At 44.4% G+C, this 143,683-nt stretch overlaps 1 protein-coding gene and 1 long non-coding RNA gene across 4 annotated transcripts; both read left to right on the top strand.

Annotated features, from left to right (window-relative positions):
* Positions 1-26,734: 26,734 nt before the first annotated feature.
* Positions 26,735-131,575, top strand: USP12 (ubiquitin specific peptidase 12). Of its 3 annotated transcripts, XM_045462686.1 has the most exons (9): positions 26,735-27,325; positions 83,927-84,007; positions 97,061-97,274; positions 105,910-106,139; positions 111,622-111,698; positions 111,816-111,899; positions 123,822-124,019; positions 127,009-127,087; positions 128,346-131,575. In XM_045462686.1, exons 1-9 carry the CDS (start codon positions 27,278-27,280, stop codon positions 128,445-128,447), a joined length of 1,113 nt encoding a protein of 370 aa, XP_045318642.1. In that variant the 5' UTR covers positions 26,735-27,277; the 3' UTR covers positions 128,448-131,575. The 3 variants fall into 3 exon arrangements, with proteins under 3 accessions (XP_045318642.1, XP_045318725.1, XP_045318805.1); XM_045462769.1 differs by lacking the exon at positions 123,822-124,019 and having other exon boundaries at positions 27,053-27,325; XM_045462849.1 differs by lacking the exons at positions 26,735-27,325; positions 97,061-97,274.
* Positions 31,082-39,232, top strand: LOC123590088. Its single transcript, XR_006708608.1, has 2 exons — positions 31,082-31,182; positions 31,416-39,232. It is a non-coding gene; the product is annotated as an uncharacterized LOC123590088 (long non-coding RNA).
* Positions 131,576-143,683: the final 12,108 nt, after the last annotated feature.

Raw genomic sequence — 143,683 nt, 5'->3', positions numbered from 1 at the left:
TTTAAGATTCTTGTTCCCACTTTAATCTGGAGGCAACTCACATCACCATTTTGGTAAATCTGATCATAAAGAAATAATCAGATAAACAAGTACATGAAAAGTGCTCAGCATCACTCGTCATCAGATAAATGCAATCAAACCCAAAATGAAATATCACCTTACACCAGTCAGAATAGCTAGTATCGAAAAGACAAGAAATAACAAGTATTGGCAAGAATGTGGAGAAAAGGTAACCCTCGTGCACTGTTGGTGGGAGTATAAATTGGTGCAGCCACTGTGGAAAACGGTATGGAGGTTCCTCAAAAAAAAAAAAAGAAAAGAAAAGAAAAGAAATACCATATGATGCATCAATTTCACTTCTGAGTATTTATTTGAAGGAAATGAAACACTAACTCGAAAAATATGTGCACCCCATGTTCAATGTGGCATTATTTATAATAACCAAGACATAAAACAGCCTAACTGTCCATCAGTGGATGAATGGATAAAGAAAACGTATTATATAGAATTCAGCAAAAAACAGAAGAAAATCCTGTCATCTGTGACAACATGGATGGATCTTGAGGGCATTATGCTAAGTGAAATAAGCCAGACATAGAAAGCCAAATGGTATATGACCTCACTTACATGTAGAATCTAAAAAAACAAAAAAACAAACTCACAGTTACAAAGAATGGATTGGTGGTTGCCAGAGGTAGGGGGCAGGGGGTGGGAGAAACGGGTGTAGGAGGTCAAAAGATACACACTTCCAATTATAAAGTAGATAAGTCCTGGGGATGTAATGCACAGTATGGTGACGACAGTCAACAATACTGTATTTGAAAGTTCCCAAGAGAGTAAATCTTAAATCATGTATTTGAAAGTTCTTAAGAGAGTAAATCTTAAAAGTTCCCATCACAAGAAAAAAAAAATTGTAACTGTGTGGTGATAGACATTAACTAGATTTCTTATGGCAAATCTTTATATTGTAAACCTGAGGCTAATGTAATGTCAACTATATCTCACTTTTAGAAAATAAACAAATAATCGACATCCCACCTCCCAGTGGGAAAAGTCAGAATCTCCGATCTTACCTTGAGCAAAAGTGCGAGGTAGCAATCATCCTGTCCATCTGTTCCAACATCCTCACCCCCATCCCAGGATGATTTTCCTTTGAACCCCACCTCAAGCCTCAATGCTTCATATTTTTACACTGACTCTTAAAGATAAAAAAATTTTATTATAGAAAACTTCAAACATACATAAAATAGTGCAGTATAGTGAACCATCATATACTATTGACCCAGCATCAATAATTACCAACTCATGGCTAATCTTGTTTCATCAGTGTCAGCACCCACTTCCTACTCTTCTAGACTGTTGTGAAGAAAATCCAATCATTAGCTCATTTCATCTATAAATATTTCAATGTGCCTCTCTAAAGGACGTAACCCAAGTACCATTAGGACACTTAAAAAAATTAACAACAATCCCTTAATACCATCAGTATTCAGTTACTGATCACATTTCTCCAATTGTCTTATAGTTTTTTTTTTTATATGTTGAAACCCTAGCCCTCAGTGTTTCTGTATTTAGAGAGATAGCCATAAGGAGGAAATAAGGTTATGTGAGGCCATAAGAGTGGGGCTCTAAACCAACAGGGCTGTTCTCCTTATGAAAAGAGGAAGATTCTATGTCAATTATATCATAATAAAGCTGGGGGAAAGGTTATAAAGAAATACAGAAATAAACGAAGAAACAAATAAATGGAATGATGGAAAAACCAGAAGAGGAAGAGACATCAGAGAGCTCTTTCTACTTGCACGCACTGAGAAAAAACCATGTGAGGACATGAAACAAGGCAGCCTTCTACGGGAAGAGAAGTCTCACCAGAAACCAACCCTGATGGCAACTTGATCTTGGACTTTCAGCTTTCACAACTGTGAATAAGTAAAATGTCTATTGTTTAAGCCCCCAGTCTGGAATTTTATTACGGCAGCCTGAGATGACTAATACAATTATTGAGAGACTCTTTTCACAGCAGATGCTGCGGTGGGCATTTACATGGGATATACCTATCTCTATACTCCACGCACATTCCGAAAATCCATCCACAAACCTCTGCCCCAGCCATCTCACCAAACAGGCAATTTATTTTTTCCAACTCCCTGAACAATCTGGCGAACCTGTTAACCACGGCCCAGGAATCAGATGGGTCATTCCTCAGACTACCTTTCCTTCCGTACAGAGTAAACCAGGTGTAATACCTGAAGCCCTGCCCACTGGGAAGATTGCTTTTCACTCTTTTCTATCAGGCCATCCCTGAATGGGACTAGAGTTGGGCAACTTCTCACTTCTGTGTGGTTGCATCATACCATGTACATCCATTAATACATGTGGCCCCCACTTCTTCATCCTCTAAAAGTGGCTACAGGGAACTCCCCATAAGGCCACTGATGTGTGTTGAGAGAGGGGCAGCGCAGCAGTAGGAAGAGGCACCACGGGAGCCTAAACCACCTGGTCCGGAAGTCTGTGGTTTCCAGATCTGCTTGGAGATTGGTCTCACATATGTCATTTATACTTTACGATGAATCCTGCTGAGTGTGCCCGGGTCGCGGTGGGCAGTTCAACTCACATAGTCATTTGTGACCCAGGGTCAGATATTCAGTCTCTATTGGGAACCTCAGGCAGTCCAGGACCGGCTTTTCAAGTGAAAATAGTCGTCAGCAGTTGACTTCACTTGGGTCTTAGTGGGTCTTGACAGGGGCTCCCTACAGCATCCCTGCTCGCCACAGATTCTTCCATGCTCTTGGGTGTGCGGGTCAGACTGCTTGTAAGGAAGCCTGGACTTGTTGCAGAACCTCTTCATACTCTGTGCCCACTCACAGCTGGTGGTGTTGTAAGCTACCCAATAATTAGGTCAGAGCAGCACATCAAACTCTGGTTTAAGTTGCCTCTAAAATCCAAAGAAAGCCAAGAAGCATTGTATCTCCTGTGTAGTATTTGGAACACGGTGCAACAATTGTGCCTCACTTGTGGAACAACGTGGTACCTCAGTGCTCCCCTACGAACCTCACTGATTCAGCAGCCCCTGGACTTCTGGGGGTTTATCTCCCAACTCCCCGGCATGCATGTGTTTTATCAATGTGCCTAAGGTGCTTATCGCCTCCCACTTCTTGGGTCCACTTAGTATAATGCCATCAGTGTAATGGACCAGTGTGATGTTTTGTAGAATATCAAGACAAACACATCCCTCTAGATTAAATTATGACAGCAGGATTTGATTTAGCCCTGAGGCAAGACAGTTAAGATATAGTGTTGTCCCTGACATAGGAAGGCACACCACTTTTAATTATTTTTGCCGATAGAGAAGGGGAGTAGTGAAAGCATTTTCTAGGTCATTAGCTGCATACCAGGTGCCAGAAAGTTGCCTTTGGAGCAGCCAACTCACAGCAACGCTGCTGAGAGAGAGCCAGGATAATAAATATGCCAGCCACTCCCCAATCTCCTGCTAGTGCCTCCGATTAGCCAAATCTGACTGAAATCCATCCCTATGGGTCAGCCTGGAGGACCCAAGACAGAATGGAAAAGGTGGAGATGGGGTCTGGAATTGCACATGGCGACCATTCACCATACTGGTACATGATGTAGGGCACATTTGTATGCGAAAGAATAAATGGACCCTGATCCAATGTTAAAGGAGGGTCCCTTGCTCAGACATAGAATTTAGGAGTCGTGTCATTGGACAGGAAGCTCTCTGGATCACATCGATTGAAGTTATACTGCCAGGACACGATGTACTTTCTGACTATTTAATATAGAATGGAGAGAGATCGTATGCGCTCCTTAGGCAGGAGCCTAAGGCAGGTTTGAGGTTTTGAAAATTCTAGGGTCCTCTGCTGATTCATCATAGCTTCAACTGTATTCCTAATAATAATCGAGTTTTATCACAACCTAATCCTCCCCTTTTCAGCTCAGGCTGGGACACATTCTTCCTTTTAGAGCTTATCAGGAGGTACAGGGTATTAAAAAGACACTGGCATCTATGGATGAACCTTGAGAGTATTATGCTGAGTGAAATAAGCCAGTCACAAAAAGACAAATACTGCACAATTCCGGTGATATGAGGTACCTAGAGTCGTCAGACTCCTAGAGACGGAAGTTAGAACGGTGGGTGCCAGGGCTAGAAGGAGGGAGAGTGGGGAGTTGTTTACTGGATAGAGTTTCAGTTCTGCAAGACGAAAAGAGTACTGCAGATGAATGGTGGTGGTAGCCGCACCAGAGTGTGAACGTCCTTACTGCCACTGAACTGTAAGATTAAAAATGGCGAAGATGGTGAATTTCACATTATGTGTCTTTTACAATTTTTAAAAGCTAGAAAAGAAATTGGCACCTAATGTAGAAAAGCATGTAGCTCTTAGAGATACCCCAACTGATTAAAATCCCAGCATCACCACTTACTGGCTGTGCGATTTGGGCAAGTTACTTAACCGCATCGTCAATTCCCTTACTTCTCAGCTGGTATCGATAATGCCTCTCTCATTGGATTCCTGAGAGAATTCGGGAGATAATGTGCAGAAGCATCTCCAGCAGAAGCCATGTATAGGTGCTGGTTCCCTTTGCCATAATACCTGCCCATTCTTCAGATCTCAGCCGGCACATCCTTTCCTTTCCAGGCCTTTTCTTACCCGTAAATCTGGTTAGGGAATCCCTCCTGCAAGACTTACTGTGTTAATGCCACATTGGTCCGTTCAACTGTACTTGCTTGCTTACTACTACTCACTGCTCAAGAACATAAACTCCATGTGAGAAGGGACTGTGTCTGCCTTCTTCCCAGTTGTCATCCCAGAGCTGAGCAGACCCCACTGAAATGGGAAAGGAGACAGAAAACCAGTGGAATGACCGTGGGAGCCTTGCAAACAAGAAAGCCCCCATCCACAGACAAGACATTTTGAAGTTTAGAGACCAGAGAAAGTAGACGGGGGGTGTCTGGGTGGCTCAGTTGGTTATGCATCCAACCTTGGCTCAAGTCGTGATCTCGTGCAGTTGGTGAGTTCCCGCCCCACACTGGGCTCTCTACTGTGAGTGCAGAGCGTCCTTCCGGTCCTCTGTCTGCCCCCTCTCTCTGCCTCTCCCCTGGCTAGTTTGGGGGTGCGCATGTGCTCTCTTTCTCAAAAATAAAACGTGAAAAAAAAAAAAAAGGAAAGTAGATAGGATTATAGCAGAATAAAATGGTAACCCTAAACCACCATGGAAGTGGTGGTGGCTGTTTTGCCTGGCAGAACTCTGCAGAAATTCCACGACACGGATTCAGCAGGTTGGGAGAGGAGGGGTGATGGATTGAAGGACCATCTACGGGATGGCTCAATCAGCCCCTCCCCTCCATTAAATATCTGGAGTAGCACCATTTGCCCCAGGTGCACCCCTGTGTACCCCTCCTCCAACAGAGTAAAAGCTACCAGGGTGAGGGAAAATGGGGGGGGGGGTGCTGTGGACTGAGGCAGGCCAGGTGCTGAGAGACCCAGGGCCTCCACAGAAAGCCACAGGCAGGAGACTCTGCTCTCAGGGGGAGATTCCTCCTTATTCTGGCAATTCTGAGAATCCTGTCCGTGGGGAGGACACACCCATTTACCCAGAGTCTTCCTGCTCTCCTCCTGGGCTGTTGGGGGTGGAGGGTGGCAGTGGGGTGAAGGAGAGGCCTTTGGGGTAAACAGGCCTTCCCATCTGCAAAGCAAACTCGGGTGTGTTGACCAGAGAAGCCAATATATCCCACCGTCCGTCAGCCATGTCAATCAAAATCATGAGGCATTTGGAAGAAATTCATGCTGTGAAAGACCGATTTGCACAAACAGAACACGTCGTTTCAGAGAGTGGGAGACAGATAATGGCAAGAAATAGGACTTGAGAACACTTTCTAATCTAAGCTCCAAAAAGACATACTATCTATTGAGGAAAAAAATAGAAACAGATGGCCATGAAAAAAGAACACTCAGAAAGTGAAAAACTCTCGGAAATTAAAAGCAGGATCACCAAAATGAAAACTGAGAATAAAAGAACTGAATGAAGCCAACGATCGAACGTGGGTCTGGAAGAGATGGGCAGAAAGGTGCTCCAGATTATGGAGTCCTAACAAGGGAAGGTTAAACGTGGAACCGACATCTATCTGTGAGGAGCTCCGGGAAGAGATGGTGGATGAGGAACAAGCTTTTAAAGACAGAGCAGTTGGGGCACCCGAGCGGCTCAGTCAGCTGAGCGTCTGATTTCGGCTCAGGTCATGATCTCACGGCTCACGAGTTCGAGCCCCGCTCATGAGCCCCGCGTCTGGCTCTGTGCCGACAACCCAGAGCCTGGAGCCTGCTTGGGATTCTGTGTCTCCCTCTCTCTCTCTGCCCCTCCCCCACTCGCTCTGTCGCTCTTTCAAAAATAAATAACGTTTAAAAAAAAAAAAAGACACAGCAGCAGATAATTCCCCTGAGGTGGTAGAAAAGCTGCCGTGTTGGGATTGAAAGAAACTTCTTGCCCACCTCCCATTCTGGGGAGGGCAGAGGGCGGTCTGAGTCAACATTTAGATGTATTCAGGGGAACATTCAGAATGGCAGCTTTATTTTTTTCAATGTTTATTTTATTTTGAAAGAGACCGAGACCGAGACAGAATGAATCCCAAGCAGGCACCAGCACTGTCAGCCCGGAGCCTGACCCAGGGCTTGATCTCCTGAAACATGAGATCACGACCTGAGCCAAAATCAAGACTCGGAAGGTTAACAGACTGAAACTGCCCCCCGCCCCCCGCAGGCGCCCCTAGAATGCCAACTTAAAGAAAAATACTAAGATTCTGCAGAAAGGAAAGAAAATAAGTTTCTCAGCTGGAAATGAGTCCCACACTGGCCCCAGACATATCTCAAGCAGTGTTGTCTGCTAGAAGGCAGTGAAGCAAAGACTCTGAATTGATAAGGAAGAATTATTTCAACTAAGAATTCCATATCCGGTCAAACAAGTAAGGCGAGGATAAGATAAAAACGGTAAACACCCACAGAGGTTATGTCTACATATACCCTTTCTGGAAAAAAAAAAAAAAAACCCAATTAATTGAGGATGTATTCCTCCCAAGCTGAGAAGGAATCCCAGAAGAGGGAGACACAAATGCAGCTCAGGAAATCATTGAAAAGAAACCGCAGGGGTCATTTGTGCGACTGGGCCTGCAAAGCTGTCGTTTCAAATTAAAGGAGGGAGTAAACAGGCTCCGCAAAGAATAACTTTAAAAACAAAATAGATGTCATTACCCACACCGAGTATTGAGGAACCTGGAAGTTGTCAACAATAAAATAAAGACATTTCGATAACTATTTACAAACACGCGCGCGCGCACACACACATACACACACACACACACACACACACACACACACACACACACGGAGATAAGAAACTTCCCTTGAGGGAAACAAATGCTCTATAAGAGAATCACGATCCAGGGGCACCTGAGTGGCTCAATCAGTTAAGTGCCAGACTTCGGCTCAGGTCATGATCTCGTGGTCTGTGAGTTCGAGCCTCGCGTCGGGCTCTGTGCTGACAGCTCAGAGCCTGGAGCCTGCTTCAGATTCTGTGCCTCCCTCTCTCTGCCCCTCCCCTGCATGCGTGTACTCTCTGAAAATAAATACATAAACTTTTTGAAAAAGAAAAACAGGGGGCACCTGGGTGGCTCAGTCAGCTAAGTGTCTGGCTTTGGCTCAGATCATGATCCGACAGTTTGTGAGTTCGAGCCCCAGGTCGGGCTCTGTGCTGACAGCTCAGAGCCTGGAGCCTGCTTTGGATTCTGTGTCTCCCTCTCTCTCTGCCCCTCCCCTACTTGTGCTCTGTCTCTGTCTCTCTCTCTCAAAAAAAAATAAACATTGCCCCCCCAAAAAAGAAAGCCATGATCCAAATAGGAAGCCAACTAAAACAGGACATGATTCTGACCCAAAAGTAGAATTTAGAAAACTTTCTATTCAATCATGACACAGGTGTAATGACATAGGGTACTTTTCATTTTCTATGGGTCCAGTCCCATTACTTGCCTTCACAGCGAACTTGAATCAAGAGTGCAGAAGACTCGGTTAGGGTTCTAGCACAGAGAGAAAGTGTTAGAACAATGGCCCACTCTGACAGAACAAGGGGGAGGGGACAGAGGTAGGAAGGGCCCCCCCCCCTCCATGCTGAGGGGCCTCATCTCCTGAGCAGCCACCAGGAGAGCTCAAAAGGGAAAGTAGTCACCCCTGGGGAGTGGGGGTTGGAGGGGGGAGAGGAGGAGGAAGGAGGTTTTGTGCCCCAGCCAGATTCTCAGCTCCCACTGCCTGTTTTGAGACCCAGGGCCCGGGTTCTGCCTCCCTCTGCTCTTCCTGTTCTTTTCTGTTTCTGCCCCCCCTCCGCCCCCTCCCCCCCTGCCGGAAGTGATTACCTTGTTTTTCAACCATGCGCCCCCTCCCCTTTCTTCTCTCCTTGTATATTTTGTTTGGCATCGCTTAATGTTTGCCGTGGGTGAAATGCATCTTCTGGTACCGTCTTGACTGGACTGCCATCACATTCCTGGTATAACTAAAAAAAAAAACACTATCTGAAAACAGAAAATCCATGCCTTTCTCCTCCTAGGATCATTCTGCAGCACACTGACATCCGAACAGTTGTTACTCTTTTGCACCCATGCGAAACCAGAGCTTAACTTTCAAGTCAACGTAGCGTTTGTTTTCTGAACTCGAAACCGTAGTATTCCATGAGGGAGACTGAGGCACAGGAAACGAAGCCAAGTGTAGCTGTTCAAGTCGCCCACCTGCCCCCTGCCTGTGCCCTGCCCCTCCAATCCCCAGTCCCTGCCCTCAAGAGGAGCACATCTCAGCCTTCAGAGAGTTCACTGTATAATCCCTGTCACCTGAAGTCACTTCGGCCTCCCTTTTCCTTCCTCAGTCCTTGGTGGAGGTGAACAGCTGGCCTTCCTCCTTGTCCTCCCCCCCCCCCCCACCTTCTCCTTTGCGTCAGAACCCTTTCTGTAGCAGAACATCATTATGTAGTCACCTTCTAGCCATTTCTTTCTCTGTCTGACTCATTGCTGTTCCTGAAAGTCCGTTCTAGGTCTTATTGTTTGGAGCTGTGAGTCATTCTGGTGGCTTTTCTTTGAAATCCTCCCAAGAGTTTTCCTTCTCTTTTAAGCCAAGGAGAGCAGAATGGGAAGGATACTCTGGTGAGCATTTCTAGGAGGGCTGAGAACATAATCCTTTTTTATGAGTTTTAGGACCGAAGCATAAAATGCAGTAAGACAAACCGTTGACAATTGTGCCCTAGCAGATAAGCGAGCAAATACATAAATCTTAGGGTTGCCTTTATTCTCTTGAATATCATCATTCTGTTTCTCTCTCAGAGTCAGTTTGTTACCTACCAGGCTGTGGTAAGGAACCCTATTTTCCTCCCTAATGTCCCTTCTTTCCTTTGTTGTACTAGAACCCGTAATTATTGGCTGGGCACAAGGCCACTCAGTGTAAAGACTACTTCCTAGCCTTCCTTTTTTTTTATTATTATTTTAACATGTATTCAATTTTGAGAGTCAGAGAGAGACAGAGTGTGAGTAGGGGAGGGCAGAGAGAGAGAGGGAGACAGAATCCAAAGCAGGCTCCAGGCTCTGAGCTGTCAGCACAGAGCCCGGCCGACGCGACGCTCGAGCCCACGAACTGCGAGATCATGACCTGAGCTGACATTGGACGCTTAACCAACTGAGCCGCCCAGGCGCCCCGTTCCTAGCCTTCCTTATAGCTGGATGTGATTCTGAGACCAAGTTCTGGCCAGTGGAGTGTTCATGGAAGTGTTGGATGCAGCTGCTGGCAAATATTTCTAAAGGGTTAGGGCAGAACGGCCCCCCACCCCCCTTCTCCTTTCCACTGCTTGGACAAGGAGATCACGGCGGTCAAGCTACCTTCCAGAACCAAGAGGCAGCTCACTAAGAGGTAGAAACAGTGCAAGAAAAGGAACTTGGACCCAGCTAATGGTGAATCCATTAGACCAGCCCTGGGCTTTTCAGTAGAAAGTCCTACTTTCTGGTTTCTTTTTTATAGAAATTTATAGAAATTAATTTCTATTTTTCTAAACTGCTGGTTTGAATATATATGCAGCAAATCCTAATCCTGACAGACTCAATAGCCCTGAGAATGTGTTTGTATATACTTCGTTTTGCTTTGTTTTACTCGCATAGGCTGATCCAGATAGGAAATATCTAGTGGGTTATGCTTTTCCTTCCTCTGTGTGTGAATAGCTCAAGTATACCAAATGCTCCCTATACACCAGTTCTTTTTTTATGCTTTGTCTCATTTAATCTTGACACAAAGCATATGATTCTTTTCATTTCCAATGAGAGTAAACTGCCACTCAGAAGTTAGGCAACCGCGTTCAAGGTCACACGGTGGGTAAATTACAGATCTGGAATCTGCATCTGGACAGTCTGGCCCCAGAGCCTACCCCCTCGGTACACCTTTTCCAGGTGGATTCTGTTCCCCAAGGACCTACCGAAAGGTGTTCATCATAGCGATCATCCACTTAGTGCCTGCTACGAGCAGGCACTGTGCTGGTGCAGAAAGCACATTCTAGAAAGGCTGAACTGTACCGAACACGGGGGAAGCAGAGCCAGCGAAGCAGCCAGGGTCCTTTGCAGGTCCAGAACACCTTGCAGCTGTGCTGTTTGGTGCCATTTTCTTCTCTCTCCTCTGATGTGTTTTGAAATGGTGACTGATGAGTTCCTTTTGAAGTTCAGTAATCCAGGACTCCTTTTTGTACTTTTCTCTAAATTGTTCTTCTAAATTGCTTCATCTGAACTTTCCCTTTGTTTTATGCGGAGAATTTTGGTATCATAAACATCTTATTCATCAAATGCTTATAATAATTCTGGAAGATAGTTACTCCGAGGTACATCTTGTCTTAGTGACTCACATCCAACTCATCATCAAACAAGAGAATACGAGGTAGGGTAAAAATACAGTAATTTGGCAGGTGGTAACCTGGAGGGACTCTACATGAGTTAAGCCACAAATAAAGTAAAATAAAAGATTCTTCAGTGTCACTTTTACAAGCAGACTAACATTTAAATAATTATCCCTTTGTAGAGTAGCAACCTTTGGAAAATTCAATACTCCGTACCCTCAGAAGACTCTATTGATTGGTGGTACACGAAAATAACCTATTTGTTCTCCTTACTCTGTAGCTATTCTCGAATAGGAGGAAACACTTCTCCACTTCCATTTTGAATAGTTAGGTGAATTTCGATTCACGTTAAAGTATTTTTCCCTGTGAAGTTCTATCATAAAATTTTATGCACCTATATAATTGTTTAAAGATATTGGCTCTATTGCGTTGGTTCAGACAAGATAAAATGATACTCTTTAGCTACTATATGATTTTTGATATGAACCTCGCTATCCTTTTAATTGAGTCTTATAGATGAAAACATGACCCAGAACTGAGTATAAACCCTGCACATTATAACTTTGAGCCAATATTGCAAATTGGATTCTCTGAGCCATTTTTTCCCCTGTTGATGCACCCTAATGAAACAAATAACACCAATTGCAAGATACAAGAACTACTCTTCATAGCAAAATTGGTTGTTGAAATCACAGGGCTGTGTACTAGCCCACTAGTTTGTTTTTTTTTTTAATTTTTTTAAATGTTTATTTATTATTGAGAGACAGAGAGAGACAGAACATGAGCATGGGAGGGACAGAGAGAGGGGGAGACACAGAATCCGAAGCAGGCTCCAGGCTCCGAGCCGTCAGCACAGAGCCCGACGCGGGGCTCGAAACCATAAACCGGGAGATCGTGACCTGAGCCGAAGTCGGATGGTTAACCGACTGAGCCACCCAGGCGCCCCACTAACCTACTAGTTCTTGAACATAGAAGCAATGTAATTACTGTAGTACCATACAGTACTATTTAAAAAAAAAAAAAAAAAAAGGTTACTCTCTGGGCTGGGACCTGGTTTGCAGCAACTTGGTAAAACACGCCAAGAAGTTAGGAATCATCGGTAAATAGAAGATCCCCCTCACCCTGTTATGGTGCCTCCCTCGGGAAAATGGTGAAGAAAAGTGAAAGAAGCCAACGTGCCAAATACACTTGCTCCTTCTGTGGCAAAACCAAGTTGAAGGGATGAGCTGTGGGGTTGTGGTTCCCCCATGGAAACAGCAGCCGGTGGTGCCTGGACCCTCAACACCACTTCTGCCGCCACTGTAAAGGCAGCCATCAAAAGACTGAAGGAATTGAGAGGCACCTGGTTGGCTCAGTCAGTAGAGCATGCGACTCTTAATCTCAGGGTCATGAGTTCAAGCTCCATGTTGGACAACGGGGCCTACTGAAAATTAAAAAAAGTCGAAGACTGGGGCACGTGGGTGGCTCATTCGGTTGAGTGTCTGACTCTTGATTTTGGCTCAAGTTATGATCTCAGGGTCACGGGATCGAGCTCTGTATCGGGCTCATGCTGAGCATAGAGACTGCTTACGCTTCTCTCCCTCTGCCCCTCTCGCACGCTCTCTCTCTAAAATAAAAAAATTTTCCAAAAGCAAAAGACTAAAGGAATTTCCAGACCGGTAGAAGCTCCGCCATTTGACATCTGGTTGGCCTATAGTAAATGTGTTAATTTATGTAACAACAACAACAGAAAGAAGAAATGGTTAAGCATAAATGCAATTTAAAATGAGATAGACTCAGTAGTTCTGCTCACAGAAAATAAAAGAAAATGACATAAACTTCTCTAAAGCAAAAATATGGCATTCAAACCAAAGCCAACAACAAGATGTGTAGAAATAAATATTCAAGACAAAAATACAGGCAGCCTACAGAAATAACTTAAAAAGCCCGAGGATACCAATGGGCAGAGACTACAGATACATAATTCACAAAAGAGAAAATGCAAATTGCTAATAAACAAGTTACTCTCACAAAGAAATGCAAATGTCTAAGTACAGTGGTTTTAAATATCTCCCATTAGTAAATATTAAAAATAATACACCGTTGAATAAAAGTGGTGGGAGTGGACATCCTTGCTTTGTTCCTGATCCTGGGGGAAAAGCATTTGGCCTGTCATTGTTAAGTATGATGCTAGCTGTACATTTTTCATAGATGCTCTTGACCACACTGGGAGCTTTATTCCCAAATTCCTTTTTGTTCTCTGTGTTAACAATAACACCCCGTGTTGGCAACAGTCAACAAGATAGACCCAGTACGCTCTGCTGTGGGAGGGTAAGTTTGCACGCTCTCCAGAAATCAAGTCAGCGGTATGTATCAGGTGTTTTTAGGCCATATTTTATGTCAATACATTTATTTCTATGTGTCTGACTTAAGAAAGTAATCTGATTGGGGAGGGCATTCGGTTAAGCAGGCGACTCTTGATCTCAGCTCAGATCATAATCTCACAGTTTCTGAGTCCGAGACCTGGTTAACACATCGGGCCCTGCATTGATGGCGTGGAGCTGCTTGGGATTCTTTCTCTCCTTCTCTCTGCCCTTCACCCACTTGTGTTCTCTCTCTCTCTCTCTCTCTCTCTCAAAATAAATAAACTTAAAAAAATTAACAAAAAGAAAGTAATCTGATATATGGGTAAAGATTGTTTGCAAACATATTCATTACGGAGTTATTCATAATTCATAATCGAAACTAACACCAGGTCAATATGAGGAGAATGTTTAAGATGAGAATAATATGCAACTATTCAACTTTAATTCACAAAGGCTCTTTAATGTCGTGGGGGAAATGCTGATAAATGAAAACAAATTATAGTGAAGATCAGATGTGGCCCAGGAACTTGGTTTTGAGTCAAGGCAGTGAGGTGAATGGATACAAAGGGGGATAGGACTCTGAGATCCTGATCTGGGACATGATGTTGGGACCAGAGATGGGAGTAAAGACTCCAATTAGGGTCACAGATCAGAACTGTGGGTTTGGTGGGCAAAGGGCGAGAACAAAAGGTGGGGAAAAAAGAGAGTCATCTGTGAGGAAAGGCAGAACAAAGGCCACCCTGCTTAATATGGAAAACAAAACGTTTTCCTTGGGTAAGCCCAGCCATCCTCAGCACCAGTGTGAAATTTAGTACTCCGAAGCAACCTTTTTCTTTTTTTTTAAATTTTTAAAAAATGTTGACTTATTTTTGAAAAGGAGAGACACAGAGTGTGAGTGGGGGAGGGGCAGAGAGAGAGGGAGACACAGAATCCGAAGCAGGCTCCGGGCTCCGAGCTGTCAGCACAGAGCCCAACACGGGGCTCGAACCCATGAACCGTGAGATCACGACCTGAGCTGAAGTCAGACGTTTAACCGACTGAGCCACCCAGGCGCCCCAAAAGCAACCTTTTTCTACTCGCAGCAAAAAATGACTGGAAAGAAACACACCAAAATGTTAAGAACGATTTTTTTTAATGTTTATTTATTTTTGAGAGACAGAGAGACACAGAGTGCAAGCAGGGGAGGGGCAGAGAGAGAGGGAGACACAGAATCTGAAGCAGGCTCCAGACCCCGAGCTGTCAGCACAGAGCCTGACGCAGGGCTCAAACTCACGGACCGTGAGACCATGACCTGAGCCAAAGTTGGGTGCTTAACCGACTGAGCCACCCAAGCTCCCCAAGAACGATTTTTGTCTGACTGGTGGATTATGGGGGATTCTAATTTTCTTGTTTATGTCTTTTTACATTTTCAAAAATTGAGAGAAGAATTTTTCAGGATTTCTGACTGCAGAAAATCAGCTTTTTAATTCCGTGCACCACGTTCAGAAACGTACCCTAATGGAATGAGACAACTAAAAGATGGAAAAGACTTCGAGGTGTATCCACTTCATCTCCAGGCCAATTCTCATTTGCTTTTATATGTGGACTTTCCCCCGGAAGTGTCCTTTGTTTGTTTTTTTTTAAACTTTTTAATGTTTATTTATTATTGAGAGACACACACACACACAGAGCATGAGCAGGGGAGGGGCGGGGAGAGAGGGAGACACAGAATCAGAAGCAGGCTCCAGGCTCTGAGCCGTCAGCACAGAGCCCGACACAGGGCTCCAACTCACAAGCTGTGAGATCGTGACCTGAGCCGAAGTCGGTAGGTAGCTCAACCAGCTGGGTCACCCAGGGGTCCCTGGAAGTGTCCTTAAAGCAGTGTAATCCCTTGTACCGAGTGAAGAATGTCTCAATAATACCTTTTCTTAGAACAGTTGGTTCAGGTTCAGCAGTCAGTGGGTGATTTTTGTGTGTGTGCATGTGTTTCTTTGTTTTTTTCTTAGTGCCCCTGATATACCCTTTCTTTTTGCCAACATAATGTTAGGCCAGACCAATTGCTAAAGAAGGAAGGAAAGAGCTGTTCTCCCTGAGGACTGAACTCAGGGCCTTCACATGATGAGTCTGACACACTGTCAGCTGAGCTGAGTGTGTGTGTGTGTGTGTGTGTGTGTGTGTGTGTGTGTGTGTGTGTGTTGTAACTGTTCTTAACATATTCATTTACTCATTCATTATGTTCCCATTAGATGTTGAAGGTCTTACAAAGATGAAGGACTTCTCTCTACATATCTTCGGTTCAGATTCCTTATGTGGTATATACTCTAGGGGCAGTTTAAATGAAATAAAGCAAGAGTTTAAGAGGAGCGAGAGTATTTCTGCCTGAAGTGATCAGGGCCGACTTTGCACAGAACGCGACATTTGGACCTCACCTTCAAGTAAATGCGATTTCAGTAAGTAGAGAGAGGAGATGCCATAATCCTCCGTGAGGGCGGGATTTGTACTTATCTTGTTGGCTGCTGGCTTCTCTAGCTACTAACCGGTCCCTGATGCCTGGTAGGTGTTCAACAGAGATTTATTTAATGACCATTTGCGTGCAGGGTGAAGAGAAGAGACACATAATCAAATTCTAGAGTCGTGGAAGCCAGGGTTTTGTTTTTTTTCATACAAAAATTAGCCTACTTTTGCTGAAGGCTAAGCTGCATGAAGAGGAAAATTGGAAACTGAAATTGGAAAGTTCTGTATTGAATCCAGGTTCTAGTAGCCTAAGGAGTACTCAGTAGATAATCGTGACAACGGCTTGGAAATATTCATCTGGGGTGTTTTTTAAAATCAGTGGGATAGATCAAAAGTAAAGAAACCAATTATAAATCTATTAAAAGAGAGTTGAGGAGACGTGGACACAGGCTGGATATTTGATAATGTTAAGAAATTCTTGCTCATTTAAGTGTGATAGTAATATTTTGGTTATCTCTTAGAGAAACATAGGGAAATATTTACAGGTAAAATAATACGATGTCTGGGTTTGCTTCAAAATCATCCTGGGAGTTGTGGGGGGGAGGGATACGGATAAACCAAGCATGTCATGTATTAATACCTGGTAAAACTGGGGGATGGCTAAGGAGCTTTCTGGGGTGATGGAAATGTTTTATATATTGATTGGGAGTGGCAGTGAAACAGGCGCATACATTTGTCAAAACACATTGTGCACTTAAAGTTTATGCATTTTACTCTATGTACGTTTTATGTAGAAAAACTAGGTAATGGTTTAGGTGGGTTCATCTTACTATTGTCTACTTTCTAAAGTATGTTTGAACATTTCCTAATACAAAGTAGAAAGAAAGAAAAGAAAAGAAAAGAAAAGAAAAGAAAAGAAAGAAAGAAAGAAAGAAAGAAAGAAAGAAAGAAAGGGGGGGAAGAGAGGAAGAAACCTACTGCAATATTGGGAGCAGGAAAATTATTTCAATTGAAGTTGCGGTATGGCATAAAAGGGGATCAAGTGAGAGTGACACCTTTCAGGTTACAACAGATAACGGATCACTCGGATTGAGTGGGTTTCGCTTCATTGGAACACTGGTGCAGTATTGCAGAAAACGGCATGGGTGGCTTTGACCTAGGCGTTCGAAGGAAAAAGCACAGGATTTTCATTCAGTATTTTCTGATTTAGTTTGCATGTTCTCCAACCGATTTCATTATCAACAACACGTCTACTTGATAGTCTCATCCGTAAACTTGTTACTCCATCATCTCATAAGGAAAAAAACAATTTGAAGAAATTTTCTTTGATGTGCCTTTGGTAGGATTGAGACTTTCTCAGACCATAATTATGGACCCAGGAGGAAAGGTATTTAGGGCTCTCCAGGCTGGGGCCTAATCCTAAAGAGATCTCTCTTGGAGCTAGTGTCCCTGGGTGGCTTGCTTCTATCAGAACTATGTCCATGGAATAGATAGTATTGTCATTTTCATGCCTGTAGATCTATTTTTACTTTAATATTTGAATGGTAGCAGTTTCTGTGGGTATGTTTTTTTTCCCACAGATTTGATATTATGACGACTAGAAACACCATTGATGCAAAAGTTGGAGCAGCAGTGGTCAAGGAAAGTTTTCATGACAAGGTTGACCGATCTTGACCGTGAACAAAGACGAACAACAGGCTTTAAATGTCGTGTGTGCCAGGGGAGCCTTTCATCCAAGACTTCACAATAACATTCTGGATTATATTCAAATGAGATTAAACATACCGTCCCAGAGACACCCTGACAGGATTGAAGGGAGACATTACCGGAGGCAGCTGTGGCGTGGAAGTGAATTACTCTGCCAGTCCCGCCCCACACGGACACTGTTTACCTGAATCTGTTCTTTGCTTCTTCCCTTCTGACTGAATCCTTGTATCGGCCAGGGGGGGCCCCCATCCCCCAGACAGCCCAGTGCCTCAAGGGAAGCTGACTCCCACCCCGAGCTCCAGGGGTGAGCCTGCTTAGGTACAGCCAACCCCATACTTACACTCTCACCAGTAGATTGTTCAGAAACCCACTTGGTCTGTTTCCTCCGACTAAGTGTAAACTCTGCGAGAATGTGGATGTTCATCTGTCTTGCCAAAGAACCTAGAACGGTGCCTGGCACATAGTTCTTAATAAACGTTTCGCGAATTCCTTTTCTCATTCCTCTTCAGCAAACTGTAAATGAACACCTACTACCTGTCAGGGACTCTTCTGGATGCAAAAGTACACAAGACTCAAGAAGTCTAGCAAGGAAGACAGACATATAAACAAGTCTCTAGTAATATACCATGGTTAACGCTGCCATGAATTACACATACAAGGCTGGAGGGGCACGGAAGGAGCAGCCGACTTCCTCCAGGGAACTCACACGAGGCTTCCCAGCGCTTCTTCCGGCACTTGGAGCCGATCTTCGAAGAGGAGCAGAGATTTTCCAGGTGAAGAGTCAGACCAACTGCAGTGGGGCCACGTCATCTGTTGACCAAACCAGGGCATCTGGAGAGTGAAAGGGAGGCTCCTAATAATTACACTGAATGACAGGTGTAAGCAGAGACCATTCTGGGCAAACCAAGCCACGTGGTCAGTCCTGGAAGAAGGAGGAACGCGGGAGAAGGCGACGATGGTAGAAACACCCCGGGAAAGGCCAGCACTCTGGTGCGTCGGAGTAAGGAGTGTGGTGCGGTTGGAGGACGGGCTGCGGCTGCAGTGAAGGGTGAGGGATACGGTGCGAGGGACCTGTTCTGGTGAGCCAAGAACTCCGACTCGGTCCGCCAGCATCCGGGACCTGTGGAGCTTTCTCAGCAGGAGAGCACCATGATCAGATTTGCATCTGGGGACAAGAGTTCTGCCGGGCATGGAGAGAAAGAACCGGAGGGACGCAGACTACAGAGCAGCCAGACGGGAGGCTGGTGCCGTGGCTCACCAAGGGAGGATGGGCCCCTGATCTCAGGCAGCATGGAAGGGTGGGTTCAGAAGGAAGGGCATACTCGAGGTAACGCTGCCATGGAATGAACTTGCATGGAGGGCCAGGGGGTGAGGAGCAGAAGAAACGGATGATGCTGAAGTTTCCAGACTGGGTGATGGCGGCTTTTGCTGTCCATTCCCATACATGGTGACAAGCGGAAAATGACCTCAGCTGCTTGGCAGACGGAGGGTGGCCAGGGAGCAGATACAGGAAGCTGAATCGTGTAGGGGCCAAGTGCCAAGGCAAGAGGCCAATCCAAAAGCTGAGTCACTGTATCCAAGGGGTCAGCACGGGTGGAAAAGAAGGAGTCAACGTGCCTCCTGGGACCAGGGAGGTCCGTGAAGGAGAAGTATTGAAGCAGATGGGCAGGGAAGCAGGTACCCGAGGGCAGATCCGTGGAAGGACAGATAAGACATGCCCCCCTAAGGTTGGAGAAGTAGACCGGGCGGCAGAAGAGGTGAACCTGTAGGCAAGTCAGCATAATAGGAGTGATCGGTGTGTTCGGTGCCCAGGGGAGGAAGGAACTCAGCATAGGTGAACAAATTGGCATTGTTTTGTCTACAAGCCCTCGGTGATTTAAAAAACAATTTTTATTAGTGTTTTATTTATTTTTGACAGAGAAAGAGAGCATGAGCGGGGGAGGGCGGAGAGAGAGGGAGACACAGAAGGCGAAGCAGCTCCAGGCTCTGAGCTGCCAGCACAGGGCCCGACGCGGGGCTGGAACCCACAAACCACAAGCTCCTGACCTGAGCTGAAGTGGGATGCTCAACCGACTGAGCCACCCGGGCGCCCGGAGAAGAAAACAATTTTCGGTTGTGCCAAGGAATTAAAAAAATATTGTCACATCAGGGCACCTGGGTGGCTCGGTCGGTTAAGTGTTCGACTTCCGTTCAGGTCATGATCTCCTGGTTCCTGAGTTCAAGACCCCCCTTCGGGGGTCCTGCTGTCAGCACAGAGCCTTCTTCAGACCCTCTGTCTCCCTCTCTCTCTCCTTCTCGCTCTCGAGAGTAAACAAACATTTACATGTAAAAACATACATGTTGTCGCGTCAATATTTTGCTGAAGCTCTAAAAATCTTCAATCTATCTAATTTTTGGAATAGTTATACACTCGGTAATTCACCCCCCCAAAGCATCCAAAAAATATATGCACAGGAAAAACTCCCGCTTCCATCTCGTCCCCCGACGCTCCTGCGTCCTGGACCCCGGGACCGCGAACCGTCTCTGGTGCACCCGGCAGGACTTCCTTTCTGCTAAATAGATTTCGGGAGCCTGGCGTCGGGGCCACGGGGCCCCGCTTGGCGAGCCTGACAGGGTGGTTTTCAGAAAGAGGGAGCGGCGGTCGCGCCCGGTTCTGTCAACCGACGGCCGGGCGGGAGCATCTCAGGAACCCCCCGGGCGGGGCGCCACGCGTCGCCAGGCGCCCCGGCCGGCGACCGAGGCCGCGTGGCCAGGAGGCCCGGTGCGTGCCGAGGGGCAACGGCGACAGTCAAACCCCGGGGCGGGGCGAACTGCGGCGAAGCGCGCGGAAAACGCCGCCCGGCAGAGTCGAGGGGGCGGACGCCTGACGCCCGGAGAAGCCGTCTCCGCGGGGGGCGGGGGGGGGCGGGGAGCCCGGAAGCCACGAGAAAGACCAGAGCGGCGACCGGGGCGTGCGAGCCACTCTGGAGCCCCGCGGACGTGCCGTCTTCTTTCCGGCGGCTCTTCTCGCGGGAGCTGGGGGGAGGGAGGCTGAGGGGCAGACGGGACGTGCCGGCCCGGAGAGGGTCGGCGAGGCGCCCGCAGAGCCCTCGAATCCGTCGCGTCGGCCGGGGAGGACGGAACCCCTCCGCGGGTCGCAATCCCCGCGTCTTCAGGGGCCCCCGGGGCCGGAGGCGCCTCGGGCGTGGCGGGCGTCGGCTTCCGGTCGGCCTTCCCGCCTGCCCTGCGGGCTTGGGGGGCGGAGCTCGCCTCTCCGACGAGGCCCCGGTCGTCACGCGGCTCCCGCCGAGGGGGGGGGGAGGGGGGGGGGAGGGGCGGGGCCCGGGAAGGGCCGGGAGGCGACCGGGCGAGGGACGGAGGATGTTCCAGGGACGAGGGCCGGCCGCAGGCGCAGGCGGCATGGAGGTCGTCGTCGCGGTGGGAGGCGCGACGGGGAGGCGTGCGTGAGAGGAGCACGGTGGCCGAGGGCGGAGGACCGGAGACGAAGCCGGGAAGGGGGAGGGAGGGGAGGGGCGGAGGAGGAGGGGGGGGAATAAGGGAAAGATCGGCTCCTGAAGTGCCAGGCGTTGTTTTAAGTACCCTACAGGCGTTCACCGAGGTCTCGCAAAATGCCTCAGGAGGTAGGTCATAGTGAATTCTATACGGCGTAATGTATGTAATACGTATATTAGTATCAGCGCCTCTCGGCCTCATTGTGCTAGAATTGAAAGGCGGCTCTTTTCCATGAGCTGGGAGAGCGGGGCGGATACAAATGTGGCCTTCGCAGCCGGGTTCAAATCCTGGTTCCTTGCTTACTAACTGTGCCATCTAGGGAAAGTTAACTCTGTGCCTCAGGTTCCCTGCCTCGAAAATGGGCATAATAATAGCACTTACCTCACCGGGTTGTTACGAGGATCTGGTAAGTTGGTGTATGGAAAAGTCCTCAGTAAGCATTACCTGTCACTATGGATGTCTTATGCCCCACCCTTCCCCCCTCCCCCCACTTCCTTCCCCCTCCCCCCACTTCCTTCCCTCCCCCCACTTCCTTCCCCCCACTTCCTCCCCTCCCCCTTCCGTCCCCCCACTTCCTTCCCCCACTTCCTTCCCCCTCCCCCCACTTCCTTCTCCCCCACTTCCTCCCCCTCCCCCCACTTCCTCCCCCCTCCCCCACTTCCTTCCCCTCCCCCCACTTCCTTCCCCCCACTTCCCCCACTTCCTCCCCCCTCCCCTCACATCCTTCCCCCCACTTCCTTCCCCCTCCCCACTTCCTTCCCCCTCCCCCACTTCCTTCCCCCTCCCCCACTTCCTTCCCCCCACTTCCTTCCCCCTCCCCCACATCCTTCCCCCCACTTCCTCCCCCTCCCCCACTTCCTCCCCCCACTTCCTTCCCCCTCCCCCCACTTCCTTCCCCCTCCCCCACTTCCTCCCCCTCCCCCCACATCCTTCCCCCTCCCCCCACTTCCTTCCCCCTCCCCCACATCCTTCCCCCCACTTCCTTCCCCCTCCCCCCACTTCCCCCCCCACTTCCCCCTCCCCCCACATCCTTCTCCCCACTTCCTTCCCCCCTCCCCCCACATCCTTCCCCCCTCCCCCCACATCCTTCCCCCCTCCCCCCACTTCCTTCCCCCCACTTCCTCCCCCTCCCCCCACTTCCTCCCCCCACTTCCTCCCCCTCCCCCCACTTCCTCCCCCTCCCCCCACTTCCTTCTCCCCACTTCCTTCCCCTCCCCCCACTTCCTTCCCCCTCCCCCATTTCCTTCCCCCTCCCCCCACTTCCTTCCCCCCACTTCCTCCCCCTCCCCCCTTCCTTCCCCCCTCCCCCCCACTTCCTTCCCCTCCCCCCAAGCAAACTTCCATTTATTTATGTGAGCTGGTACAAATCCAGATGCTTTTAGGGAGAAGACAAATAGCCGGAAATACACAAGCACAATTCGTGTTGTTGCTCTTCACATTCATCGTGCGTTTTACTGTGAGGGTTTGTGGCAGTCGTGGGTGGAGCCATTCTTCCCACATCATTGGCTCACTTCATGGGCTCTGTGTCACATTTTGCTGGTTCTTGCGATTCATCAACGTTTTGCATTATTGTATCTGTTGTGGTGATCTGTGATCAGTGATCCCGCAATCACTTTGTAATTGTTTTGGGGTGCCACAAACGGCACCCATATAAGACGATGAACTTAGTCGATAAATGTGTGTGTTCTGACTGCTCAGGTTGTTCCTCCTCTCTCTCTCTCTCTCTCTCTGGGTCTCCCTATTCCCTGGGACACAGCAATATTGAAATTAGGCCAATTAGTAACCCTGTAATGGCCTCTAAGTGCTCAAATGAGAGGAAAAAGCCACATGTCTCTCACTTAAAACCAGAAGTGACGAGGGGCGCCTGGGTGGCTCTGTCGGCTGAGCGTCAGACCGTGGCTCAGGTCATGATCTCGCGGTTGGTGGGTTCGAGCCCCCGTCAGGCTCTGTGCTGACAGCCTGGCGCCTGTTTCCGATTCTGTGTCTCCCTCTCTCTCTGCCCCTTCCCTGCTTGTGCTCTGTCTCTCGAACATGAATAAACGTTTAAAAAAAAAAGAAGTTTGCTTTAAAAAAAAACTAGACGTGATTAAGCTTAGTGCAGAAGGCATGGTGAAAGCCAAGATAGGCCAAAAGCTGGGCCTCTGCAGCAAAAACGCTAGCCAAGCTGGGAATGAAGAGGAAACAATCTTGAAGGAAGTTTAAAGTGCAGTGTTACAAATGATACGCCAGTGAAACAGTGTTATCGCTGATGTGGAGGCATTCTGAGTGTTCCGGAGAGACGATGGCAACAGCCACAACATTCCCTTGAGCCAAAGCCTGATCCACAGCGAGGAGCCAACTGTAATCCTTTCTGTGAAGGCCGAGAGAGGTGAGGAAGCGCCAGAAGAAACGTTCGAAGGCTCATGACCTTTAAGGAAAGAAGCCGTCTCTGTGCCGTAAAATCGCAAGGTAAACCAGCAAATGCCGGTGTGGAGCTGCGGCGACGTATCCGGGTCTAGGTACGATGGTAACGAGGGTGGTAGTACTGAACAACAGGCTTTCAGTGTAGACGAAATGGCCTTCTAGTGGAAGAAGATGCCACTGAGGACTTGCACAGCTAGAGAGAAGTCAGTGGCCGGCTTCAAAGCTTCTGTCTTGTCAGGGGCTAATGCAGCTGGCCATGTGAAGTCAGTGCTCACTGACCATTCCAAAAACCCCCGGGCCCTTCAGAATTATGCTGAATCGACTCTGCCTGTGCTTTATAGATGATACCCCAAAGCCCGAATGACAGCACGTCTGTTTACAGCACGGTTTACTGAATACTTGAAGCCCACTGTTGAGAACTACCGCTAAGAAAAATGATTCCTTTCAAAATATTCCTCCTCACGGACCAATACACCTGGTCACCCGAGAGCCCTGCTATGTACAAAAACCCCGCAGGTCTTATATTTTAATAGGTAGGTTTTGTAAGGTCATAGCTGCCATACGTAGTGATCCCTCTGATAGATCTGGGCTAAGCAAATAAAACCTTCTGGAAAGGATTCTAGATGCCATTAAGAACATTAAGAACATTCTAGATTCTGGATGCCATTAAGAACATTCAATATGCACGGGCAGAGGGCAAAATATCAACCTCTGCTGGCGTTTGGCCGAAGTGGATTCCCACCCTTGGGGATGACTCTGGGGGCTCGGGACGTCGGTGGAGGCAGTCACGGCGGATGTGGTGGAAACAGCGAGAGAACCAGGACTAGACGAAGTGGGGCCTGAAGGTGGACGGCGTTGCCGCGATCTCGTGATAGGACGCAAAGGGGTGGGGACTGCTTCTCGCCGCTGAGCAGAGAACGTGGTTTCTCCAGATGGACTCTGCTCCTGCTGAAGATGCTGTGAAGCTTGTTGACGTGACAACATGGGATTTAGAAGTTAAAGCAGGGCAGGGTTTGAGAGGATGGACTCCAGTTTTGAAAGAGGTTCTACTGTGGGGGAAATTCTATCAAACAGCAAGACACAGTACAGGGAAATTGTGAAAGGAAAAGTCCGTCAATGTGGCAGACTTTCTTGTTGTTTTCTTTTACAAAATTGCCATATGCGTATATATGTATATAATATATAACAATCGTAATAAACATATTTTTTAAGTTAAGGTACATTGTTTTTTAGACACAATGCTATCGCACACTTAAAAGACTGTAGTCGAGTGTAACCGGAACTTTTTATATGTCCTGGGAGACTCCCAAATTAATTTGACTTGCTTTATTGCAGTATTTGCTTTTTTGCGGTGGTCTGGAACCCAGCCCACGATATCTCCGTGCTATGCCTGTATGAGGTGACGCGTGGTTAACTAGACACGAGATGAGTAACAGAAAATATGAAGTAGCTCGCAAGGTTCTGGTCTTTGCAGGATTGTGTAAAACTATTCAAATGAAAAAAAATATTCAAAAATTTAAAACCGAGTAGATTCAGTTGGCCCTGGTCTGTTTACTTGCTTGGTCCTTGAAGTTACCTGGGTAAATTTTGCAGTTTCCGCACTCAGGAAGGCCCCAAACAAGTCAGTTATACACATACTCATGTTTCTCTAGGTACAACGGTCTTTGTAAAAACTGTTCCAAACCCAGACGACTCCTTCTAAGCTCTGGGTACAATAGTGCGGTGTTTCAGTCAAATCTTCTCTTAACTGTATCGCATATGGTAAGAAATACCCCAGGGCAGTGCCTGGCACATAGAAGAATCTCTTTTTATATCCGTGCCTCTCCAGTCGACCTGAGGCTAAGGCATTGTGAAGTTCTGCTATTAGGATCTATGACATCCCTCGTGAATTTAGACTTCTATAACATCACCTAGTCCCAGCTCTTGACAATTCTATCAGGAATCCATCTTTAAAAAGGCCAGTTCTCATGTAACATGATGTGTAAAGCTGGTGGCCTTTGTTCCCGTGACGTTTTAGGATTCATGGACGAAGAAGCGTATTGGTGGGCTCAAATTCTGGCACATTAAACCTGTTTCCTGGAACAGAATACGAATTGAGGAGGACAGGAGTTACATACAGGCATTTATCCACAGAGACAAGGCGGGGTCTGGGAGCCTGGTGACAGCGGTGGGCCCTGGGGGTCTAAGCAGAACAGAACACAAAGAATTCGGGTGGGTGACTCTTCCGAGTCTGGGCAGGGAGACAGGGAGACAAGCACCGCAAACCTGAGTGTGCGCTGGCGTAAAGTAGGGTCCTCGCCACTGGCTTGGGTATCAGGGCAAAGAGGGAGGGCCCCAGCTTCCGTGGAAGTAGGTGCCTGGAGAACCAGGCCGGCTACTATGGGGACTTCGCTATATTCTATTCGCAATTTTTTCTCCCCAGGCAAGCTTATAAAGGAAATCACTATGGAAACAGCATTCATGTACCAGAAATCTGTTTTGCACCTCAGTTTTGTTTGCTGTGTTTTGAATGCTTTGAACCATTAGATAAGGCCTATCTGATTTTTGAGCTTCATCTGAATTCAGGCCCTCGGCCACACTGAAACGGGGGAACCCCAAAAAGCACCCCATCACGGCAGCTCACCAATCGGGAAATGTTGCAACCTTTCTAACATAATAAAGTCAGTCTACTAGCTTGAACTACTTTCTTAAGTAGGAAGAAATAAAGCTGAGCTGCCTGACACGAGGAACAGGATGCGCGGAGTATTTTATCAAAGTACAAAAGAGGAACTGTACCCTTAGCTGCCACGGCTTAAGTAGCTCTCACACGACATTTTTCTCACTTGCGAGACTTGTCTATGGTAACGTCATCATCACGGCTGGGTTGAGATCTTCCCTGCTTTGGAACTCAACTTTCAGAACAAATATATTTAGGTACTGTATTTATAAACATACTCTAAATTTATGGCCAGCAGGGGAGGCGGGAAGGCAGCTTGGCTCCCTTTCCTCATTATTTGTTTCTTAATTCACGGAGCGAAATATACAGTTTCATTTTTATCTTACTAATTTGTCTTTCGCGAAGTCACGGTGTTTTGACCCAACATATGTCAAAGAAACAGACCACCTTACATTTTGTTCAGTGCCTGGGACGTAGGGATGCTTATCGAGTTATTTTAACCGTACAGAAGCAGGTTTCCTCCCACGCCACCCAGAATTATCCAGATCATCAGCTCCGTTTTCTGTTTGGGCAGTGGGGGCCGGCTGTCCCCTCGCTCTCGGCAGAGGAGGCGGGTCAGTCCCTTCCGGGACTTACTCAGGCCGCCGCCGCCCAAGCAGCTGCGGGCGGACGCTCCCCGCGCGCCGCTCTCGCCGCCCGAGCTCTGCTGGCGCGCGGGCTCTAGGACCGCGCGGGACGCGGGCGGGAGGCGCGGTCCGGCCGTGCGCGGGGTGGGGCCGCGCCGGAGTTCCCCGGCTCGCGCGCTCCGGAGCCGAAGAGGCGTGCGCAGCGGGGTGGGCGGGGCCGCGCGGGGCGGTCGGAGCGCGCGGCGGGAGGGCGGGGCCGCGCGGGGCGGTCGGAGCGCGCGGCGGGGGGGCGGAGCGCGCGGCGGGAGGGCGGAGCGCGCGGCGGGGGGGCGGGGCGCGCCGCTGGGCCGCGCAGCTGTCGGGCTGGCCGGGCATTAGGGCCGCCGCGGAGCAGGCTCCCCAGCGCGCAGGGCGGGGTGTACGGCGGCCGGCTTCGCGGGCAGGCGCGGGCCCCGAGGCAGCGGCTGCGCCCTGCGCCGGGGAGGAGCCGGGGGCGGGCGGGCGGGGACTGGGGCCCGAGGCGGGGAGTGCCGGAGCGCCGGCGGCGACGACGGCAGCGGCGGCAGAGCAGGCTCGGTGCGTGGGTCCTCGGCGGCTGGGGGTCCGCCCGCGGGCTGCGGTGCAAGCGGGCGGCCCGGCTCCTTTCCTCCCCCGCCCGCCGCCGCCGCCGCTGTGATTGGGTGGAAGATGGCGTTGGGCGGATGGAAATCCTAATGACAGTCTCCAAATTCGCCTCCATCTGTACCATGGTAGGTGCGGCGGGAGGGCGGCGGGGGCGGCCCGGGACCCCCGCGGGCGGGCGGGCGGCCGCGGCCCTTGTCTCCCGCCCCTCGCCCGGGCGGCCCGCGGGGCCTAGCGCGGGGGCCGGGGGCCCGCGGCCCGGGCGGGGGCGGTTGGACGGCGGCGGGCGGGGAGCGCGGGGGCTCAGCTGCCCCCCGGGAAGCGGGGAGGCGCCCGGCGAGCCGGGGCGGCGCGAGGGTGGCCGGCGCGGGGGCGACCGTGCCGGACGTGGCGGGGCGCGGGCACCGGTCGTCAGCGCCCCCGGGCTCAACTGCTCAAGTCTTCCCGCGGCGCCGGGGCGGAGCGGCGAGGCGCACCCCGGGCTGTGGGCGCGCGGCCCCCGGCCGGGGTCGGAGGTGGAAGGACGCCTCTCCGTTTCCGTCTGGCGGTGCGCGGAGCGGGGAGGTGGCCCCGGGCGGGGGTGGGGGGTCCGCGGGGCAGGAAGGCAGGGTCTCATTCCTGCCGGGAGAGGACGGAAGTCAAGTGCAGATTTCCTCCCCGCGCCTCTGGCGAGGCCGAGGCCCCCACCCGGTGCTTCAGGGGAAGGGGGTGTGTGTGAAGGTGGAAACTTTAAATAAGTGCTGTTGAAAATTTTCCTATTTTCTGCTCTTGCTGAGCAACGAGCTCTCCGTTTTCCAGCCATGTGTCCAGGTGGCAGTCTCGTCTTTGCGAATCCACGTTAATCTTGAAAACAGCTTAAGCTCTCCCGTCGATTGTTTACTTTAATAACACCAGACACATCTGCGTGTGGCTGGAAGTATTTCTGTACAGGCTCGTTGTTGGGGTTTCGTTGGGGGCTTTGAAATAGACTTTAAGGGACAAGTGCTAATGCCTGTTGCAAAGTCCCGAATTCATTAAAGCAAAACGTGGGGGCGTTTGAATCTTGTTTTTGTGATTGGCCAGAAGGGCCACAGTTTTCCACGCGATGGGGCAAATTCGTTCCATTAGCTGCACATGAGCCACCATCTAGGGATCATAATTGGGAGCCCTCACGGAAAGAAAGTTACTCTTTGCAACGTGGGCCTAGTGATTGTGTTATTAAAGACTCCTGAAATCTTTCCTTCTGTTTTGTGTCTTGCGGGCCCTTTTTTGTGCACCTGATCGCATACAGGAGCTCCCCAAGCAATCTTCGGCTTGAGAGTAGTACATTGTATATGCCTTTCTTTAAGGAGCGGCGAATCAGATTGGAAAGATGCTTTAGAAGCAGAATCTATACTGCGCGCTGGGAAACAGCACAAAAAATGGCTGAAGTCAGGTGGGATTAAAATCGCACAGTATTAAATCATTGAAGAGTGAACCGTTGAAGAATCCATTTCCCCAAATGGATGTTTGTTCTTTCTCATAAATATACAGTTTAGGAAAGCAGTGATGTTAAAGGGACTAGATTAAAACGATTCCCCAGGATCTTTTGGATTCATTATTTTTAGGTGTGCCAATTATCTTGTTTCAGAAGGAATGTGATAATTAAGTCTTTGAAAGTGATAATCTTGCCAGATTGCTGAGCTATACAGATTGTCTGGTCATAGTTCACTGTCAGAGTCTATTGCTTCAGGAGCGATGTGTTTCCTTTTTACTGACCATTTGTTCACTCAAGTGTATCAGATACATGCTTAGCACCTGCTAAGTGCCAAGACTGGCTGAGTGCTGGGGGGAACAGTCGTGATCAGGGCGGTCCCTGCTTTTCATAGTGTATATATTCTGGTTGAGGGACACAAACAATATTCAGGTTAACATAACAATAAATATATATGCTTTAATTAGATTAGGAGAATGAGGAAGAGGTTTGCCAAGTCAAACACTAAGTCATGCCATCTGACCCGAAGAATGTTAGACTCTTAAGCTCTTTCTAGGGCTTTCACTCAAGTGCATTTAATACATGTATTTGTGCGTCTTACTGGTGAATAGGGAAATATCAGTGCCTGGTCAAATAAGATTGTTCCAAAAACTAGTGTTAGAATTGGATGTGTCTGTCTTCATATTTGAATAAATTCTGATGTACTCCCAAAATAACTCTAAATATCTCAAAGTAATCTGTAATCTTTAAAAAAAAATTTTTTTTTCTTAATGTGTATTTGTTTTCGAGAGAGAGAGAGAGAGACAGAGCATGAGCAGGGGAGGGGCAGACTGAGAGGGAGACACAGAATCCGAAGCAGGCTCCAGACTCCATGCTGTCAGCACAGAGCCCGACGTGGGGCTCGAACTCACGAACTGTGAAATCATGATCCGAGCCAAAGTCGGACGCTCAGATGACTGAGCTGCTCAAGCACCCCACAGTAATCTGTAATCTCTTGAGGGAAGACTGCAACCCATCTTCTGAGAGTTACAAAATTGACAGTCAAGAAAAGCAAAGATATTTACCTTTATGCCTTTGTAGGTGCTGTTTTGCTAAGCTTCGAACATTCTCCTTTCACCTCTTGTCTGGTGAGGGCATACCTGTCTCTCAAGCTGGTAGCCTTATCCTAATCCTGCCCCTGTCCCTCCTCACCCTCTCTCCCCCTCGTATAATTTCACAGAATTTTTGTAATCTCAGTGGCATTAATCCTACTGTACTGAAAATTTTTCTGTTGTCTCTTTATTAGACTGTGAGGGCCTTGCGGGGAAGGACTCTCATTTATTTCTGCAGTTTGGTGTAGGGCTAACTTTTGCATACAATAGAACAGCTTCCCAGAGCCCTGCATTTCTCCTACCCATGTCTGGCGGAAGTGAGTTTGGTTGGCATGGATGAGGTTGGGGGTGTGTACGGAGTGTTAGACGGAAGAGGAGTTGGACCGAAGGAGAATGATGCTTACTACTCAGAGAATCAGCATCTTTGGCGATATTTATGATGAGTTGGAATTTTGTTCTAGAAAATAAAGTTTACCTAATTTTTTCATTTGTCGACGTAAGGTCTCTGGGCAAACTGGCAATACCTTCCTTGGATTAAGTAGCTGTTAAAAACAAATCTTTTCGCTGTGTCTTACCCTGGATCACCATTGTTCTGCTAACATGTGAAAATCAGTTTTTCTTAAAGTTAGTGTTATAGCCTGGCTTAAATGAGTGATTACATTTAGATTGCAGTGAATAATAAATTTGCAAACATATCATGTTATTATTTGTCCATGAAATAATATATTTTCAGGAGTGCCTGGCTGGGTCAGTTGGTGAAGCCTTTGGCTCTTGATTTCGGCTCAGGTCGTGGTCTCACGGTGCGTGGGTTCAAATCCCACTCTGGATTCTGTGCCGACAGTGGGGAGCCTGCTTGGGTAGGATTCTCTCCCTCTCTCTTGCCTCTTCCCCCTTCCCCATTTGCATGTGTGTGGTCTCTCTCTCTCTCTCTCTCTCTTTCTCAGACTTCAAAAAAAAAAAAAATAGTATACGTTTATTTTGCCAGCTTCAGATTTCGCAGAGTAGCTACCTAATAGCATGTATGTGATAATTGTGAAATGATGGGAAAAGTGACTGGATACATATAAAGGGGTGAAAATTGAGGTGGAAGTTGGTAGAGCAGTTTTGGGTGGCCTAGGACTAGGAAGTTACAGCATGGGTCCTGGCCGTTACACGGAGGCAGGTGCTCTTAGCACAGTAGTGGGGACTCTCTCATGCATATTAGCATCAGCTGACCATTATTGTTTTCTGTTTGGGTTGTAGAAGTCAAGGCTGGGAAGCGATTGTTGGGGAGGGGCGCTGGATAAAGGAGAAGTTGTTGCCGGTAGAAGGTGGTAGATGTGGGGGTGACGCTGGCCTGACTGCTTGCTCACTCCCAGTCACGGGGCAGGGAGCAGGGAGCCATTACAATGTGGTGTCCATGAGGCCAAGGCCACAGGTTAGCTCTTGTTGGGTCTGACAGGTTTACCTCTTTTTTTTTTTTTTTTCCCAACGTTTATTTATTTTTGGGACAGAGAGAGACAGAGCATGAACGGGGGAGGGGCAGAGAGAGAGGGAGACACAGAATCAGAAACAGGCTCCAGGCTCTGAGCCATCAGCCCAGAGCCCGACGCGGGGCTCGAACTCCCGGACCGCGAGATCGTGACCTGGCTGAAGTCGGACGCTTAACCGACTGCGCCACCCAGGCGCCCCCAGGTTTACTTCTTAAAAGCCAGTCCCTAGCACAGCACCTGACGCATGGTAACCTTTAAACTACTTCTTGAAAGAAAGTCACGGGCGAGGCTGGCTATTTGTCTTTTCTTATGGTTTCGAGTCTCATCGAGGTCACTCAGTAAGACTTAAGATGTACGTATGGTCAGTGCAGTTAATCATCACTCCAGAAGGAAAGGAAAGGAAGGAAAAATTCTCACACCCTGTGACATGTTGATTGCCGCCCCTCGCCCCCCCCCCCCCCCCGTGTGTGTGTGTGTGTGTGTCAGAGAGAGAGATCGTGTCTTCATGTACTCCCAGTATTATATTAAATAATAAAATTCTTTGTTTTTTCTCAGGAAATAGGGTGGATGTAAATCTTTTATTAAAATAATTTTTACTAATATTTTATTAGTATATAATCGTGTTTCTATGGAACATTCAAAGTGGGTTGCCGTTGTTTTACTAATTTTTGCTGTTTTTTATTTTAACTTAATTTTAGAGAGAAAATTTTCAAAAATAAGGTTTTTTTTTTTTTTTTATCACGTAAATGGTTAAATACTGATAAAAGAGTGCTTGAGCATGTGTTTGAGGAGGCTTAGTGGAGAAAATGTTTAGAATAAAGTATTATGAAAGTTTTATCTAAGCCTGCTAGTCTTCTGATTTTGGCTAAGATATATTTTCGTTATTAAAAATTATTCATTCTCCTTACAGAAGATTTGGAAGATATTCTGTAAAAAAGAGTTTGAAAACTCTTAAGCAAAAAGAAAATGACTTCCTTTACCTGCCAGAGCATATTTTGTCGTTTTTAAAAGAACTTAATTGAGCTCCCACCCTAGATAAAATTTTACATTTCAGTTTTCCCCATGACTGATTGTCTTGCCAGGTTTTACGTTTGTACAGTGGCAGGGGAAGCACGGAGAGTTTAACATTTAAAATGATAATATGGCGAGATTGTTAACCCAGTAAGGTATGGTGATAGGCTGCTAGGTTGTCGACCGGTTATCTATTGATCATTAGAGGATAAAGTTATATAACCAGTAGAAATAGAATTTTATAAGCGATGGTGGGTTTATTCTAATCTTAGGTACTTATTATCACAAGCGGAGGTAAGACCGTTGGGATTTGAAACTTCTAATGTGCTTTAAAAGTATAGTTGGAAATACCGTAATGAAGTGTGTGGCATGTGTATAAAGACTCTCTTTTGTATCATGTAGTTTTGCTTACCTTCCTCCTCTGGCTAATTTTTTATACTGGGTCTCAGAGCAGGTTAATGATTTACCCTACCATGACCCATGTGGTCGGTTTCAGCCAGACTTGATCACGGCATGGCTTGTTGTCTTACTTGATTCCAGGCCTTTGACGGGGCGCCCAGAGATGCAGTGCACCTCGATTTTGTTACTTGCACGTTTCCTTCTTCCTGGCTTTGAAGTCCTGTTTCTTCTAGCTCTCCTGAAACCTGTACAGTCTCAGGAAAGATTCTTTAAGATTATTATTTGTTTACTTAGCAGCATTAATTCCTTTCCAGAAACCTTCATTTTTCAGCTTTAGGTAGTCTAATCTACAGTCTAAATCAGATTTTCTTTTAGTAGCTTAATTCCAGAAATTTAATCTAGTATTTTGTTGTGTATCCTAAAGTATGGTATATTAAAACAGTTGGACCAGAAGGTGAATTCTAGTCCACTTTTTTTTTTTTTTTTTTTTTTTTTTTTTTGAGAGAGAGACAGAACGTGAGCGGGGGAGGGGCAGAGAGAGAGGGAGACCCAGGATCCGAGGCAGGTTCCAGGCTCCGAGCTGTCCGAGCAGGGCTCAGACTCAGGAACTGCGAGATCACAACCTGAGCCAAAGTCGGGCGCCCCTCTCGTCCACATTTTGACATTTAGATCTGTATATATGGGAAAGTCTCTCTCAAAAGTTCCAGTTGAGTTTTCTCATTTGTAAAATAAGGGGATTGGACTAGACACTTTAATAAATATTTCTCATGTTTCCTTTTTGATCTAAAACTCAATACTCTGATCTTTGCGAGTTTATAAATTATTGATACTATCATTTTGGAAGCTTTAATCATATTTTATGTACTAATTTTTTCTTTTTACTTTTTGACTACCTTCCTCCCCCCACACCTTCCACTGCAACCACCAGTCTGTTCTCTTTATGTCTGTGAGGCGTATGAGGTGGGGGGTTTTTTGTTTTTGTTTTTGTTTTTAAGATTCCACATATGAGAGTTCACATGGCATTTGTCTTTCTTTGTGTGACTTACTTAACATAATGCCCTCGGGTCAATCCATGGTGTAACATGTGGCAAGATTTCATTCTTTTTTATGGCCGAGTAATATTCCATTGTATGCATATACCGCAATTTCTTTTATTCATGCATCCATCAGTGGATACTTAGGTTGCTTCTATGTCTTGGCTCTTGTAAATAGGGCTGCCTGTATCTTTTTGAGTCAGTGCTTTCCTTTTCTTCAGATAAATACCCAGAAGTGGAATTGCAGGACCATGGGGTAGTTCTGGTTTTAATTTTTTTGACGAACTTCCATTCTGCTTGCCATAGTGGTCGTACCAGTTTATGTTCCCATCGGCAGTGCACAAAGGCTTCCTTTTCTTCATGTTCTCACCAACACTTACTTCTTGTGTTTTCGATACATTCTAACAGGTATGAGGTTTTGACAGGTATGAGGTTTTGATTTGCGTGTCTTTGAGGATTAACGGTGAGCATCTTTTCATAGACCTGTTGGCCATCTATATGTCTTTTGAAAAAGGTCTTTTCAGATCTTCTGCCCATTTTAAAAATCAGATTTTTTTTTTTTTGCTATTGACTCTATGAATGAGTTCTTTCTATATGTATATCTTAGATATTAGTCCCTTATCAGATACATGATTTGCAAATACTTCTCCCATTTAGTAGGTTGCTTCTAATCCTGTTTTAGATAATATAAGGAGCGTGGAATTAGATACAGTTAAATATGAGTTATGCCTAGGTTCCCAGTTTTGTTCATGGAAAGTTACAGTGCAAAGTAAATGCACGTTTCTTCCTTGAAAAGCATGTAGTAGAAGTTAGTGATATTGCCATTTTATTCATTAGCAGGCTATTTTATGTAACTATTTACTCAGGTTTGAAATTTTCTTCTTTTCTGATACCGTTCAAAAGAATTTTGAATTATTGCCCTTGATGGAGGTTCCACATTTGTTTACTTAGTTGTGTGACCTTGGACAAGTTACTTCTGCATACGATGGTTTCCTTATCTGTGTAATAGGGATAAAATGAGCCTGGGCGGCTCAGTAGTTTGAGCGTCCGACTCTTGACCTGGTCCGGCTCTTGACCTTGGCCCACGTCATGATCCCAGGGTCATGGGATGGAGCCCCACCTTGGGCTCCATGCTGAGTGTGAAGCCTGATTGGGACTCTCTCTTCCTCTGTTCCTCTCCTGCTCTCCCTTGCTCGCTCGCTCTCAAATTTAAAAAAAAAAAAAAAGAAGACAAAATTCTATCTGGCTCATGGTAATCACTTATGTAATGGCGGTGGAGGTTCTTGTTATTCTACCCTTCTAAAGTGATTTGCTCCCCTGGGCATGGAAAGGATCCTGGGGGCACTACTGATTAATGTTCGTGGCCTCAACAAATGTTAGTAAGCAGAACTGAAATTTCTTTTATGCAGTGCAGTTCCTGAATTTCATTTTCATCACAAGAAACAGCTTAGTGGTAGTATATTACACTGTGAAAGCACAGATTTATGTTGAGGTGGATCAGAGTCTGATGTTACAAACCAAGAATGTAGATTGTCGTTCTGTTTTGAATAGTTTGTAGAAAGATTTTATTCCTTTTGTCTGGGAATAAAAACGGTCTAATTTGTGACATTCTCAACCGTGTTTTAGAAGTTTAGGTAAGTTGGGAATACCACCTTTCGATGAGAAATCTTACCTTATTCTTTATAGTAGAGAGAAAAAGCACACCAACTCTTTGCCCCTGTGAGAACGGGCTGTGTGCATTAAAGTCAGCTTCAGGCCTTACTTCCTTTCATATCTTCCTATTGTTCATGCCTCTGTCCTCTCCTGGAACAACGTCTCTTGCTGGCCTGCAGTGTAGTTACCCAGCCTACTTTCGTATCTTATCTAAAACTTCTCTCCCTGCCTCACGGCTGGAACAGGATTATTTAATATCTGTAAAGTACTTTAAGGATTGTAAGAGAAAGGTAAATGCTAGACCTTGTGAAGAGTTTCGTGTGGGTTGCTGGACTGAAAACTTGAAACCGGACACACGGCGTTGTTGAAAATCCCTAAAACTAAAGTTTGATCATTTAAAGCCCCACGCTTAGGCTTTGTGTTAAAGAGGGAGGTGAGGGGAGACCATTTAAGTATACTTTGCTTTGGAAAAAGCGAAGTTATTAAGTCTTTGCTTTCGCAGACGCGCTCCATCCAGAAGAACGTTGTGATAATGTCAAGTACAAGATATTTAACAGAGAACCTGATTGCAGCTCTTCATGATTTCATGATCCTAGATGTTCTCTGGCTGAGGCTTTTCTGTCGCTTCTCTGTGAGAAAGACCATTAGCTGTTTTTTAAAAAATGGTGTAGTGGCTACAGAGTGTAGACGTTTGCCGGTAATCCCGTTTGTAGTAATCCACATGTCTAAGGCTGCGTGCCAGTAAAAATTTATGTCCAACTTAAACCGAGAAGTGATGTTTATTTCAGTGATGGCTCACAGATGTTCTTCTCGAAATGCTTTAGGTGTGGGAACCATCCATGCATTTCATGCTTGTGAATGCTGGTTTAAATCACAGCATCTTTTAGCCGAGTTAGAGTACTGTTGCCTTTGATTTTATTTCGGTGTTTTAGTGACCCAATAAGTCTCCTGCCTGATAGTAAGTGTTCTCCTTGGGAGGATGGGGACTATTCGGGGGAATAATGGGCACTATTATTAAGCTGGTAGTGACGTGCTTTTTTTGTTTGTTCTTTGGGTTTTTTGGGGGTGTGTGTAGAGAGTGCCTTTTCTTCAGTAAGTACTTTCAGGAAGTCTGAATGGAGAACTACACGATTATCAGGGTGTGTGTGGGTACTGAGAATACAGAGGTGACCGTGATAAGCCCTGGCCTCACAGAGCTTCCCCTGGAGTGTGTCCTGACTGGTTTATAGATGTGCTGAGAAAGTAATCCTCATGGCCACTGGGCAGCCAGGAGCCATCTGGATTGACCAGAGATCCTTGACCAGTCACATCCCAGTGAGAACAGCCTTATCTGTATATTTTTGTGGGCTCTACGGTTACTATTGTCCGTGTATACGACGATGAGAAAAAGGTTGGGAAGGAGGGTAGACACAAAAGACGAGTGTAAGGAGATGGTTTTTGCATAAGTAATGATACATACACGCGAAAGAGAAAGTGGTCCACTCTGGGAGAGAGAAGAGGAATGCAGGGGAAAAGCTTCACAGAAGAGATTTGAATTTTGTGAAATGAAGTCATGTATTGCATGGGCAAGAAAGGGGGATTCCAGATGCAAGGAAAGGTATGCAGTCATGGGACGGATGGTGTGCTGCTTTTAGAATCTGTAGCTGGTTTGCACGGAAGGAATCCTTGGAGGCTGGAGAGGAGGAAGGGGCAGACCACGAAATACCAAGAGAGTTTACCAACAACTATTGACTCTCTTTAGATATCGTTAAAATGTGTATTTAGCCTGAGAAAATGTAAGTTCAGAGGAAAGTTGTAGGGATCATGAAACAATGGAATTGATAAAAATGTGTCAGTATATTTAATTACATTGATTATTAAAAGTTCCTTTTTTTTTTTTTTTTTAAAGATGACAGTAACAAGATGGGGTAGAAAAACTATTCAGTGGGTAGTTAAAACCTGTTAAAGGTGTTGTTCCCCTCTCCCCCCCCCCCCCCCGCCCCCGCCCCGGGGCCCACAAGCCCCAGTATTAGAAAATTTAAAGTTACATATGCATGTTAAAACTCAAGGATAGATAAATACGAGTCCACACAAGAAACAAATTTTCTTGCTTCCAAACCAGCAGAAATGTAAACCAGCACTCAAACTCTGAGGGCAGGAAGATGGGAAAAACAAGAAGGGGGGGAAAAAAGTGATAAACAGAAGACAAAAATGAAGTGGAATAAGCCCTACTGCATTAATTACATTAAATCGAAATAGATTAAATTTTTCTGTATTATGGTGAAGGGACTATGAAATTGGATAAAAGCCAAAATATTGCTAAACAAGAAACCTGCCTAAAACAAAAAGACGACATATCTAACAATGCAACACTGCTGCCATACCTAAGAAAACCAAATCTATGTATAGACTGGTCTTTGAGATATTTCAGGATCATTTCAAAGTTATTTAGGGCTTTTTTGTTGTTGTTGTTAGCTTCGTACTTTCTCTGGCTGTCGTCTTGAAGATCCACTTAGGGTTAGGAAGGCTCAGGTAATAGTAACCCCGTTTTCACAGGTTGGAGACTAGGCTTCAGGTCGCCACCACAGCAACTAGGGATGGGGTCCAGAGTTCTCGACTTCCAAGTCTGTGATGATGGCCACAAGCCAATATGTTGAAGCTATCATGGTTGGGACAAAATTGTTTCTCCTTCTTTTTTAAACAAGAATTTGGGAATTTTTGTCTCTAACGTCTAAGCTGTGTGTGTGTGTGTGTGTGTGTGTGTGTGTGTGTGTAGGTTTGAGTCCCACTTCATTAATTATTGGTACTTGGATTTCAGCTGTGAAATGGAATAGTAATTCCCATTAGACCCCATGAATGGATGCATGTGAAATGAGATGATTCATGTGGAAGGCCTTTGTGCTATAAATAGAAACTAAAATCATTATATAACCATTATTGATAGGACTTCTTGTCCTCATAAGGAGAGGATGCGAGTGCCATGAACTGTGGGAGTTAAGACGGGGCTCAACAAGTTCGCTTTGACAGTGGTCACGTCAAAGTTTGAAAGTGAGTATTTTACGGATCCTGGTCTTAGGATGCGCAAGTGATTGATGAAGCAAAGTGTTAGGTTATTTATTTGTTTTTTAATCTAATGGCTCGTAAATTTATGGTTAATAGGGAGTTTTGTTTTTTCTTTGATAAGGTATTTGTGGGTTTGGCTCTCTTACTAACATACAATTGTTTACTGAATTGTGCTGTGAGGGAGCAGTTAACTTTTTTTTTTTATGTTTATTTATTTTTGGGAGGGAGAGCAAGTGGGGGTGGGGCAGAGCAAAAGGGGATCCGAAGCCGGCTCCACCCTGACAGTAGCGAACCTGATGCCGAGCTTGAACTCACGAACTGTGAGATCATGACCTTAGCTGAAGTCGGACGCTCAACCTACTGAGCCACCCAGGCATCCTGAGAGCAGTTAACTTCTGATGTCAGCAGATTTCCTGTAATTCCCATCTAGTGGCATTTTTTTAAAGGTCTAAAATCATGGAAAGTAAATTTTGTTAATTTCTACAGTATTGGTCTGTGTGGGTCTTTCAGGGATCCTTGACGAGAGAACTTTGTAATTCTTTCAAATTACGATCACACCAGGAGCCCATCTGGGCACATATCAAGTAAGCAGTGCAGGAGGTTCTAGGGGCAAAAGGAGAGAATAAAATAAAAGCCTTCTGTTCTTTGGAATGGAAAATATGTTTGTAATACGAGATTCTGTAGACAAAAACAGTTATTCTGATTTGTATGTGATTATCTCAGTTCAAAAGATTAGGCATAACTTTGAAGAAGCTACTGTCTTTTTTTCTAGAATATTGTTCCACAACAATGTTTGTTTTTGTTTTGTTTTTTTGCCGATGTTGGAAAGATTCCCTGGTATTTAATTTGCTCTATGAAGATACATGCAGGATGATTACGGTGGTACCTTGGGGATAGCAATTGGTAATTTGAAATTTGCATGAGGAAAATGTTTGGAAATAGTAGGGGAAGAAGGGTGTTCTTGTTTCTGGAAAACAAGATACTATATATATATATATATATATTTTTTTTTTTTTTTTTTTTTTTTTTTTTAAGTTTATTTATTTTGAGAGAGACAGTGGGGGAGGGACAGAGGGAGTGAGAGAGAGAGAGAGAGAGAGAGAGAGAGAGAGAGAGAGAGAATCCCAAGCAGGCTCTGCACTGTGAACACAGGACCCGGTATGAGGCTTGAACTCATGAGTTGTGGATCGTGACCTGGGCTGAAATCAATAACCGATGCTTAACTGACTGAGCCACCCAGGTTCTCCAAGGTATAATATTTAGAATGTTTGCAACTTATAGCCTTGAATGATGGTTCGTCTAGGAACTGGTGAGGAATAGAAATGGAGTGTTCGCCATTCATTATGTGATGGACTTAAGGGTGTGACCCTGATGATGTTCTCAGACTGATAGTAGTCAGGGTTACTTATTTAAAGGTGAACAAAAGTTGGAACAATTTTGAAATGTCAAAGGCTCAAACTAAATAGATATAATTGATCAAAACCCAGAAATACTGTGCCTTCGTTCTGCTAGGTAAATTTATTATTATTATTGTCATTATTTGCATATACTTCCTGAAAAGACACCTTTTTTTTTTTTTTTTTTTTTTTACCAGTTTCTTTCATTTATTAGTTAGTTTCATTGGAGTCTCTACATTGTTTAAATTTGAGGAGGTTTACATCTCCCAGACTGGGAACCCATTTCAACAAAGACCTGACATGTTCCCATGCTTGGTGAAGTCTATGCCTTGACTTTGTCAACTTGACAAAGAGAAAGTTGGAGGAAGAAGCAGTCTTGACTTCTGATGTGGTTCCCCCCCCCCCCCCCATGAAAATCAAGCCTGAACCCTGTAACCACACTTGGATACTGGCAACCTTCTTGTGTGACAACACACTAGGTGGCCTTTTTTTTTTTTTTTTTTTTTTGATGTTTATTTTTGACACAGAGAGACAGAGCATGAACAGGGGAGGGTGAGAGAGAGAGGGAGACACAGAATCAGAAGCAGGCTCCAGGCTCTGAGCCATCAGCCCAGAGCCCGACACGGGGCTCGAACTCACGGACCGCGAGATCGTGACCTGGCTGAAGTCGGACGCTTAACCGACCGAGCCACCCAGGCGCCCCTAGATGGCCCTTTTTAAACTAACAAGTGAAATCTGCCACCTGTTTTGTTCTCTCTGTACTTTTGTTGTTTTTGTCCCTAAAAGACTGAGTGGCCGCCTGTCACTGGCCCTCTCCGCACTCTGCAGTCCTGCTGTGCCTGCCGCCGGCCTGGTTGCTGTAATTCTCTCCTTATCTTTCACCTTTCACTTCTGGAGCGGGGTCGGGGTCGCTGTAACTAGACCATTTCAGCCCTCACAGCCTGGCTTTGTTGTGATGTTCTTGCCATTTTCTGTTAATGGTGATGAATTAGATCATCTTAGCAGACTTTGGACAGTTGAATGTGACTCCAGTAATTTTCAGCTTTCCTGAGGAGCTTCGATAGAGATTTCTAACATTTATCGAGTGGCTGGCTCCTTTGTGATATTTTGCTGGGTTGGGTATCTCACAACTGGAGATCTTAAAAATAAAGGTGGAAAAAATTTGGATTTAGGTAAATTTATAGATGATAAATCTAGAATGGATTCTTCGAGAAAGGGTATTTGGGTGACGTTTTTGGTTGACATCAGAGTTCACAAGGCTCTCTTTAAGTGTTACTTTGTACTGTAACAGGGAAACGGCTGGTTTGGATAGGTGTGGCCCAGTTGAGAAGTGAAATTTAATGATGGAACATTTGTAAAACCACCAGAATTATATGCCTGGTAGGAGCGGTTGGTAAATGTTGCCTTATTTTCCTTCTGTCATTTCTGCAAACAATCTATATTTATTACTGACTCTGAAACACAATGATGTGGTCACTTAAAAAGATTTTTTTTAACATGTATTTATTTTTGAGAGACAGAGAGAGGCAGAGCATGAGCAGGGGAGGGGGAGAGAGAGACACACACACACAGAATCTGAAGCAGGCTCTGGGCTCGCTCCAAGCTCGCTCTGTTTGTTAGCACAGAGCCCGACGCGGGGCTCGAACCCACGAACTGCGAGGCCAGACCATGACCGGAGCTGAAGTCGGACGCTCAACCGACTGAGCCACCCAGGCGCCCCGCCCCTTACCCATTTAGCCCATCTCCCTTCCCACAATCCCTCCAGTAACCCACATTTTCATTTTCTTAAACCCCATTTGTATTAGGTCTTTTTTTTTTTTAAATGTTTGTTTATTTTGAGAGAGAGCAGGGGAGGGGTAGAGAGAGAGGGGGAGAGAGAATCCCAAGCAGGCTCTGTGCCATCAGCACTGAGCCCAGTGTGGGACTTGATCTCGGGAGTGTGGACATCATGACCTGAGTCTATATTAAGAGTCGGTGGCTAACTGACTGAGCCACCCAGGCACCCCCCCCCCCCCCCGACCCCCCGTTTGTATTAGTTTCTTAAAAGCGCCCAAACTCGAGTGGCTTCAAATAACAAAAGGGTATTGTCTCCGGGTTGCAGAGGCCAGAGTTCCAGAATGCAGGAGTCAGCCGTGAGTTGGGTCTTTGGAGGGCTGCGGGAGAGCCCTCTCCGCCCTTCCCAAAGCTGTTGGCGCTTGTGGGCAGTCTTTGGCGTATAGATGCAGCCCCCAGGCCTCTGCCTTCATCTTTGCTTGGCATTTTCCCCCTGTGCCCCTGTCTCACACGGCCATCCCTCTTGTCTGTCTCTGTCACGTTTCCCCTTTTCGTAAAGACACCAGTCACACTGGGTTAGGGCCCACTCTAATGACCAGTCTAATGACCTCTCACTGGATTATCCAAATAGGGTCACATTGTGAGGTCCTGAGGGTTAGGACTACAGATACCTTTATGGGGGGGGAGGGGGGTCCCGTTCATCCCCTAACAGCAGTGGGGCCGTCGGAATCCGTGAGTGTTCACAAAGTCGGGGGATGTAGAATGTAGGACTCGTTCCCTTTCCGTCCTTGTCCTCAAAGGACTTGCAGGCTAGTTGGGAGACCAGACTCCCACGTGGCAAGGTGAAGGTGCCGCCGACTGGACGCTTACCCGGAAGGCAGGCTGGCCGTTCAAGCCGGAGGAGGCTCTTGGGAGTGGTGGACAAGGAGCTTGGGGGGATTTGAGAGGTAGCTCGAAGGAGAATGAGGGCGGGGAAAGGGTTTGGGGGAGGGAGCGAGAACGTATGAATGAGTGAAGACAGCTAGCAAATAAGAGTAGTGATTAGAATTACATAAGTGGTTGAATGTTCCAGCAGCTTTGTCCTCGGATTAGTTAAATTGACTCCGTTGTGTTGATTTAGGCAAAAAACCTCATGAAGGTTGTCTGGTACTTTTGAAAAAGACGTTCGTATGTGGTTAATAATCACATTTGTAGTGTACAGTTCTCCTTTGGGCTACCGTGAGTTAGTGAAAAGAAGTACGTTCGACCCAGCGGGTAAAGGAAGGTGGGAGACCTCATAAAAAGGACACCCACCCCTTGTCTCCCCAGTAGCGAGTGACAGAGAAAGACAAGTGTGAGAACCTTCCGTCCTTTTCAGCTGTGGCACTCTTACTGTTCTTTAGCCTATTGTATGTAAGACTTGAGCAAAAAAAGGATCAGAGGGACTCGTTCCATAGAAAATGTATTTTTAAAAAGTCAACCTGGTTACTGTGGGTTAGTCATTAGTAAAAATAGTTTATGCGGAAAATATTTTTATGGCAAATACCTGCTGTGAAGAAGCCTCACCAAGATCATTATTTACATTTTAGACCACTTTATTATTACTTTATCTTTTCAGCAACTGTAAAATCTGTGAAATGGGCCAATAGATAGTGGTATCCTGTTTCACAAATGAGAAAATGAACAGAGCTTACTTTAGACTACAGTTGTGTGGTCTGTGATTTAAGGTTAGAATTCTGCCTGAGATCTCTCTCAATTCCATCTGGTGCTTTTGCCACTGGACTACTGGTAATACAAATGGAGAGCACCCCCCCCCCCCCCCAGTACAACCACGGTAGCATTTACTGCCCACTCCGCCCCTTGTCCCCCAGTTTCTTAATACCCGCAATCCAGTCATTGTTGAAATTGCCTGATTATCTCAAATGGTTTTATATAGCTGGGTCCATTCGTTGCATTTGGATGTTCTGTCTCTTTTTTGGGGGGGGGGGAGAGGGATGGAGGGAAGAGAAGGGGGAGTAGAGGGGGAAGGGAGATAGGGAGGGAGGGGGAGAGAATCTTAAGCAGGCTTCATGCTCAGCATGAGTCCTATGCGAGCCTCAGTGTTCTCGATATTGACAACTGTGAGATCGGGACCTGTGCCGAAATCGTGATAGATGCTTCACGGACTGAGCCACCCAGGCGCCCCTGGATGTTTTCTCTCTTAAATATGGATCCCTCAACGTTTTTGTAAATAACAGTGTACCTGTTGAAGAAATTCAAGTGTCCCATAGCTTCCCTCGTATTCTGCATTTTGTTGATTGCATCCTTTTGGTGGTGGTTAGGATTTCCTCGATCCCGTGTATTTCTGTACACTGGTGCATCCGGAGGCTTGATCCAGAGTCGCGGTGGTGGTTTTGTTTGTTTTGGCAGGGCTGGAGCAAGTGAGTAGGTGGGTGGTGGTGAGAGAACATGTCAGAGGTGATGTGTACTTGTGTTTCCGTCACATTGGGAGGTCCCTGTGTCTTCTCGTGCAAGGGAAGTTGACGTGGGTTCAGGTGTTGTCAGCGGGACTCCTATTATGCCGCTCCCCAGCCGCTTTTCACCTAATGATTTTAGCAACTGTTGCAATAATTGCCGGGATCCAGCATTTCATCAGGGGTTAAGAATAGAGTTTCAACTGCCTTTGTAAGTTTTTTTATTTGAAAGAAATATAGAAAATGCTTAGAGAGGAGGACGTAGACCTATTTTCTGTATCATGTTTAAGGCTGTGTAGATGTGAATTTCTTGCATATGCAGCATATTTTCATAATTGCACTCCAACGCAATTATTTAGTCAGGGTAAGCTTTAAAACAAAGTTTAAATTTTTTCATACGTAAACATAATTTTGTGATATTACAAATGGATAAATACATGGGATCCTAATACAATTCTTGCATCTGAATTGAGACTCAATTGTGATTGTACAGTAATGCTAGACAAAGTAGTTTCTCTTCTTTTCCCCTTTCTAATATGTTCTGTTTCGAAGTCGTGCACGTACTTTTGTTGTTATTAAAGCGACTTCAAATTTTAAGCATATGGTTAAGAAAAGTAGATGAAATAGGACGCCTGGTGGCTCAGTTAAGCGTCCGACTTGGGCTCAGGTCATGATCTCGAGGTTCGCGAGTTCGAGCCTCACATCCGGCTCTGTGCTGACAGCTCGGAGCCTGGAGCCAGCTTCCGATTCTGTGCCTCCCTCTCTCTCTGCCCCTTCCCCGCTCACGCTCTGTCTCTCTCTCTCTCCTTCAAAAATACATAGACATTAAAAATTGAAAAAAAAAAAAAAAAGAAAACTAGATGAACTAATCAGGGTCAGTCACTTTAATTTTCAAATTTAGGCTATTAGAGTGCATTGATTTCTGTTTGTAATGTTTAAAATGAACCAGAAATTTGTGTCTACGTAACATATGACCACCAATTTAGTGGCCAGAAGCAACGTAAACTTTTATTATTCTGCAGTTCTTGAGACCAGAAGTTTGAAATGGGTCTCCCTGGGCTAACGAGGTGTCAGTAGAGCTGTGTTCCCTTCCGGAAGCTCCAGGGGTGAGACTCTTCCCTTGCCTTTTCCTGTTTCTGGAGGCTGCTGTCATTCCTGGGCTGGTGGCCCCTCCATTTTACAGAGCCAGTGAAGGCTGGTCAGTCTTTGTCCCACCACACCACTCTCAGCCTGCCTCACATTTACAAGGACCCTTGTAACTCACATGTGACTCGTGATAATCTCCTATCCCAAGGTCAGTTGATTAGCAACCTGAAGCCCCCCCCCCTCCCCCATTCCTATGTTGAAAATGGTAGAGGTGATGGAGGCGGGCCCTTTGGGAGGCACTAGGCCGCAGGGGTGGAACCCTCATGAACGGGAGGAGGCCTGTCCTTAGAGGAGACCCGAGAGCTGTCTGTCCGCGTCTCTGTCGGGTGAGGATCCACCAGAGGTTAGCCGTGCGCAGTTTGGGAGGGGGCTGTGGGCGGGACCAGCTGTGCTGGCCTCAGGATCCGGGGACTTCCGGCCTCAGAAGCGTGGGAAATAGACGTGTGTTGTTTCAGCCTCCTGGTCCGGGGGGTCTGTTAACAGCAGCCTGGGCTGGCGAGGACACCTACCTGAAGATGCCTGCTTTAATCTGCTTGAATCCAGTTACCAAGGTCTTACAAATTTTTTCCCAGCTCATGTCTTTTTTCCCCTGTATTCCCTTTTACTTTTTTCTGTTGCATAATGTATATGTTTTCTAATGTAGCCTTTTAGTTTCATTATTGATTTTTTTCTTTTTTTTTTTTTTTTTTTTTTTTTTTTTGCGGGTGCGTGTACTTTTAGTGGTTGCTTTAGGTTTTGCCATATACATCGTAAAGTTTCAGAATCGGCTTCACCTTTATTCTAGCTTAATTCCAGTGGAATAGAGGAATTACTCCCTCGTGGGCCCATTTCCTTTCTCCCCTTTGCTGGCATGATTTGTGTGCATATTACCTCTGTTAATGTCATAAGCTCATCAAGCACACGGTTATAATTAGTACTTTACAATTTCTGATCCCTAGCCCTGTGGTCCCTTACAGCTTTGCTTCTACTCCCCTCTTATGGGAAGCTGTTATTGGTACATATATCGCATGTGTATTTATATGCAGTATATTCTAGTCCCAGCAATATTTTATATACATTTTTTATATAATTGCTTTTAAAATCAGTTGAGAGATGAAAGGAAGAAAAAATGTGTTTATTTTGCCTTTCATAGTGAAATAATTACCATGACGGGTCCTCCTTTTCTTTTTCTTTTTCTTTTTTTTTTTCTTGGTTCGTGTGGGCTTGAATTACCGTCTGAGTTCACTCGCTTTCAGCCTAAACAATCTCCTTTAGTACTTCTCGTAAGATGTGGCCACTAGCAAAAAATTGTCAATTTTTTCTTTTTCCCTTTTCTGTCTGAGACGGTATTTCACAGTTAGTTTGAGAGCTTTGCCGGATTTAGTGTTCTTGGTTGATGGTTTTTTCCTTTGAGCACTTGAATGCGTTACCCCACTGCCTTCTTGTTGCCATTGTGTCTGCTGAGAAGTCAGCTGTTAATCTTACTGACATTCCATGGTAAGTGATGACGTCTCTTTCTGTCGCGCGTTCCAGATCTTCTCCTTGACTTTGACTTTCAGTGCCTGTGGTCTCTTGGTGTTTATGACTTGCATCTTCTTACATTCTGGTTTATGTAAAATGCCTCTGCCTTCCAGTTGGAAGTATTGCTGCTTTATATTTGCGTTTCCGTTATAGTATATCAGTGTTGTCAGTCAGAAAGATTAGATTAATTCAGAATGGTTTTGCCTCAGTTGAGAATATATTATCATCCTCATTACAAACATTGTCACACAAGGCATTTATGAGGAAATTCAGTGCAAACTAAAACGAAGTAAAACTATGAATATTGTTGTGCTTGTTTCACTGCATATCTATTTGACACATTTCCATACGAGCCCTTTAAAAAGGCAGTGGATGTGAGGGTGACTGGCCACATGGCATTTATTAGAGGGGGTGTATAGTTTCGTAGGGCTTTGTAACAAGTACCACAGACAGTGCTTAGAACAAGAAAAATGTATTGTCTGATAGCTTTGGAGGCCAGAAGTTAGATTGGGTGTCAGCAGGGTTGTGGCCCCTCGGAAGGTGCTAGAGAAGCATCTGTTACAGACCTCTCCGGGCTTCTGCCAGCTTCTGGTGCAACTTAGCTTACGCATGGCTGTCTTCCTTGTGGCTCTTCAGATTGTTTTCCTTCTGTGTGTGTCTGTGTCTAAATGTCCCCTTTTTGTAAGGACACCAGTCCTATCGGATTAGAGATTAGTGACCTCATTTCAACTTGATTATCTCTGTAAAGACCCTATTTCTCAATTAAGTCACCCTGAGCTCCTGGGAGGTCAGACTTTTTAACACATTTTTGGGGAACACGTTCCACCCCTAACAGATGAGTTAAAAGGAGTGTTGCCATCTAAAGTCCTTTCAGAAACAAGGTAGGAACTTAAAGAACTGTACTTTTTTAAGGGGAATAGCAATGGGTTAGTTTAAGTATGTTTTAAACTAACTAGTTTAATTAAGTATCTCTAACTTCACTTACAAGCCAGCACTGGAGCTTTACCTCGGTGGAGCTTATACTTAAACTTTGCATTAACCTGATAATGGCTGACATCTGGAAGTGGTTAACCAGTTGCTTGATTTTCTTTTTTTTCCCCCCCTCTCTTTGTAATTGCTCGATCCCTACCCCCCCCCCAGCCTTTAACAGCTGTGCAATATTTTCATTAATTACATGGATACTTAATAAGAAGTTTTGTTGTTTTGGGGCACCTGGGCGGCTCAATTCGTCTAGCATCTGACTATTGATTTCAGCTCGGGTCATGATCCAGGGTCATGGGATCGAGCCCCACATTGGGCTCTGCGCTGAGTGTGGAGTCTGTTAAGATTCTCATTCTCCCTTTCTCCCTCCCCTGCCCGTCACCCTACCCCCCCCCCCACACTCTCTCTCTGAAAAAATTGTATTGTTTTGCTGATTATGAAAAGAATATATGTGAAAAGGAATGTGTAAAGAAGAAACTAAAAGCCACCTATGACCCATTAATTAATTACTAGTAATTGACAGCGTGTTTTTGTCTGTTCTCTAGGTCTTTTTCATGCCTAGCAAATACAATTTTTAAAACAGAATTTGTTTTTTTTTTTTTATTATTTTTTTAAATGTTTATTTATGTTTGAGAGAGACAGAGACAGAATGTGAGCAGGTTAGGGGCAGAGAGAGAGGGAGGCACAGAATCTGAAGCAGGCTCCAGGGCTCCGAGCTGTCAGCACAGAGCCCGGTGCGGGGCTCGAACTCACGAGCTGTGAGATCATGACCTGAGCCGAAGTCGGACGCTCAACCGACTGAGCCACCCAGGCGCCCCTAAAACAGAATTTGTATGGTTACATATCCTTTTAACGGCCCGTGGGTAATTGGATTAATTATTAATGCTAGTGCTCTCAAATGAGACACTTCTAAATGTATGGCTTCTATCTTTTCCTCTTCTGTAACCTCTTGGAGCCCAAGACATATTTATTTTCATTGTTTCTTATTTTCTCTTCTGACAACAAAAATTTGGTGCCAAGTAGGCTTGGGAGTTAACAGGGGATCTTGGGACAGCTAGCCCTTCATGGTAACAGGTACTTCAGGGGGGTGGGGGGGGACTAAATCTGGGATGATGATATTCACAGCGACGAGCAGATTAGAAATGACCTCCTGCAACATAGTAATTTAGATTGTAGCGAAGGTGGGAGCTAGTTTACATTGTTATTAATTTGCCCTTCATTCTGAAAAGCTACCAAACTGGCATGACAAAGGCTGGGGAAAAATGGTTATGTGGGAAGCCTTCAACTAACAGATTGGTGTCGGAAGATTCTCTTTAAACGTCAGGTGGTTGGAGCTCATTATTCATTGCCCTGTGGAAGCAGTAAGTGCAGTTCCTTAGCCAAGTGGACGAGGAGTGTTCGAGCCCTGACCGTTACTGCCATTTACCACATTATGGCACGGGCTTCTTTCACAGGGGCTACTGTTGCCACGTGGAGACAAGCACAGCTTAGAATTCCACGTCTTTTGCTGCCTGTCCTTTTTCTTTTATTTATTTAAAAAAAATTTTTTTTTAATGCTTATTTATTTTTGGGACAGAGAGAGACAGAGCATGAACGGGGGAGGGGCAGACAGAGAGGGAGACACAGAATCGGAAGCAGGCTCCAGGCTCCGAGCCATCAGCCCAGAGCCCGACGCGGGGCTCGAACCCACGGACCGCGAGATCGTGACCTGAGCTGAAGTCGGACGCTCAACCGACTGAGCCACCCAGGCGCCTCTGCCTGTCCTTTTTGAAGAAGGAACCTCATAGGGAAATATCTTCCACTTTCATAGTGATTGGAGGAGAGCCAGACACTTGGGGAGGAAGGGAAGTAGGTGTAATGGGGGGGGGGCGGGTATCGACGTTTGACACACCTGTTTTCAGGCTTTCCCTCTACTGCTTTTAGTTACAGCCAGGGGCAAATGACCTTAAACTCTTGAGCTCATCTGTAAAATGGGCCAAAAATAATAGGTGTGACAGTTCGTTACCTTACTTTCAGCTTGACGTTTTTCTGAGCCCCCTACCCATACTAACACACTTAGTTCCCACAACCGCTCTGAGGTTGCTACTGTCGCTGCCTTTTATGGATAAGAAAACTGAGGCGCGAAATAGCTTATGGAATTTCCCCGGTGTCATACGGTAATGAAGCTGTGGAGCTGGGAATCCTGTCCCTGGAGTCTGGATCCAGAGTCTCTGTAGTGAGTAGTGATCATACTCAACTTCCTGTCCCAGAATACGGCTTCCCGGGTTATTGGGAGGAGTAAGTAAATAGCGTATATCAGGTGTCCCATTCAGTGAATGTTCGTTCCCTTCGTCGACTCTTTCGGTGTCTGCCGGGAACCCTGTATCTTCCTGACAGGCTCTGCTTGTGATCGCAAATTACGAATTGCCTATAGTAGCCAAAGCAAGGTTTCATAACGTAGTACCTCTCTTGGCTTGTCTACGTGTTACCTTCTCCTTGCAGGTGAAAATCCATCCCCACTCACGGTTTCGGGCAGTTCCCGGGTGAGTGGAAACGGGAAAGGAAGACACGGGGAAAAGTCTGAATCAGCCCAGTGGCATTGTGACTTGATGTCAGGGATAATCAGTGATTGGGGACCCTGACGCAGCCGGGCCCGCCTCCCGCCTCCCGCCTTTTCTTTGTAGTCTTGAATTAAACTTAGCGCTTCCTTATGTAGACTCTAATGAAAAAACCTTTAGATGAAAAATTATAGACCTTTTCTTTTAAGTTTATTTTTTTGAGAGAGACAGAGCAGGAGCAGGGGAGGGGCAGAGAGAGAGGAGAGGGGTAATCCCAACCAGGCTCCACGAATGTTGAGCCCAGCACAGGGCTTGAACCCACAAAACCGTGAGATCATAACCTGAGCTGAAATCAAGAGTCGGTAGCTTAAGCTGACTGAACCACCCAGGCAGCCCAAAAACTGCAGACCTTTTTGATGAAGGAATCGATGAAGGAATAATTAAGTAGGCAGACCCCGATGGATCATCTAAAAATAATGGCACACTTCTCTTGCGGACAACTCCATTTTCTCACCCAAGACAAGTAATGGCAATTTTCTAATATCGTCTAATATTTAGACCATGTTCTAATCGCCCCAGTTATTTTCAAAATGTCTTCCGTGGGGGGACCTGGGTGACTCCGTCGGTTAAGTCTCTGACTTCGGCTCAGGTCATGATCTTGTGGTTCGTGGGTTCGAGCCCCGTGTCGGGCTCTGTGCTGACAGCTCAGGGCCTGGAGCCTGCTTCGGATCCTGTGTCTCCCTCTCTCTCTGAACCTCCCCCGCTCATGCTCTTTTCCTGTCTCAAAAATAAACGTTAAAAAAAAAAAAGTGTCGTCTGTGGTACATATATATTTTTTGAACAACAGTCCAATCAAGGTTCATGCTCTGCCTTTGTCTCTTTTAGTCTTTTTAAATCTAGAACAGCCCCTCAAGTTCTTTTTTTCCTTAATGACACGGACTTTTTAAACAGGCAGGTTGTCTCCTGTAATGACCCTTTCTGGATTTGTCTGAACATTTCTTTGCGGTATTTCTTAATTTGTTCATAAAGTAGAAATGCAGTCACAAGGCTTGATTAGACTGAGGTTAAACATTCTTTGACAAGAACATGTCATGAGTGATGTTGTGTACTTGATAACGTAACGTGGAACCTGATGGTAGTTGTATCTATTAGCGATGCTGTCTGATACTCTGATGGAAGTAGAAACCACCGTATCTCTTATCAGAAGTGATATATTTCACTTTGCAATTACCGTGTAAGCTGGAGTGTTTGACATTTGCCTGATACCCTGTTCCCCTGTGTACCCACTGACGATTAGGGCAGTTTCAATGACCTCTTTGGGCTTTACAAAATGATATTTTTCTAAGTCTGTTCCCTTCCATGCTTATTAGCAGGTATTGCTCGGTAAAGAATCTTCTCTCGTTAGCTGGCGTTGAAGTAGACTTCTTGTAAAGGCGGAGTAAATGTTGAATTCCTCAATGATGAGGTTTTAGAATAAGGAATCATCAGTATGACCTTCCCCACCAGTGCTGGGACTGAGTCTTCCCCTATTTTTCACTCTTTTACTCTCCTTTGAGCATCACGATGGATTTCTGAATGTTTAGAATCTGTTACAGTTGTTTTAATATTTACAGTTACCCTCTTTGATGCTCCAACTCTGGTGGATTCTGCTACGGGGCGCCCCTCAGTGGCTGCCGCCGTGACTTGCTGATGTCTAGCCGAGTCGCAAGAGTCGTGCAACGAATTCCCAAAGAGCCCTCACTGCCGTTCGCTGATTGTTTACATGTTGCTAAATCTGCTTGGCGGACGGACACACACACGTGAGTTTACCCGGAGCATTTGAGGATAAGTTGGAGACTTGGGCCGCTTTACTCTTCAGCTCCTCAGCAGGCATTGCCCAAGAACAAGCGTGTTCTTTTTCATAACCAGCATAACTTAGAAAATCAATAAATACTGTTACCTAATCCGTAGTTCATTTTAAAATTTAGCCAGTTATCCCAGTAATGCCCAGTATCAGATTAAAGATGATCTAACAGTGTAGTTGGTTCGCTACTTGTCATCTGTCCTTTAATAACTGTCCCTCAGCCTTATTTGGTGTGTGTGTCTTTATTGGCCGTGACACTTTTGAGGAGTACATGCCATGTATTTTTGCATCGTATTCCTCACTTGGGGTTTGGCAGATGTTTCTTTATGATTGGAGTCAGGCTCTGCATCTTTAACAGGAATACCCCGGAAGCATATGATGTTAGTGATTGGTTCCGGTATTGGCGATGTTCGTTTCGGTTGGTTGGTTGTGGTTTTCCAGCAGGTTTCTTCATTGTCAACTTACTGTATTTACTTTGTACTTAATTTGGGGGGAGACAGATTTAACACTGAGCAAATATACTGCTCCCCATCCCATCTCACTAGCTGCTTTTAGGACTGCCGTTTTTGTCTCTAGCCGCTGTTACAAATTTTGATGCTTAAATTGCCCCTGGCCTGGCTGGTGGATGTTAGGCCGGCTCCTCTTTCCCTTGGTCATATCTTTGTCACTCTCTGAACCCTTCTTAATTTCCTGACATAAGATATTCTAGGTGCCTCTCACACTGCTTTCCCTTTTCTCTAAAGCATCTTGGTTCCTTTTAGCGGAGACGGGTGTTTAGAAACCAAGATACGGGTTCTAGGTGTGCTCACTGGTATGGGGTGTCACGGATTTGAGGCTTTTTGGGGGGAGGTGCAGCAGGGGAATGGCTAAAAACTAGTTCACGGTGACGTTTTCAAGTCAGATTTAACGTTAGAGCGGATTTTTTTCTCTGAACCTTAATTTTTTCAGGTTTAACTGGAATTGATGCGGAAGGCTTCAGAGAAATTCCTGCGTGGCGTTTCTGAAGCTCACTAGTTTCAGTGCCTTGTTTCAGCTGTGTGGTTAGTGGCTGTCAGCTGACTGGGAAGTAATTGTGAAACCTGCCGATCTCTTGTTAGAGCAAATGAATGTTTCGCAATTAAAATTTGTTTAGATTTCAAGTTACGAAGTTTTACAATGAAACTTGTATCTAGGTACTGCGTGATTTACACATAAAGAAAAAAACAGCATTAATCAAATTTCCAGTCTCGTAAGGATTCACAGTGCTACGCTTGGTTTTGTTATCTATAAAATGAGGATACTGTTTAAAAGGGTTGTTCTGAAGATAAAATAGATCCTGTGTATAAAGTACCTGGCATAGTCTTTGGCCTTCCTACTACTTCATAAGTAGGACCAATTATTACTAATATGAACATACTATTAATACTATCATAATAAACACTAAAAAATACTCCAAAAATTACTCATTTAAAAAATTTTTAAGTTTCCTCACTTAGTTTGAGAGAGAAAGTGCAGTCAGGTAGGGGCAGAGAGAGGGGAGAGAGAGAATCCCACGCAGGCTCCACACTGTCAGCACGGAGCCCGATGCGGGGTTCGAGCTCATGAACTGTGAGATCATGACCTGAGCTGAAATCAAGAGTTGGACGCTTCATCTACTGAGCCACCCGGGTGCCCCTAGAAACGACTCGTTTGATTAATATTCCTTGATGTGGAAACAAGATTTCACAGTCTAGAACTTTTGATTTTCTGTGTGTTTAAACTGATTTGCTTGATATACAAATGTAATGAGTTTTCAGACTAAACACACCTGTAGCCAGTGCCAATGTTCAGAAAGAACATTACGAGCACTTCTGAAGCTGCCACACTTATGTTCTCTCGCAGCGACTATGGCCATCTTCTTTCTCTGGGGATAGTCCACTACTTTCTCTCCTTTTTCTCTATGATGCCTTACCCCAAACATAATGCACATATTCAAGGAACTACCTTATTTTTGAAATTAGAATTGTATTAGATGGGAACCTTTAAATGAGTTTTGTAAATAGCTTTTGATGTAAGTTGCATATTGTAATCTAAACAAAAACAGTTTTCTTAATGTATATTTATTTTTGAGAGAGAGAGCCTGCAAGCCGGGGAGGGGCAGAGAGAGAGGGAGAAGGAGAATCCCAGGCAGGCTCTGCACTGTCAGCACAGAGCCTGATGGGGGGCTCGAGCTCGCCAACTGTGAGATCATGACCTGAGCCGAAACCAAGAGTCAGACGCTTGACTGAGTGAGCCACCCAGGAGCCCCCGATTTAACATTTTGTGTGTTTTATCGAGGTTCTCCTTTTTTACACCGTATGTTTCCTGAGGTTCGGGGCCAAATATATTCCATATATGGCTTTACTCTAGTGGTGCCTTGTGTATGCTTAGAGGTCAGGAAGTTCTGTATTCTCTGGCTTGAGTTTGGTCTACTAATTGACCTAGGTTATGTTAGTTATCCATTTTATTCTCTCCATGGAAGACTTTCACTTTATTAAACTACCTGCAGGGTCTTCATCAAGGTGTGTTTTGTTCTAGTTGTTCGTACCACTTGGGCTTGGGTTATTATAGTCACCCCACCTCAGCCACCCTCAGCAGTGTGACAGGAAATGAGCGTTCTGCTTAGAGTAACCTTTTTCAGGAAATTTGTTTGTTTGTTTGTTTGTTTAGGGAGCGAGAGAGAGAGCATGAGCTGGGGAGGGGCAGGAAGAGAGAGGGAGAGAGAATCCCAAGCAGGCTCCAGACTCTGAGCTGTCAGCATAGATCCCGATGCGGGGCTCGAACCCACGAACCGTGAGATCCTGACCTGAGCCAAAGTCACGAGTCAGATGCTCAATCGACTGAGCCCCCCTCCCCCCCAGGCACCCCTTACAGTAATCTTTTTATCTCCGAGCAGGAATCATCCGAGAGTCCTGCAGCACTGGGGAGCTTGTCCAGTCTTCCTTCCTGCTTTCTCGCAGTTGACCTGTGCTGGGGAAACAGCCCTGGCTCAGCGACAGCTGAGGCCTCCAGTGGGAGAGGATAGTGGTCGAGGGGACTGTTGGTTCCTGAATTCTAGACAGAATGGACCCTACGGAAACAGAGTTCATACGTTTGGGGCAGGCTTCTCTTAACACACTGTGGCACGTGTTTGCCTTTGCACTCCCTCCCCCCCTTCCCCGCTGGCTTCTGGCGGTACGTTTATATTTGGCTCTATGCCTGCATATAAAATAGCAGGTGTCTCATGACTCGTAGGCTTTGTGGACCTTAACATTTAAGTGTTTGGACAGAATATAAATGTTTAGGGATTCAGATGGTACAGGGAAGGGTCACTTGTATTTAATTGATAAATTTTGTCACGCGTAGAGATTTGAGAGAAAAAGTAAATTGTAAATGTTTTCATCCATTTTTTGATACATTTCTATTCACATTCAGATTGCTCCAAGGTATCTTTAACATTAGTGATTAGTGTTTGAGTCACCTCTGGTTATGTTTTGGGACCTAGAGCGTGGCATGTCGTCTTGGCTTTCATTTAGGTGGACCCCCGCGTACAGCACGTTTACGTTCATTTTCCATGGCGTCAGTGGATACTGTGGCGTGGGATAATAGCATTTCTATTTTTATAACATTGACAATTGATTTTTTTGGTTTGTCTGCTAAAATCCCCACATAATGTATCACCGACTGCTGACCTATTCTTTCCTTTATAAAAGTGATTTTACAAGTCTTATTTATTATAACATCCATCTTATACAATGATGAGATCATATCTCCAGGCATAATTAACAAATGTGTTTAAGCTCTTTACTTCCCTAAAGGCATCTGGAACTCTCGTTTAGTGAAATGGTCTCAGCTCCAGGAGACTTCCTCGGATAACCCTTTGTTGTTCAAAAGGAAGTAATTGTGAGAGTATTTTTTTTGTAACGGGACAGACTTTAGGGGACCTGGAGGAAGGTAACTCCCTCTATTCCGAGAGATTTGGAATAAAGTTCCCTGTATATTTGGGCATATGATACGTGCGTTCTCACCTTGGGCTCATTGACCTCTCATCTCCCCACCCCCGTTGAGTATGGGACACCAACCCTCCCCTTCTGTGTCACTTTCAGAATATAACAGAAGGTGAGCCTAGGTGGCAAGCCAAGAGTGATAGAAATTTTAGAAATTGAATTGCTTTTGGTCAGAACACTTCACTGTATGTTGCCTCTCTCCAAGTTCTGTCTCACAGATCTTTAGTGACCTTGTAAAGAGAGCTTGAGTCCTTTTCATTTATAGTGTGACACACATCATCACAATGTATGGCAAACAATCATTTTTAGATAAGTCAGAGATGAAAATTTTCTGAAATTGATCCATAATTGTGTAACATTTAGGAAGACATTGGAGATTTGTGCTCGGAATAGTGGCATGAATGAGAGGGCTTTAATATGGGCTGAGAGTTTCTGATGAGGTTGATTTAGCATCAGAGATATTCCTTCTGTGATTGTACTGTTAATTGCCAAAGCTTTCGATGTGATTTATACAACGTTTATATTCTGGGGAGAGTTGACTACTTTGAAGTAATATACTTGTGAAACGAAAAACCCTCGTTTTGTAAGAAATATGTTAGAGGGAACCGGAGGCCAGGCTGAGCTCATGCAGATCCACCGCTTCTTCAACATTTATTTATTTTTGAGAGACAGAGAGACACAGAGCATGAGCAGGGGAGGGGCAGAGAGAGAGGGAGACACAGAATCTGAAGCGGGCTCCAGGCTCCAGGCTCCGAGCTGTCGGCACCGAGCCCGACGCGGGGCTCGAACCCACGGACCGCGAGATCGTGACCTGAGCCGAAGCCGGTCGCTTAACCGACTGAGCCACCCAGGCGCCCCTCACGTTCCACTTCTAAAAGTTCAGTGGAAACGGCAGAAAGATGGGAGTGTGGGGAGTGTGTTGTGTTCAGTTCATTCAACTCTTAACAGAGCTCGAGGATAAGTGGCGCTCCAAGGGACCAGATTGAAAAGCAGCAGGGCGAAGACAGAGACCGTCGCGGGTGGGAAGGGTTCGGGCAGGAGAGAGAATAACCCGTAGAGAACGACCGGCAGGAGCCTTCTCAGGAGAGCCCGTGTGGAAGGTTGAATTTGGAATCTGTAGCTCTTGTTGGGGTGTGGCTGTGATGCAGTCACCATAGTGACCCGTTAAAGAAGCTGGTGTGCGGTAGCTGGCTCTGGAGCCTTCTGTCTTTTTCCGTTCAGGGTAGCTGGCCTGCCAGGATTTTGCCTGTAGGATGAAGCAGAGACCTGGTCTTTGCAGGAAGCGGGTGATGGCCTAGGCTCCTAGGCCTCGAGTGGAGAGAGCCCAGAGGGCTTATGGTGGTTCGCTTGTACCGCCGGAGCGGGGGACACGGCTCAGCCCCTCCCTCCGAGCGCCACTTCCTTTGTGAGCCTGCCGGCCTGCTCCTCGCACTCTGGAACTTGTCGCGGGCCCTCCCCGGACGAGTGTGGGAGCGGGGTGGGGGGGGGGGGGGCCCGTGCCAGGTACTTCTGCTAATCATCTTGCACTCACAAATCCGAACAACTGACCGAGGATTTCCAGACGCTGGAGGAAAACCAGGAGCTTGAGAGAGAACAAGAAACTTAAGGAGTCTCCTTTGAGTGTCAGTAGTGTAATGACTAGGGCCACGTTTCTGTTCCTTCTCTTTTTCCCTCTCTTCCCTTCCTCTCCCTCCTTTCTCCCTCCCTCCCCCCCCCTTTTTTTTTCCTGTGCTGCTTTTTTTTGGAGTGATCGTATTTTTTTTCTTTATTTTTTTGCTAGTTATCTGTACAATTAAAAAATTTTTTTTATGTTTGTTTATTTTTGAGAGAGAGGAAGAGACAGAACATGAGCAAGGCGGGGAGGGCAGAGAGAGAGGGAGACGCAGACTCCGAAGCAGGCTCCAGGCTCCGAGCTGTCGGCACAGAGCCCGACGTGGGGCTCGAACTCACGGACGGCGAGATCATGACCTGAGCCGAAGTCGGACGCCCAACTGACTGAGCCACCTAGGTGCCCTTACAATTTTTAGCATATAATTAAATTTTCTTATGTCTTAAGTTACTCAGTATCTCTTGTCTTCCCCTGTTTTACAAGTGAAGCTCCTTAGCATGCGTTAGCTACTCTTTGAGTAATCTCTCTCTCTAGTTACTGTTTTTTTGACTAACTCATGGCATATTTAGTTATAATTATAGAAACAGATGTGTCACAATCTCTGCATACATAAGTAACTAACAACTGGGAGGAGGAAGAAATGAGAGGTAGCAGGAAAGGTAAATGTGCTAATTTTGTTTCATAGCAGGAATTTCTCAAGTTACTATATGAAGTTGGTAAATCTAGCTAGGGATTTAAATGTAGAATTACTAGAAGCCCGAGAGCAATGTTGTAGCCATTAATACACAATAAAAATTAAGAAGTGACCTGGGGAAGGGGAGTTTGGAGACAGGGTGTGCGCGTGCGTGTGCGCGTGTGTGTGCGTGTGCGTGTGTGTGTGTGTAGGTACACGTGTACGTGCACACACCAGTTTCTCTTGCGTGGCACAGGTGTAAAGTCTGTAGGCTGAGGCATGTATCATTGAAAGCGATCGTAATCACCATAAAAACTAAAACCGAACTGTTACCGGTATTATCCTTGGAGAAGGAACGTAAAGGGAGCGCGTGGTAAATAATGCTTTTATGTTTTTCGTTTCTGCCCCCTTGACGATTTGCATTGCCTTCGTGTTGTGAGCATGCAGTGCTGAAGTCATCCAGAAGGCAAGGCATACAGAAGGGATTTGATACTCGTTCTAGTACTCATAACAGCTGTCCGTCGGGAGCTCATTTCAGATTTTTGAGTAGATTGAAGATTGGCATATTTGTCTTCTGCCTACACAATAGCTATCAAAATAAAGTGCACTTAAAGAAAGTACTGTCTTCTACCGGAATTTTCCACTGTGTTGCTCAGTTTGGTAACTCGACCACTTAGAAAAACTTGAGTGACTAATGCTTTAATCACACCTTTACACAGTGCTTTAACGGTAGAGAGATGTTTCACATTCAGCATTTGATTTCCATGACAATTTCCACGACAAGGTGGGCAGAGGAGATGTTTTCCTGTACTGTAAGGGGGAGGAAACTAAGACTGATGAAGCCACTCGCCAAGGTCACAAGGGCTTGTAAAGTGGTGACCGCACCTGCTCCCCGACTCTTCGCATGCACTGGCCGCCCCACTTCTCTAGCGGTTCTGCTGCTCAGCTCCTCCCGTCCGTCCCTGACGTCGGGCTGTCCCTCTTCCCGGTTCCTACCTTTCTGCTTTGTCACGTGACCCAGACTCAAGTGCCCACATCAGTGGCCTTGATTTCTTCCCGCATTCTGAAATTTGTGTTCTAGTCGTGTTTCCAATACATCAACCCGTGTTTATTTTACAAGACGAACTTCACCGCGGTTTCTAAGAAGCGCCGCCCGCGAGCGCCGGGTGTGTTTCCACCGCCTGTTCTTTGAGCAGCTGGACGGCCCTTATCCCTTCCCCTGCAGCACTGACTGCTGCTCAGAGTCGGAGACGCCTTGCAGATACTCCTCCTACCCCTGTTTGCCACTGTTGTGCTTTACCGATTCAAAGCAGTGGAATTATTTTCCTCTTCTTCTTCTTCTTTTTAGTAGTATAATTAATTACCAAGTTGGCTAACATACAGCGTATACAGTGTGCTCTTGGTTTGGGGGTAGATTCCCGTGATTCGGCGCTGACATCCCCAGTGCTCATCCCAAGTGCCCTCCTCGATGCCCATCACCCATTTTCCCCTCTTCCCCACCCCTCCGCCCCCATCAACCCTCAGTTCTCTGTATTTAAGAGTCTCTCGTGGTTTGCCTCCCTCCCTTCTCTGTTTGTAACTATTTTTTTTTCCCCTTCCCTTCCCCCATGGTCTTCTGTTCAGTGTCTCAAGATCCACATATGAGTGAAAACATAAGGTATCTGTCTTTCTCTGACTGACTTATTTCACTTAACGTAGTACCCTCCAGTTCCATCCACGTTGCTGCAAATGGCAGGATTTCATTCTTTCTCATTGCCAAGTAGTATTTCATTGTATATATAGACCACATCTTCTTTATCCATTCGTCAGTTGATGGACATTGAGGCTCTTTCCATAATTTGGCTGTTGTTGAAAGTGCTGCTATAAACATTGGGGTACAGGGGATCCTGGGTGGCTCAGTTGGTTGAGCGTCCGACTTTGGCTCAGGTCGTGATCTAGCGGTCTGTGAGTTCGAGCCCCGCGTCGGGCTCTGTGCTGACAGCTCAGAGCCTGGAGCCTGTTTCAGAGTCTGTGTCTCCCTCTCTCTGACCCTCCCCTGTTCATGCTCTGCCTCTCCCTGTCTCAAAAATAAATAAAACGTTAAAAAAAAAAAAACATTGGGGTACAAGTGCCCCTGTGCATCAGCACTCCTGTATCCCTTTGGTAAATTCCTAGCAGTGCTATTGCTGGGTCATAAGGTAGATCTATTTTTAATTTTTTGAGGAACCTCCACACTGTTTTCCAGAGTGGCTGCACCAGTTTGCATTCCCACCAACAGTGCAAGAGGGTTCCCGTTTCTCCACATCCTCGCCAGCATCTGTTGTTTCCTGAGTTGTTAATTTTAGCCACTCTGATCAGCGTGAGGTGGTATCTCATTGTGGTTTTAATTTGTATTTCTCTGATGAGTGACGTTGAGCATCTTTTCATGTGCCTGTTGGCCATCTGGATGTCTTCTTTGGAGAAGGGTCTATTCATGTCTTCTGCCCATTTCTTCACTGGATTATTTGTTTTTCGGGTGTTGAGTGTGTTAAGTTCTTATAGATTGTGGATATTAACCCTTTATCTGGCATGTCATTTGCAAATATCTTTTCCCATTCTGTCTGTTGCCTTTTAGTTCTGTTGATTGTTTCCTTTGCGGTGCAGAAGATTTTTATCTTGATGAGGTCCCAATAGTTCATTTTTGCTTTTAATTCCCTTGCCTTCGGAGATGTGTCGAGCAAGAAATTGCTGTGGCTGAGGTCAAAGAGGTTGGTGCCTGTTTTCTTCTCTAGGATTTTGATGGTTTCCTGTCTCACATTTAGGTCTTTCATCCATTTTCAGTTTATTTTTGTGAATGGTGTAAGAAAATGGTGTAGTTTCATTCTTCTTCATGTTGCTCTCTAGTTCTCCCAGCACCATTTGCTAAAGAGACTGTCTTTTTTCCATTGGATACTCTTTCCTGCTTTGTCAAAGATTCGTTGGCCATACATTTGTGGGTCCAATTCTGGGTTCTCTATTCCATTGGCCTGCGTGTCTGTTTTTGTGCCAACACCATGCTGTCTTGATGATTACAGCTTTGTAGTAGGGGCTAAAGTCTGGGATTGTGATACTTCTCACTTTCGTTTTCTTTCTTTCTTTCTTTCTTTCTTTCTTTCTTTCTCTCTTTCTTTCTTTCTTTCTCTCTTTCTTTCTTTCTTTCTTCTTTTTTTTTTTTAAACTTTTACTTATTTTTGAGAGACAGGGAGAGACAGAGCATGAATGAGGGAGGAGCAGAGAGAGGGGGAGACACAGAATCCAAAACAGGTTCCAGGCTCTGAGCTGTTGGCAGGGAGCCTAATGCGGGGCTCAAATCCAGGAACTGTTGAGATCATGACCTGAGCTGAAGTCGGATGCTTAACCGACTGAGCCAGCCAGGTGCCCCTCACTTTGGTTTTCTTTTTCAACATTACTTTGGCTATTCAGGGTCTTTTGTGGTTCCATACAAATTTTAGGATTGTTTGTTCTAGCTTCGAGAGGAATGCTGGTGCAATTTTGATTGGGATTGCATTGAATGTGTAGATTGCTTTGGATAGTATTGACATTTTAACAGGATTTATTCGTCCAGTCCATGAGCATGGAATGTTTTTCCATTTCTTTGTGTCTTCTTCAGTTTCCTTCGTAAGCTTTCTGTAGTTTCCAGCATACAAATCTTTTACATCTTTGGTTAGGTTTATCCCTAGGTATTTTATGGTTCTTGGTGCAGTTGTAAATGGGATTGATTTCTTGAATTCTCTTTGCGTTGCTTCATTATTGGTGTATAGGAATGCAACCAATTTCTGTACATTGATTTTGTATCCTGCGACTTTGCTGAATTCATGTATCAGTTCCAGCAGCTTTTTGGTGGTCTTTCAGGTTTTCCGTGTAGAGTATCACGTCACCTGTGAAAAGTGAGTTTGATTTCTTCTTTGCCAATTTGTATGCCTTTTATTTCGTTTTGTTGTTCGATTGATGAGGCTAGGTCTTCCAACACTGTGCAGTGAGAGTGGACATCCCTCTCGTGTTCCTGATCTCAGGGGGAAAGCTCAGTTTTTCCCCATTGAGGATGATATTAGCTGTGGGCTTTTCATATGTGGCTTTTATGATGTTTAGGTATGTTCTTTACATCCCGACTTCCTTGACGGTTTTTATTAAGAAAAGATGCTGTATTCTGTCATGCTTTTTCTGCATCTATTGACAGAATCATATGGTTTTTATCCTTTATTAATGTGATGATGTATCATATTGATTGATTTGCGAATGTTGAACCAGCCCTGCAGCCCAGGAATGAATCCCACTTGATCAGGGTGAATAGTTCTTTTTATATGCTGTTGAATTTGATCTGCTAGTATCTTGTTGAGAATTTTTGCGTCCGTGTTCATCAGGGATATTGGCCTGTAATTCTCCTTTTTTGTGGGGCCTCTGTCTGGTTTGGGAATCAAGGTAATGCTGGCTTCGTAGAATGAGTCCAGGAGCTTTCCTTCTGTTTCTATTTTTGGAACAGCTTGAGAAGGATAGGTATTATTTCTGCTTTAAATGTCTGGTAGAATTCTCCAGGGAAGCCATCTGGTCCTGGACTCTTATTTGTTGGGAGATTTTTGATAACTGATTCAATTTCTTCGCTGGTTATGGTTCTGTTCAAATTTTCTATTTCTTCCCGTTTGAGTTTTGGTAGTGTGTGGATCTCTAGGAATTTGTCCATTTCTTCCAGGTCGTCCAGTTTGTTGGCATATAATTTTTCATAGTATTCTCTGATAATTGTTTGTATTTCTGAGGGTTGGTTGTGATAAGTTCGTTTTCATTCACAATTTTATCTATTTGGGTCCTCTCTGGTTTTGAGAAGTCTGGATAGGGGTTTATCAGTTTTGTTTATTTTTTTAAAAAAAACCAGCTCTTAGTGTCATTGATCTACTGTTTGTGGGTGTTTTTTTTTTTTTTTTTTTTTTTTTTTTGATTCAGTATTGTTTATTTTTGCTCTAATCTTTATTATTTACCTCCTTCTGCTGGCCTTGGGGTTTCTTTGCTGTTCTGCTTCAAATTCCTTTAGGTGTGCTGTTAGATTTAGTATTTGGGATTTTTCTTGTTTCTTGAGCTAGGTCTGGATTGCAATGTATTTTCCTCTTAGTGCCTTTGCTGCATCCCAAAGGGTTTAGACTGTTGTGTTTTCATTTTCATTTGTTTCCATATGTTTTTTTAATTTTGTCTTCAGTTGCCTGCCTGACCCATTCGTTCTTTAGTAGGATGTTCTTTAACTTCCATGCATTTGGAGGTTTTCCAAACTTCCCTGTGGTTGATTTCAAAAAGCAGTGGAATTTAAATGGTGTTTACTTCAAAAATTAACTTATCTTTTTGAGTTTGCAATACTGAATAAGCAACATCTGGCCTTATCTGAACCCTGTAGTTATATTTTCACCCAAGAAATTTTGGATTTCAACAAATGACTTGCTGTCCAGGGAACAACAGTGGGGACATAAGTGTATTTGGCTCTTGCCTTGGGAGGCCAGAGTGTGTAATACCCTTGATCCTTGATCGTGTGTGTGTGTGTGTGTGTGTGTGTTTAATTGTGGTAAAGTATATATAATGTAAAATGTGTCATTTTAATTCTAAGGGTACACTTCAGTGTCATTAGTTACATTCACCGTGTCATGTGACTGTCACCACTATCTGAAGACTTTTTCATTATCGCAAACAGAAACTCAAAGCCATTTGGTGATAACTCCCATTCCTCCCTCTGTCCAGACCCTGCTATCCTGGACTCTGTTTTCTGTCTTATGAATTTGCCTGTTGTAGGTATTTCATGTGAGCGGAAGCCTTTTGTGTCTGGCTTCTTTCACTTAGCATAATGCTTTCATCATTCATCCATTAGTAGCATGAATCAGGACTTCATTTTTTTTTTTTTATTAGTTTATTTATTTTGAGAGAGAGAGTGGGAGCACGAGCTGGGGAGAGGCAGAGAGAGAGGGAGACAGACAATCCCACGCAGGTTCCACATTGTCAGTGCAGAGCTGGATGAGGGCCTCGAACTCCCCAACCATGAGATCACGACCTGAGCTGAAATCAGGATTGGACGCTTAACCTACTGAGCTGTCCAGGTGCCCCAGGACTTCATGTTTTTAAATGGCTGAATAATATCTCATAATAGTCTGTTGAATTACTTCACATCTTGTTTGTCCATTCATCTCTTGATGGGCATTTGGAATTGTTTCCATCTTCTGGCTATTATGAATAATGCTGCTGTGAACATTGACATACGTGTATCTGTTTGACTTCCTGTTTTCACATCTTTTGGATATGTACCTAGGAGTGAAATTGTTGAGCCAAATGGTTATCCTGTATTTAACTTTTTGAGGAGCCACCAAGTCTGTCTACGTCCTATAAAAATAAATTTTTATCTATTTTTTTTATTCTAGCCATCCTGATGAGTATGGAAGTGGTACCTTGTGATTTTGATTTGCATTTGCCTGAAGAGTAACGATATTAAGCATCTCTTCATGTACCTACCGGCCAGTTGGTCTTTTTGTTCTTGAGTTCTAGAAGTTCTTTATGTATTCTGGATATTAAAAGTCATGGCCAAAAAAGCTTTTAATACGTTGCTGAATTTGGTTTGCTTGTATTTTGTGGAGTATTTTTGCATCTGTATTCATAAGGAATATGGGTCTGTAGTTTCCTTACAGTATCTTAGTGTGGTTTCATTGTCAGGGTAATTAATGCTGGCCTCAAAATGAATTAGGAAGTATTCCCTCCTCTTCAGCTTTTTGGAAGAGTTGGAGAAAGATTGGTGTTAATTCTTTTTTAAATATTTGGTAGAATTTATCAGTGGTGACATCTAGTCCTGGACTTTTCCTTTTTCTTTTTCTTTTTCTTTTTTTTTTTTTTTTTTTAATTTTAGTCCTGGACTTTCCTTTGTTGGGAGGTTTTCAGTTACTGACTCAATCTCCTTACTTGTTTTAAATCTTCAAAATTTTAATTTTTTTCTTGAGTCAGTTGGTAGTTTGTATTTTTAGGAATTTGTCCATTTCTTCTGGACTTTCCAATTTGTTGGCATACAGTTTATAATATTTTCTTCTTTTTATTTCTGTCAAGTTGGTAGTAATAGTCTCTCTCTTATTTTATGAATTTGAGTCTTCTTTTTTCTTCGTTAATCTAGCTAAAAGGTCAAATGTGTTGATCTTTCCAATGAGTCAGTTTTCTTTAGGTGTACAATGGGATCTTCATTTTTAATGTAGGTTTTTCCAGCTTGTAAATTTCTCTCTGAGCGTTGCTTTTGCTGTATCCCATTTGTTTTCAAATGTTGTATTTTTGTTTTCATTCATCTTAAGGTATTTTCTAATTCCCTTTGGTTTCTTCTTTACCTGTTGGTTGTTGAAAGGGTATGTTGTTTAATTTCCACATATTTGTGAGGTTTTCAGTTTTCCTTCCTTCTTTTACCAGTTTGAAGTTTTATTACAGTGTGATCAGAAAAGATGCTTTGTATGGTTTTAGTCGTTTTAAATTTATTAAGACTTGTTTCATGGCCTAACATGTGATGTATTCTGGGGAATGTTCCGACTGCACTGGAGAAGAATGTATATTTATTGTTGGCTGGAGCCTTCCATTTATGTCTGTTAGGTTTATTTGGTTTCTGGTGATGTTCAAGCCCTCTGTTTCCTTATTGAGCTTCTGTCTGGGTGTTTCTGTCCCTTTATCCCTTCAGTTTTATCAGTTTTTAAAATTCGTTTATTTTTTTAATTAAGGTATGATGGACCTGTAACGTTAATTTCAAGTGTACAACATGGTAGTCATTGTGAAGCAGTCATCACCATAAGTCTAGTTCCTATCCATCCTCCTAAAGAATTACATAAATTTTTGTTTTTTTGTGGTAAGAACTTTCAAGATCTGCCCTCAGCAACTTTCAAATATATAATACAATATTGTTGACTATAGTCAACATGGTAGTTCTATTTTTAAGTTTTTGAGGAATCTCCATACTGTATATGATTATGTTGAATGAAGTACATTCCATCCAGATCCATTTTGTTAAGAGTTTTTTTAAATCATGTGTTGATGTTGCATATTGTCAATTGCCTTTTCTGTGGTTATGGAGATGATACAATTCTTATGCTTCATTTTGTTAATGTGGAGATTCATGTTGATTGATTTGTGGTTGTGAAACCATTCTTGATCTTGGTGCACGATCATTTCAGGGTGTTGTTGCATTCAGTTTGCTACCATTTTGTTGAGGAGTTTTGCATCTGTGTTCATCAGGGATACTGACCTGAAATTTTCTTTTTTGTGTGTGTGTTCTTATATGGTTTGAAATCAGGATAATAGCTGGCTTTGTAAAACGGGTTTGGGAGTATTCCCTCCTTTTCAGTGTTTTGGGGTGAGTTTGAGAATAGGTATTCAATCTTTTTTGAATGTTTGATAGAATTATTCACCAGTGAAGTCCCTCTGGTCCCAGACTTTTGTTTCTTGGGAGGGTTTTGATTACTGATTCAGTCTTCTTACTAGTAATCAGTCTTTTCAAACTTTCTGTTTCTTCACGATTCTGTCTTGGATGATTGTATGTTTCCAGGAATTTATCCCTTTTTCTAGGACGTCCAATTTGTTGGCATATAATTGTTCATAATAGTCTCTTAGATCCTTTATATTTCTTTGGTATCAGTTGTAACTTTTTTTCATTTCTAATTTTATTTATTTGAGCCCTGTCTCTTGTTCTTAGTGAGTCTAGCTAAAGCTTTGTCAATTTTTCTATCTTTTCATGGAAAAGAAACTCTTGGTTTCATTGATCTTTTCTGAATAGTGTCTCTATTTTATTTTTGCTGTGATCTGTATTTTCTTCTTTCTCCTAACTTTGGTCTTAGTTTTTCCTTTTCTAGTTCCTTTAGGTTTTATACCTAAGGTTATTCTAACTTTAGGTATAAGTCACCTAAAGTTAGAATAACCTTAGGTATAAATCACCTAAAGTTAGAACAACCTTAGGTATAAAACCTAAAGGAACTAGAAAATCTCTTATTAGAGTTATACCTAAAGTTAGATTGCTTATTTGAGATTTTTCTTGTTTCTTGAGGTAGACCTGTATTGCTGTAGTCTTCCCTCTTAGAACTGCTTTTGCTGCATCCCGTAGATATTGGTGTGTTGTGTTTCCATTTTAATTTGTTGAACTATATTTTTTGATTTCCCCTTTTGAACACCCACCGGGTGTTCAGTAACGTGCTGTTTGATTTCCACATATTTGTGATTTTTGTTTCTGTTTTTTTCTTGTAAGTGATTTCTAGTCATATTGTAGTCAGGAAAGACACTTGATATGGTTTCAGTTTTCTTACATTATTATTAAGACTTGTTTTGTGGCCTAACATAGGATCTGTTTTGGAGAATGTTCCATGTGCACTTGAAAAATACCTATTTTGCTTTGGATGGAATGTTCTGCATATGTTTATTAAGTTCATCTAGTTTAATGTGTTTTTTAAGGCTGTTGTTTCTTTTCTGATTTTTTGGTCTGGGTTATCAATTGATTTAAGTGGGATATTAAAGGCCTTCACTATTGCTGTCAGTTTCTCCCATTAGGTCTGTTGATATTCGCTTTGTATATTTATGTACTCCTATGTTGGGTGCATAAATATTTATTTACAAATGTTGTACCTTCTTGTTGGATTGACTTCTTTATTATTATGTGATATCCATCTTTATCTTTTATTACGACCTTTGTGTTAAAGTCTATTTTGTCTGATATAACTACCCTACCTGTCTTTTGGATTCTATTTGCGTGGTATTTTACATGGTATATATATTCATCCTTTCACTTTGACTGTATGTGTCTTACATCCGACGTGAGTTTTTTTTTTTTTTTTTTTAATTTTTTTTTTCAATGTTTGTTTATTTTTGGGACAGAGAGAGACAGAGCATGAATGGGGGAGGGGCAGAGAGAGAGGGAGACACAGAATCGGAAACAGGCTCCAGGCTCTGAGCCATCAGCCCAGAGCCTGACGCGGGGCTCGAACTCATGGACCGCGAGATCGTGACCTGGCTGAAATCGGACGCTCAACCGACTGCGCCACCCAGGCGCCCCTCGACGTGAGTTTCTTGTAGGCAGCACATAGATGGCTCTTGAGTTTTTATTCTTCCAGTCACTGTCTTTTGGTTGGAGATTTGAGGCCATTTACATTTAAAGTAATTACTGACAGGTGTGTACTTCTTGCCATTTTTGTAAATTGTTTTTGTGTGTGTGTGTTTTGTACTTCCTCTGTTCCTTTCTACTTCTCTTGCTTTCTTCCCTTGATTTGATGACCTTCTATAGTGTTATACTTATTTTCCCATTATCTTTTGTGTATCTGCTGTAGGTTTTTACTTTAGTTTTATATAAGGCTCACTTTTAAGAGCCTATATATAGAAGTCTATTATAAAGGTAATGGGAAGTTAAGTTTGGATGCATTCTAAAGCTCTGCATTTTTACTCCTCCTCCCCTATGTTTTATATTTTTAATGTCACGTTTTGCATCTTTTTATTTTGCGTATCATTTAACTAATTATGGAAGTTTTATGTTTACTACTTCTGTCATTTAACCTTCATACTAGCTTTATAAAGTGATTATTTCACTACTTTTACTATGTATGTATGTGCTTTTACTACTTTACCAGTAGGATTTTTACTTTCCTAGGTGTTCTTGTTCCTATGAAGTTAACATTTCTTGTCAGGGTCATTTAGTAGTGACAGATTCCTTTAGCTATTGCGTGTCTGGAAAACTCTTACCTCTCCTGGAGTTCTGAATGATAACCTTGCTGGATAGAGTTCTTGGTTGGAAGTTTTTTCCTTTCAGCACTTTGAATATACATGCCGCTCCTTTCTGGCCTGCAAATGGATCATCATATGGGCTAGGTGTATTTCAGTCTGCTGCTTTTGCCCTGGGTTCTGGATGAATGAGTCTGCACACGAGCCCCCCAAGAGCAGAATCTTTGTTTCCTACAGCCCTGTTTGTCCTCGATGTAAGTCCCATTGGTTTTCGAAGCCAGATGTGTTGGGGGTTTGTCTCTCTGGTGCAGGTCCCAAGGGTTCAGGTGCTTGAAGGGATTGAGGTTCCTCTTGACTCCTGATTGTGGGTCATCGCACCAGGGGTGGGGTTTTTGGCAAGATAGTGTCTCTTCCTCTCTTTCCCTTGTTGACGTGACTTTGTCGTGGAGGATATGTTTAACTGATTTTTAGCACATCGCCCCCTCCCCGTTGTTGCATAGGTAGCTGTAGATTTGTTGCGTCTGTGGGAGGAGGTGAGGTCAGGATTCTCCTACGCAACCATCTTTTTTCAATTTTTTATTGATATAGTTTGAGGTTTTGTAGGTTGGTGCGTATTATGTTTATAATTGTTATATTGTCTTGATGGATTAAACCTTTTATTAATATATAATGTCTCATATCTACCACCACCCCCCCCCTGTTTTACTGAGGTATTATTGACATATAACATATGCAAGTTTAAGGTGGTGATTTGATACATATGTGTGTTGCAAGATAATTACCCACTTTAAGGTTGATTAACATCTCCATTTCCTCACATAATTGCTGTGTGTGCGTCGCACGATAACATTTAAGGTCTGCTTTTTTAGATCTTTCAAGTCTATAATACAGTATTTTTATAAGATTTGGGGGGGTATATTTTACATACAATGTTACATTGGTTTCAGTTATACATAGAACTTTTATCGACTTAAAAATCTATCTTGTCTGAAATTAATAGCTTCCCCTCCAGCCCTCTCTTAATTACAGTTTCCTCAGAATATCTTTTTACATTCCTTAACTTTCAATTGCTTGTTGTTTTGTTGTTGTTGTTGTTTAATCTAAAATGAGTCTTGTAGTCATCGTATACTTGGATCATGTTTTTTAAGTGTGTTCAGCAAATCTCTACCAGTTAGAGAGTTGAAGCCATTTACATTGAAAGTAATTGTTAATAAGGAAGGACTTCTGCCTTGGTAGAAGGTAGTAAAACCTCGGTTTGCAAGCATCACTCGTGCCCGACACATGCTTGTAATCCAAACACTTGTCTGTCAAAGTGAATTTCCCCATAAATAATGGAAACTCAGCTAATTCGTTCCACAACCTAAAAACATTCATATAAAAATGATTACAATACTGTAATATAATACAAAATAATAAAGAAAATACAAAATATAAACAAAAATAAATTAACTTGAATTTACCTTTGAAAACCTTCATGGCTGGTATGAGGGAGACGAGAGGAGGGTTATTGTGTAGGACAACTATCACTAATGGAATCACTGCTTGCTATCTGTTGGCTCACTGGAATCTTTTTCTGCATGGGGCTGTTGTATATGCTCGCATGGATGTTGAGTACAGTACAGTATTCATAAGCTCTTGTTATGTACTGTATTTAATGTAACTGGCAATAAGGCAGCAGAGAAAAGGGTCTACATCTGCAGGCAGCCTGACCTAGAGTGAAGCAAAGCATCCCTAAGCTTTCTCTTGTCTGGAAAAGCAGAGGGCCGTCCATAGGTGCTTTGAAGGGACAAAAAATACTCTAGTGCCAGTTGTGGGCACCTTCCGATGTTCTGAAAAATCACTGATTTCTGCCAAGCACCACGGCCTGAGACCGAGCCTCCAAGCACGGGCAGTGATCACCCACAATCCCACAGCAAGAAAGAGAAGAACCATTGGTGCAGTTGTGATCACGTGACATTCGGCGTCATGTACTACTCGTATTGCAAGACGTCGCTCGTTTATCAAGTTAAAATTGATTAGAAATGTTTGCTCCTCTTGTGGAACACTCACAGAACAAGTTGCTCGCAATCCAAGGTTTTACTCTATTTGTTTGTGTATTTTAGCTTTGTCCTTGTTTAATCCTTCCGTTATTGCCTTTTTGTTATTTACTTGATTCCTGTAATGTACCATTTTGATTCCCTTTTCTGTATATTTTTCAAGTTATTTTCTTAGCAGTTTTCTTGAGTGTTACAATTAGCATCTCAAATTTATAACAACTTAGTTTGAATAGTACCACCTCCGTTTCGTTAGTATACAAACCTTCTGCATCTGTACATCCCTCGTCTCCGCCTTTATATTGTTGTCACAGACGACATCCATACATTGTGCTCCTATTAACACAGATTCATACTTGTTGTTTGATGTGTCTTTTAAATCCTATATGAAAAAGAGGGGAGTTAAAAGCCAAAAGAACAGTAATACTGGCAGTTGTGTTTACTTGTCTTCTTTGTTTCTTTACATGGCTTTGAGTGGTTGCCTAGTGTCTTTTCATCTTAGTCTGAAGGATTCCTTTTAGCATTTTCTTGGAGGCGGGCCTGCTAGTAATGAATCCCCTTATTAGGCCTGTCTTGTGGGGTGGGACGCCCAGGTGGCCCCGTGGGTTAAGCATCTGAGTCTTGATCTTGGTTCCGGTCACCATCTTACGGTTTGAGTTCAAGCCCCGCCCCGCGTTGGAGCCAGCCGGGGATTCTGCCCTTCCCCTTCTCTGCCCTTGCCCTGCTCCTGCTGGGGATTCTGCCCTTCCCCTTCTCTGCCCCTGCCCTGCTCACGAACTCTTGCGCTCTCCAAATAAAAAAACAGTGAATCCTCCTAGGCCTGTCTTGGAATGTCCTGACTCTTTGTTCATTCCTGAAAGATAGTTCTGCAGTTACAGAATTGTTTGACACTTTTTTAAAAAAAATTTAATGTTTGTTTACTTAGAGAGTGTGCAAGCGAGCAGGGGAGGGACAGAGAGAGAGGGAGACACAGACTCCGAAGCAGGCTCCAGGCTCCGAGCTGTCGGCACAGAGCCCGACGCAGGGCTCGAACTCACAAACCACAAGATCATGACCTGAGCCGAAGTTGGGCGCTCAGCCGACTGAGCCACCTGGGTGCTCAGCCGACTGAGCCACCTGGGTGCCCCGACACTTTTTATCCCTGTGCCTGCTCGCATCTACAGATTTCTGATGAAAAATCAGCTCTTGATCTTACTGTGGATGTTTTGTATGTGATGAGTTGTTTTTGTCTTGCCAATTTCAAGATTCTGTCTTTGTCTTTTGACAGTTTGACTATAATGTGTCAGAACCTCTGAGGTTTTCCTGCTTGGAATTCGTTGAAATCCTTGGATATGTAGATTCAGGTATTTCATCAAATTGGGGCCATTATTTCTTCACATTTTTTCCTGCTTGCTTCTTTTTGTTCCCTCTTCATTGGGGATTCTACTGATGCAGATGTTGCTATTTTGATGGTGTCCCATAGGTCCCTCAGCTCATTTTGCTACATTGTTTTTCCATTGTGCTGTTTGGCGTGGATAATTTTAATTTCCTCATTTTCAAGTTTGATGATACTTTCTCCTTTCTGCTCAAATCTGCCATTGTACTCCTCTACTGAATTTCTTTAAAAAAAAAAATACATTTTTTTTAATGTTTATTTTTGAGAAAGACAGAGACAGAATGCGAGTGGGTTGGGGCAGAGAGAGAGGGAGGCACAGAATCCGAAGCAGGCTCCAGGCGCCGAGCTGTCAGCCCAGAGCCCATCACAGGGCTCGAACTCACAGGCTGTGAGATCATGACCTGAGCCACCCAGGCGCCCCTCTCTACTGAATTTCTTACGTCAGCTGTTGTACTTAATAATTCCTGGTGTTCTGTTCAGTTTCCTGTTTATTACAGTCTCTTTGTTGATGTTCCCTATTTATTCATACAGATGCTCTTGCTTTCTTCTAGTTCTTTGAGCATATTTAAGATATGATTTAACACCTTAGTAATTTTAACATCTAGCATTCCTCAGGGTAGTTTTTGTCAAATTCTTTTTTTTTTTCCTCCCACAGTGCTGTGGTTTTCTGTTTCTTTGTATGTTCTGAAATGGGAACTGGGCCATTTGAATGTTACATTGTGGTGACTCTAGAAATCAGATTCTCCTCTTTCCCAGTGTTGCTGTTGAGGGCTGTAGTCATCTGTTTGTGCAGTGACTCTCCCAAAACAACTTTGCAAAATCTGTATTCTTTGTGGTGCGCGGGTACTGTAGTTTCTCTTAATTATCACCTTGTGTGTCACCTTGTGACCTGACAGAAATTTACCCACATGTCTCGGTCACCCCTCCCACCACCCAAAAAATCCAGAAAGGGAAGTTCACGCAGTGCAAGAGGGTGGAAGCAAATGCAAGTATGTGTGCTGTTGCCCCAGGCTGCCTCCAGTATGACGGGGTGCACAGCCCCAGTGTTAGGAGGGCAGGGTCCCCAACCGCCCCCCAGTACCAGCCCATGCCCCACACGTGGGCCCTGCGCCCGCCAGCGCCGCAGGGCCGGGGGACGGGCTGGGGGCCGAGGCACGCGCCGTGCTCTCTCTGCCTTCGTCAGCTGCCCCCCTGCTTGGTGTCCGTGTTCTGAGATGGTTGGTTCTGACAGGTTTCCAGCTCAGTGGGCTCGTGGTGGCACCGACCCAGGAGCTTCAGCGTTCCACGGCGTCACTCCACCTGTCCTTGCGCGTTGGGCGTGACCGCACGTAGTCCAGCTGCAGTTCCTTTCTCTGTTTGACAAAACGAAGTTTGGTGGTAACTTCACTTTGTATTCGGGTGAGCAGGTTCAGTGCGCCTCTGGAATCTGGAGTATGGACTCTGTTGTTGTAGTGACAGAGTAACTCAGGAATTGTGATTTCACTTCAACTTCGCGGCACCTTGTATCTGTGTAGCGGTTTTCTTCACAAGGATGTGAAGGACTTCACAAATAGGCCGTTATCCTATGACCCGGGAGTTGAGAAGATGAAGTGTGCATATTTTTACAGGTGGAAGAAAGTGGAACATGCTTTTATCATACAGAAACCGAGCGTGATCTTACAAATCAGTTACTCACGTCCGGTGTATGAAGTTGGCCAATACCAGTCCAGGACTCCTTGTTTTTATAGTGCTAAAAACTCTACCACCTGATAAAATAGGATGTAAAAACTCTAACGGATATGGCAGAAAGAGCTTAAAATAATGATACATTTCTGGTTATTTGTTCACGAAAGTAGGTGAATCTGTGCGTTGCCTTCACCACAAGCTGCTGTAAAAACCAAATCTTACCTTTTTTTGTTGTAGGTAAGGTGCCAGTGAGGGAGTTCAGATATGGTTATGCTTTAAATGTGTAACTGTCGCGGTGCCTGGGTGGCTCAGTCAGTGGAGCATCTGACTCCTGATTTGCGCTCAGTCATGATCTCATGGTTTGTGGGTTCAAGCCCCCACGTTGGGCTCTGTGCTGACATTGTGGAGCCTGCTTGGGTGTTCTCTCTCTCTCTCTCTCTCTCTCTCAAAATAAATAAGTAAACTTAAAAAAAAAAAAGTATAACTATCCATGAGAGTATCTGATAAATTTCTCATAAAGTTTTTTGGTATTGAGATGAGTAGGATTTATAGAATTCATTGTGCTCACTCACATTAAGTACCGTATCCCATTATGCTGAGTTCAGTCCTATTTTGAGAATTTTCTTTTCGGTATTGTTAAGCTAAATGTGAAGGCTTGGCAGAGCCATTCTTGCTAAGCCCGGCGATGGTGGTGATACACCATTACTTCCTGACAGAGATGAATTAATGAGAGATTTTTCAGTAACTCGTCTCATGAATATTTACGGATCAAAAACATGGTTGTTGGCACTGAGTCATGTTCGTGCTTTTTTCGTTCCTTGACTGAGTTAAGAGATTTAAGTGACTCTGAATCTTCTTTTCTTTTCTACATATCAATATTCTCTACAAATAACACATTTACCCATGAATATATAACTCTTCACTGAAGGTGTTAGAGCAAATAATATGAAGATTGTAGCTTTTAACATGTCTGATAGGAACGTTGAGGTTCTAATGGATATGGAGATTCAAATCACAGCCTGATGTTTTTGGTCTGGTCATTCATCATTGAATTATAATGATTCACGTATGTAACTTAGTTTTTGTTTCTTACATGCTGTGTTTGTGTGTATATCACCGTTAGATGAAAAGGATTATGGGAGTGCTGTCCTGAGTAATTTTAAATGTGCCGTGATTTGGCCAGCGACTAATTGTAGAATTGAATTTTCCTTAATTGCTGGATGGGGAATTTTACGTGGGTAACATACCACACGTGTGTTCCTGTGGCTGCAGCTGAAGCAGGAAGTAAGCTGCTTTAATTTCTCCTGAAAAGAGTTGTGTTGTTGAGAACCTGCCAGAAGTCTTCCTGATCGGGTTGAAAGTTTGGAGTAGCATGGAAGACGGGAGGAGGATGGGATGTTCACATACGCCGTTGGAAATAAAGTTTGATGGTTTCTCCTTCTCCACGGAACTTACACAGATGGCTCTCAGAAGGCCCGTGATGGGAACGGAGGCCGGGGCCCTTCAGGAGCGTGATTTCCAGAGCTTGATAACTGGTTGTGTTGTGGTTCAGGGATGCAGCAGGGCGTTCGGACTTCCCCCTTCGTGTCGGAGACCGTACCTCCCTCCTCTGTGGGTGCCATTTGCGCCATATGCTGTCTTCCCACGGGTGGCTTTGCTCGGTGCCGGTCCCGGATTCCCAGACGGCACCTGCAGCCCTGCGATAACCCTGCGAGGACGCGGTGCCGCTGTGAAGTCTGGCTCGGGGTTGAGAGCCCTTTTCTGCGGGCTACGTTTTCACTTTGATGGCAGAGGTCGCACCAGAGGAGGCCACTGCAGAGGTTCTTGGGATGGCTGCACATCAGCGTGGAATGTCCAACGCCCTTGTCGGTGACTTTGGGAATTTCAGTCTTTTGGGCGGTTGATCTGAAGGGCGGTGGGGGGGGGGGGTGGTAAGAAGGGGTAAAGGAACTGTGTGTTTAGTGCCTTCTGTTGCAGACATTGTTCCAAATCGACACTTTTTTAAAAAAGAGGCCATAATAAGGGTGTTTGCCCTGTTTTGCCGATTAGGAAATTGGAGCACGAATTCAAAATACTGGGAATATTTTGCCCAAAGTTCACACTTTGGTTGTGATTCTGTGTTGCCGCTAACAATCTTCGAATGAGAGCATTTTAGATTTGCAGTCGATGCCGTGAGTCTGGTCTCTCCCCCCTTGCTGATGAGAAAAGCGAGGCGGAGCGATTTGAGGCAGTGACGCTGCGGTTGAACTCCTATTAGAACCAGGCCAGGTCACTCGGCCCCCCGCGCTGCCTGGGGCCGGAATGTCGAAGTGTCTGCTCAGGCTCCAGGCTCTCGTGTCACCAGCGTGTACAGCTGTATGGAAATACCTGCGGAGAAAAGCTCAAGGCTTGGGCTCTTCTAGTTCTGTCTGCTCGTGATGGGCCATCGTGAGGGAAATGTCCCCCATTCTCCGCTCTCGGGGTCATTCCTGTCCTGATGTCCTGGAGTACGAACTGCATACTAGCATAGTTTGATACTGTTTTCTTCTCTGTAACTTTACATTTATTTTTAATAATTTTCGGGGCGCCTGGGTGGCGCAGTCAGTTGGGCGTCCGACTTCAGCCAGGTCACGATCTCGCGGTCCGGGAGTTCGAGCCCCGCGTCGGGCTCTGGGCTGATGGCTCAGAGCCTGGAGCCTGTTTCCGATTCTGTGTCTCCCTCTCTCTCTGCCCCTCCCCCGTTCATGCTCTGTCTCTCTCTGTCTCAAAAATAAATAAACGTTGAAAAAAAAATTAAAAAAAAAATAATAATTTTCTGCCTGTAGGTCATCATGAAAAGCTAATTGTTCACTGTACACGCCCCAGTTGGATTATGACTTGGCGGTTTTTTCTTACCGTTTTTAAATCTTTTGTAACCCTCTGTATCAAAACTCTCTTGGTTTAAACTCACAATGAGAAATAAGTTTCCCAGTTAGACCTAATAGACGCATACCTAATTCCTGGAAAAAGTCTCACAGACCATTATTTACCCTTAGTAGGGCGATATACGCCATCATGTCTTCTGTTTACTGAAAAAGCAAATGGTAGATCCACCAAACTCATCTCACTTCTCACTAAATGGCACTTCGACGGTCCCGTTCTACAACTTTCCACTCAGGGCTGGGTAGAAAGCAGATACCATACTTGGTGAATTTCACCTCTTAGGAAGGTCTACTGCTTTCAGAAGATTTTTATGATGCGTGACACTTAGGGTGTGAAATGGCTTGTTTTTTTTTTTTGTTTTTTTTTTAATATAAATGTTTGTCGTCTGATACAGTTTCAGGGACCCAGTGTCATCCAGAAGTGCAAATGTGGGCTTCCAGCCTTCCTGTTCTCCGTTACTTGCTTCGTGTATCTTCTGTACTTTGGGTTCATCCTTTCACGGCTCAGATTCACTCTGTCTCTGTTGTGTTCGTACCCTCACGTGGGTTCTTCCTGTGGCTCCAGAACTTTTCTTAGTTTACCAAGGTCACTCGATTGTCTCCTTTTCGGGAAGCCTTTCCTGCCTGTTTTGGCAGTTCTCCTTTGGGTACTGACCTGGTGTGACCCTTCGGTGTTACACTTGGAATGGCAAACACTGGGTTCTAAGATAGGATTTGAAACATGAGAATGGGGAAATGTCATTGTATTTTATTATACTTGTTTTAAACAAATTTGTCTGGGAACTAGTAGTTCACTGCAACTATCTAGTAAAAAAAAAAAAAAAAGCTAGCGTACTTGATAAGTATGTTTCTCCTTTTACTGTGCTACCGTGTTTTATTTCTTCCTCATGGATTGCGTCCTCTTGCGTCTTTCTCATAATGGCAGAATGGAGGGCAGTCAGAGAGGCGTGTGCTCCATGTAAAAATGACCGTGTGAAAAAGACTTCATCAGAAGCAGCCTTCCCCTGGCTGGCTTATTTTCTTTTTTTCCTGTTTGCAGATGGTGTGTTCAAAATGATAGATCAAAGCTGTGTATATTGCTTCAACTTTTCTTTCACTTGGATGGTTTTTTTTTTTTTTTTTTTTTTTTTGGCATGAAAAAGAAGCATTGCTCACCTTTCTAGGAATCCACAGTAGGCAGGTTCACGGAGGTGCTTACTCCATGGCCTGCACATTCTCGGATCGGATGGCTTTCTGAGGATGTGAAAATACATCCTGAGTTTTTTTCAGAACTTAATGTTTGACCTTCCACAGACTATCCAACATTGTATCCTTAACGTCTTAATGAGATTGGACGATCCAGCAGATTCCCACACGTTGCCAGAGGGTGGGGATGAGAGGTGCTGTAGGGATCAAGGTCTTACACTTGAGACGACCGGGGTCCAGACAGAGAAGCATTTTGCCTCAAGTTGTTACAGCTAGCTGCTGGCATGGCCCGGACCAGACCCAGGACTCTAGCTTTGCCAGGTCCGGGTCAGTGTCATTAATAGTATGCTGTGGTCGGGGCGCCTGGGTGGCGCAGTCGGTTAAGCGTCCGACTTCAGCCAGGTCACGATCTCGCGGTCCGTGAGTTCGAGCCCCGCGTCAGGCTCTGGGCTGATGGCTCAGAGCCTGGAGCCTGCTTCCGATTCTGTGTCTCCCTCTCTCTCTGCCCCTCCCCCGTTCATGCTCTGTCTCTCTCTGTCCCAAAAATAAATAAAAACGTTGGGAAAAAAATGCTTTAAAAAAAATAAAAAAAAAAAAATAGTATGCTGTGGTCTTTACAGCAGCTCGACAAGGGACCCATTCTTCCATGAGATATTTTTCCATAAAACATTCCCTATTTTTAATAAGTGTGGATTATTGGCCTTATATTGGCAGGAATCTTGACTAAAAAAATATTATCCAATATTAACTTTGTTTCTCTGGCACAGCCGTTGAGTTTTTCTTTTTTTCTGATTTAATTATTAAGTCTTTCTGTCTTTCTTTTTGTTTGTTTGTTTTTAAGAGCAGTTTTAGTTCACAGCAAAATTGATTTTGGATTTCCCATATGATATATGGATTTCTCATATAGACCTGCCCCAGTGTGAGCATAGCCTCCCTCATTACCATCACCTCCCCCCCCCACCAGAGTAGTACATTTGTCATAATTAGTGAACTATGTTGAAACATCATAATCAGGTAAAGTCCATAGTTTGTGTTACTGTTTACTTTTGGGGTACATTCTGTGGGTCTGAACAAATGTATGATGACATATTCATCATGGTAGTATTACATGGAATATTGTCACTGCCCTAAAAATCTGTGCTCTGCCTCTTCATCCCTTTCTCCCCAACTTCTGGTTTTTTTACTGTCCCTCTAGTTACCATTTTTAATTGAAAAAAAATTTTTTAATGTTTATTTATATTTGAGAGAGAAGAAGAGAGAGAGTGCGCACAAGTGGGGGAGGGGCAGAGAGACTGAGACAGAATCTGAAGCAGGCTTCAGGCTCTGAGCTGTCAGCACAGAGCCCAACGTGGGACTTGAACCCTGGAGCAGTGAGATCATGACCTGAGCTGAAAGTCAGACACTTAACCGACTAAGCCACCCAGGCTCCCCACCATTAAGTTTTTACTTTCAATTATTATAATTTTTATATTTAAAAGTTTTATTTGGTTCTTTAAAAAAAAAATCTGCTTTGGCTTTAGAATCTCATCTTTGTTCTTAAAATCAAGCCAGTGTTACTTTTTGGCACATGTTATGCATTTGTTCTGTATCATGTCGGAAATAGTTCTGATATTAAATGTCTTAAGAGTCTCATTCTGCCGTCTGTGCTTCTGCTGGCTTTTATTCATAGAGTACTCTATTTTCCTGTGGCTTTGGGTATGTGTATGGGTTTTGATTGTGAACTCAGGTCTCTTGGAGTGTTATCTGTGGGAACTTTTTGTGGGGTGGATTGGCTTTATCTTCCAGGGTGAACTTGGTCGTTCTGCTGGTCGTAGGGTGAAGAGGGCACTGTCATCTCAGGGTCTCTGAATTACATTTTCTGCTCAGGTGGTTTTGCTGTAAGATCATACAGCTGGCATGAATTTGGGTTACAATCTTTCATAAGTCAGCTTGGGGTTGTGAGTTTTTGGAAGACGCCCTCCACTCTCAGTGCCAAGGACATGCCGGGCGCATTTCCTTGCTGCCTCCTCCTGCGGTACAGGATTATTTCTTGCTCCCCCTGACATGACGATCCGGCCCTTTTGGGATCTCAGTGCCCATGCTCAGGTCTTCTGTTGGCCTTTCTGTCTCCCGAAGTTTTCGGTTTCCCTGCACTCCGTTTCATTCGGCTGTCAGAAGAGCGTGTAAAGGTCACTCGTGTTGACAGTTAACCCTCAGCGTGAAATCTCTCTTTGGCATTGGCTTAGCCTCCAGGGTTCCCCCATCATTTTGTTTTTTGTTCTCTGCAGCTTCCTTATTTTCTCACCAGCTCAGTAAATTCTTATCTTTTAATAGTAAAATTCATCCACCTTTTGGTTGTTTTCATCAGAGAGTCAGGGATATCTAATTCCGTCCTTATGATGAATTTTGTACTAGTAGGTACTGAGTCTAAAATAACCTTTTGTGTAAGTTACAAAAACGGAGCTAGAAACTCCAAAAAGAACGTCTTCTTCCTGTGTGTGTGTGTGTGTGTGATGTTCTCCTACAAAACAGATGAATCCTGATACCTATACGTATGAAAACGTTAGAGCAAAAATTCTTACTTGAGCATGCCACCATTTCTTTCTTTTGTCCTGGTAAAGCATCACTGATTTAGTAAACCACTGTTAATTGTAGTAGGATCATATTTCTCAAGCGTAGGGATAGAGAATTGTTCAGAGCCGTTGCTATTGGATATTGACTTATTCTAGGTTCAGTTTAAACCTTGGGGTGCTTGTTGACCATTATTTGACACAAAAGGGTTTGCCAACTTCCAACAAAATCTTCAAGGGGTGACGACACAGAGAACTCTTCTACAGATACTAAAAATTACGCAGCAAACTTTTGGCTTGGTGGCTGTTTTTCCCCAGCTGTGTCTAACTCTAGTGTTGAAAACCAGTCATCAGAAACTGAATTGCTTCGTCTACTCTTTGCCTTTGTAGTTGGCATGGAGTTAGAGTAGAGTTGTACTCTGATTATTTCCGCAGAGAAAATCTTGAATTCGTGCCATAAGAGTATCTCCTGCACATTCACAGAATCTGCTGTACAGCGTCCTTGTCATGGTAAGGTGTATGTTACTAGGCTGTGCTTTAATTTAGAACTGTCATAAAGTAAATCCCGTTCTCTCTTTGTACTTTCCATTTGGATCTGCTACCCTGACTCCATCTGTCACTGTAATCTCTCCCTGTTGAATTGTGTTGCTTGGCATTTATTGGTTGGCTTGGACTTCCTAGAGTTTTGTGTTGATCTAGTGCATGTCCTCAGGAGGGTTGATAAAAGTGATCGGTAGTGTTAGAATGTTGAGTTAGAAGAGACTGTAGAAATTACCTTGTCTTTTAATTTTCTAAACATGTTTAGCTGTGAAAATCTTGATTTGGGTAGTGGATTACTTGGAAACGCAACAGATCAACGTAGAGGAGTTGGAGGTTTTGAAAATCAGTGGAGGCCAACTCCTTTATCTTGCAAGTGAAGCGTCTTAAACCCAGAAAGGTTAAATGACTATGGTTAATGGCTGTTTCCACCTTCCCACACTTAGCATCTTTCTCCCAGACTTCCGATTGGATTGTGGTTTTGCTTTGTTGTTAGACTTTTGGACAGTACAGTGACTATACCTCTGCGCTGCTTTGTGGGGTTGGCCAAAGTTGTTTTTTTTTAATGATAGCTATCTCATTTTTTCTTGTGCCTTTGGTTTCCTTCTCTTGCTATTTCTTAGCTATTGCTTGGAGCAGATATTTGTGATCATTACTGGCTAATGAGAGTAGCTTTTCTTCCCCCCTTGAATTTGAAGGGAAGGGGGAGAAGGCAGCCATCATTTATGGGACACCTGCTTCTGTGGCAGGCACTGCGGATGTTTTCACCAAGGTTTCAATTCAGTTAATTTGTAGCCGCCCTATAGAGTAGTTGGTGACATTTTCCTTTTACAGTTAGGAAACTGAGGCACAAAGAAGCTAGTAAGTTGATCCGTAGCCAAACTACCTTGAGGATGCGGACGGGGAGAGGGATTTCTAAGCAGAGCATGCAAGATATGTCACGGGTAGGGGGATGAATGGGTCATCTGGACTGGTGAGAATACGTGCTCTGTGGCATGTGATTGCTATTACATTGGAGAGAGAATGTTCACGTGTTATCCTGTTCTTCCCACGGGCCAGAAACGCTTTCCGGAGTTAGGTGCACTGACATTTTACTGTCCACATAAATAGATGTGATGAGGTTGTACTTTGGATCATAGAGCCTTTCTTCTTTTTTTTTGGGGGGGGGAGGGGTTATACTTATTTAAACGAACATTGTTTTGAATTCGTATGGTAAGTGGTAAACATCCGGGTTACTGATAGTTTTCGACATACGCGAGGAAGCTTCGACCTGGTACTTGAGCTGGCAGGGGTGGAGGGCGGGGCTTGCAGCATTCCCACGGAGACAGATTTGTTCAGTGGATCTCGAAGTTGCTGTGATCGTTGAATTTGATGTCAAAACACAGGGCATAGCCAGATTGGAAGTAAAGGGTGTTTGTAAACTAGCGATTCCGTCAAGGTTTTGTGTAAAGCCTAAAACGAGTCCCAAATTAAAAAAAAAAAAAACGAAGGCAGCGTCATGTTTATGTACCAGCGCTGGATGGCTGGAGGACATTAGAGGAAATGTGTTGTTTTGGTAGAATCTGACCACCAATCCACCCAGTCCCTCTAATCAGTGCTTACAATCAGGAAGTTGAGGATGTGTTGTCTAACAAAGGTTGGCCTTCGCAAGTCCAGGGATGGAGCTCAGTCAGGAAACCGCAAGGTCTTCTGAGCACCGAGGTGATGTTAATTTCATGTCCGTGCCCCGGAGGAGGCAGTGTGTGCGTGTGGTTTTCCTGCAGCTTTGCAGAGTGGCTGCAGGCGTTTTGTGAGTGATGTCGCATGGGTTTTGTCTGGTGGGATGTTTTCTTGGGAGTTTTCAAGTGCACATACCTAGAGGTATCATGCTTTCAGCGTTGCTGTCATTTTTCCCTCTCCGGCTACGTTGGGAGTCCATTGAGGGGCGTGTGCCAGTACACAGGGCCCTAGTGGCACCCCACCTCCCCTCTTTTTCAGGGACAGAGTTGAGTCGGTCGTATTCCTGAGACCACGACACGTGATCGTGGTCTGTGCCGGGCCCTTCTGTTGGGTTTCGTTTTGATTTTTCCCTTTTTTATCCTTCACCCCCAGTTGCAATGCCCCAGTGCTCTTCAGCACCCACTCAAGGACGTTTAACATCCATTCTTAAGCCCGCTGGCCGGGCGCTAGTCTTTATGTATGCGTTAAGCTCAGTTTTTCTTTTTTTTCATATGTAACATTATGTTTTTGAGAACTAGGCGTGCTTTTGTATGTAAACCTAGCTCCGATCATTCCGACTCTGCTCCAGAGCGGGCCATCACATTTCATAGACTGGCTGCTTGTTGGCTGTGCGGTCGTCCGTGCCGCCCCGCGCGGCGTTCTTGTCACTGTGGGTCCCGGGTGGGGATCCGTCAGGTCAAACTTGGAGGAACTGTTAGGTCACCTACTACATGCGTGTTTGGTTTCGGCTCCCTGAGATGGCTGTCGAATTATACCCCGTTAGGGCATGGGTACAGCAGGGGCTTTAATCCGTTAGCTAGAAGAAAAGTCACAAGTTATAAGTACAGCTTCTTGATCCGCGCTTTGCTTTCCTGAGAAAGTTCTTGCAAACTAGTCTTACTATTAAAATGCTTCACTCTTCACTATCATCCTTTATTTTCTTTCAGTAATGTTACGTGGTGAAAGGGAACACAGTTTTTTAAGGGATGTCTCTGTGATGCACATATAACCGAAACATTATGAGAATACTACGAATGCTAAGAGTGCTGTTTTGTTTGTTTTAATTTTTATTTTACAGGGCGCCAATGCCTCGGCATTAGAGAAAGAGATTGGTCCAGAACAGTTTCCAGTCAATGAGCACTATTTTGGATTAGTCAATGTAAGTATCCGTTGGTACTCTGCCTTCACAACTATGGTTACAAATCGTTTTCAAAGTGTTGAATGTGTTTCATAATTTATTAAAGGAAAATTGTTCATTTGCATCAGTAGGCTTAAAGCCAAGAAACTTGATTTGGAATTTTAAAATGCTCTTTTTTTTTTTTTTTTTTAAACGTTTATTTATTTTTGAGAGAGCGAGCGAGTGAGCACGAGCAGGGGAGGGGCAGAGAGAGAGAGGGAGACACAGAATCGGAAGCCAGCTCCAGGCTCCGAGCTGTCAGCACAGAGCCCGACGTGGGGCTTCAACCCACGAACCGTGAGATCATGACCTGAGCTGAAGTCAGACGCTTAACCGACTGAGCCACCCAGGTGCCCCTAAAATACTCTTTTTAATGGAAGGGAAACAAGACTGCTCGAAGTCTTAAGGGTCTTAGATTGGAGTTAGCCAGATTTTTCCTATTTTGTATCAATTTTTTTCATAACGGAAATTTCATATGGCCTATGCTACATGATCTCTTGTTTCTTTGAGAATTATTTAAATGTCCAAATAGAAGTGGTCCAAATGTACAGGTGTAATAAATAAAGTTTTGCAAGTGCCTCCATGTGTCTGTGGACTCTTTGTCAGCTGACTTCTGGCAGTGTTCCACTAGCATAGATATAAAAATGCAAAATATAGGAGAAGGATACATCCCCAGTCCTTGTGAAGATAGTTCTAGTTATTATACATCATTGAAATTTTGGGAGAACTTTCTTTGGAAGTTTTAACTCTTTTTCTGACTCATCAACAAATGCCACAAATCTGTGTTCTACACTTGTGGTAGTTTATGCTGTCCTGTTACGTAGATCTGTGGTGAATGTTTTAAACTCTATGTAAGAGACGATAATACAGGGGACAAAGTAAGTTCCATTGAACACACGTGTGTCACTCACTGAGTGCAATCCGTGACGTTCAAGGTAGATTTCTTGTGTAGGTAAAGTGATGTGGGCATTTCCTCTCCTGCTGGGAGTCCCCTTGAGAGTGTAAAGCTTGTAACAAAAGGAGTCTCCACCCCACTGTGCCCACCGCCCCAGAGGAGCCTGATCATTCATCTACTGGCTCTTTTTTCCGGAATCTACCCCCACATTCTAAATAAAGTGCCTGTATGCTATTAAAAACAGCCTATCGACTTCTTTTCCCTCACCCTAGACATTCCTTCATGGCTCTCCTTTTCTAGAACTGGTCTTCTTCCTTGGATTTTTCCCTGCTTTGTGGAACGTGTTCTGTGGTAGCTTCTTTAGGAGCATGCATGGGAGGTGCACTTCGAGCTCTCGTGTATTTAAAAACGTTTTGGTTCTTGTTAAAGCTAGATACGCAGCCTTCCTTCAGAATTTGTAAGGGATTACTCTGTGGCTTTCTGGCGTCTGTTGATGTCAAGAGGGCTGATGCTGTTCTGATTTTTCACCTCTTCTGAGTGTGGCCCCCTCCCCCCAACCCCCCAACAGTGTTTTAGGAGGCTTTCAGAATGTGGATGATTATCCACAATGTTCTGAAATTTCATGATGTGTCTTCGTGTTCCTCCCCCTCCCCCCCTTTTGTTGCATTGACTATGTACCAACTCATTCAGACATTTTTCGTTTTCGTCAAGTCTCGAACATTTCTGATACTAGCATTTGGATAATATCCTTCCTATCAGTGTAATCTCTTTGTTCTGTCTTTTTTGATATACCCTTCGTTGCATATCGAAATGCAGACTGATTTCTCTGTTTTTCTGCGTTTTCTCCCATTTTTGATCATCTGCTTTGTATTCTACATTTTGGATTATTACTCGCCCTCTTTTATCTTGTTCATTGCACCTTTTATTTCTTAGAGTGTTACTTTTGTTCTTTGATTTTGTTTCTCTGTGGTTTTTCTCAGGATATTATTTATAGTTGTTGAGGTTTTCTTATCCTTACTGGATTGTTTCTGAGACACCCCACCCCCCACACCCCACCCCCCCCCACCCCCCGCCGCCGCCATTTTAAACTCTCTTTCCTAATGGAAGCTCTCCTTAAATTTCATTCCTGCATAAAGATGAAATTCTGAGAAGCTGATTGGGGCTCTGTGTATTAGGGTGGAGCTGGTCTACCAAGGGCTTCTCTCCAAGGTGACTGCCCCCCACCCCCATTTCAGTGGCTAGAGCCTTTTCTCTGGGGCTGTTTACCTGGTGCTGAGGGACTTCTTCAGTCTGTGTCTAGGGCTGGCTTCGTTCAGGGTCTTCTTGAATCCTGTCCTCTGTTTGGTGCCTCATGCGGTCCTCTGCTGTCCTTAAGGGCTCTTGAACCAGACTCTCCTGTTCAGCTTCTGTGGGGACTAAAACCTACAAGTGAAAGAAAGGCCAAGTGCCTAGGGGTCTGAACGGTCCTTTTAAAAGACTTACAACCAGGGGCGCCGGGGCGGATAAGCATCTGACTCTTGGTTTAGTTCAGGCCATGATCTCAGTTTGTGGGATCGAGCCCCCATGTCAGGCTCTGAGCAGGGAGCCTGCTCCGGATTCTCCCTCTCCCTCTCCCTGCCCCTCCCCTGATCCCTGTGCACGCTCGCTGTCTCCCAAAGCAAACAAGAAGTAAGCATTAAAATAATAATAATAATAATAAAAGGCTTATAACCGGACCTGTGTTTTCCCACCCTCACCCTCCTTTTTTTGCCCCCTTTATTTTTTCCTAATTTATTCTTTTACTGTCATTTCATCGGAGTTTTGTCAGGGGTGGGGGGAAGTTAATTGAATATATTTGAATGTATGTAATTTCCCTTGTGTAACAAGAAAGTCTGGCCTTTACTTCCGATACCTAAGGTGTCTGTGCTTGCATACAGAGTTGTCTAGTGGTCAAAAACCTCATTTAGCTTCTGGGAATGGGCAAACCCCAGTTTCTTCTCTCTCATTATTACTTCCCTGCGGCTGCCACCCGTATTTGGTTCATACTCAAGCTAATACGTGTCTTGAGTTGTAGTAAAGGTGTATTCATCGATAGTGTCTCAGAAGAACCCATTTTCTTTAGCACAGGAGTATTTTATATATTGAAGGCTGTCTCACTTTTAACCTTCTCCAGTAGAAATATTTCAGTCTCTCCATTTTGTGTCTGACTGTAACCTTTTTTGCAGATAGCCTCACAACAAGGAAAACAGTAGCCTAGATAAAATCTTACTATAAAATGATTTCTACAGGTCTGTTTTCCCCTTGCTGTTATGTTGTTTTTACTTGAACATACCTCTCAGAATACCAGGGTCAATTGTGTTAAAGGAAAAAAAAAAAAAAAAAAAAAGATTTCTTAGAAGGTTTTATTTTTATTACTCCCCGCGGATCAAGATTAAATTAATCTAAATTAAGAGGGTAGTATTGGTGCTTTTCCCTGAAGCTGACTAACCGAGATTCAGTAAAACCCAAGAGAAGCAGGAGGGAGTAAAGTTAGTACGAGAATTTTAGGGGAATCTTTGTCTTTATCCCCTCCAGAGACTCTTTTGATGGGTGGAAATATAGTTTCTGATCTCTGTGCCTAGTTAGTACACCAAAGAATTGAGCTCCCCTAAGGTAGCCAGGGCTCCAACCTTGAAAGATTGATGAACACCTTGAATTATATTGAGAAAGTAATTGATGGTCAGAGTACATGCAGCAGAACCAGTATAGTGATTAACTTTTTTCCATGGTTTAAACTTTCAGGCTCCCTTGCAACTGTGTTCTGTAGTCTTAACCTTTTTCTAGAAGTCCTATTTTTAAAAAAATAATGTTTATTTTTGGGGGGGGGGCATGAGGGGATGAGCAGGGGGCAGAGAGAGAGAGAGAGAGACAGACAAGAATCCAAAGCAGGCTCCACAGACTGGACGTGGGGTCGGATGCTTAACCAACTGAGCCACCCAGGCACCCCTGTATTTTTAAGCTCTTAAAATATCACTCTTGTTTCTTTCCCCCCTCCCCCCTCCTCCTTTTTTTCTTTTTTCTTTTTTTTTTTAATTTATGGAGTTATCACACTATTTATAGGAGTTCCTAAAAAATAAAGGTGGAGCTTTGGGGGATGAGGGAGAGTAGCTTAGTTAATTCAGAGATCAACATTTTAACCCCTCCGCCCCCCATCTCTGTCTGCCAGGTAGTTCCTATTGAAAACAACACTGGAATGTAGCTGCTTTAAGAAATTCTGTGCTTTAGGAAATTCTGTGGGGCGCCTGGGTGGCTCATTCGGATTAAGCTTCCAACTTCGGCTCAGGTCATGATCTCACAGCTTGTGAGTCGGAGTCCCGTGTTGGGCTCTGTGCTGACAGCTCAGAGCCTGGAGCCTGCTTTGGATTCTGTGTCTCTCTCTCTCCCCTGCTCATGCTCACTCTCTCTCTCAAAAATAAATGTTTAAAAAAAAAAAAAAATTCCGTGGTTTATCTTTTCTAACAATTGGATTTTGTTATTAAAATGAGACCCACATGGATTTTCTTTTTATTAATCTGTTCTTAGCTAAGTGTGAGTTTCCAAGGTTCATTTTTTAAAAAATGTTTCTTTTGAGACACACACACACACACACACACACACGCCGGGAGGGGAGGGTAGGGGCAGGGCAGAGAGAGGGGGAGAGAAAGAATCCCAATTTCTGATAGTGCAGAGCCCGGTGTGGGGCTCAGTCTCACTAACCATGAGATCATGCATGACCTGATCCAAAACCATGAGTTGGATGCTTAACGGATTGAGCCACCCAGGTGCCCCTCCGTGGTTCATTTTAATAGCTTTTCAGAAAAGGCCTACACTGAGAAGAGTTCCTGTTAGACCTGCCTGATTGGATCCTTTTTGTGATTGGCAAGTGGCATACTCACTAGCACTTGCCTTTGGGAAATAGTACGTGTATTTGGACAGGTAGAAAATCAGGCTTTTTTTTGAAATGTAGTCTCCAGGCCCAGTGTGGAGCCCGGCACGGGGCCTGAGCTCTAAGATGGTCAAAACCTGGGCTTAGATCCAAAGTCAGACACTTAACCAACAAAGCCACCCAGGCTCCCCCAGACTTTTTTTTTTTTTTTTTTTTTAATGGAGAAGAAAAATAACCACAGTTGGATTAACAGAAAATTCAGTGTGGTGGTTGATCCCAACATTGTTAATGACAACGTATTTTCCATTATTTGTGGTTGCAGATCTTTTTATCTTGGAAGACTGTTTTCACAAATGATGACTTTTATGGCAGTTTACTCTTCATAATTCTGATGTCTGCCACTATAATTTGCATAATACATAGCGTGGGGATTTCCCGTTGGTTTAACTCTTGTGAATGCGTTCGTATTTCTGATGTTATTGGAAGTCTGAGAGGAGAAATACTAGTGTGGTGTGAGGGTTGAGAGATGGTCTTGTGTAGACAAGGGAGCCTTTTGGAAGCTTTCTCTTGTTGTAAAATATCCTGCTTAAATGTCAGCTGTTTATAGGGCCAGCTAAATTCTTTGAAAACAAATGGTTTTAATCTCATGAACCGGATTGCCTTTTTCCCTTGTATCTTGTCGCTAATGAGTACTTATTTTAGTAAATGGAGTGATTTCAGTTAGTATCTCTTTCCTATTTGTGCAGCCTACATTTTTAAGAGTCTTTTTTCATTATTTTATTATATGGTTCTATATTAATTTCTAATAACTGCCAAGAGACAGGTGGCCTCATTAAATCGATTTGTGAGGCTGCAGTGGAATGTGCTTTTCCCTAAAATCTTTGTTATAAAATAACAACTGTGTTCCTAGACCATCTTACAAGAGGCTTTTAAGCCTGAATTGCCCGTAGTCATTGGCCGGAATTCTGGATTCAGGGGCCGTTGTGAAGGACACAAATAAAAATGAAACTTTCTTTCCATTTGTAAGTCATAAAATTGATTAGGCAAATGTGTCTTGGTTCTATTTGCTTTTGCATTGATTTATTCTCCTTTGGTTTCTCTCCACCTGCTGGCCATAGGCTGCTTGAGGGTTGCATTATCAGAGATCCCAGAGAATGTTCTTATTAGACCTGACAAAAGAACTCTGGCCCAAGTATTCTGCTGAGATTGGGTCAAGTGGATGGCCCTGTTGGCAGGGTCTATAGAAAGGTTTGTGATCGACAACCCTATGGCATTTATGTAGAGACGTCTGTTCCTATAAGGAAGGGTGGGACAGTAGAGTGAGGTAGTGTAGGGTAAGGAATGGATGTCCACTAGCATATGGAAGGACATTTTTAGATTAGGTTACTTGACTGTAGTGAGAGTGGTGGATAGGGAAATGTGGGGTATAGTGTTAAAAAACAAGGCCACCTAGGGCACCTGGCTCCATTGGTTAAGCGTCCAACTCTTGGTTTCAGCTCAGGTCGTGATCTCGCTGTCGGTGGGCTTCAGCCCCCCGTCAGGCTCCGTGCTAACAGTGCGGAGCCTGCTTGGGATTCTCTCTCTCTCTCTCTCTCTCTCTCTCTCTCTCTCTCTCCCTCCCTCCCTCCCTCCCTCCCTCCCTCCCTCTCTCTCTCTCTCTCCCTCTCTCTCTCTCTCTCTGTCTCTCTCTGTCTCTCTCTCTCTCTCTCTCTGCCCCTCCCCGCTCATGCTGCCTCAATAAGTAAATAAATTAAAGCCAACAAATGAACAGAACAGGGCCACCTAAATAAACTGTGCTGGGGAAGAGGACCTTCCTTTAGAAGGGGACGTGCACAGGATAGGCATCATCATCACCAGCCTCCAGCATGGGACAATGGAGCATTTAATAAACATCTTGAAAAACAATTTTTTTTTAACGTTTATTCTTTTTTGAGAGACAGAGACAGAATGTGAGCAGGAGAGGGGCAGAGAGAGAGTGAGAGAGAGAGAGAGGGAGACACAGGATCTGAAGCAGGCTCCAGGCTCTATCCGTGTGTGCAGTGGTCCTGTGACACTCAAGTTCGACACCAGCGAGTCGATGGTATCATTGTCTCTTATTCGTTTGTGCGGTTGCAATCTGTTATAATTTGAACAGAGATTAAGAGATTACATGATTTAATTTCATTCGGTTAACCTAGGTTTTCAAAATGGCCACATGACTTAAAAAGATTGTTCAGAAATAACAGTGCGGTGACGGAGTGCTGGGGAAGTGCTCCATGCAGGTTGCTAATTTAATTCTTTACAAGGTTTTACGAGGTGTGGGCTATATTGTAAACCACATTCACAGATGAGGAAACGGATGAACGCCGTGGCTCAGTGATTTCCCGCGGTCAGGTAGCGGAACCCAGCTTGAGCCCAAGGCAGTTCAGTTTCAGGGCTTGTGACTTCCTCACCATGCCATGCTGCTGGCAAGGCAGGTGATCGCTCAGGTGAGTTCCAACAGACGTGGTAGGATTGAAAAGTTAATATCAGGGGTGCCTGGGTGGCTCATTCGGTTAGGCGGCTGACTTCGGCTCAGGTCAGGATCTCGCGGTCCGTGAGTTCAAGCCCTGTGTCGGGCTCTGTGCTGACAGCTCACAGCCTGGAGCCTTGTTTCCGATTCTGTGTCTCCTTCTCTCTGACCCTCTCCCGTTCATGCTCTGTCTCTCTCTGTCTCAAAAATAAATAAACGTTAAAAAAAAAAAAAGTTAATATCCTATTTTAGAAAGTAAAGTAAGGCCATAAAAGAACTTCCCATTTGCACCTCTCTGTGTGTGTCTGAGTCTTTGATAGCTCATAGGATATACTGAGCATAAACCCAGTCTGTCAATCACTGTATAAGCCACAGCTTACCAGAAGGCGTACTCAATTTTATTGTTCTCACTGAAGCATTGATAATCTTTAGTGAAAACAAAATTAATGTAAGTCAGACAAAAATTTAAAATATCTACTTGGCCGTAGTCACATTTGTTATACAGTCGACCTTTGAGCAACATGGGTTTGAGCTGCCCCGGTCCCTCTATACATGGATTTTTTTTTTTTAACACAGTACTGTAAATGTCTCTTCTCTACCTTATGATCTTAATAGCATTTTCTTTTCTCTAGCTTTGTTGTAAAAGAATATAGTACACAGTACATACGACATATAAAATATGTGTCAATTGATTGTTACTGGTAAGGCTTCCAGTCAACAGTAGTCTAAGTTTTTGCAGAGTCAAAAGTTACCCTCAGATATTTTTGTAAAAAAAAAAATTTAATGTTTATTTTTGAGAGAGGGAGTATACGTGGGGGAGGAGCAGAGAGAGAGGGAGACACAGAATCCAAAGCAGGCTCCAGGCTCTGAGCTGTCAGCACAGAGCCCGATGTGGGGCTTGAGTGACCTGAGCCAAGGTCGGACGCTTAGCTGACTGAGCCACCCAGGTGCTCTGTAAATTTTTAATGTTTTTTTTTTGTTGTTGTTTGTTTTGTTTTTTGTTTTTTTTTTTTTGTTTTTGTGTGTTTTTTTTTTTGAGAGAGAGCACGAGCAGGGGAGGAGCAGAGAGAAGGAGACACAGAATCTGAAGCAGACTCCAGGCTCCGAGCTGTCAGCACAGAGCCTGATGTGGGGCTTAAACCATGAACCATGAGATCATGACCTGAGCTGAAGTTGGACACTTAACCCACTGAGCCACCCAGGCACACCAACTCAGATTTTTTTTAATGTTTATTTTTTTATTTTGAGAGTGCATATAAGCAGGGGAGGGGCAGAGAGAAAGGGAGGGGGCGGGGGGAGAGAGAGAGAGAGAGAGAATGAATGAATATGAATGAATGAATGAATGAATGAATGAATGAATTCCAAGCAGGTCCTGTGCTGTCAGTGCAGAGCTTGACGTGGGGCTTGATCACATGAACCGTGAGATTATGACCTGAGGTGAAGTCAAGAGTCAGATACTTAACCTACTGAGCCACCCAGGTGCCCCTACACACAGATTTTGACCGTGTGAGGGATCAGTGCCCCTAACTTCCTTATTGCTCAGGGGCCAACTGTATATAATGTATGTTTTTATGTATATAAATTTTATATTTTATAAAAGTAATTTTAATGTGTAGAATGTAACACATATATAATTTTTATTTGTGTTTATTAGGGATGTGTGCCCAAAATGATCTTAATGATGGAGATATGATAAATATTTGTGGAGGGGGTATTGATTTTAAAACTAGGAGAAAAAGTCATTAGGGAAAGCAAGCATAGGTCATTGTGTTCAATGAGCAATTGAAAAATCAGTGATCAGACCTTGAGGAGGTGGCAGCTTTTAAAATTTGTTTCCCTGATTTTAAGCCGGATTATACCTTTGATCTTCAAAATAAGCTGAGAAGATAGGGTAGGTGTCAACCCTATAGCAATGTCTTATTTAGAAATTGAGCATTCGGGGGCACCTGGGTGGCTCAGTTGGTTAAGCGTCCAACTTTGGCTCAGCTCATGATCTCATGGTTCATGGTTCGAGCCCTGCGTCAGGCTCTGTGCTGACAGCTCGGAGTCTGGAGCCTGCTTCGGATTGCGTGTTTCCTTCTCTCTCCTCTCTCTCTCTCTCTGCCCTTCCCCCCCTCCCCCCCCCGCTCATGCTCTGTCTCTTTCTCTCTCTCAAAAATAAATAAACATTAAAAAAATGTTTTTTAAAATTTTTAAAAAGAAATTGAGCATTCAGAAACAGGAGTGTGGAGGAAATCATCCCAGACCATCTTTTGCATGAAAGCTATGCACTTGAAAGATACATTTTTAGGTCTTAGGAACTTGAATGAAAGCTGCTATCAAGGAAATTGAAAGAAAAGTTTCAGAGTTATGAATAAGATTGAAAGTGATTGTTTATTCTAGAGAAATAGTAGTAGTTTCACACTTTCATTTTTCCTTCCTGGAATTGATGAAGATAAGTGCAAGACCGTAAGAGAAGACATCAAATAACTGACTACAAAGTAACTTATTGCTTTACATTCAGGAGATGAGCAAGGAAGGGGCTGCCTTCCAGCATTCTCTACAGAATAGACTCCCTCGGGTTCTTTACTAAGCTTGGAAGCCATTTGCTTCTCTTTTATGTCAGTCAAGTTTTACTGTCGTACGTTTTTCTAATACACTGTGAGATGCTGTCTTTTGTTTTTCATCTACCTACTCTGTGGAAGTCATTGGAGTCTCTGTTGCTTATTCTTGAATAAAAATGACCAAATTATGGAGATGGAATCTTCTCTTCAGTTGACAGAGGTATAGTTTGTTGGTCATTAGCGTCATTAGACCATGGTATGAATCCTAGTATTGCTTTAGACTGACGAATACTGAGTAATTGGTACATTAATCTTGATATTGTAGGTTCTGCTGCAGGTGTACTTAGCCCCTGGATAGGCTTTATGAAAGTTTCCATGGTTACATTTATCAATAGTATCAGTGCATCGCCCAGTTATCTACCTCTTTTAGTATTTCTTTGGAAAGCCAGCCTCTTAAGCATCTGTTTTTATGAAACTACTTGGCTCTGACCAACGGTATGAATGTAAAACCCTCATTGGGCCACACGTTCTGTTCCTTTTTTGTGGTATTGTTTAACTTGTTTCTCTGTTTGAATATCTGTAAATTGATAGTTAGGTCTAGATGCTAGATATAAATTTAGTGTGTTTAAAAAAAAATTTTTTTTTTAATGTTTATTTTTTTTTGAGAAACAGCATGAGTGGGGGAGGGGCAGAGAGAGAGGGAGACCCAGAATCCGAAGCAGGCTCCAGGGCTCCGAGCTGTCGGCACAGAGCCCGACGCGGGGCTCAGACTCACAAGCTGTGAGATCACGACCTGAGCCAAAGTCAGACGCCCGACCGACTGAGCCACCCAGGTGCCCCTAGTGGTTTTGTTTAAAAAACAAAAGAACACTTCATAAGAGCTGCTACGTATTTCTCCAGGAGACATAGAAATTTTGTGGTTCTTTTTTAATGATGCTGGAATGCACTGAGGGTTCAGATCATTTTAAAGTTCTCCATCAGTCTTTAATGCTTTTAGTATCCCCTGATAATCACTGCCCAGTCCATTATTTACAATCATTTCTTTGGAATTTATTAGCTGGGATTGTTCTGAAGCTAGAATTTTTTTCAGCAGCTATTTAGAGCCTTCTGGAATGTTGTTCTTACAAGAAAGACAAGAGAAAACTTTGATGTTTTCCTTTGATGTATTAGTTTGCGACTTCCCATGGAGAGATCTCTTTTTTTTAATGTCATTTTTCATAAATTTTTATGTAGTCAATTGCAGTATTTCTTTTTGATGAAAGTTGGCTCTTGAATCCACACAAAAAGATATTCCAGGCTAATCTATATTTGTGTATTTCCTGTCCCAGACCTTGTATAGATAGCCATATCTGCAAGGCATCCTAGTTTTTTTTTGCGGGTAAAAGGTTTTTAAAGACTATAATCTGTGTGCCAGGGAAACTTGCTGCTGCTGCTAGGCCTTGAAGTGGACAGAAGTTGAACACAAGCACACACACAGAAAGACATGAGTTTATAATTGATAACTTCACATTCCAATTTAAGTTTACAAGGCTTTTACTCTTTATTACTGTAGCTTTTTTCCTTCGCATTAATAATTTTGGTTCCTAAGGATATTAATGTAAGTCTTTGCTTGCTTTGTCCTTCAGAGATCTGTAGGGGTTTCAGAATAACAATGTCAATAGACTGATTCTAACAATGCGACTACTGGATGCCATTTAAGATTCCTTTTTTTCTTTTTATTCTTAGACTTTTTCCGTAGGCATGTATGATAAAAATTCTGTGTTTTAAAATTGCTTGAAGTTATTTTTTGTGTAGTTCTCCCCCAACTTAATAAACATTTAGTTTTCACTGATCTCTATTTCCTTTCAGTTTTAGGAATTTCTCTTTTTTTTTTTTCCCTCTGGGTACTTCTTAATTTATTTTTTAAAAAAATGGGTGCAAAGCAGACGTTTTTAAAAATGTGCTTCGAATTCTCTCCACTCTTCCTTCTTTCCTTATAAATAACCATTTTTATTAGCTTTTAATTTATCCTTCCTGGTTTTAAGCATAAGCAAAGGACATGAGTTTGACCTTGCTCATTATTAAAAGTCTCCTCTGCCTAGCCTTTTAGGTTAGTATGCGTGTGACTTCACTGCATGATGGTGCTGTGAGAATTGCCCTCTTTCCTTTTTTATACTCTCAAGGTACCCCCCCCAGGTCCTCCCTGGCTTTTGGGTGTTTTGTCAGCTGATTTTGGGAGCCAGTGTCTATTAATAGGAAGGGAAAAGGGAGACAACAAATGTTTGTCAAACTATGTATCAGTTTCTCTTAAGGTAGGAGTGTTTTCCCCATTATTAAAGAGTAGGAAGTTGAAGTTCAGTGAGCTGTAGTTACACATTCCAGATCACATGGCCGGTAAGAAGTTGAGGATTTAACTCTGCACCTGACGCTCATTTGTAATATATCCAGAATGATGTGACCCGGCATCTCAGCATTTCAGTGGTGGTTGTGCTGGCACGCTGATGATTTTTTTTTTTTAAGTGTATTTATTTTGAGAGAGAGGGAGCGTGACCTGGGAAGGGGCAGAGAGAAAGGGAGAAAGAGAGAATCCTAAGCAGGCTCCGTGCTGTCAGCGCACAGCCCGACGCGGAGCTCCGTCCCACCAACCCGTGAGATCACGACCCAGGCCGAGATCGAGAGTCAGATGTTAACTGACTGAGCCACCCACGTGCCCTGCTGATGGTTTTTAATGTAATATTTCACAGGATCTCATTTGACTTTGCTTTTTGTTTTTATTTCTTGAATGGCACTTAAGAATCGGATAGAAAACTTTACTTTTGTGTTTTTTTAAAGAATTTTTGAGAGCTATGTTTTAAAATGTATCATATATAAATGGTTGGTTAGTATCCAACCAACATATAATAATAGTGGGAATTGAAAAAGAAAAAATTACACAGAATTCTAAACCTTAACTACTTTGTTTAAACTATATAATTTTTTGAATTTGTTTTCATAAAGGCCAAATTTATCGCATCTGTTTTCCTTCCATTTTAACCTGCAACCAATGCCCGGAGCATCCATTTTAATGTTAAAAAGGCAATTTTGCAATCAGAATAATTATTTCTACTCTCAGATACCTTTTAATTTATGAGGGTCATAAATTCCCTGTCTTGTCTCTGTTTTCTTAATTGTACACATGGAAATTCTTTCTCTTGAAAATATGTTGCCCCAAATTTAACAAGATTTTTTTTTTTTTCTATTCTAGTTTGGGAATACCTGCTACTGTAATTCAGTTCTTCAAGCACTTTATTTTTGTCGTCCGTTTCGGGAAAAAGTTCTAGCTTACAAGAGCCAACCTAGGAAGAAGGAGAACCTTCTTACCTGCCTAGCAGACCTCTTCCATAGCATAGCCACTCAGAAGAAGAAGGTTGGGGTGATTCCTCCTAAGAAGTTCATAACAAGATTACGGAAGGAAAATGGTAATTCTTCTACTTCTGAATATATTCTTACATAACAGGAAGGGTAAATACGGCACACTGTAAGTCAGTAAGCACTGACCAAGCATCTGTTTTATGCCTGACAATATGTTAGCCATTGAAGAGACCAAAGCTGATGTTCCTGTCTTTAAGGACATGCCAGTTTAGTGAGGAGGCAGCCACACAGTAATTAAAATGAGGTGTGATTCATTTTGGAAGTATGTTAGACAAAGACCAAATTTCTTTATGCCAGGAGATAGAAATGATTTTTTTTTTTTTTTTTTTTTTTTTTTTTTTTTTTGCCTGCCTGACTTTTCTATCAAGAGTGAAGTATTATGGTTTTTCTTCCCCCCCATGTTATTGTTTTGGTAATGCTTTCCATACGTTAACCCTTAACCCAGTCTGTCCTTACAATGACCTGATGCAGAGAGCCTGTTATTTCGCCCATTTTAGCCATGAAAAGGACAAAAGCGAACCTTTCCAGGAGTCCTACCCCAGGGAAAGGAAAGAGCCAGGACAATAAAACTTTTTGGCTTAGGGTAGGTGGTTTTAACTCCACTCACCCCTTTAATAAAAATAGTTACTGATTAAGCCCCGCTTTCCCTTTCTCTCTCAAAATGTTTTTCACTTAATTTTCACAGCAAGCCCCTATGTTAGACATTATTCTCTGTCTTGACCTGAGATGGTTGACGCTCAGAGAAGTAAAAGTGGCTTGTCAGGGTCCCATATGTCTTCCTGACGTCTAAATCCCTTATTCTGCCTAGCAGGGTCTGTTAAAGAGTTCAAATGGGACTTAAATAACATGTGGAATTCTGTTTTGTTTGATAAAGGCATTTAAATCATTGTAGAAATAAAATCGAGTGGTATTTTAGTTTGATTTCTTATCAAAAGATAAGAGAGAAGATTTGAGAAGTCTTTAAGATTGCTTATTAAACATACTACTGAATAATCCTGTCCTTAACTGAGCTGACACCATTCATTATCCCATGAATTGAGATAGGCCTCGTGGGTCAAATCTAGTTTCCCAAAACCTGAAATAATGTGACAATAGGCTATTTATTGTTCTTGAGTCTGATTCAGGTGTTAAAAGATTTTATTTCCTCCAAATACAGATACAGGGCAGTGGAACCGTCGCTCACAAAAATAAATCTTTTGAAGTGTTTCCCCTATGAAAGCCAAACATCTTCACTTTCTCAAATTACAGAATTGTAGAGTGTCTTCTGTTTTTAAGGACGCCACAAACAACTCCATTAGAGAATGGCTGAGTGATTCAAGTCCTCTCTGTCTTTTTTGTCTGTACTGGTATGAAACTTCAGAAATTTTGTCCTGGTAGAAAATTCATGTGCATGGTAATTGAACATGCCATCCTTTCCGTGATTTTGTTAGCATTTTAGAAACGTACAACATCAGAAAGCTAAAACTCACACAGAATACACGTTATTTTTCTTTTTCACTGAATAGTATATTTTTCTTGACATTATCGTTCAGTGTATTGTCCGTGCTCTTGGTTGGGGCTGCCGTAACAAAAATACCGTGGATTGGGTGGCTTAAACAATAGATACCTATTTCTCACCGTTCTGGAGGCTGCGAAGTTCAAGGGTAACATGCTGGCAGCTTCCCCGTGTGATGTCGGCCCTTTTCCTGGTTTGTAGGCGGCTGCCTTTTTGCTGTGTCCCCCACACGGTGGAGAGAGAGAAGCAAGCTCACTCCTCTCTCTTCTTACGAGGGTGCTGGTCCCAGCCCTCAAGACCTGAAAGTCCTTCCAAAGGCCCCATTTCCAAATAGCATCGCTTTGGGGGTTAGGGTCTCAACATACGAATTTCGGTGGGGGCACACGCATGATTGTTAAGTGTGCAGTGACTTGTTAAGTTCAGATTCACTCCTAAACACGGAGCTCAAGTTACTGTGTTTGGAAAGGTGTGTGTGGATTTATGTATTTGTCAAAGCTGGGATGTTTTTAGAGTGCTTATTATTTTTTAATAATTCGGTGTTTTCTGAAAGTTTTTATATGTTTAGGCAGAGTAAATTGATGCACCGTAGACTTATTTTGTTGAATGAAACTGATTGCAGAATGAGTATTCCAAACTTATCTTTTCGTAGTTTTGTTTCATTTTTCTATACCTCAGGAACAATATGGAATGGAAAAGCATGTTTATTATTCGATGTTGCTGGCTTTTGTATGTTTTGAAATACGGTTTTGCCTTTCGATTCTTTTCCTGATAATTGTGTAAAGGAGAAGAGGAACATACAAATTAAAGAGGATTCAGGCGCACCTGGGTGGTTCAGTCGGTTAAGCGCCCGACTTCGGTTCAGGGCGTGATCTCATGGTTCGTGGGTTTGAGCCTGCATCCGGCTCTGTGCTGACAGTCAGCTTGGAGCCCGGAGCCAGCTTCGGATTCTGTCTCCCTCTCTCTCTGGCCTTTCCCAGCTCCCACTCTGTCTCTCTCTCAAAAATAAACATTAAAAAAATAAACTAAAAAAAAATACAGAGGATTTAATTGTATACACCCTCCTGAGATTATGTCTGCTAGTTGTTTTTAATCTCTGGAACATTGGATGCTGCCCGTTTCGGAATTAACCACTAACTTTCACTGTTGGACTGTTGTTCCTTTTTTTTAAATTTTATTTTAGCACATGTGGGTGAGAGAGGCGGAGGGAGGGAGGGAGAGAGAGAGAGAGAGAGAATGAATATGAATATCTTAAGCAGGCTCCACACTCAGCGTGGGAGCCTGACGTGGGGCTTGATCCCACAGCAATCATGACCTGAACTGAAATCAAGAGTTGGATGCTCACCCGACTGAGCCACCCAGGCACTCCTGGACTGTTGTTCTTAAATCCCTTTTCTTCCATGTTGTGCTGTAAACTTAAGGTTTTGTATTTTCAGTAGATACCAGCTCAATATTGTGCTAATCGCTGTTGCTTTATATTACTAATCATTCTGATATCCCTTGGAAAGAATCTGTTTTAACTTCAGTAATGGATTTTTGTTTTCAAAATTTTAATTCATGTTGCCTAATCATAGCATATGAGAACTGTGGCATAGTGCTTTTATAGTGTGATAGATACAGTGGTGACCCTTAGTACTTTTACGGTATGATACAGGGCTAACACTCGCTCCATAACCGTGTTACGTTTGATGATGGGAGACTAGCTGAATGTTTGTATTGGTTAACTATTATGTATTTAGCTCCTGCAGAGCACCAGAAACTAGGAGCTGACATTCTCACGGGGAAGGCACTCAATCATGTAATATAATGTATTGGCGCTGTGAAAACAAAACAAAACAAAACAAAAACAGGGGAAGGGGATAGAGAATGAGGGAGTTGATAAGTTTTGTTAGATCAGAGAGTTAAAGTGAGAAGCCATTGGAAGATCTGGGGCAAAATTGTTCCAACCGGATAGAATAGAAATTGCAGTTGCCCTGAGGGCTTGACAGAAAGCGAGGAAATTAACGTGGCTGGAGTGGAGTAAGATAAAGATAGAAAAGGGAGCGGCCTGGGGCTTGGGTTTTATTTTGAAAGTCGTGGCAAGCTGTTGGGGGGTGCTGAGCAGGGGGTGATGGGTTTTGATCTGCATTAGAAGAAGATCCATGTGGCTGCTGGGGGGCGGGCACAGCGGCGGGTCAGTGGGCAGGGGCAGCTTGAGTGGGAGCAGGGAGACCATCCCAGAGGCTACTGCAGTCAGTCATCTGGGGTAAGAAATGAAGCCCTCTCTTTCACATCGCTAACTCCCCGTAGGCACTCTATTATTTTCGAAGAATTGAAACCTAGACTGGTGATCGAATTCTGTGCTAGCCAGCATTGACTCAGCTGAAGAGTTGGGGATCAGTTAGGTTGGGCTTGAAAGTCAGATCCGCTGGTGCCTGTAGCTGTGCACTCAGACTGGATCTTAGCAGTTTACATAGTCACACTGTTGTTTTGGGCCAGATTCATTCCTCTCCTGTCATCTTAGCTGTTTCAGCCCCCATTTTTTTTCATTCGTTCGTTCGTTCATTCATTCGTTTGTTCGTTCATAAAATGTCAAGCACATCTAATACGTGGCAGGCACTGTTCTAAGTGCTGGGCATACAGCAGCGAATGGGTAGAAGTGGTCTTTATTCTCGAGAGACCTGTAAGAACACAGCAGTGGCTCAGGCGATGTGGAGAGATACTAATGCAAAGATACATGCATATTTATATGTATATTTTGTAAAGCTTATTTATTTTGAGAGAGTGAGAGACAGAGCATGCAAGGGAGGGAGGGGCAGAGAGAGAGAATCCCAAGCAAGTTGTGCACGCCGAGCGCAGAGCCCAACGCGGGTCTCGAACTCGCAAACTGCAGTACCGCGACCTGAGCCAAAGCCAGGAGTCGGAAGCTTAACCGACTGAGCCACCCAGGCGCCCCTATATATATTTAAGTGTTGGTCTTCCTTAAGTGAGGAAATAATTAGAAGTCACACCTATTAAGTAGGTTTGAGTAAATAATTTCCCACATTCATTTTAATCCTTTTTCTTCAGAAGGAGCACAAAAGATTTTCTGTGTAATAAAAGCTACTAGCTATTTCTGAATTAGGAAGAACATGTAACCTTTTTAAGCGTTGATTTAGTTTTCATTTTTTTTTTTTGCATTAATGTTGCAGCTATATTAGGACTTTAGTCGTTTGTACTTTCCACATACATTTATTTAATAATGAAATTGTCTGTCTCTCCCACTAGACTGTCGGTTCCATGACGGAGGGAACCCATTTGTTTTTGCTCTCCATTGTATTCCCAGCACATAATCCAGTTCCTGGCACATAGTAGGTTCTTACTGAATATTTGTTGACTGAATGAGTGAATTTGTTTTTAATTTGCCAGAACAAGCTGGAAGTCCACCCTTCCCATTATGCTACTTAGAGAAGAAAGCAAACCATAAGGAAACCAAGATTTTAGGAATTTAATATATACAATTTCCAGGGATTATCCTGTGGCCATTTAGCTGATTTTTCTTTGTTTTGGGGGGGGGGGGGGGGCTCCTGGTTAATGTTTTTAAAGTTGTATTGGGTGCTCTTAGGCATGGCAGGATTCTGGCATATACAGCATACTGTATTTATAGAAAATGGACTATAAATTATTTTAAACATTTCAGCAAAATGCTGAGAGTATTTTCTGGTTTACTTTACGTCTCAGTTTCAGAGCATTCGAGTCAGTGGAAGTATGTCTGTGAGTGTGAAGTCATTGTTCTGTGTTAAAAAAAAAAAATTACAACCCAAAAAAAGATGTTTTAAGTGTTTAAAAAGCAAAAATATTTGCACATTTTGCTTTACAAAAAAAAAAATTATTATTCTGAAAAACATGCATAGATGCTAAAATAATTTTTAACAGGAAAAAATAAGATTTCATTATTATTTTTCTTACCCAGAAAATTTTTCATTTAGATCTTTGTAGGTATTCTTTAATTTCGTAGTTTAAGAGTTATTTTTTAATTTGAGAGAGAGTGCGCGCGCACTCGTGCGTGCGAGTGGGGCAGGGGGACAGAGGGGAAGGGAGAGAGAGAGAGAGAGAGAGAGAGAATATCTGAAGCAGGCTCCATGGCCTTAGTGTGAAACTCAGTGCAGGGCTCGATCCCACAATCCTGAGATCATGACCTGAGCTGAAATCAAGAGGGGGTCACTCAACCGACTGAGCCACACAGGTGCCCCTGTAGTTTATTTTAAATATTTATGGCAAAAAATGTACTCTTTAAAACTTCAGTTGTAAAAAATACTTGATTCAGTGGAAAAGAGACTAGATGGCAGCATAGAGCCTAGTGTATAGAGACCCATCATAGTGATTGTTCCTACCTCACTCTGCTAGGTCCTTACAGTGTCTATAAAATATTTTTACTTACTTCCTCTTAGTAACTCTAGCATAATTTACTTCTGTTTCTTATCTTAGTGGACCTGGGCGGCTCTAGATTTGTGGCCTGGGGATGGATGAGTACGTGAGGGATGAAAAGGGAACTTTAAGGGGTCAAGTGCACTTGAGGAAGCTGCCTGGACACTGAAAGTGTCAGGGTTAGTGCAGGAGTTGGGATGAACAAAGACACCATGAATCAGGCCATCCATCAGTGAGGGAGGGGGAGGTGGCCGACGACCACAGAAGGATGGGGCTTAAGGCCAGATCTTAATAGCTTTTTTGACTGAGGGCGAGGGTTTTTAATATGCAGATGACATGTGACGATTTAGAAGTGGCAGCAGGGAGCTCAAAAATGCCAAAGGCTGAAGACGTGGGGAGTTTAGAACAGAAACTGGCTCCTGGAGGGAACAGCAGAAAGGGTCGAGAAAGTAGAAAATCCTAAGGTCGAGGAAGGACATAAGGGACAGTAAATGAGCGACAGTAATAGAGGATGGGAGCCGAGGGTTGGGGGACGGAGTAGTATTTTCAGGGATGAAGGATTATCGCATTGAGAGGCAAGGTGAAAGGCAATTGACTTGAGTTTTCCCAACTTTGGCCTAGACCAGTCCAAAGGCAGAACCATCCAAGGTTTCTGAGCGCGACTTGGCTTGGTCTGAGAGATGGAGTAGATGGCCAGGGGGGTCTGCGGTGGAGGGGGCGGTGTCACGGTGATGGGTGTGGTGCCGAACTTCTGCTGGGAGCGGGGGAGGGGGATGGGGTCACAGTGCTTGGCTTCCTCGCGGGCAGAGACGGTTGGACACTCGGAACACCAAACTACACATCAGTAGATGTTAAATCCACATAGGCCAATGCCCTGCATCTTAGGGCTCAGGGCTGTTACTGTCCTGAAAAAGAACATAAGGGGTTTGTTTAAGGCTAATCAGGTCCCTCAGGGCAAGCTTACAGCAGAGAAATGAAGTGTGGACAGATGGATACTTCCTGTGTGGCTCTTAGTATGTTCTTCTTTTTTTTTTTTAATTTTGTTTTTGCATTTATTTGTTTTTGAGAGACAGAGCACAAGCGGGGGAGGGGCCAAGAGAGAGAGGGAGACACAGAACCCGAAGCAGGCTCCCGGCTCCGAGCTGTCAGCCCAGAGCCCGACGCGGGGGCCCGAACCCACAAACCGCGAGATCGTGACCCGAGCTGAAGTCGGACGCTCAACCGACTGAGCCACCCAGGCGCCCCTCACTCCATTCTTCACATTGTTGTGTTTGACTTGAAATCCAAGAGAGGTTAAGTAAATTGCCTATGACATGCATGTAATTAGTGGTGGGACCGTCATAGGAATCCCAGCAGTCTTGCTGTAGCAACTGCACCTTCAATCTGATACTTTTTAAAGGTCTTTCTGACGCCATGATTGAGATCATTCTTTTATTTTCTTTGAGTATACCTCCCCAGTGAACGTTCTCACCTGTTCCCATTCTGTTTGTACCGTAACTTTGCAAAGGAAGGCGGTGTTCCATTTTACAGACCACAAAATTAAGACGGTTTTGATTACCATGAGGTTGAACGTCTTTGCGTGTTTCTTCACCTCTCGAATTTAGCTTCTATAAATTGTTGATTCCAAGTCCTTTCCACACTTTGTATTTCCTTTGGCTCAAGCTCTTTCTGTGTTGGAGATGTTAATAACTTTTAGGTTTTATGGTTTTTTGTAAACCTTTTCAATGATTTCTAATCCAGAGAATTTAACTTTATGCAGTCATAACTGTAGCTCTTCTAAAATGGAATATTTTGTCTTAGACTCTCCCAAAGTTTTCTTCCTAATTTATACTCTTTTATTTAAAATATGTTAACTGTAATCTTCCTGGAATTCGTTAAATGGTCCTCGAGGATCCATCAAGGTAAAATTTTCCTGACCCGGTGCTTCCTGCACGCGTTTGACTCAGCCGCAGGCGTCCGTCTGTCCGTGCGCGGCCAAGTCACCCGCCTGCTGGAGTCGGGACTGCCTGCCTTGCATCTTGGGCCTGCGTTTCCCAGCAGCGTGACTTTTCCTCTCTGATCCCCTTCCCTCATTTGAAGGATAACCATAACGGTGTCGCAGCGGTGTTCAAAAGATCCGGTGGGACACCGCCTGTGAAGTCCTTACCTTTCGGTGTCAGGTTGTGTCAGGTCAAGCGCAGGGTAAAGCAGGATTTCCATCACGTTTACTCATTTGTATAGCTGCGGGGGACCTGTCACCTTTGGAAGGGCCTTACGGACCGTCTGGCTCGAATAGGTCATTGGTGACACCACTGTTTCCTGGACCTGACTGCAGCTCAGACTCGCCTGGAGGACCTTTGAAAAGTCCCGGGTCCCAGCCCCCCCCCCGACTGAATCCCGAGGATGCACAGCCCGGTGATTCAGAATTGCAGCACACTTTCTGTGTGGTTCTTAAGCATTTGGCTTCCCGTTGGCAAAAGGTTGTCCAGTGTCGGTTTTACAGCTTGCCACGTCGTAATATTCATGGAATAATACAGCGGTTTCTGGTCCCTTCCATGTGTTACATAAACGTACAAGGCGGGTTTTGCCCTTTTCTCATGGATCGGTTAGTACCGTTTCTCTAAAAGGAAAGTTCTCATCTCACCTGTCTTTTCTCCAAATTTAGTCCTATTTCCGTCTGTGAAAGATCGTCTGTTTCTTGTATATGACCGACAATGCCAGACGTTCGTGCTTGGTTCTGATAGACCGCGAGATTCTCGTTTTAAATCTAGTTTTAATGAAGTTACTAATTCTGAAATAATGCCCTAATGTATTTTTGGTTTTAGAACTTTTTGACAACTACATGCAACAAGATGCCCATGAATTCTTAAATTACCTACTAAATACAATTGCTGATATCTTACAAGAAGAGAGAAAGCAGGAAAAGCAAAATGGCCGTTTACCTAATGGTAATATCGACAGCGAAAATAACAGCAGCCCACCAGACCCAACGTGGGTCCATGAGATTTTTCAGGGAACATTAACAAATGAAACCAGATGTCTTACTTGTGAAACCGTAAGTATATCGTAAAATTTTAGAGGGAGCAAATTTACTTCCTTTTTACCGAAAGTTCTTTGGAGGATGAGTGAGAGAGTGGAACGCGAGGCTGGAATTTCTTAGGTGTAGGATAAACGAAGATTAAAGATGTACCTGTCACTTGAAAGGGATCTGTCTACACTTTTTCCATAATGTTGCTTATTAACAGTGAATACCCGCAACGACAGAAAAAGTAACTTCCTGCAGTTTTGGACCACAGTTGACCCTTGAACAATAGGAGGTCGAACTTCCTGGGTCCACCTGTTTGTTGAATTTTTTTTTTTTTTTTTTGGATACAGTACTGTAAATGTATTTTCTTCGTAACGTTTTCTTTTCTCTAGCTTACTTTACTGATATCACGATACATATACAAAGTGTGTGTTAATCAAGTGTTTACGTTATCGGTAAGGCTTTTCTGGTCAACAGCCGGCTGTTAGCAGTTAGCTTTTTGAGGAGTCAAAAGTTACGCCCAGATTTTCAACCGCAGCGGAGGTGTGGGTTGGGGAGTTCGGTGCCCCTGACCCCCCTCTGCATTGTTCAAGGATCAACCGTGTTTGATTCTGTTTCAGTAGAAGAGGCCAGAGAGCCGGGTTCTGGAAATTCTATGTCTGTGTGTCAGGCAAGCCCACAAGAAATTTACAGGTCAGGGAGGCACATGCGTCTTTTTCCTTTCCCTACAGTTATGTGTCTTGTTGGAATAAAAACTAAAGCGTATTTGTTATACTCCGCGGGAAAGGCACCCGCTTGCTGGATACTTTGTAAAGACGAGCAGTAGGGAGGAAGCCCAAAAAATGGATTCCACATGGGGTCAGCTAACTCAGTCCTTTTGTTATATCGTTACCTTGTTACCTCATTTCTCACTTGAGGAATGAAAGATCAGACTCTTGTTTAATCAGGCATCCATTACTCAGTTTTGCCAGTTGAGCCAACAGTGTCTTTCACGGCATTTCTTCCCCTGCAACCGAATCTGGTTAAGAGTTTGCTCGAACGGTGTGCATTTCATATAGTTGTCATGTTTTCTCTAGCCGCCTTTCATCTGGAACATTCCCATAGTGTTTTTGGTCTTTTATGACATTTGTTTTACATTTTAAAAGAAGATGTGCCTCCTTTTTAAAAACAGTTGAACATTGCTCTTACCAAGTTTGCCTGATGCTTCCTTCTAATTAGATGCAGGTGCGTTCTTGGCTGGAGTGGTCAGTTAGTGTTGTGTCCTTCTCAGGGCATCCTGTCTGGGCACACAGTACCCACCTGCCTCTTGATGGGGAAATTAACTTTGATCTCCCGTTCAAATTGTTGTTCAGTTTCTCCGCTTGGTGATGACCGGCCTTTATGCCCTTGTAACTAGTGGGCAGTCCGTGGGGAGACACAAATACCTTGTTCTTCATCAAAATCTCCCCTACAATCCAGCATCCACTGAGGATTTTTGCCTGACTCAGCCTTCTGTATGATGGTCGTACTACTAGTTTTAAGAGGAGAGGAGCATCGTCCAGGGGAAAAGAGAGTCCACGGCGAGAAAAGATCAGATGTTTTATGGATGTTGGGAAGAATAACATAGTTCCCTGGTTGACTAGATCAGATAAACTTACACCGGCGGAGGCTAATAAGGAACTGTATTCTTTTTTTTTAATTAATAGACTTCAGAAGACTTGAGTGGAAAGTACAGAGAGTTCCCAAATACCTCCTCTCCTCCACTTCCCCCCGTTACTAACATCTTGCACTACTGAGGTGCATTGGTTGCAGTTGATGGGCCAGTAATTGATGGGTACATTATCAACTAATTCTGTAGTCCATATTTTAGTTCACTCTCGGTACCGTCTGTTCTGTGGTTCTGTTTATTTTGACATACGTACAATGACCCGTGTCTTTGACTACAATATGATACAGAGTAGTTTCAGTGCCCTAAAAATCCTCTGTGCTTCACAGATTCATCCCTCCTTCCTCCCCAAATCCCTGGCAACCATTGGTCATTTTACTGCCTCCATAGTTTTGACTTTTGCAGGGTGACATGTACAGTTGGAATCGGAGATATGAGTGAGGCCTTTTCAGGTTTCTCCTTTCTCTTAGCAATATGTACCTAAGGTGTCTCCATGTCTTTTTGTAGCCTGGCAGCCCGTTTCTTTTTACCACGGAATTCTGTTTCATCGTGTGGACGTATCACAGTCTATCCACTTACATACTGAAGGACGTCTAGGTTGCCTCCCACTTGTGATGATTATTGCTTTGTCTTCTCTGGGCGTCTTGTGTCTCCCTGTAAACTGTAGAATCATAAAAGATTTAGAAACTGGTTTATTATCCATAAAATAATGTGCTGTGATTTTGAATGGATTCTGTTGACTCTGTTGATCAAGTTGGGCAGAACTGAGTTCTTGACAATGTTGAGTCTTTACTGTCCATTTACGTGGACTATACATTTATTTGCATCTTTCTTTCTTAGGGAAGAAGTCATCTTGTCGTTGTCCTCGTGTTGATCTTGTACATACTTTGTTAGCTTTACATACCTAAGTGTGGGGGTTTTTTGTTGTTGTTCTTTTGTCTTTTGTTTTGTTTTTGGTGCTAATGTAAACGGTAGTGCGGTTTCTTTCTCTTAAAGCAAATAGTGATCCTTTTGATTCAACCATGAATAAAAAGATAGGCTCTTTCAGTGGAACCCTAACCAATAAAGATGAGTGACTGTTGACTGTTGATTATGCGTTCATCTTTTCAACTATAACCAGAGCTCTGCAGGGTGATCATTGTCAACAGTGTAATTTTAGTTAATGAAAGGACACAGTTGTAATAAATAAAATTCTCTTTTGTGAATCCATTTTTATTGGTGAACCTCTTTCACATCAAGCGAAAGAGGTTTAACTGAATGCTCGAACGCATTAACATCCTGTGTGGGTGTTTTTGGGTTAGAATAAGGACTACTGTTCGTTGTTGTAGCCATTGCAGTAAGAGCTTGACTGGGCAGTGTTTGATGGCAGGAATTGGTCTCAGGACTCACCTTTATTCGAGCTGAGCAACTCCACTGGTTTTAACATGAGTTTTATAGAGACATCTTATAAAGAAAAATTCTGTTGTAGCTGAATTCCAAGCTTTAGGAAGTACACTGAGCGGTGTTTCAGTTGGAAGAGTGGGTGGAATCAGAGAATTTGGCAGTTGGTTGGTGTTTGGTGTGATGAAACTTGGTCTGTGTTCGAAGACCTGTATACTTCGTCCCCTTCAAGGAGACAGAAGATAGTTACCTTTGCTTAGCATGTTGGGAAATGTAGTTCTGGTGAAGCCGGCAGAGTGGATTTGGGACCCTGTGGAGGTCTCTGGGATGCTGTGGCGCCAGGCCTTGGAAGCTTATTTTGTAGACTGGGGACGATGGGGGATGAGGATTAGATGTTCTTGAAGGACAAAGTGAGGTCACCCATCCATGTTTGCTCAAACATTTATTTCATTCGCAACGGATGGCTAGTGATCCTTCCCCGCATTCTCTGCTAGGTCCTCCTGTGGCCTGCAGTCTGTGTTTGCAGATAGTTTCCCAAGAATTAAAGGTATGGATTGAGAATATTTCCTCAGAATCCCAGTCATTATCTTGCAGATTCAGTAAATGGTCATCAGGACCCCATGGCCTTTATCAAACTCAGCTAGAGGGATGAAATTGAGGATTTCTGAAGAGTGACTATGTATCATTTCTTTAGTTTTGCATAAATATTTAAGTGCCAGCCGGGCCAGGTAGAAGATGGGTAGAGGTTGGCAGAAGGTGAGGAAGACCTAGAGATCCTGATCTGCAGCTGCTCGTAGAGGAGTACAGACCGGTACCAGGCAGACAGTTCCAGTCCAGTACGTTACGGTTCAGGTAAGCACAAGAGCCCGCGCGAGTCAGAGAACAAGGAGACCTGACCTCTCCACGTAGGAGTGGGCTTCTTGGAGGAGGCAGTGTTTGTGTGGCAGGTGTTGGTAACGCGGTTGTTAATACCCCAGTCGGTTAGGAGGCTGGGTCCCTGTAACAGCTCTGTCTTCTGATGGTTTCTTCTTGGCCTCATTCCTTTTCTTCTGTTTAGTCTTTAAATGTGGGTGTCCTCCAGGCTTTCCCTTTGGGCGGCTTCTCCCTCCGCATCGGGAGGGTCACGGTCCGTTTTCGTTACCGCCTGTGCTGATGACTCCCCACCCACGTCTCCAGCTTAGACTGCTTCTCTGGGTGTCCCACATCCTGGGTGTGACCTGACATTAGAGCATGGGAGTCCGACAACAAGCAGACGTGTTTGCAAACACTTTTGCAAGTTAAATAGTGCCCCACTCGGTGATTGCCTGGTACCAGCACGCTTGTGATCCCAAACATAGTAACTCAGATATATCCAGATGATCCAGAGCCTCCTATATCATAAAGATGGAAATGTAAAACGAAGACCGCCGAGGCAGCGCCTGAGCACCTGCAGACCTCGTTTTGACAAACACCAGGCTCTTCAATCTTCACTCCTTTTTGGCCTGCACGTAAAGCCGCGTGTTAGCCTATCTCTGCCACGCCATCCTTCCTCCAAAACGGAGCTGATTCTTTTTCCTTAAGCACCTCACGTTCCCTTTCCTCTCTCTGTGCCATCTTCCTTATTCTTTCTTGTTCACTGAATCTTTCGTGACCCAGATCACTTATCTCACGGTGTCACTGTACCTTGTGCACACGGTAAAAACGTACTCCTGTTGGCATAAGGACATAGTAGATGCGGCTCTAAATCCGTACAGCTACACGCTGTATCTCGAGTTACTGATGCCGAGCCTCTGAAACAGGTGCGGCGTTGAAGCAGGAGAGCACTTACCCCCCGGGGGTACGGCCGTGGTGGGTGCGAGGCTCCGCCAGAGCTCTGTTGTACGCTCACCCCGGGCAGAGAGTCGTCGAAGGAAAGAGCTAGGAAAAGCGACGTCTGCAGTTCCACCCTAATCCTGTTCAAACCAATAAGCACTAATTTTTTTTATCAGATGATTCAGCCGTAATTCAAACAGAACCTTACGTTAGGTTTTTTTAGGGAAGGATTAGAAAAGGTCATCGGTGAAGATTGTGATTTGGCATTTTAGGCTATAATTATTTCCTTGAATGATAAAACAACACGGGCGTCAGGCCCTTGCCAAGCATCCTCATTCCGTCTTGGCCTGTGTGTGCGTGCGTGTGTGTGTTTTAAGTGTCAGTGTATATGGGCAGTTTGTTTCGTGCTTGACAATAATACCAAGATTCGGGAAAGTGATGGGATTTGACATCCTAGCCTCTGCCAGTAAGGGAATCGGTCCCAGATGTACTTTGCTGTTTAACCTGTCCATATGATGAGAGTCGTTTACTCAGTGTCCTGTTGGATAATCCAGATCAAGGAGATTTCTTGTGAATTTGGGGGGAAAAAGAATTCTTCGTATACCTACTACTAATAGAATGAATTTAATTCTATCATTTCAGAGCAGTGATTTACTGATATTTTAAAAAATCAAAGGTAATTCCCTGTTTTTCCAGATAAGCAGCAAAGATGAAGATTTTTTAGACCTTTCTGTTGACGTGGAACAAAACACATCGATCACTCACTGCTTAAGGTAATTGTAGATGTATTTATGTTGAAATTTAATGAATGTCTTTGGTTTAGAATATTTTGAAACAAACACACAGTTTTCCGGTATAGACAAAATAAATTTATTTTGAATTTTACACAGGGGTTTTAGCAACACAGAAACTCTGTGCAGTGAATACAAATATTACTGTGAAGAATGTCGCAGCAAACAGGAGGCACACAAACGGTAATTTAGAGTTTTTAAACTGTTTTAGTGATTTCTCTGGCAATGGATGTTATCGATGGGCTTTTCTAGCTGAAAGGGATGTGTGAAAATTTACACTGAGTAAAACTTTTGAATGTTATCGTTGAGTAATGAAGACGCATTAAGTTATTACCAGATCAACAGTATTCCACTCTCCACCCTCAGGCCACTTTCTACACTTGTTTAACAATCCTAAACCAGTACGGTTGAAATATTTGACTTTGAGGCTTTGCTGCCTGTGTAGCTTTTTCCTTGGTGGGGAGAGGTAGGGGGAGCTGTACCCGAGTTTCCGCTCTTCCCACATAGGATGTTGTACCTTCTCTTCTTTGGGATTCGGTATCAGGGAATGGAGTCGTCGTCATCATTCTCGTTACCTTACTTCTTACTTTGAAACAATCTCAAAGTCAAAGAAAAGCTGTATGAACCGTACCAAGAATGCTATTTTGCCCTAAATCGTTTGAAAATAAGGTCCTGGTGTGATGTCCCACGATCCTGGACACTTGAGTGGCCATTTCCTACCAACAAGGAAGTTTTCCCATGGCCGTATTCACCCACACGGGGAAAGTCACACTGACACGCCACTGTTCTCGTAGACCTTATTTTATTAGCGCAGATGTCCCGGTAATGTCCTTTATGGAAAAAAGGATCCAGTCCAGAAACATATGTTACATTCAGTATTTGTGTCTCTTTAGTCTCTACATTTGGGACAGTTCGTTAGTCTCTTGTTGACTTTAAAAATCTTGAGAGTTTTGAAGATTACCGATTTGTTATTTTATAGACCACCCTCTTTGGGGTCATCTCGTGTTTTCTTAGGATTAGGTTCAGGTTATGTATTCTGGGTGGGAGTCTCCCAGAAGTGAAGCTCTCTTCTTCCCATTGTATCCTCTTAAGTGACACATGGTGTGTGGGGGTCCCTAAGACCACTCCTGACACTCACTAGAAGGACTCACAGGACTCCGTGTGTGTAGTCATGCTCACAGCTGAGACTTCTTACAGGGAAAGGTGACAAAGCACGTCAGCAAAGCAGAAAACCAGGTGAGCTTCCGGGAGTCCAGTCCCATGGAGTCACGTGGGCGTACTTCACTCCTGGAGCATTGAATGTGACGTGGGAAAAGTGTTTTCTGCTAGGGAGGCTCGTTATAGACTCAGTGTCCAGTGTTTTAAACCGAAGGCTAGGCGCCCTCTGCCCAGCATGTACCAAAATTCCAGACTCTCAGAAGGAAAACAGGTGTTGAGCATCAGCCACATTGTTTGTTCAAACAATTTAGGCGTGTTGAGACATGCTTATCATTTAGGGACACTTCTCAAATCCAAATTCTCATATATTAACCAAGGATCACCCTTATAAGCAGACCTTTCTAAAAGAAGTGTTTTTTTTAAGTGTTTATTTATTATTGAGAGACAGGAGGGTGACAGAGTGTGAGCAGGAGAGGGGCAGAGAGAGAGGGAGACAGAGAATCCGAAGCAGGCTCCAGGCTCTGAGCTGTCAGCACAGAGCCCGACGCGAGGCTCGAACCCCCAAACCGCGAGATCATGACTTGAGCCAGAGTGGGACACTTAACCAACTGAGCCACCCAGGGGCCCCACAAGCAGACCTTTGTAAAGACAGTCTGAGGCCTGCTAGGTTAACCCTTTTCTGCACAGCCCATTACTGGTGCTGTTATCTTTGAGCACCTGATCACGGGGATGTCTCCCAGAGTTCTTCACTCTTACGCTATGTTTTTGCTCATGTATAATTCATAAGTATTTTGTGTGGAGGTTATTTTTAGATTGTAAATACACCCATTCCTCATCAGACTTCTAATATTTTTCATTTTCTAAATCTCAGTTTGGACTCCAGGGTTTTTTTTTGTTTGTTTGTTTTTTTCAGCGGGTTATGATCCCTTGCCATTCTTACTTTTTTTATGTGCAAATGATCCCCGATTTGGCCAGCGGGAACCCCTTCAAGCTGGTGCCTGTGTCTTTATGACATGTCCCCTCATCCTTGAGTGTTTCTTTACTTTCTGGCACCACAAGATACTCCTGGCTCATTTTCTCATTTTGTACTTGCCTTGCCCCCACTCTGGTCCAGCCATTTCTCCAGAGAGACCTGGTTCCTTTGAGGAGGAGAATGATGTTTAGAAAGCAAGACTTTGATAGAGGTGTGCTCCCTACTATCGGGATATTTCTGTTCTCGAGCCCCCTGGGTGAGCAGAGCTGGAGGGTGGGGGTATATGCTCACATCTATACCCGTGTATCTTGCCTGTTGATCTTTCCGTATTAAAAAACCATAAATTCCCAACTTCACATCTGTATCTATGTATCTTGCCTGTTGATCTTTCCGTATTGAAAAACCATGAATTCACAATTAAATCCCCAATATCAGCCAATACCATAGGGTCCATTCTAGTTTTCTCCTTTTTCATATTTGTGGTTTCCTTCTCTGAAAGTAAAAATTGGCTCCCGTTATCTTTCTGTATTTATTTAATTGTTCAGTGACCCTGTAGGTAACCGGTCTTCTCCCTCCACCCCCACCATGCACACATGTCATACAGACATGCTCTTTGCTCTGCTTGGGTTTCCCCTCTCCCCTGACGGCACAGCCGTCTACCTAGTATGGCCCCACCTGACGGTTGAACTGAAATGTTCATGAAAAGAAGAACTTGGGTTTTTAGATGATTATCTTTTTGTTTTTATTTTGGACACAGATACATTTATTAGGAAGGGAGGGGTTTTAGGTAGTGGACACAGGTAATCAAAGCAGATGACTCATTGTTCTCTTCTGTTAGTGAAGATGATTGGGGTGGGTACCTCACAAAAGTTTGGGAGAGGACGTATCAGATTAATCCTGAAAGTGTAGAAGGTGTCTAAGACTGTTGGTTAAGGAAGACAGAGTCAAGGACTAAATGTAGCTAAGAGGAATCCGACTCGCGAATCCGACTCGCGAACTTCTTTGGCCACATGGAGGAAGGCGTATCTGTGAGCCTGGCTGGTCTTCGTACAGAATGACAAATAGCCGTGTATGTGAGTAATTAAAGATGGTTTACAAACTCAAGCTGTTTGTTCTGTAGACATCCATGAGATTTTAATATATCATTTAGTATGAGGTTTTTTGTTTATATACATGGGGAATATATATATATATATATATATATATATATATATATATATATATATATATGCTCTGTAAAGAAATTAGAAAATATAGGTAAGTATACGTCAATTAAGAATCATTATGAAAGCGCTGTTAACATTTTTGTGTATCCTGGATTTTTGAAGGGTGTCTATATGCACACAGGTAATTCTTGCAATGGAATCAAATTTTTATATGCAGTTTGGTAGCTTTTTTCACTTAATAAATGACAAGCATGTCACTGACAGTATATTTTTACATCATTCTGAAGAGGTGCTCCATAGACTTTTTGTATGGGCGTACCATAATATACCATAATCTGTGAACTGTGTTCACAGCTAAATCTAATAGCTTAGATTGTTCCCTTTTTTTTTTTTTTTTTTTTACTGTTACATTGCTTTGGTGAACATGCATATTTTGTATGTATATGCCCACCAACAGACACATTTTCACACAGTTTTTAGAGTATTTCTGTAGGATAAGTTGCACGTTAGTTTACGGAAAGACAGCAATACAGAAATTATCTATTTTCTACTAGGATCTAGCGTCAGCCCTTCTGATAACTCCATAGCAGTTTTTGATGAAATAGGGGGAAAAAAACACCCAAGATTCATAGGAGAAATCTTGAAGGACTCTTAAAGCCAAAACAATCTTTAAAGAAAAACAAAGCTGGAGGCCTCACACTTCCTGACTTCAAAACCTATTACAAAGCTACAGGAATTAAAACGGCATGGACTGGGATAAAGACAGACCTATAGATCAATGCAAAAGAGTAGAGAGCCCAGAAATAAACCCTCACTCGCATGGTCAGGTGATCTACAAGTGCGCCAAGGCCGCACGATACAAAAATAGGGAAAGTACACAGTCTCTTCACCCGATGTTTTGGGACCACTGGATATCCATGTACAAAACTTCATTCAAAATGGATGAAAGACCTAAACATATGACCTGAGACTATAAAACTCCTAGAATAGCGGAAAGTCTTCATGACCTGGAATGTGGCCATGATTTCTTGAATATGACACCAAAAAGCACAAGCAACAAAGGCAAAGGTAGACAGATGGGACTTTGTCAAACTTAAAAACGTACGCGTAACAAAGGGAGACGATAAATGGAGTGAAAAGGCATGAATGGGAGAAAATATTTGAAAACCAATATGTGACAAGAGGTTAATAACCCAAAATATACCAAGAACTTGTACTGCTCAGCACCAAAAACCAGGCAAAGAACTTGAGTAAACATTTCTCCAGAGAAGATAAACAAATGGCCGCCAAGCATATGAGAAGATACTCAACTAAAGCTAATCGTCGGGAAAAGGCAAATCAGAACTACAGTGAGGTATCCTTTCACACCAGTTAGGGTGGCCTTTATTGGAAAGTGAGAAAATAAGTGTGGCGACGATGTGGAGAAACTGGAGCCTCGTACACTGTTGGTGAGAATATAAACTGGCATAGCTCCTATGGAAAACAGTGTGGAGGTTCCTCAAAATACTGAAAATAGAACTACCTTATGATCTCGCGTTCCTGCTTCTAGATATATATCCAAAAGGATTGAAAACGGTGTCAGAAGAGATGTGTGTACTCCTGTGTTTATTGCTGCATCGTTCACAATAACCAACAGGAGGAAACAGCTTAGATGTCCATCTGCAGACGAGCGGATAAAGAAAATGTGGGATGAACATAAAATGGGGTATCATTCAGCCTTAACAAGGAGGGAAATCTTGTCACATATAACATAGATGAATCTTGAGCATATCATGTTAAGTGAAGTAAGCCGGTCACAAAAAGGCAAATTCTGTAGGATTCGAGTGATACGAGGAATCTAAAGTAGTGACATTCTGAGAGACAAAATAAAATGGTGCTTGTCAGGGTCTGCGGGGAGGGAAGAAGAGGAGTTACTCAGCGGGTGTAGACTTTGAGTTTGCAAAATGAAACTTTGGCAATTTTCTCCACAGTTCTGGAGATCTGTGGCACAACTGTGTGCTTATAGGGAACACTGCCATACTCTCTGTTTAAAAGGGGTGAAGATTACGGTAAAGTTCATATGTTTTTACCACAATAGAAAAATGCACGTGATTTGGCTTTCATTCGGAATCTGTGTTTGTATTAACGTAAAGACAGTGTCTTCTTTGCAACCAGCCGATCTTGGAACAACGTCAAAGAACGATTTCTGGAAATGGTGCCCTAAAATAAGTATTCCGTGATCAAATGAATTTGCTATATAGTAAAATTTCCTCTTCGTTGATTATTCATGCTTCATATTGTGGACTCTGAGAAGACCCACAGAATAGAAGAAATTTATCTTTTTATCTTTCATACAGAATTTGTCCGCACATTGACTCCTTTCACGTAGCACCCCTGTATAGCGCAGTCCAGGAAAAATACGTGGTTGGTAAATGTGGATGAAACCGTCCTGAGCTGTCACCCAGTGGGAGGATAAAAGCATAGGGTAGAAGCAAGGTGATGAAGCCGGGGAACTGGAACGAGAGGATTTGATGGCTTACGGCGTTGTTTTAGGTGCTGTTTTCCTGTCCTCTGGGCTGGGAGTGCCGCTTGCGATTTTAAGGAGCACTCGCCTGTCACTCCCCTCTCCCTGAGAGCGGGATCTGATGACGAGTGACAGTGGGGAGCTGAGCCAGCCTGACCGGCTCTCCACTACACACCCCTCCTCGCTCCCCTCCCTGTACTCTCTCCCCTCCCTGTACTCTCTCTCCCCTCCCTGTACTCTCTCTCCCTTTAGGCCACATTCAGCCAAGCCCGCCTCCAGGCCCACCGCTGTCCGCGGGTGGCGTTGAGGACGACTCACACAGTGCCCAGGTGACTCAGCATCTAGTTGTTGTGGCCGCTGCCTGTCTCTGTCCACCCTGATCTAGTGGTAACTGAGGTTCTTCTGTTCCTGAGGCCAAGTTCTTCCCTTCTGCTCGGTGTCCCTAGCTAGATGCATATCGTTTTCCTGCGTGTGCAGGTTCTAGTCACGGTTAGTATCACGTCGGGAGTAGTCGGCCCTTTCACACACACCCTGTCTCCGTCTGCTGAGACTGCCGTAACAAAACCCCATAGACTGGGCGGATTGTAAGTAGCAGAAATGGATTGATTCGTTCGCATTCTGGAAGCTGGCGGTCCAGAATCGAGGCGCCAGCATGCTGTGTTCCGGTGAGGGCCCTCTTCGTGGTCCCTAGCAGGTGCCTTCCTGCCTGGTGGAAGGACTCCCGCAAGCTCTCTAGGGTCTTTCATAAAGACACTAATCCCATCTGTGAAGACTCCACCCTCGTGATGTAAGCACCTCCCGGAGGCCCCACCTCCTAGAACCGTCAGGTCTGGTATTAGGTTTTGAACATGAGTTTTGGGGGGACACAAGCATTCAGACCGTAGCACCCCCTCCCCCATTGGAATCCTCCTGAATCTGACCCGTGGGTCCGGTTGCCTAGGTCCTTCTGTCTTTTGACAGGTTGATGCTGTCCGGATGCGCGCCTGGTAGCATCCCCAGACAGCGATCAGGACTCTCCCCCACCCCCCCACCCCCCCCCCCGGTCGTGGCACTGGATCTGCCCAGTCCCCCGACCTGCCTTCGTTGACACCCGCTGAGTTAGGCTCCGTCGGGTCCAGCTCTCCTCTCGGTGCTTCCCACTCAGTCTGGTGTCTTCCTCACGTGCAGCCATAACTTCTGTTTCCCTGTCACACTCAGCCTGACCTTCCCCAGTTAGGCCTCGTTGACATGACAGTCCACGAGAAGGTGGAATTTTCTGTCTGTACGATGACGAAACTCTTCTGCGTGGTCAAGACTCCTCTGCCAACAGAATTCCATTAAGTTCTTATGTGTTTGTGCTGATGGGACGTTAAAGTTGTCTGGGGTAGAGTTTGCATATTAGTGCCTTCTGGCCCGCAGTATGTGTGGACCTCTTGCTTGGCTCCCACCGTTTACACAAATGGGAAATTTTCCTTTAAAAAATGGTTTCTGGCCATTCTTGGGGAATCTGCAGACAGCAGACAGCTCTAGAATATAGAACTCGCCTTTGTCGTGCCCCCCCCCCCCTTCCCTGCAGCAGAGTGGCCGGTATTCTAGTCAGGGAGTGGCCTCAGGGCCCATTCTCTGCCACCCCCACTCCTTTGGGGCGCTTTCACGCTGGGTTTTCTTCAGAGGACTCCTCTGGGGCTGGGGCTACCGCGGAAGGAAGCTTCTGGGAATTTCTTTAACCTGGGACCTGTGACCGGCAGGTGGAGAAGAGAGTGTGAAAGCCCAGTCACCTCGCCACGGTCCAGAGAAATCTGCAGCGAGATTCAGAGTCCAGGCAGGGTTTCCCCGAGGGACCAGGCTGGAGCTGCTCTCTCTGGGCTTTTTCCTGAGACTGAACCCTCAGCTGGCTTCCTCCTCTTCCCTCTCGGCTTTCCTCACTCGGCCCCCAGAGCAGCGCTCTGATAAATCTCGGGCACACGACTTCTTTCGTCAGGGTCTGCTCGCTGGGTCATGGGGCCCCAGGTTGAGAAGATGTGCCCGCCACCCCTTCTGACGGTGGCTGCTGTAGGCATTGACTTTGTAACCTGGTGTACGACGAGGGCGGTACATTTTTGCTAAGAAAATAGTATCTGCAGTCCGCTCATTCCTGGTCCAGAATACTCTGATTAGGTTGGAAGGGGACGTGCTTGTTTTTAAAAATCACATCGTTGGTAAGCATCGTTTTTCTGCGGAGATCTAAAATTTCCGGAAAACTGAAGTTGGGCTGAGGACGCTTTTCTTCCAGAGGAGAAATGGGCTCTATTAATATTTTTAAATGCTCCTTACAAATTTATGATTACTTTGTTAATTCAGGGACATAAAGGAATCTTTCCATTTTTGCAGTTACTGGTCTTTATTTACAAAGAACCTGAGGAAAAAACATCAGCGTTTCATTTAGGAGAACTGTAATATCATCGCCAAGGGAGGTTTATATGTTGCCGGATTCAATCTGCTAACGTTCTGTTGATTTTCACATCTTTGAGATACCGTGAGGGATATTATTGGTCTGGGATTTTCTTGTAATACCGTTGTCAGGTTTGGGTACCGGCTTTCAGCTGGCCTCAGAAATGAGTTGGTGATCATTCCCTCTTTTATGAAGGAGTTTCTGTAAGACCGGTACAGGCACACCTCATTTTATTGTGCCCTGCTTTGTTGTACTTCGCTGCGTTTTTTTTTTTAACATATTGAAGGTTTATGGCATCCTTGCGTCGAGCAAGTCTATTGAGGCCCTTTTTCCAACAGCATTTGCTCACTTTGTGTCTCTGTGTCCTATTTTGGCAATTCCCACCAAATTTCATGCTTTCTCGTTATTATCACATTTCGTATAATGACCCGTGCTCTCCGATGTCACTGGTGTAATGTTTGGGGGCAGCACAAACCACTCCCTTACAAGATGGTGAGCTTACTTGATGAGAGTTGTATGTCCTCTGAGTGCTCTACTGTCCGTTCCCCCCCTGCCCCCCGCCCCGGCCCCCTTTCCCTCTCCTCTGGCTGCCCTAGTCTCTGAGACACAACAATATTGAAACTAGGCCCATTAGTAACCCTGCAGTGACCCCTACGTGCGCCAGTGAAAGCGGAAGTCCCACATCTCTCACTTTGAATCAAAAGCTAGAAATGGTGAAGCTTAGTGACGAAGGGCACGTTGACGGCTGAGACCGACTGAAAGCTGGGTCCTTTGTGCCAAATTCCAGCCACGTTGCAAGTGCCGAGGAAACGTTCGTGAAGGACGTGAAGGGTGCTTTTCCAGCGAACGCACAAGTGACAAGAAAGCGAAGCAGTCTTATTTCCGACACGGAGAAAGTGAGTGGTCTAGACAGAAGAGCAGACCGGCCACAACATTCCCTTGAGCCAAAGTCTGATCCAGAGCAAGCCCTCAAAACTCTCTTCAACTTTCTGAAGGCGGAGAGAGGCGAGGAAGCTGCAAGAGAAAAATTGGAAGCTGCAGGGGTGGGGGTTGAGAAAAGCAGCCGTCTCCGTAACGTGAAAGTAAAGGCGAAGCAGCCGGTGCTAATGTAGGAGCTACGGCAAGTTCTCCAGAAGGTCTGGCTAAGATCGTTCACGAAGGTGGTTGGTGTAGACAGAACAGCTGTCTGTGGAAGACGATGCGTGCCATCAAGGACTTGCACACCTGGAGGGAAGTCCGTGCCTGCCTTCGGAGCTTCAAAGGACAGGGCTCTCTTGTTAGGGGCTGACGCAGCTGGTGACCTGAAACTGATGCTCACTGGCCATTCTGAAAATGCTGGGGCTCTCCAGAATTACGCTAAATCCGCTCTGCTCTACAAATGGAACAACAAGGCCTGGATGACAGCACATCTGTTTACAACATGGTTCACTGAATATTTGAGGCCCACTGTTGAGACCTTCTGCCCAGGGAAAAAGCAGAAAAAAGATTCCTTTCAAATTTTGCTCCTCATCCATTGATCATGCTGCCTGGTCACCCAAGAGCTGTGATGGAGATTGTGCCCTGAGATGAATGTTCTCGTGCCTTTTGACAAGCGTCCATTCCACAGCCCGTGGATCAAGGAGTCATTCTGACTTTCTTATTTTTTAAGAAATACACTTCATAAAGTTGCAGGTGCCATAGACAGTGATTCCTCTGATGGATCTGGGCAAAGTAAATTAAATCCCTCCTGAAATGGAAAGCCATTAAGAACAACGGGAAGAGGTCGAAATATCTTTTATAAGAGTTTGGCAGAAGTTGATTCCCACCCTCGGGGATGACTTCGGAGGTTGGGGACGGCAGTGGAGGCAGTCACGGCAGATGTGGTGGAAACAGCGAGAGAACCAGGACTAGAAGTGGGGCCTGAAGGTGGACGGCGTTGCTGGGATCTCGTGATAGGACGCGATGGGGTGAGGACTGCTGCTCACGGCTGAGCAGAGAACGTGATTTCTCGAGATGGAATCTGCTCCTGCTGACGATGCTGTGAAGCCAGTTGAAGTGTCAACGAAGGATTTGGAATACTACACAAACTTGGTAGTTGAAGCAGGGCAGGGTTTGAAAAGACTGGTTCTAATTTTGAGGGAAGTTCTGTGAGTGAAATGCTCTCAAGACAGCATCTCGTGCTATAGAGAAATCGTTCACGAAAGGAAGAGTCCGTCAGTGTGGCAGACTTAATTATCTTCTTTTAAGAGATGCCACAGCCACCCCAACGACCTTCATCATCACTACCCCCATCAGTCAGCAGCGAGCAGGACCCTTCCCCAGCAAAGAGGTTATGACTCGCTGAAGGCTTAGGTGATGGGTTGCAGTTTTTCACGATGAAGTTTTTTAATTAAGGTATCTGCATTGTTTTTTTTCTGGACGTAATGACCTCGCACATTTAACGGACACGGTATCATGTCACCCTAACTCTTATCTGCACTGGGAGACCAAAAATTTCATTCCATTGGCTTTATTGCAATGCTGACTTTACTGTGGTGGTCTGGAACTGAACCCATAATATCTCTGTCGCATGCCTGTCTCTAGGGTTTTCCCAGTTTTTCACGATCTAAAATAACTCGTTTTTCAGACGTCTTGTATCTGAGAGGATATATTTAAGTTCTAGAAGTTGGGATTACTGAGGCAAAGGCCATAAAGACTCTTACACTGTTAGCTTTCTTTCCGGGAATGAGTATCTGTTTATGTTTTTTCTTGCTAATGTTTTTCAAAGGCCAGGGTAGAAGAGTAAATGTTTCCGGAGTAACAAGCTGCCCACCGCATTTAAGATCTATAGGATGCAGGTTTAGCGAGATGCTACAGAATGATTTTTGTTTTCACTTCATTAGAGGCAATGGCTTAGTAAATTTCGTTTTTTAATTAATGAAGTGTTTTGCTTTATTGAACACTTACAGAATTCAGTGCTGCAACACTTGTCCGGTGTCTGTCACGTGCCAGGCATGTTGCTCGATAGAGAAAGAAAATGAAAACAAAATAAAAATGGTTTCTCCCTGGCAAGATTTTAGACCCTAGAAGAAGAGAAAGACCCATAATCATCATAAGCATTTGATGGGGTCATAAACTGTATATACATAGAGTGAATCTAGAAAGTGCCGATGGGGGATTGAAGAGAGGGGTTACTTTGTGGGGGGGGGGGGGACAGCGTTTGAGCTGAGCCTTCAGAAGAACAGGCTGTCATTAGGAGGAGCCAGGAGTGCGGAGTCGTGTCGGGGCGAAATGACATTTAAGGGCGTAATAAAGATTATTTAGAGTGTGGAGGATAGCCGGTGTTTTACAGTAAAAAACTCAACCCTAAATTTGCGGGTCATTTTACTCTCTTTTCGAGGATATACATAGTCCTTATTCCTAATGCGGAGTTACTTCTTATCTCTGGCAAACACCTTTCGCAGAATGGTCTTTCATGCTTTTCTCGTGTCAGTCTGTTACTGAATTATATAGACTGATGGGACAGGTGGATTTCAGCCTCCCCTCACATCCAAAGGAGTTAGCAGCTCTAAGGACCTGGTTTTCCTCCACCAATCATAGGCATCATGTGCAGTTTGCCTTATCATTAGGGACCTGTATTTCAGAATAAGGATTTCTTAACAGCGGACTGATGTCATTCATCTATTTTGAAGCCGTATTGAGTATGAATTAGATTTATGTGGTTTGTCGATGACGGGTGGGGTGGGATAGTCTTCAGATGTTCAGAGTGTTGCTTTGCCAATATAAAAGTAATTGGTAGAAAGATGCAAAACTGGGCAGTGCTGGGCTATTAAAACTACTAACGGTTTGTTAATGGAATCCTAAAGTTTGATAGTTCTTTTAAGGACATGGTGTGAATGTCTTTTATGAAATTCTGTCTCCGTGTTTATTTGAATAGGATGAAAGTTAAAAAACTGCCCATGATTCTAGCTCTGCACCTGAAGAGGTTTAAGTACATGGATCAACTTCATCGATACACAAAACTGTCTTACCGGGTAGTTTTTCCTTTAGAACTTCGTCTGTTTAACACCTCTGGCGACGCAACCAATCCTGACAGAATGTACGACCTCGTCGCCGTGGTGGTTCACTGTGGAAGGTAACTGCATCCGAGGGAGGAGCTGGCAAGGTTCTTGGTCTGTGGGGCGGGCGTTCGGGGTGGTCCTGGCGTAGATCTTTCCGAGGCTCTTGATCCTTCCAGGTTGTCGTGTCAGGATAGGTTGATTGCAAGACGGATGTTTCAGATACAGTGCGTTCATCATTTCCTCCTTAAACTTTGGTATACTGAAATATTACTGTATTGAAATATTACTACATTTGGTTCCATGCCTCTGTGTTCACGTAGCTACTAGATGTGTATTGCTAGCCGTAACTTACTGCTTTGTGTTGTGTTGTTTATCAGTTTGCATATGTTTCCCTTATGAGAACAGCCACTTCTTAAAACAGGAAATGATTTGTCCGTTAACAAAAGAGTAACAACATTTAGGACGCCTGGGTGGCTCAGTGGGTTGAGCGTCTGACTCTTGATTTCAGCTCGTGTCATCATCTCACGGTTTGTAGGTTCAAGCCCCACATCAGGCTCTGTGCTGACAGCGCAGAGCCTGCTTAGGATCCTCTGTCTCCCTCTCTCCGCCCCTCCCCTGCTCGTTCTCTCTCTCTCTCTCAGAATAAATACAGATTAACAGCATTTAAAAATCTTTTTTATTTTTTATCAGATTTATCTGTAGTAAGATTTCACATGAGAGCGTGGATGGTTTACTTTGCCTGCATCCTTCAACTGTCGAGGACGCTTGTCCTCGGCAAGCCCGTGCCAGTCCAGCTATGCGTTCTCTCTCCTCAGTGGCGCATAGATTTCTAACAGGTGCTTGCGGAATTCTTAAGTGTGACCCTTTCGGCCCGTCTCAGGCCCCGCCCCCCCGGAACCAACCTTCCTGGAGTCCTCAGCCCTGTCCCTCCCACCTCCTCTCTCGCCGGACGACGGCGTCTGTCCGTTCCACTGCGCCTGCAGCTCTGCTTTTACGTTGTTTTGCCCCGAAATGTGTTTGTGGAGGGTTATCTGCTGCACTGACCGTGTCCTCGGGCAGGAAGTGTTGGTGTCTTTCTGATCCCCACAGAAAGCGACACACTTACGTGCACACGTTAGGCACTCACGCCCACTGCAGTGAGCGTGTTTTATGTTCAGGATGCCAATCCCTAAAAAAAAGGCCTTCCTGGGCGCCTAGTAAGTTTAGGAGCCTCAGCCCTTCCTCCTCCAATTAGTTTCTGTAACCGACTTCTGTCTGTTCTTCAAACCACCTGTTTGCGGAAGGAAAAAGCCGAGCTGCCCGATGCCTAACTTTTGTGTCCCCCACCTGCCTCCTCCTTCTCAGGCTCTGTTCCTCAGCCTTTCTGTGATTCTCTCTGCCTTTCTACCACCTTAAAAAAGTACAAAACAAAACAAAAAATAAAATAAAATTCTTAGCCTCTTACATAAACACGTGATTCTTTTTTTTTTTTTTTTTTTTTTTTTTTTTTTATTTTTTTTTAAATTTTTTTTTTTTCAACGTTTATTTATTTTTTGGGACAGAGAGAGACAGAGCATGAACGGGGGAGGGGCAGAGAGAGAGGGAGACACAGAATCAGAAACAGGCTCCAGGCTCCGAGCCATCAGCCCAGAGCCTGACGCGGGGCTCGAACTCCCGGACCGCGAGATCGTGACCTGGCTGAAGTCGGACGCTTAACCGACTGCGCCACCCAGGCGCCCCAAACACGTGATTCTTTAGATGAACCCCCGAGAAATGGGGAACATCTGTTTATTTTGGTTTTTATTTCAGAATTTTAGAATTAAGAGCCTTCTTAAAAAAATAGTTCTGAGGGGTTTTCGTCTGTGGGGAAAGAGCGGTCCTCTCGTTTGTGTCATTTTGTCACCTCGGGTACTCAGCTCCCCTAACCGGGTCAGAGGAGCCGACACCAGGAGGCACAGAGGCTGCTTATTCCTTTATACCATGTTGCTACTCTTTTTTTTTTTTTTTTTTCCAACGTTTATTTATTTTTGGGACAGAGAGAGAGAGAGCATGAACGGGGGAGGGGCAGAGAGAGAGGGAGACACAGAATCCGAAACAGGCTCCAGGCTCCGAGCCATCAGCCCAGAGCCCTACGTGGGGCTCGAACTCCCGGACCGCGAGATCGTGACCTGGCTGAAGTCGGACGCTTAATCGACTGCGCCACCCAGGCGCCCCCCATGTTGCTACTCTTAAGATAATGTTCATATTAACAATACTTTGTGTGGAAAATTATCTCAAATTCTATACTATAACAATTACAATGGAATTATAATTTAATGAAGAATTATGTAGAAGCTTTTATAATGAATCATACTTAAACGGGGAGAAGTTGAAATCTTCACCACGTCTTTTATAAAGCAAAGGATTTATTGTTTTTGAAGAAACAGTCCCACATGCATTTTTATGAGTTTCTAGATTTCTTTATTCCAGATTTGTTTAAAATGAGACGCAGAGACCATTCTAATAATGGTGCTAAGATCTAGGTACTTAAAATAGCACTAATAATACTAACAAAATGTCATTTGTTTTTAAAGAAGTTTATGAAGGTCAAGCTTGATTGATTTCAGAACTGTAGATTTGATATCTTTGCTTAACTATCACACGATACCTTTCCTCAAGAGAAAAACTTTTCCGAAGAGAGTAAGACTTAGAAAAAAATTTTTACTTGTGTTATTCTGTAGCTTAACTCAGACAGTGACACCCCCACCCCCCTCAAAATGCTAGAAAAAAATGTATTTACATTTTTCATAGAAGCAAATTTGAAAATTATTTTTAAAATAATAAGTTATAAAAGAAATAATTTTAATAGTGTAACTTCATATAAATAGAATGCTGATTATATCTTTCAAAGTAGAGCGCTAATTATTTGATTTTAAAATAGAATGCCAGTTCACATCAATGTGGCTTGATACTTTGGGGAAGGATAGGTAAGGACTATTTTTATCGGTTTCAGTTATGCTGCTTTATAGAACGTGGAATTCGGGCATAGAAGAATGATGTTAATAAACATTGTATGAAATTAACTTTTCTTTCTCTTTGTTTTAGTGGTCCCAATCGAGGACATTATATCGCAATAGTTAAGAGTCATGATTTTTGGTTGTTGTTTGATGACGACATTGTAGAAGTAAGTAGTTCCTGAATTTCTTACTTTTCTTCAAAGTTGGGTGTGTATTTCACTCTTCTCTTTTTTCTCCCAGCGTCTCATTCATATGACAGGTGACGAACATTAGGCAACTGTTGAGGTCTTCAGATTATCTGATTCCTACCTCTTACTCCCCAACAGGCAATCCCAATGCTTGAATGGTCAGGTAACCTTTAAAATGCTTAGGATAAAACAAAATCTTTCGACAACAGAGCTAGCTTTAAAAAAAAAAAAAAAAAGCTTTCATTGTTTAAAAAAAAAAAGTTGAGGTTAAAAAAAATTATTGAGTTATAATATACATAAAGTACACAAATCTTAAGCAACAACTTGAATTTTTATGTGAACGTGCACGCACCTGTATTTGCATGCCCGCGCGCGCGCGTGCGCGCGCTCTCTCTCTCTCTCTCTCTCTCTCTCTCTCACTCTCTCACTCTCACTGTAACCACTATCAAGATCAAGTGCACTTTCAGCACCCCAGTGAGCCTCCTTTATCCTCTTTGTGGTCTGTCCTTACAGCTTTTCTCCCTTCTCCCCACCATCCCCTTCACCGCCTCCTGGCTCTTTTGACGCTTATCATTCTCATTATTGTTTTGCCTCTGTTTGAATATAAATGGACTCATTCAATATGCCTTCTTTTGTGTCTGCCCTTTTCCGCTCATCATTGTATCTAGCAGTTTATTCGTGTTGCCAATAGTAGGGTTTTCTTTTTTATTGTAATTGCCCGTTGTCAGAACAGAACAAGTTAGAAGCTTGCCTTTTTGCCCATCACTGAAATAAAACTGCCTCCATGACCCTGGTGTAAGTCTTTTGCTAGACACGCGCACTCATTTTTCTTGGGTGTGTTAGGTTGGACCATCTGAAATTGCCATTTTCGTAGGTCACGAATGGTTGGGAATTCGTGGTTTCTTACAGTCCAGGTAGAAATTCTGTTCCCCAGGAATAGGATTGCTGGATCAAAGGGTAGTTTGTGTGTTCAGCTTTAGAAGACAACGTGACACATTTCCCCAAAGTCTCCGAATCGTTTTACATTCCTACGAGCTGTGTCTGAGAGTCCTGTTTGCTTCATGTTCTTACCAGTACTTGGCATTATCAGCCCTGTTAACTTAAGCTGTTCTTACTGTGCAGAGCTGTTTTATAGCCCCAGTGAAAGACACGATTCTAAGAAATGTGGGAGGTTTTATTGGATTGAAGCAGTTCCAAGAGCTCACTTTCGTACTAATGTTTACATTTTGCCCCGCAGAAAATTGATGCACAAGCTATTGAAGAATTCTACGGGTTGACATCAGATATCTCAAAGAACTCTGAGTCTGGTTACATCCTTTTCTACCAGTCTCGGGACTGAGGGGGACCGTGATGAAGAGATACTTTCTGCCTCATTTCTTCTCTGGTTATTTTGCAAAGGATCAAGCACTGATTTTTCAAGAAAAGAGAAATGCAGGAAGCTCAGGGGGCAGTAGCACACTTTGCACACAATAAAGCAAAGACTGTGGATTCACACGCTCTTCCTATCATGGTAGTTGATTTATTTGCTCAGGTATCATGCCGTCCGTGCAGTTCCACACAACAAGGAAGTGAGATCAGAGATAGCAGCTCCTCTCGTGAAACCGCCTTCCAGTAATTGACATGCATTTTCTCTTTATTCGTTGCACCAGTAATGGTTTGAACTCCTTGGGGGTGCAGGAGAAAGAGTGGGAATCTGTGCTAGGTTGTAGCGATCATTTCGGGAGGTGATACTGAACGCACCGCGTAAATTTGCCCGTGTCGAATACACACACGTAGAAGGAACACCCGGTGGTCTTTTCAGGCGTAAACCAGAACTACATTTGGGCCCAACACTTGCAGTTGCCTTTCTGATGTAAGAACGAACAGATGACTAGAATCCGGTGTCAGGAAGACAAATATGTTTTGCTTCTCTGAAGAAGCTTATAATAATATACAGTATATGTATATGTAGGGAACAACTGGTCAAAAGTGGCTTTTTGTTTCCCCAAGGGGAAAGACTGGCTTTGTAATTATAAGTTTTTTTCTTATTTATTTTACTTAAAACTGGTAGAGTCTAAGTATTGTATGAAGTGCCCACGATTCTGTCAGTAAATTTGAGCTTATTTTTATTAGTTTTTGTCAATTGAACTCGTCCTTTTGTTTGTTTCTATTTTTAAGGTGAATTTTAAACCATTTTAAATCGTAAGATACCTTAAGAAAAATTACACTGAGAGGAGGTAAATACTCTTTTTCAGGAGGAACTGATATCTCTGACTAAATATTTGTCCTTTTGTCATGGTTTATAAATCACTGATTTTACTCAGCTTTAATTTTGTAAAGTAAAAAAACTTATCAAAAATTCCCTGTCACGGTTGGAACGATCGATGAAATTCTGGTGCAGTGGTGGCTCACCAGTCTTCAGAATCCTTAAATACCCTGACGTTTCAAGTTGCAGCCGTGTTCGGAAAAGTCGTGTCTTGGCAGTTAGCGTTCTTTTCGAATGTCATTCTTTACCCTGGGAAGAAGGAACCTGTCGTAACCCCAGCAGCCTGGGTGCCTAGCTGCAAACCGTGCGAGGATGAAATTTTAAGGAAGCAGACCAGAAACACACGAAGCAAGTCCTTTTCTCCCCATCCCCCCCCCCCCCCCCCCATCTTTGCAGATCTACTGGAAGAGTGTTCAGAAACTAAGCTTTGCATTTGTCAAGACTTCATTCTGTCGGGGGTTTTAAGAAGTAATGTATGTAATGTAAAGTGTATGTGAACCATTGTGGTTGACGCTTCCCCATGCATCAGTGAGTTGACGGTGGCCGAATGTAACGTGCAGAAAATAATTGACTGTATATTCAGAATAATAGCAATCAGGCCTTGGATGTTCTTCAAGTCTTTTCAGGCAGTGATTTTTTTTTTTTAATTGCTGTAATTTTCTAAACTTATTTTACTAATACTGTTGAATATGAAAAAAAACCACGAAAAAAAATTTTTGTCTGCTGCTATTTATTAACATTTTATTATCTGTATCTTTTAGCTCAGGAAATGACTTCACCTATTCGTTCCGTGAACTGATCTTTAACAGGGTCGCTTGGCTAATGGGGCTGTTTAAACAGATACGCTGGGAGAAAAATTACGACGTATTTTGACACCTTGCTTTTTCAGATACAGTCGCTAAAGCCTTATGGCCGGCCGGAACGGGCTTCTACCGATCGCGATTGCGTAGCCCGCCTGGTTACAACATTGCACAGAGACTCACGACTGAGAATGCGGGGAAGGGGAAGGGGAAGGTCACGGGACGGGGGAGGTGGATACATTTTTTTTTATTTTGAGGGCTTAAACCAAATTGTCTCGGAATTTACGGCTGTGTTTCCGTAGCTTTCAGCGCAGAGAAAAAAGTAGGGTGAGGCCGGGTCCCGTTGTTTACTTGAGTTAGGCCACAGCACGTAGAAGAAAGATAGATGAGGTCATTTGCACAGAGGTACAGCACTGGGATGCTACGCTGTGTTCGTGTGTCCGTTTTGCATTGTAAAAACCACAGTAAAAGGCAAGGCGAAATTTCCTATCGAAGCAAGTTCTGGCATTTTCGTTGAGCTCCTTGGTAGTCGCACACTGTTCACGTCTACACCGTGTTTAATAGTACGATTTGTCAGGGGAGGGACTGTGGGGTGATGGGTCTCCATTTCCTTTTTACTCTTAGTACAGCCGCGTCTGCGTAAAATGTTTGGAAGCTCACCCGAAACGCAGCAGACTTTAAAAGCACAGGGTTGGGGTTGGGGGGGGGGGGCAAATGCAGGTATAGCGAGAGAAGGGCCCCAGAGAGACAGCATTGAGAGGTGGTTGGTCGACTGTGACTGAAACGAGGGGTGGGTTTACGTTGTAAATGGCGGCCGATTGCTACCTATGTACGTGTTTGTTGGGATGGCTGTCCCATATTTTGTATATTGGAATAAAAATTTCCACAGGTCATCGTAACCGAAAGTAAACATGCTACATTCAGTCTCACTGCTACGTCGTACGGCTCCTGTCTCAGAAACTTCACCTGTAGACGATTGCTCAAGACGGGGGCCGTGAGACTTCAGGAAAAGGGAAAAAAGGAGATGTGTAATATACGGATCTCGTTGCCTCTACCGATCAGTACCGGGTTTTGCTTTTCCGTGGTGGCAGCAGAAAGACCTCACTTTCGTAACCTACTACTCTTGATACTTTCTTTAAGGATACTTTTCATTAAAGATTCTCTCATGAGGTGTTAAACTGGGAGCCGGGAGGCTAAGGCGCTCAGGTCCTGGCTCCTCAGTGAATTTAACTGTGTGACCTTGGGCAAGTCACTTAACCTCTCTGTGCTTCAGTCTCCCTGTCTTGTAAAATGGGAGTAATACCTACCTCACAGGGTTGTTGTGGGGATTAATTAGATATAATGTCTGTAAAGCATCTAAGGTTCTTGAAGAAGGCGCTATATAAATACAAAATAATATCTATTAAAGTTGGTTTATTTGTGCTTGCGGGTTTTTAAGTGTGGTTTTTTTTTTCCCCCTTTTTTTGCCTAAAACGTCTTTGAGAATTGGAAGGGCAGACCCTTGAACAACGTGGGTTTGAATTGCGTGGGTCCTACTTGTTAAGCGGATTTTGTTCCTTAGACACGGTATCGTAGTACGGTGAACGCATTTTCCCTTAGGAGTTTCTGAACACTTAAGCTTTATTGTAAGAACGCAGGTATGTAACACGTATCCAAAATGTGTGTTGACCGCCTGTTTATGTCATCGGTAAGGCTTCAGGCCAACGGTAGGCTATTAGGGGGGCGCCCGGGTGGCTCAGTCAGTTAAGCGCCTGCCTCGGTTTCGGCTCCGGTCACGATCTCACGGTTTGGGAGTACGAGCCCCGCATCAGGCTGTTCGCTGACCGTGTGGAGCCTGCTTGGGATTCTCTCTCTCTCTCTCTCTCTCTCTCTCTCTCTCTCTGCACCTCCCCACTTGCGTGGTCTCTCTCGCTCTCTCAAGATTAAAAAAAAAAAAAAGTAGGCTATTAATAGTTAAGTTTGGGGGGAGTTGAAAGTTCAACCTGGATTTTTTTGGCTGCACAAACACGGTGCCCCTGACCCCTGAGGTGGTCCAGCTTCAGCTGCATACACTTGGGGAACTGCCTTTACTGCTCTTGCGGCAAACTCGCTGCTTTTGTTACCCAAAGAGATTTTCCGAGAACAGCATTCCGTGTGTGTAAACCAGCACCTGTAATCCCGTGCCTGCATTGGTCTTTACGTAGTAGCCTTGCCTTTGCAAAAATTCCGAGTTTAAAAATGCAAATTTAGAATCCTAGAATCTTACTGTTTTCAGCGCTCGCTTAGCCCTTGCGGTGTAGTCCTCGCTCCTGTAAAATCGGTCACTTGAGAATATTCACCTGTGCTTGAGTACTTGAAATCCCGTTCCATTGTTCAGTAACTTAAATTTCCATACCTTGCCTTTATTTATATTTAATCTGCTATATTTAATCCACCGCTCTTCATTCTTCGGAGACCTGTCCTGGTAACACTCTTATTTACTCATCTCTCTGGAACAGTGTTCTTAGAATAAGCTTCGTAACAGGTGAACTAGACCTCCAGTGGGGACCTACGATTGGTTGTTTTCTATCTATCTGTTTTACATTTATTTACTTTTGAGAGAGCACAAGCAAGGAAGGGGCAGAGATTGGGAGACACAATCCGAAGCAGGCTCCAGGCTCTGAGCTGTCAGCACAGAGCCCGACGCGGGGCTCGAACCCACGAACCGTGAGATCATGACCTGAGCCAAAGTCGGACGCTCAACCGACTGAGCCACCCAGGTGCCCCTGCATTCTCTTTTTTAGATATCTGTATCACATGCTTCATACGGAACTTTTAATAAGTGAAATTCGCTGTATTCAAGACAGCTTCTCATGAACTGTTGAAAAGCCAAGACTTTCCCTCCCTTTTTTTCAAGTGTCCTTGTCACCCAGTATGTGTTCATGTTCGTTTGAAGCTTTTTAACTTGTCATTTATGTTTTACTATGATAACATAGAATTTCCAGAGCTGCTAAAATAACCCATCACTTGTTAGTTGATGGCATGATAGGCCCTACACTCAGCATTTTACTTTTTCTTAATGTTAAGAAGAAACTAAAACTCTCCAGAGGTTGAGTGATTGTCCCAGAGTCCCTCAGCCGGAAAACAGCAGATCCAGATTTCAAATAGGTGTAACTTCATTGCCAAGCTCTTCTCTGTGGTTTCATAATCAGAGGGTTCTCTTTTATGGCAGAAGATGCACGTAACCTGGAGTTTCCTGCTTCTGCCATTTTTAAGTGGGCAGCTAAGTGACGTTAAGCACCATCCATGTTGGGCAGCCATCACCGCTCTCCATCGCTAGGATTTTTCATCTTCCCAAACAAACTCTACCCATTAAATACTAACTCCCCATTTCCCTGACCCCCAGCTCCTAGTCACTTTTCTACTCTCTATCTTTATCCGTGTGACTGCTCTAGGTAACTCCTATCAGTGAAATATGCGGTGTTTGTACCCTTGCATCTGGCTTCTTCCATTTAATGTTTCAAGGTTCACTCAGGTTGAAGCAGGTGTCCGAATCTCCTTCCCTGTTAAGACTCTGTAATATTCCATTGTACGGATGCACCCCATTTTTAGACCTTCGTCTCTTGGTGGACGTTTGGGTGGTTTCCACTTCTTAGCTATCGTGAGTGACGCCACTATGAACACAACTGTCTGTTTGAGGCCCTGATTTCAGTTCTTCCAGGTATATACGAGAAATTGCTCGGTCATACGGTGGTTCTAGGCTTAACTCTTTAAGGAACTGTTTTCCATGTCGTTTTCTACAATGGCTGCCCTGCTTTACATTCCCCACCAGCAGGGCAGTAGCATTCCGGTTTCTGTATAAACACTTGGTTCTTTTCTCTGGAGGTTTTTTTGGTGGTGGCCATCCCAGCTGGGGTGGTGGGATAGCTCACTGTGGTTTTGATTTGCATTTCCCCGATGATAAGTGATGTTGAGCAGTATTTCATGTGTTTACTGGCCATTTTTAGAACTTCTTTGGAGAAATGTCTATTCAAGGTCTTTGTCTATTTTTTTTTTTAATTGGATGTGTATTTTTAAATATTGGATTGTTTATGTGTGGGGGTTCTTTAGAAGTTCTGAATATAAATCCCTTTTCAGATATTTTCTCCCATTTTGAGAGTTGTCTTTTCACTCTCCGATAGAGTGTCCTTTGATGCACAAAAGTTTTTAATATTGGGGCGCCTGGGCGGCTCAGTCAGCTGAGCATCCGACTTTGGCTCAGGTCGTGATCTTGCAGTTCATGGGCTCGAGCCCCGCGTCGGGCTCTGTGCTGACGGCTCAGAGCCTGGAGCCTGCTTCGGATTCTGTGCCTGCCTCTCTCTCTGCCCCTCCCTGGCTTACACTCTGTCTCCCTCTCAAAAATAAACATTAAAAAAATATATACATATTATATTTTTTTATATGTTACATATATATATACACATATATATATATTATATATGTACATATATATATATTTAAAGCTTTTAATATTAACACAGTCCAGTTGATCAACTGCGCCTTTGGTGTCCTAAGAAATCACCAAATCCAGTGTCATGAGACTTTTCCTCTGTGTTTTCTATTAAAAGCTTTATATATTTTAGCTCTCAGTTCAGGGCTTTCATCTATTTTGAATTAATTTTTAAATACAGTGTAAAGAGTCCGGCTTCATTCTTTAGCACGTGGATATCCCGTTTTCCCAGCACCACTTGAAGAGACTGTCTTTTCCCCATTGAATGATCTTGGCTCTTTTGTCAAAATCCATTGGCCGTTATATGTGAGGGTTTATTTCTGGGCTCTGTTCTATTCCGTTGGTCTGTATGTCTGTCGTTAGGCCACAGGCACGCTTTTCATTGCACTTACAGTGTAGTGAGTTTTGTATGAGGCCTCCAACTTTGTTGTTCTTTTTAAAGATTGTTTTGGCTGTTTAGGGTCCCATGAAATTTCATACAAACTTTAGAATTTAAATTTAAAAAAATAAATGAAGCTTATGCAAAAATTGCTATTGAGGTTTTGATAGGAATTGCATTGAATCTGTCTTCCAGTCCACGAACACGAGATGTCTTCAAATTTATGTTGCCTTTAGTTTCTTTTCTTTCTTTTGTATGGTTATTTATTTTGAGGGAGGGAGGGAGGGAGGGAGGGGCAGAATCCTAAGCAGGCTCCCCGCTGTCAGCGCAAAGCCGGATGTAGGACTTGATCTCATGAACCGTGGTGAGATCATAACCTGAGCTGAGATCAAGAGCCGGCACCTAACTGACTCAGCCACCCAGGCGCCCCCGTCTTTAATTTCTTTCAGCAATATTTTATAGTTTTCAGTGTACCCTTGGTTAAGTTTATTCCTAAGTATTGTATTGGTTTTGATGCTGTTGTCAATGGATTGCCCCCCTAATTTTCTTTTTCAGATTGTTCATTTGTGAATGCAGTTAGAAACGCAGCTGAGTTTTGTGTGTTTTATATCTTGCAACTTTGCTGAGTTTGTTTATTCTACCAGTTTTGGGGCAGCCTTTAGGATTTTCTACCCATGAGATCCTATCATTTGCAAACAGATACTTCATCTTTTTCAAATTTGTGTGCCCTTGATTTCTTTTTCTCTTGCCTCATTGCTCTGGCTAGAGCTTTCAACACGGCATCGAATAAAAAGTGGTGAAACCTGGCATCCTTGCCTTGTTCCTGGTCTGAGAAGAAAAAGCTTTCAACCCGGCACCATCGAGTGTGATGTTAGCTCCACGTTGCACATTTTTCATGTATGGCCTTCGTCCTGTCGAGGAGGTTCGTCTCTCCTCTCTCTAGTTTGAAGGTTTGTCTCGAGAAGGGGTATTGAATTTTGTGAAATGCTGGATCATTGAGATGGTCGCGAGGGGGAGGGAGAGTGGCTTCATTTTGTGAATGTGTTACAGTGATTTTCATAGGTTGAACAGTCCTTGCATTTGGGGAGTAAATCGTATGTGGTCTTGGTGTCTGATCCCTTTTAATACGCTGCCGAATTTGGTTGGCCGTACTTTGTTGATGATTTTTGCCTGAGTGTTTATAGGGCATACTGGTTTGTAGTGGTTTTTTGTTTTTTTTTTTGGTCACGTGTTTTTAATTGCCTTTGTCCGGCTTTGGTCTCAGTAATGCTGGCCTCATAGAATGAGTTAGGAAGTAATCCCTCCTTTTCAGTTTTTGGAAGAGTTGGAGACTATCCAAAGATTTTTACAGATAGCTAATACTAATTACAGAAAGTTTACAAATAACTGATATGCTCTCTGTAGGTCATTACTATGCCTACAGGTGAAGGCATAGTTTTCACCTCCGAGAAGTCCACCACCTAGAAAGGAGTCAGGAAGTAGCTTGTGAGGAAGGTCAGCTGTGCATCTGAACACGTACACAGCTATACAGAACAGGTGGAGAAGAATGGGGTAGAAAGGTATCATTGACCTTCACGGGATGCGGGCGGATTGCTAGGCTCGCAGAGAGATCTGGGAATCGAAAACAGTCAAAGGGGTTGGGGATACGAAGTGTAAAAGGAATTGAAAAACACTCATAATACTCTTTGGTAATAGAATTTCTAAGCCTGCTTCCCATACTTTTCTCCCCTTTTTCCTAAGGAGAAACTCTAACTTACTCTCGGGAATTCTCACTCAGGCTGCTACTATGGACCCGATCCCTGAGAAAACAGGCTTATGCTATTCTGTATCCTAGGCCTCTTATTATAATCCCCCTTAATAATCAGCTCCTTTTGGGGTGCCTGGGTAGCTCAGTTGGTTAAGCGTCCCAACTTCAGCTCGGGTTAGTGATCTCACAATTCGTGGGTTCGAGCCCTGCATAAGGCTCGCTGCTACAGCACAGAGCCTGCTTCGGGCCCTCCGTCCCCCTCTGCCCCTCCCTCGCTCGACCTCTCTCAAAAATAATCATTAAATAATAATAACTGACTCCTTTCTTAAATTTCCTCACCTGTTGCCAATGATTTGCCCTATAGTTAAACCCTGGCATCACGACTTAATTAAAACTTCCTACCTCCTGATTTGTTTTCAAATAAGCCACGTTCTGCTTTAAGGTCAAGAAAAATAGTCCCACTGTATACTGATTTGCCGAGTCATTCCCATATCTGGGTGCTGAGCAGAATCACTGGGGGAGTTGTACAGATGTTCAGATTCCTGAGACCCACCCGAACTCCTCGAACGTTCTAGATCGTCTCTCTGTACGGTTATTATCGCCAATCAAGTGTTGACCTGGAGCGTTCCCCGAAAACCCGATCACGTGAGGAAGGGTCTTGGGAAATTTCAGGGGAGGGGTGGGGAGGGGACCCTGGGGAGGGATCCCGCCTGGAGGGTGTTTTTGCTGTGGTGGCCGAACTGAGCCGGAGGGGTGGGAAGGGCAGAGAGGTCATATCAGGTACCGGGAAAGCCTTCTGGTGGTTCGGCTGCAGTGAGGAACCGAGAAACTAAGAAACGAAGTGCTCATCTTCATTTGACTGTAGGTGGGGCTCTCAGACTGGCCGGGAGATTGTGCTAGAGAAGGTCCTCTTCTTCCCGGAGGGGGCAGGGCGCCGGAGGGTGAGCCCGGGGGCCCTGTTTTGCATCCCAGGGCTCGTCCTTTGCCCTGTATCCACACACAGTCGTTAGGACTCAGTCGTTAGGTTGCCGCAGGTCATTGGGATGGGAAGCATCCCGTCCCCAGTCCCTGACTTGGGAGGAGCGGGGTGGGTTGAATACGAACACTAGACTCCGGGTTTGCCTCCAGACTCGCTTTGCCTCCAGGTGGAGAAGGCAGGATGGCCATGGCGCGTCTTCCCCGCTCAATACAGCACTTCCCCCCCCCCCCCCCCCCCCCCCCCCCCCACGGCTCCAAATGCTTTCTCCGGAAGAAACTTCAGGTCCTTTGGATTTTAGAGGCTGCGGAATTGTGGCCGACTTACCAGGAGACCCATGCAAAGTGGCCTGAACCCTAACCTCGCTTCTCAGGAGGGACGCGCTGCTCCCCAGGCGCACGCGGAAGAACGCACGTTGGGTCATTTATAAGTAACATTGCAGGAGAATAGAAAGTGGCATCCTGATTTTGCTCGATTCAGCCATGTCGTCCCAAGGTCTTCATCCGCTGCGAGGCCCAGAAAACAAAGCAGTAAAATCATGCTGTCTCTGCACAGTTTGGGATGATGAATGCGGTGATTGGATGTGTGGTTTTTTGAAACAAATTTTTGTTCGCTGGTAGCTTTTTCCTTCAGGTGGAAACCAGTTACCAGGGGCGCCTGGGTGGCTCGGTCGGTTGAGCATCCGACTTCAGCTCCAGTCATCTCACAGTTCGTGGGTTCGAGCCCCGCGTCCCGCTCTGTGCTGACAGTCCGAGCCTGGAGCCTGCTTTGGACTCTGTCTCCCCCTCTCTGCCCCGCCCCCCCCCCCCCCCCGCCTGCCTGTTGGTTCTCCTTCCCCTTCCCCCCTCACCCCCCCCCCGCCGCCTGTCTCTCAAAAATAAATAAACTTAAAAAAACCAGTTTCCAAATGCTGTTTATTTTAGGCTGCAGAAATGAACATTTTCTTGACTTCTACTGGCTGGTTTTGTATAACCTGCCAGAGCTTTTGCACGCACTTTAAGGGGAAAAAAACAGGGATGATAGAACGATGAGGAAGGTAAACTTGCAAAGTTGCGTGTCCGTGGATTAGATTATTAGATCTAATAATGGAGGCTTCAGAAAACAGAACTACCAGTAACCCCTTACCTGCTTTCCCAGTGTTATGTGTATTTATCATTCGAAAAGTCGTATCAAACTGTTGCACTCTGTTCAACAGATACATTTTTGAATTCCTATCATAAACACAGTATGGGTAGTGTAGTATCTGATTTCCGTGCATCATATGTAGTCTTTATATAGCTCTTGATTACAACTGGTTTGAGGGGCGCCTGGATGGCTAGTCGGTTGGGCATCTGACTTCAGCTCAGCTCATGATCTCATGGTTCGTGAGTTCGAGCCCCGCGTCGGGCTCTGGGCTGACGGCTCAGAGCCTGGAGCCTGCTTCGGATTCTGTGTCTCCCTCTCTCTCTGCCCCTCCCCTGCTCATGCTCTGTCTCTTTCTCTCTCTCTCTCAAATAAAATTAAAATAATCTAATGTACTGAAAGTAAAGATACAAACTGGGGTTAAGGTTTACGATCCTATGCCCAAAGCAGGCAGGGGTGGGGAGACTTTATTTTCAGAAGATACTCCTGGCTGTGGTGTGGAGAGGGGTGTGGAGGGGGCCAGCGTGGGTGTGATGAGACCTCGGGGGGACGGGACTTGGGACTGAACTGGCTGGCAGGGGATGAGGAAAAGGCATGTTGGGATGGGGGGGGACTCTTAGCTTGCACACCTGGGGAGAGGGGAGCCTTTCGCTGGGAGCCCACGAAGAGGACCAGGCTTGGGGTCAGATCATGGTGCTCCGAGGCGTGGAGGTACAATTTGTTTACGCGCATTTATTTGCCTTTCATAAGCCGGCATCGCCTGGCAGTTTGGGAGGTCTGGCCGTGGTCGCGTGTGCGCCATTGGCCTTCACGCGCTCAGCGTGTACCCCCACGTGCCAGACACGCAAAGCCTTGACTTTAGAATTTAAGATGCGGTACAAAGTTGGAAGGACTGTTGTACTTCTGAGGTAATTACTCGGTTTTGATGAGCCCACCGGACGTGTTACCAAGTCTGTAGCGGTTTTGAGGCATTTAATAACTGAGGACAGGTTGGTGAAATTAGCCTCGTGTTGAAGAAGCTTTTCCTGGAAATAACTACATCTGTATCATTTGCCCTTGCATTAAAACAGCAACAACATGGGAATGCAAGCTGGTGCAGCCGCTCTGGAAAACAGTATGGAGGTTCCTCAAGAAACTAAAAATAGAACTACCCTACGACCCAGCAATTGCCTTACTCGGCATTTATCCAAGGGATACAGGTGTGCTGTTTCGAAGGGACACGTGCACCCCCGTGTTTATAGCAGCACTCTCGACAACAGCCGAAGGGTGGAAAGAGCCCAAATGTCCATTGATGGATGAATGGGTAAAGAAGATGTGGTATATATATACAATGGAATATTACTAGGCAATCAAGAAGAATGAAATCTTGCCATTTGCAACTACGTGGATGGAACTGGAGGGTATTATGCTAAGTGAAATTAGCCAGAGAAAGACATCATATGACTTCACTCATGAGGAATTTAAGAGACAAAACATGAATACAATGGAAGGGAAACAAAAATAATATAAAAACAGGGAGGGGGACAAAGCATAAGAGACTCTTAAATAAGGAGAACAAACAGAGGGTTACTGGAGGCGGGGGGGGGGGGTTGGGGGGGGATGGGCTAAATAGGGAAGGAATCTACTCCCGAAATCATTGTTGCACTAGATGCTGACTAATCTGGATGTAAAATAAAATTAACAACAACAACAAAATACTTCCTTTCTTTTATGGAAAACTGATCGATTTTAAGGACCCTGGAGAGGCTTTAGGATTAAAAAAAAAAAAAAAATACGTTGATGGGCAACTTGAAAACTTTTGGAAAGAAGTTATGCAAAGTGGATTTACTGCTGGGTAGATCAAACCCTGGTCTGGCGAGGTCTGAGGAAACTCCCGGAAGTTGGCAGCTGCCCACTGTGGGATGCAGGTGGTGCGGTCCGGACGGAGCTAAGAGGCTCTGGAACCATCCTTCAGTCCCAGCTGCTGTGTGATGGCTCAGTGGTCTGTGCCGGAGAATCTTCTCCAAGTGTCTCTGGCAGAGGTTTCTTGGGGTGTTTCCCAGTCTGGGTCTGAACTGTTGATCACTCAGTGACCCTAATGTTTACTGCCTTCTTGGCATGTCACGAAATCGCACGCACCGAACCAGCAAGCAGACCCTTCCGGCCTCAGGACCTTAAGCAAGTCACTCAGCCCCCTGGGCCCACATTTCCTCGCTCATAAAATGGCAGGAGTAGTACTATCCTGTAGGAGTGTTGAGAAACGCCTAGTTCAGGGCAACAGTTGCTCCCATAGTGTCGTCTAGAAACTTGGGCTGCAACCCAACACTCATTTCTTAGCTCCTTCCTGAACTGGGGGAAGGAGGCATCATGGGAAAAGCATCGCACCCATTGTCGCGTGGGACGTCGAGAGGACAGGATGACCAAGACGTGATTTCTGTTCTCGTGGAGCTTACGGTGTAGAACATTAGCTCACTAAAGAAAAAAGAAAGAAAGAAAAAGAAAATGTAAGTAAGAAAAGTGTCTGCTATTAGGCGCCAGTTGCCGAGATCACAGGGTTGAATGCGACGTCGTATATTCAGTTCAGGAAGGAAACAGACAAATCGAGAATTAATTGCAGTGATGCGGAGTGTTGAGAGCCATAATGGGCACATAAATAAGGTAACGTGGGGACAGGGCAAGAGCATCCTAAATCGGATTGCCGGGCAGGGAGGGCCCCCCGGAGGACGTGCTACTTGGACCGAGCCTTCAAGAAGGAAGGTTATCCGGATCCGGGAAAGGAGACGGGGAGGCATCCCAGGTAGAAAGAATCAAGGATCCCCGGCATAGAAGAGCACTGCATATTTGGGAAACGTGGGTTTCACATGGCTCGAGCAGGGTACCTTTGGCAATTCGAGGCAAGCAAGGTGTTGTTCTAAATCCAAGAGGCCTGATGTATGAAGCTAACAAGTTCGGATTTTACGGAAACGGACCCCGGGGACCTTCGAAGTGTTTGAAGTAGATGACTAATTTCGCACAATGACATTCTGGGGGGCTCATTTTAGTAGCCGTGTGGATGTCAATCCCTCCCGATTGGAAGAGGGAGACCAACGAGAAGCTTGTGGTCATCCGATCAAGAAGGCTTGAGAGCCTGGACGAGGTGGTGGCAGGAGGAACCGAGCCGGGGGGTTGGGACACAAGATGCTGACACACAACCTGGAGGGCATGATTGAAGAATGAGCTGCGGAAGTCGGTGGGAGGGGGGGTTCCGCTCGGTCCCAGGGTATTGCTGTTCTCCAGGGTTCTCTTCCGGGCTCTTTGCTCTTTTCTCCTTCCTGGGCATCTCCATCCGCTCCCACAGCTTCAATGATCACCTGACGCCAGACCCTATCAGAGCTTCACCGCTAGCCCAGGTGCCTGGGGTTCGAGGCCCATGTGTCCAGTTGTGTCTCCTGGGCAGCTCCACACAGACGTCACGCCGACACCTCAAACTCAACTCACAGAATGGCGGCTGGGATCCAACAGGGAGTATCCCGAGAGAGCGAGGCGGTAGTGCACGATGGTGTTTTGGTCATCTGTCTTCGGAAGCCACGTGGCCTCACTTCTGCCTTACAGCATCGGTTGAGTCCGCTCCAAAGGCTCACTCGGATTGAAGGGAGGTGGACATCTCTCTAGCCCATCCTGTGGTGGGAGGGATGTTTGGGTCACCCTGCAAGAACAGGTGGGATAGGAGGTGACCGCGGCCATCTCTGGAAAATACGATCGGCCACAGGCAATATCCCATTCCTTCTCTGTTTGACTCTGTTGGGGAGAGCTGTCATCTAGAGAGCACGTGCATTTAGTAAAGGCATTTTGGTTTTGCCCCTTGCTAAAACGAGGTGCAGAGGAAAGAGGGAAAGAGCAGGAAGGAATTCTGGGCCTGGAGCTGCCAACAGGGACAGGTGTGGGGAGTAGGTCGCATCGCGTAAGGGAGTTTCACCCCATTGCGATTAGTCTTCCCACGGATCAGTCTGGGTCCGAGGCCACTACGTGTGCAGGAACTGGAAACGGGGAGAGGGGGTGTTGCCTTATACACAGCAAACAGCACACGCACTCCCCGTCTGCCGTCATTGTAGACGGAACCCTGGCCGATGGAGCTCCTTTGCCCTTGGACGTCTGCCATGAACGCCTGAATGGGGGGCCAGCCGCTTGAGAAGGCAGCAGAAGGCCAACAGAGAAGCTTTGGTTTGGAGGCAATATCATCTTTTGATGTCAAAGTATTAAATATAATCAGCCAACACTTTAGTTGCCGTAGGTATGAATCCGTGCCTTTGCAAAGCCATAGTGCTCTAATAGGTAGAATTTCTTGAACTCAAGATATACAAGAGATAAACCAAGCCCAGGTGGGTAGGCACTTACAACTAAAACAGAAGACTGAAAACCGGTTCATCAGTAAGAGTTCTATTATGGTTAAGAGAAAACATGTCGGGGCGCCTGGGTGGCTCAGTCGGTCGAGCGTCTGACTCTTGGTTTCCGCTCAGGTCACGATCCCAGGGTCGTGGGATTGAGCCCCACGTCAGGCTCTGCCCTGATCGCGGAGACTGCTTGGGATTCTCTCTTTCTCTCTCTCTCTCTGTCCCTCTGCCCCTCTCTTGCTCTCTCTCTAAAATTAAAAAAAATTTTTTTTTAAGAACCACATGTCCGCCTCCTTGAAAAAGAGTGTCATTCGGACGCTCTGGACAGGAACTTAAACCGAAGCGGTCATTCCTTCGTTGATTCATTCAAGAAATACGTGTTAAGCACGCGAGTTGTGCTCGGTGCTGTTCCAGGCCACGAAGAGGTGAATGAGATCGGCTGCCTTCAAGGAAGGTACGCTCCCTTGAGGGCAAACGGGACACAGCATTGGATACCGTGACGCGTAGGAA

The sequence above is a fragment of the Leopardus geoffroyi genome, chromosome A1 (genome assembly GCF_018350155.1).
Source record: "Leopardus geoffroyi isolate Oge1 chromosome A1, O.geoffroyi_Oge1_pat1.0, whole genome shotgun sequence".
Taxonomy (NCBI): Eukaryota; Metazoa; Chordata; class Mammalia; order Carnivora; family Felidae; genus Leopardus; species Leopardus geoffroyi.
This window is presented reverse-complemented; position numbering and strand designations above follow the sequence as displayed.

Excerpts from the sequence above, each read along its gene's own strand:
- USP12 (XM_045462686.1), top strand. The coding sequence starts at position 27,278 with ATGGAAATCCTAATGACAGTCTCCAAATTCGCCTCCATCTGTACCATG. Across the intron at positions 106,140-111,621 it reads GATGTCTTACTTGTGAAACC|ATAAGCAGCAAAGATGAAGA; the intron begins GTAAGTATATCG and ends CTGTTTTTCCAG. Across the intron at positions 124,020-127,008 it reads GTGGTGGTTCACTGTGGAAG|TGGTCCCAATCGAGGACATT; the intron begins GTAACTGCATCC and ends TCTTTGTTTTAG.